At 36.0% G+C, this 144,179-nt stretch overlaps 5 protein-coding genes and 1 long non-coding RNA gene across 12 annotated transcripts in view; 2 read left to right on the top strand and 4 right to left on the bottom strand.

The window, feature by feature from the left end:
* LOC129759647 (NF-kappa-B inhibitor cactus-like) overlaps positions 1 to 2,208 on the top strand; it is an 11,575-nt gene extending 9,367 nt beyond the window's left edge. Inside the window, exons 4-5 of one of the 2 annotated variants that reach the window (XM_055757154.1) lie at positions 17 to 265; positions 1,492 to 2,208. In XM_055757154.1, coding sequence (XP_055613129.1) covers positions 17 to 265; positions 1,492 to 1,563 — 321 coding nt within the window. In that variant the 3' untranslated portion in view covers positions 1,564 to 2,208. Of the gene's footprint in view, positions 1 to 16; positions 266 to 796; positions 1,385 to 1,491 lie in introns of those variants that run through there. The other variant, XM_055757155.1, reaches the window with a different exon arrangement.
* Positions 2,209 to 18,264: 16,056 nt separating this feature from the next.
* On the bottom strand, positions 18,265 to 19,729 carry LOC129759648 (kinesin heavy chain-like). Its single transcript, XM_055757156.1, has 3 exons — positions 19,591 to 19,729; positions 18,778 to 19,501; positions 18,265 to 18,700 (listed from the first exon to the last, which is right to left on the bottom strand). The coding sequence occupies exons 2-3, from the start codon at positions 19,435 to 19,437 to the stop codon at positions 18,491 to 18,493; spliced, it is 870 nt and encodes a 289-aa protein (XP_055613131.1). The 5' UTR covers positions 19,438 to 19,501; positions 19,591 to 19,729; the 3' UTR covers positions 18,265 to 18,490.
* Positions 19,730 to 25,926: 6,197 nt separating this feature from the next.
* On the bottom strand, positions 25,927 to 55,464 carry LOC129759644 (glycogen phosphorylase). Its single transcript, XM_055757152.1, has 5 exons — positions 55,007 to 55,464; positions 29,074 to 29,305; positions 28,718 to 29,014; positions 27,050 to 28,656; positions 25,927 to 26,983 (listed from the first exon to the last, which is right to left on the bottom strand). The coding sequence occupies exons 1-5, from the start codon at positions 55,247 to 55,249 to the stop codon at positions 26,834 to 26,836; spliced, it is 2,529 nt and encodes an 842-aa protein (XP_055613127.1). The 5' UTR covers positions 55,250 to 55,464; the 3' UTR covers positions 25,927 to 26,833.
* Positions 40,747 to 41,791, bottom strand: LOC129759645 (uncharacterized). Its single transcript, XR_008740205.1, has 2 exons — positions 41,309 to 41,791; positions 40,747 to 41,244 (listed from the first exon to the last, which is right to left on the bottom strand). It is a non-coding gene; the product is annotated as an uncharacterized LOC129759645 (long non-coding RNA).
* Positions 55,465 to 64,060: 8,596 nt separating the features above from the next.
* LOC129759651 (reticulon-1-A) lies at positions 64,061 to 136,005 on the bottom strand. 4 transcript variants are annotated; one of them, XM_055757158.1, is made up of 6 exons: positions 134,574 to 136,005; positions 112,678 to 112,713; positions 73,825 to 74,032; positions 73,554 to 73,762; positions 73,375 to 73,480; positions 64,061 to 64,383 (listed from the first exon to the last, which is right to left on the bottom strand). In XM_055757158.1, the coding sequence occupies exons 1-6, from the start codon at positions 135,490 to 135,492 to the stop codon at positions 64,326 to 64,328; spliced, it is 1,536 nt and encodes a 511-aa protein (XP_055613133.1). In that variant the 5' UTR covers positions 135,493 to 136,005; the 3' UTR covers positions 64,061 to 64,325. The 4 variants fall into 4 exon arrangements, with proteins under 4 accessions (XP_055613133.1, XP_055613134.1, XP_055613137.1 ...); XM_055757159.1 differs by lacking the exon at positions 134,574 to 136,005 and adding an exon at positions 121,853 to 122,431; XM_055757162.1 differs by lacking the exons at positions 112,678 to 112,713; positions 134,574 to 136,005 and adding an exon at positions 105,225 to 105,841.
* A 6,327-nt stretch (positions 136,006 to 142,332) lies between these two features.
* LOC129759646 (serine palmitoyltransferase 2-like) overlaps positions 142,333 to 144,179 on the top strand; it is a 12,840-nt gene continuing 10,993 nt past the window's right edge. For 2 of the 3 annotated variants that reach the window (XR_008740206.1, XM_055757153.1), the window contains exons 1-3: positions 142,333 to 142,953; positions 143,324 to 143,551; positions 143,718 to 143,872. Coding sequence is in view for 1 of the 3 variants with exons in the window: in XM_055757153.1 (XP_055613128.1) it covers positions 142,789 to 142,953; positions 143,324 to 143,551; positions 143,718 to 143,872 (548 nt within the window). In the remaining 2 variants the exon portion in view is untranslated. The remainder of the gene's footprint in view (positions 142,954 to 143,323; positions 143,552 to 143,717; positions 143,873 to 144,179) is intronic. The other variant, XR_008740207.1, reaches the window with a different exon arrangement.

Raw genomic sequence — 144,179 nt, 5'->3', positions numbered from 1 at the left:
CTTTTCAAAACAACAGGAAGGCACAGCGGGCTACACCCCCCTGCACATCGCCATCGACCGTCTCGACGAGAAGCTGGTACAGTTTCTGCTCGAAGAGTGCCCCAAGCTGCGGCTGGAGCAGACGACCTATGCCGGGCTTACGGCCTACCAGCTGGCCGCCCACAACCAGACCTTACTGAGCAGGCTAAGAAGCCGCGGAGCCGAGCCACTAACTCCACCGGAGAGCGACTATGAGGATAGCGACGACAGCGAGGAAGACGAAAAGGTAATTTGCCGTTCCAAAGCAACGAATGCGCCGAAAGTTCTTCTGGCGTGTGTAAAATGAATCGTTTAATGGCTTCTAATTGGTGTGGTTTCCATTAATATCTCTATTGGTAAAACTTCTCATCTTTGGTATCTATACAAGTTCATTAGAATCAGTTTGAAGTTTGACTGAACGACTCCTATGCAAGAAAGGTTGCGAATTGAATCGTAAAATAGGTGAGAACACTCAACGAGGTGTCTCAAGTTTCGAATGTTATACTTACATACTGCAAGATGTGTGTTACTCATAATGTCATATCAGTTAGACGAGATAACCCAATCACTTCTTAGAACGGCAAATTGATTCAACGCTTAATAGCTCTTCCATTATTTTTTTTCTTCTTTGAAATCAACTTTATCAGTATTGAAAAAAAAAGTTACCCATTGCCAAATTCTTTAGAACTACTAAGATTAACCTCACGCGGCAAGGTTAACTGTTGAGCAAAATTGAACTAACGCTTGGTTTTTTTTTCTTCTTCTCTCTTTTCTTCAGTAAAAACTTCTTCCAAAAAAAATATGTGTCGTGTTCTTCGTGTCCCCCTTCAATTAAACAAACAATACAAGTCAGAACAAACAACAACAGGTTCACATACGTTAGCAATAGCAAGTCCTACTGTGTATGTGTTTGTCTACCCGTCTACGTGTGTGTTATTCCGGCCCCTCGACGTTCGGGATCCCCGGTATCCGGGCATCAGTGGAACCACGAACAGCACGCTCGTCGAGGGGTGCGAGACGGCGCTGTTTACCAGCTCGTGGTGAAGGTTCCCATCGTTCTGGCGAAAAATGAGAAATGATAAAAAATAACCCACAACCCTTTGTTGACTAGTTTTTTAAGAGTGAAAAGACTTACGAGAGCTTATCCTAGCAAAGAAAATTTGTGCACTAAGTTCACCTAGCTCGTAAGATTGAATTTTTGAACTGAATTCAATCATGTTCAAATACAAATAGTCTCAATAAATAGGAAATTATTTATGTTTATAAGTACTAAACCATTCTAATCTCTAAGGTTCTATGTTAGGACATAACTCTCACCTGTAAATATTGTGTAATAAAAAAAAATCAACTAATTGTACGCTTAAAATCTGTGTCTGTGTTTTCTCTTAAACGATTCATTTTATGTTTGGAAATATTTTGTGCCGAAACTAACCTGTCCCTTTGTTTCCTTTCTTTTCTTTTTCTCGTTCAAAGATTCCATCGTTTTACGGATCCAATGTCTTTGGTAGCCAATTTCCTGGCCTCTCAACCATCAACGTTGCTTAGGCAAAACGAAAAACTAATTATTCCTCTTTTGAGAAAGTTTTTACTCAAAAAGTAACTTAACAATTATTTTATTCCCTTTAAACAAAATATCTACCGACTTGATGGTTTAACTTTATTTAAACAAAAAAAAACGATCCAAACAAACGTGGCAGTGTGCTCTGTATCTCACTGTTAAATGTTTAGAATAGGCGATTTTCCCACCATTAAACCGAAAAACATTTAAATTCCTTGCCAAAACATAAATGTAGAACAACCCTTTTTAAGCTTCTCTTGTGACAGTAACAAACAGTCTGGAAATAAACCATATCTACATCAAATTTTAAAATTTTCCCCGTTCAGTAACCCTCGTGTAGAAATTTTGTGTACATAAAATTCTATGTACCTGTTAGTGTACCATCACATTTTAACTCATCCCGGCCTGTTCATTGATCAATAATGTATCGTTTCTATTGCTTCAAATTTTAAATTCTTTTAACATAGAAACACCAATAGGAAAAACCTTTGTACACAAGCGTAGAACAAACTAGCGAAAAAAATCAATGTTTCGAAATTCGTTCATGGCTCATCAACTGCGTTGGTAAAATAAATTCAAGATAAATGGAAGATACATTTATTGTTTATACAAATATACATACTTGAACAATATTCATAATGAGTTATTTTTGGCTCCGCTTCGTTTCATTTTCTGAAAGAAATGTCCATTAAATTGTTCTTTACTCTCTATGGAAAATGTCAATCACTAGAAAAAATCGTACAGAAAAGAAGTATCAAACTATCTCAATCATCTTGGCTTGTATAAATGTTTCTAAATAAGTAGGTACTCAAGCATAAAAACTTTGGACTCAGAATTTAATCGGAAAAAATTGAATTTAATACAATCCAGATAAGCATTTTAAACGTTTTATCCTACTCCTAGACAAACTGAATCAACAATACACAAAATATAGAGAAAAAAATGTGTTCGTAGTTAGATTTGTGATTAATTTGTTAGATTTCTGTGCTTAAAAATGTCATTTCTGTATTCCATTTTTATGTAGTAGTTAGAAACATGTTTGATATTTCAATGTTTCTGAAGAATTTTTTGTTGTTAGTGATGGATTTTCTAAAGTTCTTTCATCAATTGACTTATTGTTTCCTTTTCTCATTTTTTTCGATATTAACAGCATGTTGTGGATGCCAGTATTGAAAATCTCCCAGAGTAACCTGAACTAAAATTTCGTTTTTCAACGCACTATCCGAACAATAAGTTCAAACAAATTCAATGGTAAGGTCGGGCAATCTCTTGCCAAACAACATACATCGTGCGATCAGTCGAAAAAATCATTTCAAAATAGAAACGGATGCGGTCGAATGTGGTTTAAGGTGAGTAAATTTTATTAGTAAGTATGTATCTTTTTAAATATTCGTAAAGTTACTCAACGTTAATCGAAAACGGTTGTCCAAATGGTAACATTCGTTCAACATTCAAATTCGTTACATTTTGTTTACAATTCAGAAAGCAAAAGGGTACTTTAATTACCTTAGATATAACTGTATTCAAGCCTTACCAGATAAAATTCCAATAACGATGCGAAAATTATCAGAAGACATCTTTCACAAAAGATGGTATAACACTTCCCTCTCCTTCCAATTATTAATCACCTCGGAGGGATTCGAAGAATCATACTCATTTTTGCCCGTATCCAAATATCCTCCTATGTCAAATTTAGATCGATTTACTCGATTATTTCAGTCATGCACAAATTGTATGGGAGCCTCCTCTCCTTTTATGTTTCTCTAATGAAAGGTGGAAAGAGCTTCAATCCATCTTGGAACTCTCGCATGCCAAATTTAATTCCGAGAGATCTTAATGATCGAGTATTGCAGAAATTTGTATGGGCCCCCTCTTCTCTTCCACCCAATGCAAATCTGGAGCAATTTAAAATAATCATTGAACCTTTTCCAATTTCACTTCATTCCGATCGTCCGTTTATACGTGATGGTATTACAAAGAAAACTCCATTTTTATGTATAAGATGGTCCCATTGCTTGATACGTTCCCGATGTATGAAAAAAAAAATAGTAAGGGAGCCCTCCTATCCTTCCCATCCGTTACTACTGGAATTAAGTTGGGGCTCTAATAGTCATACCCATTTTCGTACCAAAAAATCTTCTCATATCAAATTTAATCCCATTGAATGATAAGTTTCAAGCTTTACTACATAATTTATATGGAAACCCCTTCTATTCCTACCTTCTCCACAATACGTAAGGATTGGCGTAAGGATTTATGTATAACAATCGTAGAAACATAAATATCTCTTACTCAAATACTTGATTTGATTCCATTTGCTGGTTTCGTAAACATATTTATTTATTTATTTATTTATTAATACTAGCAAAGTTAGAAAATTTATTATACATTTTTGCAATCGGGTCTGAATGAGCTTACAAAATAATCAAGAACAAATTTACTTTTAAAACTAGAAACTACAAACTATTAATTTTCTCTATTGAACCGTAACATACGAAGTCGTAATACCACAGAGAACAGACTTACAAGCTAACCTACGAAACTTGTGTAAAATATCCAACGACCGTTTTTAACTGATTTTAATTTTTTGGCTAGGCCACTATATGTCTCCAAACACATCAAAGAGAACTTTCAAAACCAAACTGAGAAAAAAAAAACAAAATTTTGGTCAGTTTTGAACATGTCGTATGAACATGGACATGGTTCAAGAAAATCGCTGTTGAAGTTTCGTGACACTTTCGTCACGTTACATAATGGAAAAATATCTTAAAAGTTAATTGCTTTTTTCTTCAAGCAAGAAGTGCTAAATTTTGAACAATGGGAATGCAAAAGCGACACGCGAAAGTAACCCGCTTTGAGATGTCTAGAATCAGTTCTGATGGGTAAGACTGATCGTCAAGAACGTTCCTAATTTATTGGATATAGTCGATTCGTCCTCTGACGATAACCGTCCAAGAAGTGTAAAAACTTATTCTAAAACTGTTAGCTATTTTGACTGCTTCAATAGTGCAAAAACAAAGAAAGTGAAATTCTGTCCAGCCAAAGGTAACTTCTACTGCATTCACCTAGAAATAAATTGAACCCCTCTATTTTAAAGTTTCATTATTAATGAATTAATATACGATTAAGCCTTTTCGAAAACTGGGCACTTGAAAATTTGATTAGTAACTTTTGAACGGCGCAATAGATGGCACTGTTTAAAGGCAATTTTTAACATATGTTTTGGATGTCAGCATTTGAAATTTTACACACTTTTTTAAGCTTTTCGTTCGAGCTTGTACGCCTATTCTTTGTGTTAATACTAGTATATGAGAGACCCTATCCCCCCCCCCCCCCCCCTTCAAGGAAGAAGAAGGGGTCCCAAACTGGTATAGGAACCTTCTGAATCAAAGCAATCGAAAGATTCCCTTTAAAGGGTGATACGGTCAAAATTTGGTTAAGGGAAAACGCGTGTTACTCGGTGAAATCGTTTATTGAAAAAATCAAATTAAATTTCTTTTTCAAGTTTAATTAGTATAAAATTCAGGAAAAATATTCAGTTAGACTTCCGCTTTTCCAAATCCGAATTGCCGGGCCTTACGCTTAACCCCTGCCATCAGATTTTGTACAGCCACCTTGTCCACCTTCTTCGCCGCAAAAAGCCAGTTTGCCTTGAACTGCTGCTCGTCCTTAGCAGTTTTTTTTGGTCTTTTTAAGGTTCCGCTTGACAATACCAGTATTTCTTAATTGGGCGGAGCTCTGGCGTGTTGAGAGGGTTCTTGTTCTTGGGAATCACCTCCACCTTGTTGTCGGCGTACCACTCCATGGCCTTTTTACCGTAATGGCAAGATGCCAAATCCGGCCAAAACAGTACGTAACAACCGTGTTTCTTCAGGAAAGGCAGCAGACGTTTATTCAAACACTCTTCCACGTAAATTTCTTGGTTGACAGTCCCGGAAGCTATGAAAATGCTGCTTTTCAAGCCACAGGTACAGATGGCTTACCAAACAAGAAATTTCTTCGCGAACTTTGACAGTTTCATGCTCTTGAAAATATCTACTACCTTTCCCTTTCCTTTTGCCGTATAAAACTCCTGTCCCGGAAGCTGCTTGTAGTCGGCTTTGACGTAGGTTTCGTCGTCCATTACCACGCAGTCAAACTTCGTCAGCATCGTCGTTTACAGCCTCCGGGATCGCGCTTTGGCCGTCGTATTTTGTTTATCATCGCGATTTGGAGTCACTACCTTCTTGTAAGTCGATAGTCCGGCTTGTTTTTTGGATCGATGCAAGGTTGTAGACGATACACCCAGCTTATTTGCGGCATCTCGGAGAGAGAGGTTAGGGTTTCGCTTGAAACTACCGGCAACTCTCTTTGTCGTCTCAGCGGCTTCCGGTTTTCGATTTCCCCCCGATCCAGACTTCCTGGCTGTCGACAAACGTTCCCCAAACGCTTTAATTACATTTGTAACGGTTCATTTGGCAACTTTTAGCGATTTTGCGATGCGCGAGCAAAAATTTCGATACGCTGCTCTTCTTCCTTGGACGGCATTTTAAGAATTGAAGAGTGAATTCCAAAATCAAAATAGGAGCAAGATTCTACACACACACACACACACACACACACACACACACACACACACACACACACACACACACACACACACACACACACACACACACACACACACACACACACACACACACACACACACACACACACACACACACACACACACACACACACACACACACACACACACACACTCACTCACACACACACACACACACACACACACACACACACACACACACACACACACACACACACACACGCACACCTTCCTTCAAAATGAGGAGTGTTCAGGTTTTTAAAATGCAAAATTGAAAGAAATACGTCCAGTTGATATTGACCAAATTTTGACCGTATAAGGCATTTCCCGACTTGTCAACCGAACAGCTGATTTCTCATGTTTACAATTTTCGGCATCTGGTGGTAGGGTAAAAATAACAACAACACTACGCATGTTCAATGGCCGAATAGTAACGAAACCAAATTGGAGGTGCAATAGTAATGGTTATGCAAAATTCTTAATTTTTTAAACTAGCTAAAATTTAAAAATTGTAGACATGACATACTTTGAAGGTAATGTTGATGTTATGTAATGTTAATTTGAAAAAAATATATCTTTTGAAGAAATAATTTAACAGTGGTAATCTCCCAAGTTCAAAATGGCGACCAGTAGTTGTTTACATTTTTCAAAACAAAAACAGAATGCTACCCTACCACCATCTGTCTCAGGAAATGCTCTATTACCCTTTAATTCAACCACGGTAAAATTTTACCGTGGTTGAATTGAGGGGAAACTTTCGATTGCTTTGATTCAATAGAAGTATTCAACCAAGTAGGCTCACAACATAAATTAGAGTACAGTAAATTTATTTTTTTATTTTTCCCATCATGTACGCATCATTGCAAACAAAATTTATATTAATACAACAATTACAAGTAAATGTAGGGAAGAGTATCATGGGGTATCATGGGCCACTTTTTTTCTTTGTTTCATAACTTCTTTATTTTGAAAGATAAAAAGAAAAAAAATAAATGGAAAGGTATTCTACATTTTTAAGGTACAATTAGGCATTTTTTATTATTTTTTTAAAAACATTAATTGTCCGAGCTCAGGCTGTTTTAGAATAAAGTATTTTTTTGGATTTTGAAAAACTGTGGGGAAACGTGAGCCACCAAATCCAAATTGACTAGATAACGTGCAAAGTTTATGAGTTGACCCAAAACTGAAATTTCATAATTCATTCAGTTATTTTAAAGCAATTTCAGATGAGGAAATAATAAAAAGAGTTGTGTATTTTCGAATAATTCCAAAACATTTCGGCAAAACTTCATATGTTCATCTCTATCGTATTAGAAAAAATAGACAAAACCTTTTTATAACTCTTAATTTGGCATAAGCAAACTTTACAGATAGTGATAATGTATTTTAAGTTCTGAATGTGTATAAAAACATCAAAATATAGGTGGCCCAAGATACCCCACAAAATGTGGCAAGCAATGATTTGCAATTTAGTTGCGTTTGTGTGACTTATTGATATTTCATCAAAAATTCCTTTTATACGTGAAAGAACATGACAAAATTAAGATCATAGGCGTATGAGCATATTTTTGTTATGTACTTTTGGTCTCCCACGGATGCAATTTTTCGGGGGCTTGTTTAATTATGTAAATACATTTTTCTAGGCTAGTTAAATAAAAGAAGCATATGTTGCGTACATAAGTCAACAATATATAGAAAAATATGCTTATTTCTGGCAAAAAAATCTGCGTAACGTTTGATAGGTTTTTGAAATTCGGAAAAAACCTAGAAAAGAGGAAAAGTAATTTGTATAAAACGTTATAGTATTTTTTGGTGTAAATTTATCTTAAAACATTACATGTCATCGAATGTGATTCAAATTCAACATTTCCTGGATAATTAATAAATAGATAATGTAGTCAGATACATTTTAAATGCAGAAATGTGATTTCACTAAACATGATCATCGCCATTATCGTAAATCATGATCAAATGGGGCGCCCATTTTTTACTTTCCAGTGTTTTACCGAGAATTGCATCATTATTCAAATTGTAACCAGATAAAACTTGATTTTCTCATGATGACAGGATAGTGGGTGGAACGTGCTTTCCGCCACAAACAAGTGGACGTAAACATTCAGGGGAAAAACAACATGTTGTCATAGATTTTTTTTGCTAAGTTTCTTATTATTTGAAGAATTCAGTTCAGCGAAATTTTGGTACAATCACTTGAAGATTCTCAAGACTATTTAAATCCATCTAAGTTTTTCGAAATTGATAATATTATTTGATCAATGAAAAACGATTACAATTTTTTTTGTTGATTTTTAAAATGATCTTCAACAAATTTTCACGATCACTTTTGAACCTATCTAATGCCTTCATGATTGTTCCGCTACAATGCATTATTATTCAGAACTGCCAATAAATTCCCATCCAGAAGCGATAATTCAAAGTGTGGAAAATCCAACATAAAAAGTCCAGCCAGACAGTTTAGCGCGCTCGATGTGACGTGGTCTACGTCACGCAGAAGCACATTCGCTGAATTACGCCAAAGAATGGAAGAAATTCGATTTTTTTATTTTTAATGAAAATATTGGTTGAAAGATGAAGATGATTGTTATATAGTGTTAAGTCATAATTTTTTCAAATTTGCCTATCCAGTATCATCGTTGTTATATTTTTTTCATCCTCAAACTGACTTAAAAATAACGATGTTGGATGAATATTTTCTGACGTTGTTTTTAATTATCTTGATTAAATTTTATACAACCTGATTTTCTACATTTCGTTACATCTGACTATCACTTGTTACTGCTGATGCTGATTGAACAACTGGCTGGATGATGCACTAACGGTACTGTTTGTACATCTACATATGTAACTATAAAGATGCAAATGTCTGAAAAGGGGAAAATACGCCAGGAGCGTCGTAAATAATCATGCCCCCATAACAAATAGGTGAAATTATAAATGCTAATCACATGACCTTGGAACAGATTAGGTCATTATGAGAGAAATCACTTAAGTTTTATGTATCTTAATAATATGACAGCTGTGCAAAGTTTTCTTTTCTTTAATTGTAAAACTAATCTGACGCACTTACTTAAAATGAGAAAAGGGAAAGTAATACTTTAGCACACTTTCTGCTGCATAACTTCGAGCTGTAAAATTAGCTTATCAAATTCGCATGTAGGTAAACGTGATGAAGATGCAGTAATTTTAGGAAGACTGCCGTGATTTTACTTAAAAATAGCTGAAATCTGAGTTAAATTCTATTCGAAATTTCTTATTTTAAATTCTGATGTGAGGTTGGATCTTAAATCCTGATCCCGAGTTCTGATTTTGATTTTTGAAGTCTGATTTAAGATCCTTTTTTCAATTCTCTCGTAACTCAGAGTTTTGATTAAATCAATTCCAAACATTACAAGTGTTTCGTTATGTATAATTTTTATTTAAGCATTTTTCTTCCGTAAGATAATTTCGAAAAGATCATTTGCGGCTCTGCGATCGAGATCGAGATTGTGATCGAGAACGTGCTCGTAGTGTCACTGATTGGCGACTGGCATTTAAATGTTGCCCGGGCGATCTCCTGTACACCTGAACTATCCTGGACCCATTTCTTTGGTTAGTTCTTCTCCGTCTCCGATCGATTCGGACAATTGGTACCACCACTGCTCGTCGTTGTGCATTACGGTCCGGTTCCCTCAAGCTGTTACGTAAACGCGAGGACAGCGGTGACTTCTTCCGACGACGGCGATGATTTGGCCGCCGAGGTTTTAGATTACGATTGGAGGCTCGTGCCGATCTCGAAGCCATTTGAAAATTTCTTTATTTGAAGTTAAATTGTGATGTTTAATTTGGAGATTTACCGATTTTAGAAGCGAAGGCAACTAAGATTTTATTATTTTCCTCAAATTTGAGGATAATTTTTAAATTTAGAGCTAGTTCACTGGTGTTGGGAAAAAGTGGAAGAAATTTTATCACTTTTAGCACATTTTGAAAATTTCGCCAAAACATTTTTAGCGTAACATTTAAATAGGGCGAAACTAGCAGTTAGCTCGAAACGAGAAAAACGCGTTTGAAAATTCGGAACACCTATTCAAATCCTATTTATAAAATCGACCACTTTTTGTTCAACAAAATAAAAAAATGTGTATTATATTCACTTATTGTTCGATGGTTATTGTGTGGGCCAGGTTTGGTCACCCGATAAGAGTGTGATGAGTGCTTAACATATGTGAGTGCTCACTGCATGGGCTCTCCTCGCAAGCTCTGGTATTAGCGCCCGCCATTGCATCGGGCTCTTTGGACTCCCAGCTATCAATCAGGACGGACGTGCAGTAGTACATTGGTCGACCGGAATCATCCCTTTTTCCCAAGCACAAACCGGAAATGCACAGTTATCAAGAACTTTAGCTTTTTTCGCGTAATTTCAGAGATTTTCGAGTTTCGCCCTATTATTGTTTTCGATTTCAGTTACGCCTGCAAGTTTCGCCCAATTGATCGGCCGTTTTTGTTTTGGTTTTGAAGTTATGCCCATTCATCCTACACGCAAAAACTAATTAGGCCGTTTTGTCACACACGGTCAACTCAGTTACGCCTTTTGGCTCTACACGAATAGAAAAATTCACTCCATTTTGAATAGGCGTAACTTCACGTTCCAACGAAAATGCATCAACAGGAAGTTTCGCCCAATTGAATTTTATCAATTTTTTGAAAGTTTCAAGTAATTTTAAGATGAAACCGCGTTTGATAGGTAAAGTGCAACCGCGTGCATCCGGAATGACCGTTAACTCGATTTGTTTACATTTGGCAGTTTCGCCCTTTTGAAATGTTACGCTAGATTTTCAAGATCTGTGGCTTCTCCGTGATTGACCGAATCCATCAATTTTGTTCATAGGTACTTGGTATTAGCAGCTCATTTACACTGCACAAAACTGATGCTCTCTCTTTCAACATCAATAACGGCGCCGGTCACGTCCTAGTAGTCGATAGATAAATTGGAAAAAAAGAGAAAAGGGTGAAAGATCTATTTTGTGCTTTATTAAGGACCGAGGTTACCTCTGCATCCTGGCAAAATAATTTTGGTTGAAGGCGGGGTCATAGGGATTAATTGGGAGACACTTTTGACTAGTGTTAAGGTGAATCATGAATATCATTTTCTGAACTCTTATTCGTTATTAAAAGCTTTCCGTTGATATGAAGGCAAGTTTTTATGATTACACAGTAAATTTTTGCCTCGATTTCCAGCAAAAAAATTGCTGGAAACGTCCAGCAATCCAAATTTTTGCTGGAAACCAGCAAACATTCTCTGTGTTCGGGCTCGGCCGATGGGTGGGTTCGGATTTCGGGGAATTTCTTTCCGTCTCCAGTCGACAGCATCCACCAGGAATGTAAGGTGAGTCGTCTTCAATTTGCACCAAGAGCTGATCACCCGTTCGGGGGGAGATTTTGTTTTCACTATTCGGGTCTGTTTGCGAGATAGCACCTCACAGTATTCGCGATCTATATTTGCCACCGATTACTATTTTTACTTTTGGAACTGTTTAGATAGTCGCTTGATTGGACTTAACTATATTGGTTTAATAGGAACGAAGTGAAATTCCGTGCGTTTAGTTCAATGTACTTTCTTAATTCTCAAATGGATTACTACACTATTATTTCTGACTCTCTCGAAGAAAGTATTCATGTTCCGAGAGAGTTATGCTTATCCTAAGGTACGTATACATATAGTGGTGTTTCGAACAAATGAATTACAGTGTCAAGTGAACATAAAACTAGACACATTACAAACAAAACATAGATGAAATTTCCTGACCGGTACAGTACCGATCACTCTGTGTTGCTGATTTTTTCCAGAACTTGTTCTGAATTGCTGAAAAACCAGCAATCGATCTGTCAAACTTGAATTCGTTTGGGTTTTTGCAAGCTATTTTTCATTGCGCCCCAAAAGTGTTTGTCTGCATGTCGCTTGTAAGCGGTGACGGCGCACACAGGGGTAAATGAACCTAATAAGCGATCAAAATTATTTGCGGACAAACGGTAAACGATAGACATTTGATGTCTTCGCAACATTTTTATATTTTTTGATGATCTATCAAATTCTTGAAAGAAAAAAGTGATTTTTTCATCTGGAAGGGAGATAAAAAAATTATTTCTTGAAATAATTAGTTTAGTGTCTTGATGTCTTCTCAAAAGTTGTAGATCTTATTATTTTAAGCAACTTTGTTGAAGACATCATAAAGATCGCATGAAATTCAAAAAAGTTACGAGCATTTAAAAAATAACGAAAATTTTAACAAGTAATTTTGAGTGTTAATTTAATATCTTTTTAAGTACACGATTTTCAAACCTGGTATATTTGAGAAAGTTGTTCAAATTGTTAAAACACACAGTTTTGTAGAACATTTCAAATATATATTTCAACTAAGAAAGGAGATATACTGCAAAATATCCAAAATAATGCATTTTTTCAGTAAGTTATAACCTTAAGAGTTCGGACGAGTTCGGATAATTTTTTAAGTGGGTTTTGTTGGTCAAGTTATTGGCTTTCCATTGATATATACATTAAACATTAGTTTTGAATAGATTTTGTTCAAACAAGCAATCAAAAATGAGCTTTTTCCTCTTAAAACAGGAAAAATTGAGGTTTTTTTTCTTCGAATTTTAAGTGTTTCTAAAGGAAAAAGCTCATTATTGATTGCTTGTTTGCAGAAAATCTATTCAAAACTAATGTTTTATTTATATATCAATGGAAAGCCAATAACTTGATCAACAAAATCCACTCAAAAAATTATCCGAACTCGTCCGAACTCTTAAGGTTATAACTTACAGAAAAAATGCATTATTTTGGATATTTTGCAGTATATCTCCTTTCTTAGTTGAAATATGTATTTAAAATGTTCTACAAAATTGTGTGTTTTAACAATTTGAACAACTTTCTCAAATATACCAAGTTTGTAAATCGTATACTTAAAAAGATATTAAATAAAAACTCAAAATTACTTGTTAAAATTCTCGTTATTTTTTAAATGCTCGTAACTTTTTTGAATTTCATGCGATCTTTATGATGTCTTCAACAAAGTTGCTTAAAATAATAAGATCTACAACTTTTGTGAAGACATCAAGACGCTAAGCTAATTATTTCAAGAAATAATTTTTTTATCTCCCTTCCAGGTGAAAAAATCACTTTTTTCTTTCAAGAATTTGATAGATCATCAAAAAATATAAAAATGTTGCGAAGACATCAAATGTCTATCGTTTACCGTTTGTGCGCAAATAATTTTGATCGCTTATTAGGTTCATTTACCCCTGTGTGCGGCGTTGCAAGTTCCTCCATATTCCAGCGATGAAGCAATCAAGCCAAAGGTAAATTTCAAGAGCAGAAGAATTAATTTTTTTGTAAAAGAAACTGATAGTTATTATTTTTATATCAGTTGGATGGAGCACGATGATCAAGACTTGGCCTGATATTTATTTATTTTGATGCAAAGTGTAAAAAAATTTCTCTTTGTAAAAATAAACAAACCAATTTCTATTTATAAACAGATATGACTTACGAGCCATGGGGGTTGAATATTAAAATTTAAATTGTAAATTTTATTAGAAATACAAAAATCCCAGGTTGTTTTGAAAACAAGTGCTGATTTCCAGCAATTCAGATAGCTGGTTTCCAGCAATTACATAAGATTGTTGGTTTCCAGCAATTGAGTTTGCTAATCGTTTTCAGCAATTCAAATTGCTGGAAATTTTTCTGGAAAGTCAGCGGGACAAAAACCGGAAAAATTTTGCTGGCTTCCAGCAAAAAAAAAATTGCTGTGGAGTTTAATGGAGACAAAATGGACATTGCAAATAGACTTAAATAACTTAAATAAAATTTGGATTCGAAGACAAAATTGTTCAAGTTTTCCATTTCATTGGTTGACAATAAAAAAAAGCAAATAAACTTCTATAAATAGTTTTGGTTTCTTCGCCATTCAACACGGAAATCCAAGAGCTACATGTTTTTCGGAGATCTTTCAACTAAATGCTTTTGATCACTTTAGTAAACTTACGTGCTTACTACCTACCTACCTAAGGGTCCGGCGCCGATTGACCGACGCATAGGGCTGAGATAAAAGATCTCCACTGATGGCGATCCGGAACCAGCGTCTTCACTTACTGCCAGCCAACTTACTTACTTAATGATCCCGCGCCGATCCTCCGGTGCATAGGGCCGCGGTAAAAGACCCCCACTGTTGACGATTCGGAGCCAGCGTCTTCACCTGGTCCCAGTCAAGATTCTCATCGACAGTTCGGATTTCAGCGGCTAGGCTTCGCCGCCACGAGTTTCTGGGTCTGCCTCTTCTTCGATGTCCTTCTGGATTCCAGTCTAGCGCCTCTCTGCAAATCTCGTTTTCATCTTTTCGCAGCGTGTGCCTAATCCATCTCCACTTACGTTACCGAATCTCGATTTCTAGCGGCCTTTGATGACACCGGCGATGTAGTTCCTCATTTGAGATCCAGTTGCCAGGCCACCAAGCGCGGATGATATTCCGCAGGCAGCGGTTTACAAATACTTGCAGTTTTCGCGTCGTTACCGCATATGTGCACCAAGTTTCACACCCGTACAGCAATACGGATTTGACGTTTGAGTTGAAGATTCGGATTTTCGTTTGTAGAGAGATCTGGCGTAACCGCCAGATGTTTCGGAGACTCGCAAATGCGAAATGGGCCTTTCTGATCCGGGTTTCGATGTCTTTCCTGGTACCAGCATCAGGCGTTATCTGGCTACCAAGATACTGGAAGCACTCCACTTTCTCAACTTGTTGCCCGGCTACCATGAAACTGGAGGGATTTGCTGTGTTGATCTCCATCGACTTGGTTTTTCCGACATTGACTTTGAGACCTGCTGCCTTGGAACTTTCGGTGAGGTCGTCGAGTTTGCTCTGTGCAGAGAATAACGGTGCTAATAAAGGGTTACGACACTCTGCATATCCGGTTGTGTTTGGGCGAGCAAAACAATATCGCCTGCCAGGTCAAGGTCGTTCAGTTGCTCCATTATTGAAGGATTCCACGGCAATCCTCGGTTCGGTGCACAGTCAATCGATCCAGTCAGAATCTCATCCATTACGATTAGAAAAAGTAGCGGTGATAAGATACCGGGATTGGTTCGGACAAGACACCTTCGTGCAAGACCTTGCACGAAAGTGCCTCGTATTGTGCTTCGATAAGATGGACTAGTTTCTCTGGTACTCCTCTTCGCCTTAGAGCCGCCCAGATGTTTTCATGGTTAAGTCGGTCGAATGCCTTTTCGAAATCAACGAACACCAGCTGAAGAGTCCTGGAATTCGTTGATTTGTTCCAGTATGATTCGTAGCTTTGTAATGTGGTCCACACATGATCGTCCGAATCGGAATCCAGCTTGTTGCCGTCGGAGTGTAGCATCTATTTTCTCCTGGATCCTGTTCAGGATCACTTTGCAGAGTACTTTGAGGGTTGTACAGATCAACGTTATGCCTCGCCAGTTACCGCATTCTGTCAGGTCTCCTTTCTTCGGGACCTTTACGAGGATACCCTGCATCCAGTCGGCCGGGAATGTTGCAGTATCCCAGATGTCAGCGAAAAGACGGTGCAACATTTGTGCTGATAGGGCAGGGTCGGCTTTCAGCATTTCAGCAGGGATGCAATCGATCCCAGGTGCTTTGTTGGATTTCATGTTTTTGATTGCCGCTTCTATTTCAGCCAGCGAGGGCGCTTCCGAGTTGACGCCATTCATGCGGCTTACTGTTGGCGCTTCGAGCTGCGGGTTCGTAGTAGTTCGAAGTGCTCAGTCCAACGTTTGAGCTGATCTGTTCGATCGATCAATAACTGACCTGCTTGGTCTTTTAACGGCATTCTTGCATTAGTCCTTGCACCACTGAGGCGGCGAGAAATGTCATAAAGTAACGGATATCTCAATTGGCGGCGGCTTTTTCTCATTCTTCGGCTAGGGAGTTTGTCCAGACTCACTTGTCTCGTCTACAAGCTTGTTTAACTGCCTTCTCCAGCTCAATTCCGACTTTCGCCTTTCTTCGATCATCGACCATCCTCCAAGTTTCATTCGACATCCATTGGCTTCTTCTTCCACAAACTTTACCGAGAGTACCATGGCTCGTCGTGATAAAGGCATTCTTGATTCCACACCACTGTTCTTCGGCTGTTCCGTCTGTCGGCAGCTCCGAGGCTCGGGATTCTAGCTGTTCAACGTATGCCCTTTTCACCTCTGGATTCTCCAACCGGCGGACGTCGTATCGACACCCGATTTTCTCCTCGTGCCGTTGGACACGCGCAACTCTCAGTCGTATCTCGCCAAGGACGAGGATGCAATGTCTGCGCTTCGTTTTTTGCGGATATCGAGAAGGCTCCTTCTCCATTTGCGGCTGATGCAGATGTGGTGAATTCGATTTTCTATTCGGCCATCTCGGGATACCCAAAAGACCTTATGTACCTTATGTACTGGTCGATGGAAGAAGAGCGATCCTTCGATCATCATGTTGTTGTTGCCACAAAATTCTACAAATAGCTCTCCGTTTTCGCTCATCTGTCCTAGGCCATGGCGCCCCATGATGCGCTCAAGGTCTTGATTGTCGGAGCCAATCTTTGCGTTGAAGTCACCGAAATGGATTTGAAGGTCACCCTTCGGAATTCTCTCTACCACGCTGTTCAGTTGTCTGTAAAACTGCTCTTTCTCCTGCAAGTCGGCAACGTCAGTTGGCACATAACACTGGACCATTGTAAGGTTTCTAACCCGTGTTCTGAATCTGGCTACGATTAGTCATTCGTTTATCGGTTCCCATCTTATGAGGGCCGCATGGGCCTGCGGGGTTAATAGGAAACCAACTCCTCGTTTCCGAGTAGCGTCCCAAGCAACCAAAAGTCGCGTTTTTACTTAATTCCGAACTCCGAAGTTCACATTTGGCTGAAAAAAATGTTTTACGGGAACTTCAGGTGACTCTTGTCGTGTTAAAGTTACTCAGGAACTTCTATTGCCCTTTGAAAGGATAAACTATCGATAACGGAACTTTTATGCGCATTTAATGGAACTACTTTCAAGAAGGTCGATAACGTTCACGTAACATTCTAAAACGTATCATTAAGATACTTGAAGGTGTTTTGAAGAACCTTTTTGGGAATTCTAAGCGACATGTCAAAAATGTATTTCAAGAAGGTCGATAACGTTCGCGTAACATCCTAAAACGCACCATTAAGATACTTGAAGGTGTTTTAAAGAACCTATATGGGAATTCTAAGCAACATGTCAAAAATGTCTGTCAATTTCATGTCATAGTATTTGTTTTGTTTATATCTGTACTGATATTTACAAATGGAATTCAAGATTTTTTCGAATTTTTCTTATAAATGTTAAGATATTCGAATAAATTTTTGATGATGCGAATTATTGTTATTATTCATATTGTGTACTGAAAGTCCTTCAAACGACATAAGGAACAAACTATTGACCAACCTTCTCAATCATCTCAAATGATATTGAGTTTAAATACTAATTATTACAATGGCAATGAACTATTGCTGGATTGGTCGAGAGGTTCAATTCCCTAGGCGTGTAAGCAGCTTTTGTAATCAAAACAATATAATTAAAACCAATGAGATAGACCATGATAGACCGGCAACCTAGCAATATGACATCTGGTTGTCAGAGCAATCTGTCAATCGGATTTTTTTTTCGGCGCGTAGAAGTTTCTTGACATTCTCTTAGAAGCTGAATAGCGTTCTCTACAGCCACCTAAACGAACTTGAAAGTAGCTTTAAGAACTTAAATTTTGGGCTGATTAGCATTCCCTTCAGACACAAACGAGAGCTGATTAAGCTTTTATGGAACCTTTTTAAGGGAATTCTGGTTGCTTGGGTTGACAGCCTCTTCGGTTTGGGATTTGGTATCCCTCACGGTTCGGTAACTGATATCCTTGTTTGTTTTGTTGTTTTCTTTAGGATCTTAAGCCTCTTGGGTTTATTCATCCCATGGTAACTGATACCCCCATAATAGGTTTGGAAACGTCCGTTTGATCCATGATTTCTGGATTGATGTGAGAATTGTAGGAAGTGATAGTACTAAAGAGGACATAGTTAGTGCTTAATATTTGTGGAGTGTGTATTCCCAGATTGAGATATTGAACCGAGCCCTTGTAGCAAATTAGACAAGTGGTATAAATGTTTTATGAGAGCAAATGCATGAGCGAGAGGGTTGTGGTATAATTTCCGTTTCGGTAAAAAAGGGAGAGCGGAAAATCATTTTGTAGAAGGAAGTTATAAGTGAAAGACGTGTGAAATTAAAAGTGGTGGAAAATAAAAAGAAATGGTGCAATCTAAAAAATATGCAAGCAGCTGAAGGGATGAATCCTGCCGAACACAATGCCGCTTAACGTGTTCAATTCGTGAATGTTCTCCGACAAGGATACATCTCTAGTTTGCAAATCCTTAAACATGTGCTCCTTCTCGAGAGGATGTTTTTCCATCTCCTCAGCAGCCGAAATGTTTGCTTCCAAGCAGTTGACTTCATCGACGTTGATTTTTCTCTGCGAATATCGTTATTCAAAGTATAAATTTAATTTTGATGATAGCATTAATATCAAATAAATAATAACTACAATACCATATCTTCAAACTCCAAATTCTCAGCTACCACGACCGACATTTCTCGCTCTTCTACGGTAACAACACCCAGATCCATCTGGTGTGGTTTGTCCGAAGGAACCACCACCAATTCACGCTTTTCAAGTTGAAGACGTTCAATCTCTTTGGCCATATTCTGCAGGACCGATTCTTTCTCAGAAAGCTCCTTTCTGAGATCTTGTAATTCAGCCTCATGAGCTGTACCCAAGACATTTTCTAGGTCGGGAAAATCATTTAGTTGCTTCTGTAGGGCATCATTTTCAAGTTTTATTTTCCGAACGTTTTCCTCGGACAGATTTAACTTTTGCTGAAGAGTTTTGTTATCTGATTCTAATTGCTCTAGATTAGCGCGGAGTTCATCGATAACACGATTTTGATTGGCGTATTTGTGTTCAATATCATCCTGCCACTTTTGAAAACTTGTAAAATTATTACGCATTGCAGCGTTTGCCATCTGAAGATTTTCCTTCATTTGAGCGTGCTCGGTCATCAAATGCTGCAGTACTTTTACCTCGTCGATCGGCATCGATGATTTCATCAAGCTCGGGAATGTCTGGAACAGGCTGAAATGGGTCTCGCCCATGGACGAATCGGTCATGGGTTGCCTCGGTTGTTCATCAGAGGGGAAGTAGTTCTCCATCGAAGGCGTTGGAGTTGAACCCAAAACGACGAAAGATTCGTCGTCGGACTTTTTTTTTTCTTTACTGCGTTGTAAAAATAGCAATACCATAATAAGATGTTCATTTCGTAAAACATAGGTCAAAATAGTCTAAAATTAGAAACCCTCGCTTACCTCGGAATTATGGCTCCCAACAACTCGTCCTTTTATTTCGTCACAATTCACAACTTTGAAAAAAGATCCGAAATTACCTATCTGGTTCGTCGTTCGTTTCTCTATCGGCTTCCAATCTGATGTGATTCAGTCTGAAATCAGCCAGTACTACACTCGGCAAAATTAATATTAAAATTTTCATAAGATGCGTCTTACGAACAGTTATAAACCGCGTTTTATAGTGTAAAATTTACAGAGTTATGAAATTCTTCCAATTATCAAAATAAGTTCTTATTAAAAAAAAAAAGTGGCATTGTGAAAAAAATGAACATATCCATCAATAACTATTTTTCTTCGTCATATGAGGCATCAAACAGTGGTTCAGCCATTGGTTTTCTAAAAAGTTAAAAATGATTTTGTTAGTCTAAATTAGAGATGTACCGAATATTCGGTTGGCCGAATATTCGGCGCCGAATACCGCCAAAAACCGTTAAGCCGAATATTCGGCTAGCCGAATAGTTGAGCTAGGTATTCGGCCGAATAGGCCGAATATTTATCTTTTTTTAATCTATACAAAAACAGACTTCTTAAATTTTTCAACTGATGTTGGATAATTTATAAATTTTCCAAAAGTAATGTTGAAAAACCTTAAAAATCATTAAAAACATATGATTTTAGTCTAACATTTTAGATGTATCCGTATAAATATTTACACTAAAGATAGCTTTATACTTTGATTATCATTTATTCCAAATTTTACTCAATATGGATATAGCCTGGATATATCCAGGTTTTCCATTCCAACAACCCAAATAAAGAATTAGGGAAAAGTTCAATCTGACCGGAGGTCCACATTTTCTTTTTTATAATTTTCCGGATTTTATCCGGGTTTATTCAGAAATCAAAAAAATCAAATACATCTTTGAAATTTTTATAATTTTCTGTTACAAAACGATTTTTTAGAGTAAATTTATTCGTTAGAACGATAGAGTAAATATATACGTTAGAACACTGCTGTTGTAGTTCGATGAAAACTTTAAATTTCTAGTAATTTTGATTCTTTTTCCTTTTGTATGTTTGAGAATAATGCCTAGATTCTGTTCAGATTTTCCCTTTTTTACAAGTTTTTTGAAAAATCGTTCAGGCCCGCCGTTTGGATACATGTCGTACACACTTAATCTTTTCTCCTGTGATCGGAACGATTTCGTCCTGTATTTTCAACAGCTGAAATTACAGGACGACTTCAGGACAGAAAAACCGCTCAGGAAAACAACTGTCAAGCTCGCCTGTAGGATCGAAACGGTTTTCTCCTGTAATTTGCAGGAGATTTGAAATGTTCCTACGGGCTCAAAACGTGTTCCTCCTGTGGTTTGTAGTGAAATTAGCTTTCGTTTTCCCCTGGTTCTAAATTTTTTAAATTTCCCATAAAAACAAAAAAACACAATGATTGTTTGTATTTAAATTTATTTCTCACATTTTACAATTTTTTTTCATTTGTCTTATTTTGTAAGGTGGTATTTTCACTATAATACAGACAAGACTGTCAATCTGACAAACAAATAGGAAAGATTTCTATTACTTTTGTAAAACGCCGCCTGACATCGAAACTTACCGATGCGCCCGGAGAACCTCATCCTTATCCGGTCCATGCCAGCAAACGCGTTGAAAAATCTTGCACCCGAATATGCCGACCCAACCATGCAGTCAACGAAAATTTTCACTTTGAGTTCACTACTTCTGATTAACAGCAACGAACAGATACCGCAAGGAAAAATGGCAAACTGAACCCTTTGGCGGGTTTTTATTTTGTGCACTGGTGAGAAAGAAACAGAAATCCGGTTGTGTTTTTTTTTTAAAACAGGATAGAAAGAGATGGGAGATTTGACAAGAAATGTGTCTACAGCGATTCAGGAGAACACTGTCCTGAGTTCACGGGGTTGGATAGAGTTCCCGTGCTCTCGTAGCAAGTTTGTCTCGGATTTCAGAAGAGATGAGACGTCCCGCGATTCGGGTGAGTTCTCATTCGAACTTCGTTTAAATTGAGCAGTGTTCCTGTGATACGGAGAATCATGGTCCCTAGCGGGATAAATGCAATCTTAGTGTGTAGAAAGTTTTGTATACTTAAGGTTAAAAATCATCGTTCTTTTTGACAACTATGTTGATGATATCTAGCAAAAAAAAGACATTCATCTTATTCGATATAAAAAAACAATTTTAAATAGCTTAACATATGTTTTGACATGTTTTGTCTCTGATTTCACTGGAATCCAATCTTTTTTGTGATAAACGTCTTAGAAGCGGCGAGTCATTTGATGTCCTTTCAGCTTATGGTGACATTTTGAGGATCAAAGAGACCTCTACTAAAAAAGGCCTGATACATCTTGTTGGAAATAATCGACTTAAAACATGAGAGACATTAAGATGGCAGAATTAGAAGATTTCTATTAGAAATGGCAGTAGAAATCGAAGTATTTCTATTGAAAACTCAACAGAATTTTCGACCGAATATTCGGCCGAATATTCGTTTGGCCGAATAGTTGAAAATGTCAATATTCGGTATTCGGCCGTTCGCCGAATACCACTATTCGGTACATCTCTAGTCTAAATAGTAAAATTATTGTATGTGATCGTTGCAATTATTTCTAGCGTAACATTTAAAAAGGGCGAAACTAGCAGTTAGCTCGAAACGAGAAAAACGCGTTTGAAAATTCGGAACACCTATTCAAATCCTATTTATAAAATCGACCACTTTTTGTTCAACAAAATAAAAAAATGTGCATTATATTCACTTATTGTTCGATGGTTATCAAGAACTTTAACTTTTTTCACGTAATTTCAGAGATTTTCGAGTTTCGCCCTATTATTGTTTTTGATTTCAGTTACGCCTGCAAGTTTCGCCCAATTGATCGGCCGTTTTTGTTTTGGTTTTGAAGTTACGCCCATTCATCCTACACGCAAAAACTAATTAGGCCGTTTTGTCACACACGGTCAACTCAGTTACGCCTTTTGGCTCTACACGAATAGGAAAACTCACTCCATTTTGAATAGGCGTTACTTCACGTTCCAACGAAAATGCATCAACAGGAAGTTTCGCCCAATTGAATTTTATCAATTTTTTGAAAGTTTTAAGTACTTTTAAGATGAAACCGCATTTGATAGGTAAAGTGCAACCGCGTGCATTCGGAATGACTGTTAACTCGATTTGTTTACATTTGGCAGTTTCGCCCTTTTGAAATGTTACGCTAGATTTGTAAACTCAAACACATTTTTTTTTTCGTTCACTTTGATGGAACCCGGTGTTTATGTGTTGTTGATGGTGAACACGGTGTAACGAATTAGCAATAAATAAATTTAACGATTTAAACATGAATTATCTTTAAACTACACGCTCATTTTTTTAATCATTTCTGGTTCAAAAATAATCATGTTTTGGTTTTTTCCTCAGAACTGCCAATATGGTTATTTTTTAACAATTTTAACCATGTTACCATGATAAAATATCCTCGTTGGTAGCCCGGCACCGGCACCAGTTTAATTGTAAAACATGTAGGATCTGCTCGAAACCTTCTTTGTCGACGATTTTAAGCAGTAAGTTTTTGTCCGGCTCGGTTTCCATTAAGCTGACCCTCTCCTGCTTCCAGCAGCATTTGCAAATAAACTGCTCTGAAACCCGAAATATTTTTCTTATTCTAGTAGAAAATATCCCAATTCTATCATTTTTAAGAACAAATTTGCCCGCTTCCCTTCCATTTTGCGATTTGGTTGAAAAATAACCATTTTCCAACCTTTCCTCCATAACATCTCAATATGAATTCGTACGCTATGAAAAAAAAAAAACAATCAACACGATTTTTCAAAGTAGTAAATAAAGGCTGCTGACTGATGGCAGCTTCTATTCATTTTAGAATTTAATAACACACGCTCGAGAAAAAGTACTATAAGCCATCCACTTAGACTTAACGTGAAATTCATGAGTCAGTTATGTGAAAGTTGAGTAGTTACTATCAGGTCTTCCGTTATACACTGCACGCTCTTTTTTTTAAACTCAAAATTAAGTAGTTTTGGTTCAAAACAGCACTTCGGTGGCTTCCCTCAACTTTGAGTTTGACTGGGCAATAGCAAAACTAAGTTCTGATAGGCATACTCAATACTAAGTTCGGCAGCCGAACTCGGATTTATCCTTTTTTTCGAGGGTAGCTGATTTTCAGGGAATTAAAGGATGATTAAAATTTGTTGTACCCGGATGTTGCTGTTCCGGTACATTGCATTGCAATTACAGAGCGGTGGAAAGTTTTGACATTCCCGGTCAAAGAAAACTTCCAGATGTTACTTCCCACGGGAAGTAAACAACATCCGGAAGTTTCCGGACATTCCAAGCCGCTCACCATATGATGACAACGACGGACAGAATTTTACGCTGACACGGTGAACATGCATTTCATTCTGAAGTTCCTTCATAGTTTTCCGGTAATTGTTCCGGAACGACATAATTTTGCGACGTGTTCGTTGGTTGCTGTTCCGGTTCGGACTGAACTCGCTAAGTGTTTTCAGTTCAACAAAGAGAGTTCAATTTTTAGTTCATAAGGTCGAACTCAGCTTTGATCCCTCGCCGAAGGAAAAAAATGGATCAATTTTGAGTTCGCAGTTCGAACTCCGTTTTGATCCATCGCAAGGAGGAAAACAGGGTACTTAACTTTAAGTTCATAGAATCGAACTATGTTTTGAACCTCGGTCATACTTAATTTTGAGTTTAAAAAAAAGAGCGTGTGTGTTTACTATAAGACACACGTAGAATCGATATTATGCAGCATAATCTTAGTTTACGTGAAAAATCCCGTATAAATAATTTCTGTATTATTTTGGGTGTATGTATATGTTCGTAATAAAACTGATTGTTTACATTTTGTTTCATACGCGAGAAATATAGTTTTAAATATGAAGGATTGTTTGGCATCGTTCACTCAAAATCGACCATTTTATCACTTATACCCCTTTGGCTCTTAGGACCTCATATATGGTTGACACCTACCTAGGTGTTCGGCGGGATTCATCCCTTCAGCTGCTTCCATTTTTTTTAGATTGCACCGTTTCTTTTTATTTTCCACCACTTTTAATTTCACACGTCTTTCACTTATAACTTCCTTCTTCAAACTGATTTTCCGCTTTCCCTTTTTTTTACCGAAACGAAAATTATACCACAACCCTCTCGCTCATGCATTTGCTCTCATGAAACATTTATACCACTTGTCTAATTTGCTACAAGGGCTCGGTTCAATATTACTAAATCAGGGAATACACACTCCACAAATATTAAGCTGTTTGTTTTGTTGTTTTATTTGGGATTTAAAACCTCTTGGGTCCATGGGCCGCCATGGACCGAGTGAATAGAAGAAATATTGACTTGAGACTTAAATAATTTTTTTTTGGATACGATTACGCATTCATCGTGCCACTTTCCACAAGGTACTCAAGGATGTTAATCGTGATAAACCATCCACTCAACATCTTCATCAACAGTTTGCTCAGTTCATTCGATTACCGTTTCAGATGAAAGGTGGAGTGGTATGTTGTGATTAACGTACAAGTGCTGCTCCAACACGCCATGTAGAGCTCTGAAAAGCCTCTAGAAAAAGCTAACCTAATAAAATTATTATCGTTCCATACACACTCCTGATAGTAGAAAAAAAATGACGTTTTTGGTATAAATTTCCTCAAAGCGAGATGAGAAAGGAAACGTAGGCTCACAAATAAAATCTCCAGGAAGAACTCGTCGGATTACCACTAAAAAGCTCCTGCCAGCAAGCTCGTTTGCCTTTTTTTGGTCATCGCTCCACATTTTGTGAGTCTACTTAGTTTTGGTTGAATAATTCTACTGAATCAAAGCAATCCCCCAATAATCCCCATTTTTAAATAATACTTAATGGGAATCTTTTGATTGCTTTGATTCAGCCACTTTTTCACTTCAGCAATGGTACCTAATCAAGTTCCTTACTACCCATTTTTCATCACATTCGCAAGAATCAGGCAAAATCAGGCATATTTTCAAAATCAGGGAAATTCAATGGCTTATCAGGTTGTGAGGCTGGGCCCTTAAAAAATCAGGCAAATCTTGATAAATCAGGCACATTGGCATCTCTGCTCGCAGGTGAAATTTGACCATGTGTAGGAGCTCCACCAGTCGCATGACAGAGAAATGTTATAATTGTCGTGCTTTATTCATCATGCGAGAAATGAGGTTCCGTCAATTGAGTACGGTGCCGGTCGATTGATGAAACAAAACTAGTCAGGTCAAGCGTTACGGGCGAAATTTTCCAACCCTGGTATCAACATTTCTTTCGCTTGAGAAAAAAAAACAAATAACAATCCGATATCTATATATTTATTTTATAGAAAATAAAAAGAAATAATATTATTAACAATTAGATGCTCAAATTTTGCAACAAAACTTCCATTACTTTCTTCTGGAAATAACTCGCTCACCTCTTTCTGGTTTGCCTAATATTCTAGTTTTTGTTTTTGTTTTGTTTTATTTCTCTGCTTACTACATGCGTATTCGAACCTACAGGGTCTCGGACCACAAACTGAACGCGGCCCGTTATTTTGTATAGTCTCTGATGATTTTTTTTTGTTTAAATTCATTTTTAATCAATTTTCTTAAACCAGCATCCAAATTCGGGGTTGTGAATTGTATACCGGTCAAAGAAATAACATATAATATCTATGAAATGGCACCCTAATTTCAAACAAATCTCTCTCGAATTTTGCTCCGGTGAATGTGATTATTGAATTATTGTTGTTTTTTTTCTCTGTATGTGATTTTTATGCAATGTGAAGTTGATTTCCATGCAAAATCCTATTTGAGTTTCATGCATTATTACACCTAGACATAGTTTTAAAACATTCTTGCATTAAAATATTTTTGTTTTGCTTTAACTAGTTGCGTTTGATTTTGGTTGTTTAGATTTGAAACATGCTACTTTCTACGGTGTTTCGAGAAAGTTGCTACTAACAATGTTTAAAGCCTGAATATAGGGACGTTGTCGAGACAGGCTCGAATATTTCGCCAACTTTTTTTTATAATCTCATCAATAGCGAACATTGGTATTGCGAGTTGTGACCTAAGCTGCATTTTGTTTTTGTTTGGTTTCTTTTCATTTGATGTTTGTGTTCTATAATATCAGCCGTAATTATGCGCCGGACACGATGGCAGTGGCTTTGCTGCTCGCTCTCTGACCTTCAGCTGTCCCCTTTCGCCTTCAAGTGCTTACTTGATCTCGGCCGGGTTGGGTAGTTTCTCCCACGTCGGTTCAACGCCCCAGATCTCACGACCGTACTCAGCAATTGTACGATCACTGGAGAATTTGCCGCTCGAGGCGATGTTGTTGATCGACATTTCCAGCCACTTGGATTGATTCTGAAAGGATTTGAGATTTAATTATAACTTGTGTCTTTTGTGAGAGCTGATTAAATTTGAACTTACCTGATACACAGCAGACACCTTATCCTGCGATTTGATGTAATCGTCGTAATCAGCAAACAGGTAGTAGCGATCGTACTTCATGAGAACATTGGCAATGTCCTGGAACTCATGTGGGTTGCCTGGGCTGAAGAATCCTCCCTGGATTTGATCGACGCACTGCTTGATGTCCGGGTTGGAGTTGTAGTAATCCTGAGCATTGTATCCACGTTTCTTCAGGTCCTCGACCTCATCGACAGTCATACCAAAGATGAAGATGTTGTCGTTGCCCATTTCCTCGGCCATTTCGACGTTGGCGCCATCCAAGGTACCAATAGTTAAGGCACCGTTCAACATGAATTTCATGTTACCAGTGCCGGAAGCTTCCGTACCGGCAGTGGAGATTTGCTCGGATAGATCTGCAGCTGGCATAATCTTCTCAGCCAATGTCACACGGTAGTTCTCCAGGAAGATAACCTTCAGTTTGTCTCCAACGATCGGATCGTTGTTAACGACGTTACCGACAGCGCAGATCAGTTTGATGATTTGCTTAGCGATGTAGTAGCCAGGAGCAGCCTTTCCACCGATCATGATCGTACGCGGTGTAAAGTTAGCGGTCGGATCGCGCTTGATACGGTTGTACAGGGTGATGATGTGCAAGCAGTTCAACAGTTGTCGCTTGTACTCGTGAATACGCTTGACTTGGATGTCAAACATGGAAGCCGGATTGACCTTGACGCCATATTCCTTCTCCAGGAGCTGAGCCAGCTTCAGTTTGTTCTCTTGCTTGATCTTGGCAACACTGCGCTGGAATGCAGGATCCTTGGCAAAGGCCTTCAGCTTGGTCAGCTGATCCAAATGAACTGGCCATTCGTCACCGATCTTGTCTGCGATCAAGTCAGCTAGACCAGGGTTGCACAGAAGCAGCCAACGTCGCGGAGTGATACCGTTCGTTTTGTTCTGGAATTTCTCCGGAGTCATGGCGTAGAAAGATGCAAAGATATCCTTCTTAATAATTTCCGAGTGGATAGCAGCGACTCCGTTGACAGCATGGGATCCGACAATCGACAGATTCGCCATGTTGATACGCTTCTCACCATCTTCCTCAACCAGCGAAAGGGCACGCATACGATCCCAATCCCCAGGGAAAGCCTTTTCCACTTCTTGTAAATGCAAAAAGTTAATATGATAGATGATCTCCAGATGACGGGGCAGGATCGACTGCAACAGAGATACGGGCCAGCGCTCAAGGGCCTCTGGAAGAACGGTGTGATTCGTGTAGGCACAGGTACGCGTTACAACATTCCAGGCATTATCCCAGGACAGTTTTTCATCGTCAACCAAGATGCGCATCAGCTCAGGAATGGCCAGAGATGGATGGGTATCGTTCAGCTGGATGGCAACCTTGTTCGGGAAATCATCAAACGAAGTTCGCACAGCATCACGAGATCCAAACTTGGATGCCTTGTAACGACGGACGATATCCTGCAAGGTGGCAGCGCACATGAAGTATTCCTGCTTCAAACGCAATTCCTTGCCCTCAAAGAAGTTATCGTTCGGGTACAGAACGCGGGAGATATTCTCAGCCAGATTACGATCCAACACAGCCTGGATGTAGTCACCATCGTTAACTGAAACCGAGAAATAAAGATAAAAACTTCCTGGACTCGGTAGATTGTTTGATTTACTCACAGAACTTCAGATTGAAGTCGATCGGTGACTTGGCCGACCACAGGCGCAGCGTATTAACGTGGTTGTTACCGTATCCGGGAATTGGGTTGTCGTACGGCATGGCGAAAACGGTCTGGGTGTCGACCCACTTCTTACCCTCGGGCGTGTCAATCACACGACCATAGAAATGAATCGGAATCATGAACTCCGGACGGGCCTTTTCCCATGGGTTTCCGAACCGCAGCCAGTCATCGGGTTCCTCAATCTGTTCACCGTTCTTGATCTTCTGGGCAAAGATACCGTACTCGTAACGGATACCTGAAATCAGACGAGACTGATTTGCAAAAATTGAAGACATAACCTCACAAATCTCATACCATAACCGTAGGCCGGCATGCCCAGGGTGGCCATCGAGTCCAGGAAGCAGGCGGCCAGACGACCCAAACCTCCGTTACCCAGACCGGCATCCTCTTCCATCTCCTCCAGCTCCTCGATGTCCAAGCCCAGCTGGTACATGGCCTCGTCACAGGAAGTCTGGATGCCCAGATTGATCATGGTGTTCTGCAGCGAGCGACCCATGTAGTACTCTAGCGAGAGATAGTACACGCGCTGTTGAGGGAGATAAAAAAAAAGTATTGATTGTAGGTTTAGATTGAATGATTAATATCTTAATTGTAAGAAACAAATTCATTAAATAATTGACACATTCGTAAGTTTGTTAAAAAGGTCAATCGGACGAATGACATTTTTTTAGACCCAATTCCACACTTCATAAAATGCATTCACAACTGGCGTGATGTGGGTAGTAAAAGTCATAAATTGAGACATTTTATAGCTGGGAGGAATTTTCTTTGTTACGAAAACGACATCAAAGAATCTCTTGCGACCAAATTCGGTTTAAATAGTTCAAAAATAACTCTGCTTGTTCCAAAAATATAACAACAGCATCAAGATTGTTTTTAAAATGTTTAAAATAAAACGCAAAAAAGAATCAACATTCAAACGCGTCTGGACACTTTTCTTTTATATACACATAACGTTTCTGTGATTTATTTCAGGGATAGGCTCGAAACCTTTTGTCCCTTCTATGCGAAATGTACACAGGAAATACAATGTAATTATAGAGCGGTGATGTCAATTCATATTATTGGGACTCCGATTTACTGACTTCGAAATCTGATACGAGAACTCGAGCAATGTCAACCAGCCTCCATAGAGGGTTTTGCGTACGAAAGTTTGATAGCGATTCGAATCTTTTACCTTCATAAGTTACAAGTACACTGGTATAGAAGAACAGTACGTAGATGATAATAGGGTGGGTCAATTGTATTCGGCATCGTTTTTTTTCCAACATTTTACTCTTGCAGCATCGATTCCAAATTCAGTTTGAGAAGTCACAGAAAAATAGAACAACACTTTGGATTAACCTTCATACGTGCTTGTATTTCAATATGACACTATGTATTGGAAGATTTGCGGATTGTAACTTTATACGGGGGCATCCAAATAAAAATTTTTTTTCCTAAATTACAACTTTTTAGAACCAATTATTTTCATAATTTTGGAATTCCTCATAGGACAAGAAACTAAATTAAGGGTTGTTAGTTAAAGTCTGCGATCGCAATGCTTCGATTGTTGTGTAGGAATTCATTTAAAAAGGGGATTAGACAAATCAACGTGTATTTTTTTGGAAAAAGTTTTGAAAAAATCCAACGCATGAATCTTTTTTGTATTTAATCCTGAAGTTGTTATGTAGTTCTGTACAATTGAATTTCATTGGTCACTTTATAAATTTTGAGTCATTGTTGGTCATCAATGTGTTCAGTTCTATCATCCAATTATGAGAAAACTATATCCGTTTAGTACTGCAAATTCATACGAATGATTTCTAAGGATTTCCACATTGATCTTCTTCACGATAATTAATGGAATAGTTGTGTCAAAGTATAGAAAAAATTGAGATGTAACTAAAAAAAACACCTTTTTCAATACATTATTAAATGGGTGATTTCGGTTCCGAGATTATGTGTTTCTTATAACTTAAAAAACTGTTAGTAGAACTTTCAACATCTTTAACAGCTTATTATAAGGTAGTGTAAAAATAAACCGCGAAAAAACAACTCATTGAAACATGCAGAGGAAGCCTTCAACAAGGTTTCAGCGGAAGTCTATTTCAAATTACAAAAAGAAACTTGAATATACCATTATACGGAAAGATCAGTGGGAGGAGTGGGATAATTTTTAAAACAGGTCCTTTACATAAGTTAACAAGCTCAAGATATTGGATTTTCATAAGATAACACATGAAAAAGATGAAAAATACATTGTTATCATTTGAAGATAAAATATAAAGACTAAATCTATTCAACAAGCTTCCCAAAAGAAATGGTTTAAAATAAGGTTGCCAGAATTTTTTTCCGGACGTATCCAGTTCAGACAGAAAAAAATTGAACAATTTTATGAAAAAATCCGGGCATTTGTTTTCAAAATATTTAACCCAAAATCCGGGCAATATCCGAGAATATTTGGTCGGTAAACATTAAGAAGAAAACACTTTAAATATTTTTTTCCATCAAATCACATCAGCCGGTGCACAGTGGTCCGAAACGGCTAAAAGTGGAACTTTTTTCGTGGCGCCTCTGTCTTAATTCTTATCTATTAAGTGTCTTCAGAACATTTGCTTCTTCAAACATGCTTCATAACTTGAAAGCATCAAAAGTTAGTCAAAGTCCACTTTAAAAAAATTTGAAAATACTAACTTTTTTATTTCAATAGATAGAGCTTTACTTTATACTACTAAGTTGTAGAATACGTGCAAATATGAATCTTTGTTGAATACATCAAAACTCTATCTCTTTTTAGAGCAATGTAATAAAGGTTTTATTTTGAAAGTTATTTAAAAGTTAGTTTTTTAAACTTAACTATAGTTAGATGAAGATTTACATGAATAAGATGTTCTGAACATTTATTGGAGCATTTAAATCACACGTTTTGCACAAGAATTCAACATTCTACGACGTTTCTTAGCCAACTTATTGCAACCTTAAGTTTTATTTTTACTCAACTTCACGAGCGTTTATTGCAAAAACGTGCAAGTGGATTTTTAAAACTAACAAACCACATTGAAACTTGAACTAAGTACAACAAATTGATGTTGGCCTCATTTGTCTCCACGCGCTCATATTTGAACACAACAAGCATATATTTGATGTGTTTTACGTGTTTCCATACAAAAAATTGAAAAACTGGTTCCCAGGCTACGCAGATGCCACGCAGAATGAAGACAGAAGGCAGTTGAAAATAATTTTTGTATGGAAAAACGTAAAACACATCAGATATATGCATGTTGTGTTTAAATATGAGCGCGTGGAGACAAATGAGGCCAACACCAATTTGTTGCACTTAGTTCAAGCTTCAATGTGGTTTATTAATTTCAAAAATCCACTTGCACGTTTTTGCAATAAACGCTCGTGAAGTTGAGTAAAAATGAAACCTAAAGTTGCAATAAGTTGACTAAGAAACGTCGTAGAATGTTGAATTCCTGTTCAAAACGTGTGATTTGAATGCCCTAACAAATGTTCAGAACATCTTATTCATGTTAATCCTCATCTAACTATAGTTAAGTTTAAAAAGCTAACTTTTAAATAACTTTCAAAATAAAACCTTTATTTCTGTGCTCTGAAAAGAGATAGAGTTTTGATGTATTCAACAAAGTTTCATAATTGCACGTATTTTACAATTTTGTAGTACAAAGTAAAGCTCTATCTATTGAAATAAAAAGTTAGTATTTTCAATTTTTTATAGTGGACTTTGACTAACTGTTGATGCTTTCAAGTTATGAGGCATGTTTGAAGAAGCAAATGTTCTGAAGACACTTAAGTGATAAGATGAAAGACAGAGGCGCCACGAAAAAAGTTCCACTTTTAGCCCTTTCGGACCACAGTGCGGTGTTCAATCGTGTTTTTGGCTTCCAAAACACAAGTCAGGACAAAACTTTCCATTAAAATTTTTTTTTAAACGTAAAAGATGAAAAATTGTGAAACTCAATTGAAGTTTTTTGTTAAATTTGACAAATAAAGTGAAAAGTTTTTTAATAATATGAAAATTAAGTGAAAATCCCAATCAAAACGGCAAACAAATAAAACTTACTAAGTTACATGACCAAACATTTTAAAACTTGTTATAGTGATAAATAAAAAACTTTCAAAATTCCGAAAAATCAAACGACTCATTTTGCTTTATATTTTACGTACCTAAACCCGAAAAAAGCCGGGTAAAATCAGCTGACTATTAGAATAAAAAAAGACAAGATTAGCTGAATTATTCGCATAATCGAGCATTAATCGCTGTAATAAATAAAGCAAAATTTTTGAAAAAAAAATTATTTAGTTTAAGGGTGGTCCAAAATAGAAACCTGGTGGTCCAAAATACCGTCAAGAGTAATTATCGAAGAAACGCGTTTTAGGCTTAAATCTTGTCACATTGCAAAAAAACGACTATATGTTTCGATAGAAAAAACATTGATCTTCGTAATGAACGGATAAAGCAGTCAAAAATTGTAACATGTACTTTTTTATTTATAAATTAGCATAGCCACTTCCCAAAGCGGTCCAAAATAGGTCCATTACCCTATATGAAATTATAGTGGCTGGCTGTTTATTTAGTCTTTATCACTTCTGACCCACGTGCAAGTGTGTGAAAATTTTCCGGAGTGCTGCGATTGTAGGAAAATCTGTAAACGCTTCTTAGAGCAAGTTCACTCGTGTTGGGAAAAAATGGTAGAAATTTTGACACTTTTAGCAAGGAATATTTTAAGAAGGTAGTGCCAATGCAGCCCTGCTCTAGTATTGGTACAGACTGTGTCGTCATAATCACGAAAAATCTGTTAATTTACCAGGAAATTTGCCTTTTTCGATGATAATTCGAAGAACTTACTGGAAATTTTCCCCTTTTAAAACATGTTATTCTAGAAGAAGTCTTGGTCTTCAAGATCAGTACAAAAAAGTTGCATTTTCGAGTAATTTTTATATAAAATACACCATCGAAATTCGAAAAAATGGTGGATTTTCCCTAACAAATTTGCAAAAATTTAAAATTAGTTCAAAGTCTTCCATGAAAATGTTCAATTCAGTGCAGTTGAGGATCCTTATAACAATAAAGTATTCAAAACACAAACTTTTATACAATACCACAATCATTTATTGGCATTTTAGTAAATCGAGTTTACAATCATTGATTGATCTCAATTATTCTGCATAAGAATTAAATATGGTAAACCGGTTAGATAAAAATCATGACAATCAGTTGAACACTCAATAACTACCAGCTAGACATTTTTAAAGTTGAATTTGTCTTCATTTTTGCACGTTTTAGCTTCAAGACGACATTTCATTCAATAATAAAATAAGAAAAAAAATCATAATGCAATTTTCAAAGGACCAAACATTTTCATAACAGTGAAATAGAGGCCTCACAACACAATCAAATTAAAATTGGAATTCATTTTCGTTCTGAAACGTGTTTTTCTTTGAAATTTCTGCCATCCGCATATAAATTTACGATACATTCGTTTTTGTGACGTCACAAAAAAAATCCAATATGGCTCTCGGCACTACCTTTTTAAAATATTCCTTGAACTTTTAGCACATTTTGAAAACTTTACCATGCAAAAGTATTCTCAAAATCTCGGCCTTCAAGTTTTTTTACAACACGTGTTCTATTTTCGCATGCTGTGATGCAAAATTTGCAATATTTCTATTACATACGGCTGAAATAGAAACAGTGCTCTAAAAAAATACAATGCCCAAAGATCTTGAAAACATTTTTGCATGATAATATTTTCAAAATGTGCTACAAGTGTCAAAATTTCTACCACTTTCTTCCAACACGAGTGAACTTGCTTTTAGTGCATTTATTAGTAAGGTTGAAATGATGAAGTGGATTTCCAAACATTTTTTTGCCTTTCTTTCAGAAAGGTATAGTTATCGGTCGATTTTGGAGATCATTAATTATGGGTCTTAGATATACCTTTATAGGTACCTATCGAATCAGCTCGTCGAGTTCAGACGATGTCTGTGTATTTGTGTGTATTGGTGTGATTTTTTATAAACTTTTTTGCACGTTTTTGCGAAACTGGGCAGTACAATAAAAATGATTTTTAGCTTAAAAAATTTGATTTTTTTTCTTCTTCGTCCTATAAAAGAAAGAAAAAAAAACAAAATAGTTTGAAAAATAAATTTTCATAGTAATTATCATCAAATCATCACTCCAAAAAACGTGTCAATTTGGCTTGCTAGCCACAACCAGCAATCACTAAAATCAAGATTATCGTGTCTATGACGTCAAATTATACGTGACGTCATAGATACTCGCATGCTATCTCAAAGTATGGATCTGTCTATGTGTGGAAGGGAGAACAGACAGGCTTCACTCCCACTCAGGTTTGATGTCATCGTGACAGAAACCGTGTGGGAGGAAGACCGCAGTTTAAATTTTCCCGGCCAAAGGTTTAATTTTTTCATTGTAATGGTTCAGTTCGAAACCGAACCATATCAAAAATTTCGGAACCGAAGTTCCAAAACATAAAGTTAAAAATGGTTTTCACCAAGGGGTACGACCCCGAAATCAGTGAAGTCGTTGATGAGTACGTCATGCCCACACTGCATGGTACGAAAGTGATTGTTACTTCGAGATTCTCCCAACATTATATTCAGGTTGCTCTGTGAAGGACAAAACGACGAAGGGGCGCGTGTGGGAGAACGAAGCACACCATATCAATTTCTTCACACGCTCATTTTCATTTACCATTTTAATGGTTACTTAATTAATTATTTAATATTTTTGCTTTTGAATGAATTATCGGAAAAACTGCAATCATAATGGTAGTTCTCATGAAAAAAATATAATAAGGTTAAAAAAGTTGACATTGAGATATTTTTTTATATTGTAATTTTTAATTTTATATTCGTCTTCTTGATTGATTTTGATCGGTATGGTTTTTTTATGATCGATATAATTATGCGTTGAGACCAGTCCGACATATCATTTACCAAATTGAAAATTTCAAATATTATTATAAAAGGCGCTTGGGATCAGAGGGGTACAAGTGTCTAAATGATAGATTCGAGAAAACGCGCTTCAAAGTTGTACAGGTGCTCAATTTTTCATATATTTTTCGAATTCGAGCAATTTTTATTCAATCAAAAAAGTGTTCAAAAAAAATTATAAAAAATTTAAGTTTTGCACCAGATGTACATTGAAACATAAAAAAACCGTTGGTTATACTTAACTCAAAATTGATGATTTTGGCACTTGCACCCCTATGATCCTGGAGGGCTCATATATACAAATTTGAAAATATATTTTACCGATCATTGGACTCTATGTTAGAATCAAAGATATTATTTTCTTGCTGTCTTGACTCGATAGGTTATCCAGAGCAAAAGTTGAAGTATTTGAAACACATGGTTGGGACCTTTTTTTTATATTGTAATCTTTAATTTTATATTCATGTTCTTATTTTTACTAAACTGACTAACCATTTACTAAACTAAAAATTTCAAAAATGATCATATATAAAAATTTGAAAATATGTTTTACCGATCATTGGACTCTATGTTAGAATCATTGCTACTTATTTTTCGCTGTTTTCACTTCATAAGTTACCCAGAGCAAATGTTGAATTATTTGAAACACATGGTTGGGAACCTTTTTGCCTTTCTTTCAGAAAGGTATAGTTATCGGTCGATTTTGGAGATCATTAATTATGGGTCTTAGATATACCTTTATAGGTACCTATCGAATCAGCTCGTCGAGTTCAGACGATGTCTGTGTATTTGTGTGTATTGGTGTGATTTTTTATAAACTTTTTTGCACGTTTTTGCGAAACTGGGCAGTACAATAAAAATGATTTTTAGCTTAAAAAATTTGATTTTTTTTCTTCTTCGTCCTATAAAAGAAAGAAAAAAAAACAAAATAGTTTGAAAAATAAATTTTCATAGTAATTATCATCAAATCATCACTCCAAAAAACGTGTCAATTTGGCTTGCTAGCCACAACCAGCAATCACTAAAATCAAGATTATCGTGTCTATGACGTCAAATTATACGTGACGTCATAGATACTCGCATGCTATCTCAAAGTATGGATCTGTCTATGTGTGGAAGGGAGAACAGACAGGCTTCACTCCCACTCAGGTTTGATGTCATCGTGACAGAAACCGTGTGGGAGGAAGACCGCAGTTTAAATTTTCCCGGCCAAAGGTTTAATTTTTTCATTGTAATGGTTCAGTTCGAAACCGAACCATATCAAAAATTTCGGAACCGAAGTTCCAAAACATAAAGTTAAAAATGGTTTTCACCAAGGGGTACGACCCCGAAATCAGTGAAGTCGTTGATGAGTACGTCATGCCCACACTGCATGGTACGAAAGTGATTGTTACTTCGAGATTCTCCCAACATTATATTCAGGTTGCTCTGTGAAGGACAAAACGACGAAGGGGCGCGTGTGGGAGAACGAAGCACACCATATCAATTTCTTCACACGCTCATTTTCATTTACCATTTTAATGGTTACTTAATTAATTATTTAATATTTTTGCTTTTGAATGAATTATCGGAAAAACTGCAATCATAATGGTAGTTCTCATGAAAAAAATATAATAAGGTTAAAAAAGTTGACATTGAGATATTTTTTTATATTGTAATTTTTAATTTTATATTCGTCTTCTTGATTGATTTTGATCGGTATGGTTTTTTTATGATCGATATAATTATGCGTTGAGACCAGTCCGACATATCATTTACCAAATTGAAAATTTCAAATATTATTATAAAAGGCGCTTGGGATCAGAGGGGTACAAGTGTCTAAATGATAGATTCGAGAAAACGCGCTTCAAAGTTGTACAGGTGCTCAATTTTTCATATATTTTTCGAATTCGAGCAATTTTTATTCAATCAAAAAAGTGTTCAAAAAAAATTATAAAAAATTTAAGTTTTGCACCAGATGTACATTGAAACATAAAAAAACCGTTGGTTATACTTAACTCAAAATTGATGATTTTGGCACTTGCACCCCTATGATCCTGGAGGGCTCATATATACAAATTTGAAAATATATTTTACCGATCATTGGACTCTATGTTAGAATCAAAGATATTATTTTCTTGCTGTCTTGACTCGATAGGTTATCCAGAGCAAAAGTTGAAGTATTTGAAACACATGGTTGGGACCTTTTTTTTATATTGTAATCTTTAATTTTATATTCATGTTCTTATTTTTACTAAACTGACTAACCATTTACTAAACTAAAAATTTCAAAAATGATCATATATAAAAATTTGAAAATATGTTTTACCGATCATTGGACTCTATGTTAGAATCATTGCTACTTATTTTTCGCTGTTTTCACTTCATAAGTTACCCAGAGCAAATGTTGAATTATTTGAAACACATGGTTGGGAACCTTTTTGCCTTTCTTTCAGAAAGGTATAGTTATCGGTCGATTTTGGAGATCATTAATTATGGGTCTTAGATATACCTTTATAGGTACCTATCGAATCAGCTCGTCGAGTTCAGACGATGTCTGTGTATTTGTGTGTATTGGTGTGATTTTTTATAAACTTTTTTGCACGTTTTTGCGAAACTGGGCAGTACAATAAAAATGATTTTTAGCTTAAAAAATTTGATTTTTTTTCTTCTTCGTCCTATAAAAGAAAGAAAAAAAAACAAAATAGTTTGAAAAATAAATTTTCATAGTAATTATCATCAAATCATCACTCCAAAAAACGTGTCAATTTGGCTTGCTAGCCACAACCAGCAATCACTAAAATCAAGATTATCGTGTCTATGACGTCAAATTATACGTGACGTCATAGATACTCGCATGCTATCTCAAAGTATGGATCTGTCTATGTGTGGAAGGGAGAACAGACAGGCTTCACTCCCACTCAGGTTTGATGTCATCGTGACAGAAACCGTGTGGGAGGAAGACCGCAGTTTAAATTTTCCCGGCCAAAGGTTTAATTTTTTCATTGTAATGGTTCAGTTCGAAACCGAACCATATCAAAAATTTCGGAACCGAAGTTCCAAAACATAAAGTTAAAAATGGTTTTCACCAAGGGGTACGACCCCGAAATCAGTGAAGTCGTTGATGAGTACGTCATGCCCACACTGCATGGTACGAAAGTGATTGTTACTTCGAGATTCTCCCAACATTATATTCAGGTTGCTCTGTGAAGGACAAAACGACGAAGGGGCGCGTGTGGGAGAACGAAGCACACCATATCAATTTCTTCACACGCTCATTTTCATTTACCATTTTAATGGTTACTTAATTAATTATTTAATATTTTTGCTTTTGAATGAATTATCGGAAAAACTGCAATCATAATGGTAGTTCTCATGAAAAAAATATAATAAGGTTAAAAAAGTTGACATTGAGATATTTTTTTATATTGTAATTTTTAATTTTATATTCGTCTTCTTGATTGATTTTGATCGGTATGGTTTTTTTATGATCGATATAATTATGCGTTGAGACCAGTCCGACATATCATTTACCAAATTGAAAATTTCAAATATTATTATAAAAGGCGCTTGGGATCAGAGGGGTACAAGTGTCTAAATGATAGATTCGAGAAAACGCGCTTCAAAGTTGTACAGGTGCTCAATTTTTCATATATTTTTCGAATTCGAGCAATTTTTATTCAATCAAAAAAGTGTTCAAAAAAAATTATAAAAAATTTAAGTTTTGCACCAGATGTACATTGAAACATAAAAAAACCGTTGGTTATACTTAACTCAAAATTGATGATTTTGGCACTTGCACCCCTATGATCCTGGAGGGCTCATATATACAAATTTGAAAATATATTTTACCGATCATTGGACTCTATGTTAGAATCAAAGATATTATTTTCTTGCTGTCTTGACTCGATAGGTTATCCAGAGCAAAAGTTGAAGTATTTGAAACACATGGTTGGGACCTTTTTTTTATATTGTAATCTTTAATTTTATATTCATGTTCTTATTTTTACTAAACTGACTAACCATTTACTAAACTAAAAATTTCAAAAATGATCATATATAAAAATTTGAAAATATGTTTTACCGATCATTGGACTCTATGTTAGAATCATTGCTACTTATTTTTCGCTGTTTTCACTTCATAAGTTACCCAGAGCAAATGTTGAATTATTTGAAACACATGGTTGGGAACCTTTTTTTATATTGTAATCTTTAATTTTATATTCATGTTCTTAATTGATTTTGATCGGTATGCTTTTTTTATTATCTATATACCTAGGCATGCAGACCAGGCCGACAAACCATTTTTTAAACTGAAAATTTCAAAATTGATTATATATTCAAATTTGAAAACATACTTTACCGATCGTTGGACTCTATGCTAGAATCATTGATACTCTCAAGTAACATTTTGAAATCTCAATGGTTTTATAAAATAAATAAGATGTTTTTTAAAGGGGTTGAGAAAGATCTAAAAGCTGTAAAGCGTATTTCGGGAAAACCATTATATAATCTATCTTCAGGATAGTTACACGACCTCTATACAACTGTTTTTATAAATCACCTGTCAAGTCCAAGGTTAGTTTTATCATTCAACTTTATATAGGTTTCGAAATTCGCTATACAGCAAGTAAAAAACCACCGATGAATGCAGCACTTGAACAAGACCAAATTGCATTATACAAAACTAACGAGAATTGACATTTCAATTTCGATCGGATGTATACAAAAATAAGTGTTCGAAATATGTACTGGCGAAGTAAACTTTTGTGGTGGTAAAAATTTAAAACGAGGAATAATAATCATCAATTCGTTGATTAGCTATCGAAGGCAAGACTCGAGCAGGATATTTTCAGTAGCAGAACACTCTTACGGAGCTTGCTGATCAAGTTTTTGTGGGCCTGCTGGGTTGCACAACACGGGTGGATTTCGAAACACGAACATTTTTCTTCAGAGTTTAACCAGGCCGTCAGTAATTGTTCTGCTCAAGTGTTAAGTGATCACATTCTGTAAGAAACAAGCATGCAAGAATCGACTGTAAACTTTTATTTGCTATCGGAATTGGACCCCCCAAAGAAGCTTCGAATGTGTTCGTAAGATACCTATCAAACAGATCTTTAAGTAGCAAAGATAAAAAATAAATGTTTTTAAATTCTGTATTCTTAATTATCAAATAAAATTTTATCACAATGTTGAATTCACTTTCACTATTGAATTATTAATTTAAAATGGAGTTAAGCTGCCCTTTCAATTCGGAACATGTAAAAAATCGTAGCTGTTTCTGTTCCCGGAAGTAGTACTTTTTTCATCCAACTCGAATGTAGGTATCCATTAATTAGCAGTATCGTAATCCATCTTCCGCTGTCCATTTCAAAGATTTTATGCATAAACACTTCCATGATTCTGAGATGATCCGGTGGCGGTATTTGTTCCTAATGAATAGAGAAGAATTCAGCAGCACACAGCTATACTCGCCGGTTTTATTCCGATCACTTTCAGCGAACAAGCCGTATTCCGAAACATCTAAAACATACATATTGCTTTTTAATTTCTGTGTGATAAATACAATAATTTTGGAGTTATTTACCTGTTAATTCCGAAAAGTTGATAACCATTTCTGAAGATTTTATGGTTCCGATTTTTCAGGAGGAAGACAACTTCGTGCTCGAACTTTCTGAAGCAGTTTGCCGGAATGCTAATTACTCTTGGAATGTTTGAACAACGGATCCGGCGGTGGACAGAAAATATCAAACTTTTTTTTCTAAAAGTTACGAGGAAATTAGCTTTCGGTAGCTGTTCTCACTGCAGAGTATTTAAGAACAACAGGAATCAAATTTGAATCACGAATTATTTTTGTTTTTTTGTTTACACTGTGATTTGCAACAACCGTTATTTTCGAGTTTTGGTAGATCTGGAGAAAGCCTTTTGGCTATAAGAAGAGCAAAATTGAGTTAGAGAAAACAAATTGTTCTGGTAATGGCATTTCCCCAGAGTATATGGCCTTATAATTGTTTTTCCAAAGCCAAAATAGATTTTGACAACCTCTCGAAAGTCAGGACAAGTCCTGAAAAGTCAGGACACCTGGCACCTCTGACGTGCATTACAATTGTTCAGTTGTTGATGTTGTTTCTCTTGTACTCAGAGGTGCCAGGTAACCTGATTTATCAGGATTTGTCCTGATTTTCTAGAGACCGAAATTAAGATTCAAAATTTTTTATAGGATAAAAGTATTTTGAAATAATTAACATAATAAATAATTCACATAAATAATAACATAATTGTAAACTTATTGAAAATTGTTGAATGATTGAATACTGGAATATCTTGTATGATCCCATTTCTATGACATTATGATCATATATCTATAAAATATAAGAGCTCTAAAAATGAAGAGTATAATTTTTAAAAAAGATGCCTAACCATGTGTTTCAAATAATTCAACCTTTCAAGTAAAGGAAGCGAATAATTTGAAAAAATAATTGAGTAAAATTACAACTGCTAGACTAAAATACGATGCTTCAACGTAGGTTACAATAATCGATCGAATTAACTATAGAAATTAAACATTTTGACAACTTTGAAATATCAATATTTTCAATGTTGTCATTTTGTCACTTATGTCACAGGTTATACAGAGCAAACGTAGAAATATTTGAAACACATTGTTGGGGACCTTTTTTTGATATTGTATTTTTTGAAATTGTATTTGTTATGTTATATTCGCCTTTTAAATCGATTTTGATCGATACACCTATGCGTGTAGACCAGGCCGACTAACCATTTACTAAACTGAAAATTGTAAAAATGAACATAGATACAAATTTGAAAATATATTTAACCGATCATTGTACTCTATGTTAGAATCATAGATACTCTATTCTTGCTGTCTTGACTCGATAGGTTATCCAGAGCAAATGTTGAATTATTTGAAACACATGGTTGGGAACCTTTTTTGCCTTTCTTTCAGAAAGGTATAGTTATCGGTCGATTTTGGAGATCATTAATTATGGGTCTTAGATATACCTTTATAGGTACCTATCGAATCAGCTCGTCGAGTTCAGACGATGTCTGTGTATTTGTGTGTATTGGTGTGATTTTTTATAAACTTTTTTGCACGTTTTTGCGAAACTGGGCAGTACAATAAAAATGATTTTTAGCTTAAAAAATTTGATTTTTTTTCTTCTTCGTCCTATAAAAGAAAGAAAAAAAAACAAAATAGTTTGAAAAATAAATTTTCATAGTAATTATCATCAAATCATCACTCCAAAAAACGTGTCAATTTGGCTTGCTAGCCACAACCAGCAATCACTAAAATCAAGATTATCGTGTCTATGACGTCAAATTATACGTGACGTCATAGATACTCGCATGCTATCTCAAAGTATGGATCTGTCTATGTGTGGAAGGGAGAACAGACAGGCTTCACTCCCACTCAGGTTTGATGTCATCGTGACAGAAACCGTGTGGGAGGAAGACCGCAGTTTAAATTTTCCCGGCCAAAGGTTTAATTTTTTCATTGTAATGGTTCAGTTCGAAACCGAACCATATCAAAAATTTCGGAACCGAAGTTCCAAAACATAAAGTTAAAAATGGTTTTCACCAAGGGGTACGACCCCGAAATCAGTGAAGTCGTTGATGAGTACGTCATGCCCACACTGCATGGTACGAAAGTGATTGTTACTTCGAGATTCTCCCAACATTATATTCAGGTTGCTCTGTGAAGGACAAAACGACGAAGGGGCGCGTGTGGGAGAACGAAGCACACCATATCAATTTCTTCACACGCTCATTTTCATTTACCATTTTAATGGTTACTTAATTAATTATTTAATATTTTTGCTTTTGAATGAATTATCGGAAAAACTGCAATCATAATGGTAGTTCTCATGAAAAAAATATAATAAGGTTAAAAAAGTTGACATTGAGATATTTTTTTATATTGTAATTTTTAATTTTATATTCGTCTTCTTGATTGATTTTGATCGGTATGGTTTTTTTATGATCGATATAATTATGCGTTGAGACCAGTCCGACATATCATTTACCAAATTGAAAATTTCAAATATTATTATAAAAGGCGCTTGGGATCAGAGGGGTACAAGTGTCTAAATGATAGATTCGAGAAAACGCGCTTCAAAGTTGTACAGGTGCTCAATTTTTCATATATTTTTCGAATTCGAGCAATTTTTATTCAATCAAAAAAGTGTTCAAAAAAAATTATAAAAAATTTAAGTTTTGCACCAGATGTACATTGAAACATAAAAAAACCGTTGGTTATACTTAACTCAAAATTGATGATTTTGGCACTTGCACCCCTATGATCCTGGAGGGCTCATATATACAAATTTGAAAATATATTTTACCGATCATTGGACTCTATGTTAGAATCAAAGATATTATTTTCTTGCTGTCTTGACTCGATAGGTTATCCAGAGCAAAAGTTGAAGTATTTGAAACACATGGTTGGGACCTTTTTGCCTTTCTTTCAGAAAGGTATAGTTATCGGTCGATTTGGGAGATCATTAATTATGGGTCTTAGATATACCTTTATAGGTACCTATCGAATCAGCTCGTCGAGTTCAGACGATGTCTGTGTATTTGTGTGTATTGGTGTGATTTTTTGTAAACTTTTTTGCATGTTTTTGCGAAACTGGGCAGTACAATAAAAATTATTTTTATCTTAAAAAATTTGTTTTTTTTTCTTCTTCGGTCTATAAAAGAAAGAAAAAATAACAAAATAGTTTGAAAATTAAATTTTCATAGTAATTATCATCAAATCATCACTCCAAAAAACGTGTCAATTGGCCTTGCTAGCCACAACCAGCAATCACTAAAATCAAGATTATCGTATATATGACGTCAAATTATACGTGACGTCATAGATACGCGCTTGCTAGCTAAAACTATGGTCCTGTCGATGTGTGGAAGGGAGAACAAATAGGCTTCACTCCCACTCAGGTTTGATGTCATCGTGACAGAAACCGTGTGGGAGGAAGACGACAGTTCAAATTTTCCCGGCCATTGATTGTATTTTTTACATTTTAATGGTTCAGATTAAAACCGAACCATTTCAAAAAATTTCGGAACCGAAGCTCCGAAATATTAAACATAAAAATGGTTTTCACCAAGGGGTACGACCCCGAAAGTAATGAAGTCGTTGATGAATAGGTCATGCCCACACTGCATGGTACGAAAGCGATAGTAACTTCGGCCAACATTATATTCAGAAACAGATTGCTCTGAGAAGGGGAAAACAACACGGGTACGCGGACGATGTATGCACATCCTCTCATCTTCTCACGTGCCGTTCGTGCTCAGGAAGCTTCTTCCTAGGCACGAACGACAGGAAAGAATTTCGCCCGTGGAAGCAAATCTAATTAGACAAATGCTACTCAATCCTCTCGAGCTTTAAGCTCTCGGGCAAATTCCCTTTTCGTTCCCTTTTCTCTTCAGATCTAACGTTGCGCAATGAAAGCTTTTCGTTCGCATAGAAAAACCTGTGCAATTGTTGCGTTTTGTTGTTGGGGTTGGTGTCTGACGAAAACGGCTTGGGAGTCAATCCAAACAGTGGCGCCACCAAGTCCTCCATAGTAGTGTTTGAAGCATTTCGGATTTTTTTTTTTTTGAAAAGGCACATAAATACGAATTAACCATTTTGGCCAGGCTGGCCAAGAACAAATTTAACTAAATTGACAAAATTAACAAAACTGACAAAATTGACAAGATTGACAAAATCGCCAAAACTGAAAAAGTTGACAAAATTGACAAGATTAACAAAATTGACAAAACCGACAAATGACAAAATTGCCCAAATTGACAAAACTGACAAACTTCACCAAATTGACAAAACTGACAAAATTGACAATATCGACAATTTCGACAAAATCGACAATATTGACACAATTGACAAAATTGACAACATTCAAAAGATTGACTTAATTGACAAACTTACAAAATTGACAAGATTGAAAAAAGTGATAAAATTAACAAAATTGACAAAATTGACCAATATGTGAAAACTGACAACATTCACCAATTTGACAAAAAAGACAAGATTTACAAAATTGACCGAATTGGCAAAACTGACAAAATTCACCAAATTGACAAAACTGACAAAATGACCAAATTGCCAAAATTGACAAGATTGACAAAATTCACAAAATAGACTAAACTAATAAGATTGACAAGACTGACTAAATTGACAAGATTGACTATTTCGACAAAATCGACAATATTGACACAATTGACAAAATTTACAAAACTGACAGAATTGACAAAATTGACATGATTGACAAAATTGCCAATATTGACAAAATTGATAAGTTTGTCACAATTGAGAAGATTGACAAAATTGACCAAATTGACAAAATTTAGAAAATTGTAAACATTGACAAGATTGACAAAATTGACAAATCTGAACAAATTTGAAGAAATTATTAAAATTGACAAAAATGACAAAATTGATTAAATCGACAAAATCGTCAAAATTTACAGAAATCGCAAAATCACAATATTGATTGAATCGACGAAATTGAAAAATTTGACCAAATTGACAAAACTGACAAAATTGACAAAATTGACAAGATTGACAAAATAGACCAAATTGACAAATTTTACAAAATTATTATAATTGACAAAATTGACAAAATTTATCAAATTGACAAATTTGACAAAATTTACAGAATTGACAAGATTGAACAAATTGACAAAACTGAATCAAATAAACAAAAATTACAAAACTTATAAAATCGACAAAATCGACAAAATTATCAAAACTAGCAAAATCCATAAAATTGACAATATTGATTAAATCGACAAAATTGGCAAATTTGACATTTTTGACAAATTTGACAAATTTGGCAAATTTGACAAATTTTATCTCCTATAGTTTTTTTTCATCCCCTATAGTTTATTCCGTTTGAGAGCTTCATTTAACGAAAATCATTTACAAAAGTGATTTTTGTAAACATTCTACCGTTATGGATTAAAACACGCAAAACAAATATGTTTTGAATCTGAAAGAAAGGCTCAAATCCACTGTTAAGTGTATTAAATCGGGTTTTGATTCCAGGGCTCGTAAGTACAAATGAATGTTCAATAATTTTTTTTAAGATTACCGTGAAATCTTTGGAAAGTTCCAAAGATTGCATGAATGTTAACGTTCTTTTTTAAGTCTTCTTTCTAAGAGCGAGAAATGGTGCTATATCCATGGTCAATGACCAGGGATGAGGGGTGTTCTAGGATTTTGAATTTCTTTGCAAAATAACTCCATTCCCACTCATAAAAGGAAGATTAATCGGGGATCGGAGTGCAGAAGCACAATACCTAACGTAAAAAATTTTAAATCATGGAAACATGGTACTGTTGTCCATGTTTCTTCCTCCCTTGTGTTTCAGTTGCCATTGCGTCAATACTGCACAGTGGGCCCGGCCAAGTTAAGATGAGTAGTAAATGTAAGGGAGATTGGGGAATCTTGGGCCACTTTTTTCTTTCATCCATAACTTTTTTTAATAAAAGTTTAAAAAAAGTAATCCTCCTATAATGATTTGATCATTTTTTAAATTGTAGCTCGACTAGAGAAATATATCGTTTCCAAAAAAATGTTAAAATATTTTTAAAAAAAATTTCAAGACAAAATTTCTTAAACTTTCCAAAAAATTTGAATAACATCACATAAACGACCCAGCCTAGCCGCATCGAGTTCCCTCCTCAAGGATTGCGCGTGAGATTAGGTGGTATGAATAAGAATAAAGCAATTGCTTCGATAGCTTTTACTCAGCTCGAACTTTAGAATGGCAAAATTAGGAATCATTTGCTCAACTAGATATGAAAAAGCAGAGTAAAACATTTACTTTCAACCAGCTCCGGATTAAAAATATGCATGCCATTCGAAGTATTCGACTCACAAAACTGCTCGAAAACAGCAAAAGCAATTACTAGAGCTTTATTCATATCAGCCATTGTTTCCTGTTTTTTTTCACTTGTTGCTTCAAGTGGATCTGGATTGCGAATTGCTTGCGACTGCCAATAACCACCAACGGAACATGTGAACATGTGAATGGCGCGTGTCACGTGATGATCGCCAATAACATTCTCATTCGGGTGCAAGTGAGTGGGATATTGTTTTGCATTGAGCCCCCACAGTGTCACCCGCATAATTAATGCCCCGCTGCTTATTTGAGGGCGCATTTTAAATTCGCCAACCCCATGGATTCGTTCCAAAAAGTGAGTGAAATATTCGCGCAAATATATGCGCCTATTAATTGTGTCCGTGAATGCAACGAACTTATCCGATAAACGAAAAAAAAACTTTTTTGTTGATGGGACACACGTCTGGCTAAAAATAACGGCCGGTCAACAAAATAGGGCCATACACCACCGCGATTTCGTTCGGCTGATGTGTTTTTTCTTCTCTCGTTTCTCGCCGTGTCACTTCCATCATCGAAAGGGAGAAAAGTCTTTCAAAAGACCTCTGGCGCGCGGTGAGTCGAAGTCAGAAAGCCAGTGGCGTGCAAGTATGTGCGGCGCTTAACTGACCGACTTATTGGCTGCCACTTGATGGGTTGGAGGAGGACGGTAGACAAAATCTAAGCCGTTGTTGGTACCAAAATGGATCGAAATAAAACGGATAAACTACCGGCTGATCGTTTTCACTAAAAAAAATGAAGGAAAGAAAACAGAATGGGATCACAATTGCCGAAACGAGGAGGTGGTCTGATGCGCGTGTTCCGATGAATGAAACCTCTCATAAAAAAATCAACCAAAAACGGGAAGAAGCAAACGGTGGAAAGGTCACCTCCATTAGTGCAGCACTGGCCACTGGCTGCCCATCGGCAAGGTCAAACAGTTAACTAAATTGTTCAATTAATATGGGCGCTCGATAAGAGTGGACAGACTTCACACGCAACTGCCGGATCATCGATCCGGACGCTGAAGTCGCCAGAAGATTGTGTCACCCGATGATCGAGCGTCCTTGTTGTTCAAACAGTGACCAAGTTTTTGAAAATAATAATCAAAGCTGTGCATCAGCTAATCTAATTGAGCGTAGAGAGTTTTGTTTTTTTCCCCCATTTCAACTGCTGTAAAACTAAACAAACCCTTTATTGACTGTTTACAAAGCTGTAATCTTGTGGGGTTGTTGTTTTGTTCGGCCGGCATCACGCTTGAGAGTGCTGAGGAAAGAGTTTTTCCAACAGGCAGCGTCATTTTGTAACCAACCGGCCGGCCTGGCGCACGACTGATAACGTGGAATTCAAAACAAACCGTCAACGGATTATTGAGATCATAATTATACACTTAAAGGTTACAAGGTACCCTTTTGATGCAACACCGTATGTAATCGGACAGGAAATGTTTGAAGATGCTTGGTTCTATTTTTAAAGTGTTTATTTAATAACTTTCGTTCAGGACAATCTTGCAGATAAACATTCCAAATTTTGAATAAAAGAAGTAAAAGAATTTATTTCTGGACAAAAAAAATTGTGACATAAACCAATAGCTAGGGCCATAGGTTAGATGGAAAATAATTAACATTATTTCACAATGATGTTGGCATAAGCAAAACAAAACAATTGCGCAATCGTATGAAAGTTGTTTAAATTTAGCTCAGGCACCTAGTTCATCCGCCATGATGTTCTAAAATCCAATTTTCGATTTACTCAATTGTCTTTTGTATAATGGATTTATTTTTACTATTATTTTGTTCCTAGCCTTGTCCAAATGGTTATTATAAATTGTATGTATTTCTGTGCAACTACTGTACTTTCAAAGTGGCATAAACTCGTAGTGAAATTCACTTCTTGACACGTCGTCTATTCAAAGCTCAGTTTAGTCAACTATTTATTGATTTATTTAGATCTATTATTGATTCTATTTTGTCATAAGTTGTTCATCCAAGCAACCATTCAATCTTCTGAAAAAAGGCAAAACTATGAGATTCGAATCACAACCCACTGAATCACCGTAGTGACAATCGATTACGCTGTCTTCAAGCCATATATAGATCTCAGGGTTTCTAGATGACCTCTGATAAAAAATCTCAATGTTTTGATAAATTTTCAAAGCTGATGCTTCTAAAAGAATTCTTATTCAATGTTACGAATAAGCATATATGTATATACAATTTCGTTTTTAGAAAATCTACTTAGAAACTTTAGTTTTTCCCCAACCAAACGAATAAAATTTTTCTATTGGGTTAAATCAGCTCTACAAATGAATTCTGCTCAATGTTTAAGTAGTTGAATCACAGATGAACAAAGGTACAAGCTCGAATAAAAAATTTCAAAAACTTGATCCATACAGATGCTTATCATACCAATTACCGTGCACTATAAAATCATCTTTTTATATTAACAATAGCTTGCTAGAACACACCTAAGAAAATTTCCAAGAAAAATTGACTTTTTTCACTAAAACCACACTAAAACTCCTAGCGCACGCCGGAAACTTACACAAATGAGCTCAAATTTGGCCAGAGTATACTAAGTATACTTGAAAATGAATAAGAATCAAACCCTGTAAGTGGCATTGCAATCAGCGAAAAAAGCCGAAAAGTGAACTAGTCTATGTACAACTTCAAATTTTCGACAATTAAAAGAAATCAGAGTAACTTCAAATTGTTGGATGTCCAATTGAATTGGAATTACTTTTAGCTGAGAAAAACGCCATCATCATAATTTTTATTCTGAGTTACAGCTACAGCTCTGTCTAATCCAATAGAAACATTATTGACGAACAGTCCATCGTACACAGCAAAAACATATTTAGAAGCATATGGAATCTAAAACAAGGGCGATCTATATTTTCAAGTATGATTCCAAAAAGATGCAATTTTCAACTCTTTTTGATGTTGTTTTAGCCTTTTTTCAAAAAGTGAATAGAAATAAACTGTTTTGCTATAATTTTACATTCTTTGGTTCACACATCAAGCGGTCAATGAAATTTATATCATTAACAGGGTAAAATTATATATTACAAGTTAATAGACAAGAATAATAAACAAGTCGGAAATTTATTCGGAAACGAGTTATTCAAAGACGTAGCAATACAGCAGCCCTTCCAGAAGGTTTCAAATGATGATTTTTGAAACGTGAAATTAAAAAAATATATATCAGTTTTCTCTCCATTACAGCAAGGTCAGACTTCTCACAGTGACGGATATCCGGACAGTGATTATCTAGAAAAACAACAATTCTAGCATGACGCTGCACACAGGGGTAAATGCACCTAATATGCGATCAAAATTATTTGCGGGCAAACGGTAAACGGCTGACATTTGATGTCTTCTCAACATTTTTATATTTTTAGATCTATCAAATTCTTGAAAGAAAAAAGTGATTTTTCCACATGGAAGGGAGATACAAAAAATTTCTTTAAATAATAAGTTTAGAGACTTCATGTCTTCACAAAAGTTTTAGATCTCATTATTTTAGGCAACTTTGTTGAAGACACCATCAAAATCGCATGAAAATCATAAAAGTTACGAGCATTTTAAAAATAACGAGTATTTTAAAAATAACGAGCATTTTAACAAGTAATTTTGAGTTTTTATTCAATATCTTTTTAAGTATACGATTTACAAACTTGGTATATATGAAAAAGTTGTTCAAATTGTTGAAACACACAATTTTGTGGAACATTTCAAATACATATTTCAAATAAGAAAGGAGATATACTACAAAATAGCCAAAATAATGCAATTTTTCAGTGAGTTATAACATTAAGAATTCGGCCGAGTTCGTATAATTTTTTGAATGGGTTTTGTTGTTCAAGTCATTGGGTTTCCATTGATATATAAATTGAACACTAATTTTTTATAATTTTTTTCCAAACTAGCAATCAAAAATGATTTTTTTCCTCTAAAAACAGGAAAAATTGAGGGTCGTCGTGAATTTTATGGACGGCAAGTTTTACCAGTTGTCCAGATGTTTCGAGCTACTCTGGCATTCGCTCCTCTTCAGTGTACAAAATTACTGGCTTTCGTATATACTAATTTGTTCTGGCTCCTCCTTTAGTTTTGGAAATAAATGTGAAATATATAATAATCATGCGGCGTTATCATTCATAGACAACAGCAAAATCCATAATATTTAGTATAGATTCCAATATTTACAATATTTAAACTTGAAATTTACACCCCTGTGTATTTTTACACGACGGCTTATTTCATCCGACTTCAGGCATTGTTTTCGATCCAAATTTCGACGCCTCAGAATTACATTCTTGAAAATAATACATCATGATACAGTTTTACATCAAATTCGATGTTCCGTTTTTGTTCATCATTTTCGATCTAAATTTACCCGATTTTTTCTTTCTGTGTAGCAGTACCAATTCTGTGTATCGTGCACTTTCATGTGTGACTTCTGTGTTTCTTATTGTACAGCATTAAATGCTTCAAGCAAGCTCTAAAAAATAGCAAACAAGTTTAAGATTATTATTTATGATTTGCTAATTTTTTTGAAACTTAATCAGTATTTTTTTATGTAGAGAAATGAATCCAACTTAGATGAAATTTCAGGGACTAGATAAGAGAAAATCGATGTTGAAAAACATGCGAAAAAAATTCGCCTTGTCTCCCGGTAGGACTTGAACCCACATCTTGCGCCTCTCCGGGGCCCATGTATTAACATTCTACTACAGGAGACCAACCTGGCGTATGAATATTATACTGGTTGAGTGTCGATGTCTATCGGAATGAAGGGAATAGTTCTCCCATGTGATCATAATCATTTTTCTTGGTCTATTTCTATTCCCATCATTAATGATGGGAATAGAAATGCGAAAAAAAATCGCCTTGTCTCCCGGTAGGTCTTGAACCCACATATTGCCCCTCCGGGGCCCATGTATTAACATTCTACTACAGGAGACTACCTGGCGTATGAAAGTTATACTGGGCGAGTGTCGAAGTCTATCGGAATGGAGGGAATTCTTCTCCCATGTGATCATCATCATTTTCGTGATCTACCTACATATTTCTATTCCCATCATTTCATCTTACGATAGTTGGACTCAATTTTGGACATTTTTAAATGATGTCCTACCGGGAGACAAGGCGATTTTTTTTTCGCATGTTTTCCAACATCAAGTTTCATCTTATCTAGTCCCTGAAATTTCTACTTATACAGTTGGATTCAATTCTCTACAAAAAAATTAGCTCACTGAATGTTTGGGTCAAGGCCCATCTATGGGTCGCAGTTTAAAAACTATTAAAATATTGTAATAATTACCTCATACGACCCGTTCAAAACTAACTAGAAGTTTTTATTTGTTTTTGCTACACGGATTTTTTTTGAAATTTTTCTGTGGTATCTTTGGAGACATTTGGTGGCTCAACGAAAAAGCATCAAATTGATTTGAAATGGTCGTTGGGACTTTACACACTTATCAAGGCTTAGATCTGTTCATCTGTGGTCGAATGAAATCCAGAGTTTACATTCAGCAACTGTTGAGCCTTGATACTTTTACGAATTTATTTTGTTCAATTATGCTTTTTTCGCATTTTAGAACGTTATTGTCATGATTTTGTATATGCATGGAATCTTTAACACATACTTGTCACTTCATAGAAACATCTTGAGTAAGCAACGGTTTTACGCGATGTGTGATGTATTTTCTAAATGAATTCGCGAAACTTAATATCAGCATTGAAGTTTTCACACAGTTTTATTACAGTTTTAAAGTTCTTTCTCAGAACTTCTGAGTTAGATTTTGGGAAAATAATTAAACTTTCAAGTTCTTAACGTTTTTTTTTCAAGGAATTTAACAGCAAGCTGTCATTCTTCCCAAGACACCCCAAGTTCTTAACAAATATTTCTAAAGATTCAAAACCAAGTGTCATCGAAGTAAAGCTAAAGAAAAAGTTTTCATTAATTTTATTTCCTTTTCCAGCTTGAAAACTTAAACGTAAAGAAGCAATACTCAATTTTTAAGTAGTTAAACGAACTTCAATGTAGCTTCGATATTGTGCGATTTTCCATAGCAGTTTAAAAAGCGGCAGTTGCCTTCTATCAGAATGTAAGAAGATAAATATTTGAAAGTACGAGACGCAAATAATCAACTCAATGTTAGCCTCAAACGCCTTTTATTCAGAGTTTTTTTAATTTATTTGTGACACTCTACCAACGTTTTGGCATTCGTGTCAAAATTTTATTTAGAGCTGAACAACATGGAAAAAATAACAACCGTTTATTCTTGTGCAAAAATGACCATTTGATTGACATTTTGAAATTGATTAGTATTCCGAGGATGATTCCCAATGATTTGGTTCCTATCTCAGCTGGCTTTGACAATTTAGTATTACATCACTTATCAAAGCGGTAGCCGATAATAATACATGTTTGTATGTATGTACCTCAGCTCCGCAGTAATCTGAAACCGGTGGGTGCTCATGACAACAAATTAATTTAATACGATCAACCACCCATCTTCTGTCTGTTTTAGCTAACCGAATGAAAACAATTAGCCGGTCAATGATGGTGGATAAAAATAGTCGCCATCGCCATAGTCAAATAGCCTTAACTTATCCTCTTTTTTCTGTTTTCATGTTTGTTTAGGATGGGTTAAATCACCCGGTAACCGAAAATCTCGTTCAATGTTTTGAAATTTATTTTTTGGTCCCTACTGATAGACAAATTGATATATGTATTTAATTATTTGATCCAGCTTAACATCGAACGCAGGTCAGCGATTTTCAAGTTCGACCACTTTACGTAGTTCCCGCATCTAGTAGAACATTGCCATCTACATAGTAGACGGGTGCTACAATTCTATCTCGCAGAAACAGGCGGCAGTTGACAGCAGCAATCAAAAAAGGCAACTCACCCACAGTAGGCGTGCTCGACATGTGTTCGGACAAAATTCTCTCGTGCTCAGCACAACAGCTTATTTATCGAAATTTTAGCGAGCAATCAGAAACCAAGAGCATTCTCGGTTCGGCGAAAATCAGAAAGGGAGAACTATCATCTTCTCCCGTTGGAAAAATTAGGTAATGTAAGACTTTCACTTTTTTCCAAGGATTATCCGGCAAACTCAAGGCGAATGACCCGGCTGACCGAAATGTTTGCCTGCTTATCAAACTGGGGCAACTCTTTAACTTCTCATCGTCCCAAAATGGAAGACGATAATTCTGTTCTAGAATTTCAACAAACTGTGTCAAGTTCTTATCAAGCCCCTATTGAATAATTAACGGCAGTCTTAGCGCCTATATGCCGAGACAATTAAAGGTCAAATCGGCCATAAAGGGTAAGCAGGAAGCCTCGAGGAATTCTCTAGCTAGATAGCTTACCTTGGGGTCCTTCTCGTAGTAGTGCTGCTGCGTTCGGATCCATCGCGATACCAGGTGATCCTTGACGGTGTGGGCCAGCGCGAAATAGTAATCCCGCACGGTGGCCACGTTACGATCTTTTACCAGGGTGTAGTGAAGATGACGGTTAAAACCCTTCTTGATCTCATTCACATCCTCCAGCACTGAGATCCCACGAACGGAGATCTGCTTCCGCTTTTGCTCATCCGACTGGGGCCGCGACATCTTGACGACAAACTGTCTCGATTAAGGACACTAGTAAGCCTACACTTCCCGAAATCACAAAAACTGTTAACTCAGTTGATGGAACTTTAATTTTTTCTAAACCAAAGGACCACCTATTCTGGATTACAAAAGAGAGGCAGGAGCAATCACCCAAGTGCGACCCGTTCGAAACCAAAGTTGCACTACAAGTGAAAACAGCGATTCTCCAACTCCGATGCGGTCACCTTGTGGAAGGTCAAACATGCGCCGTTTGTGTTGTTTGTGGCCACAGCACAGTCACAGACAGTCAGCCTCTCGCACTTCTCGAAGTGCCAGTTCAGTTTACATGATTTGGGGAACCGATACTGCTGCTGGTTGTGTCTGTCTGTGCGCTGTCAGGAGTTGCCATTTTTTCGCCCGGTCTTATCTCGTTTTACTTTCACAGGGCGATGTCTTCAAAATGTTTAGCCTGTTGAATAATATGAATGCGCCGTTACTTTCCAAGCAAATTTGACAGTTAAATTATTCGAAGTTTTAATATTTTTTATTCCAAATTTTAGTACATGTGGAAAGAATACTGTAATCAATGTCGGAATTCCATAATCAATACATTTCAATTACACGGTGCAACACTTAAACTGTAGACAATGTCACAATTCGCTAATTTTGAGGTATCCTTCGGATGTTTTACACAAAAATCTGAAAATTTCCGATGTTTCGAAAATAAAACATATGATCGTAAACTAAGCTTGCCAGATTGCCCGGTTTTATCCGGGTTTGCCCGGATATTTGATGCAAAATTTCGAGAAAGTCCGGTCCTGCCCGGTTGCCCGGATATCGTGAAAAAAGTCCGGATATTGCCCGGATTTTTTCACAATTTTCACAAAAAAAAACCAAAAAAAATCAAAGTTTTTGAGTAAGTTTCAGCAAAATCGATTAACGGTATGGAAATTTTCAACGGTTGTTTCAAATAATTTCGCTGATTTACTTTTATAAACCTTTAAATATTTAAGTGTTCCAAAAAGTTTTCGGAAGTCTGCAATTACATTAATAAAATATTAATTTAATATTTTTTGCATTTTTTCTTTGCTTTTATATATAATAACACCTAAATTTTGCCCGGTTTTTGCCCGGTTTTTGGATTTGAAAAATTGAAATCCATGCCCGGATTTTGCCAGGTTTTTTTGAAAAAATGCCCGGAATTGCTAGGCCCGGATGGGAGTGGAAAAAATTCTGGCAACCTTATCGTAAACCCTTCAAAACCAGACACAAGGATGGTAAAGTGTCGTAAATAAAAAAAAAAGTAAACCCTTCAAATTTTTTCTTCCATTTCTTCAATAAATTTGCTGTAAAGATAATCACTAAGTGGGATAAACTTATTGGAAAAATTTCATCCGGGTTTCTGAATTACAAAAAAAGCTTCAAAATTTATAAATTTTAGTTAATTTCTTCGACATTTTATTATGTCTGAATCAATAAATCTCGCGTGAGCTTTCATTACGTCGTATGAAACAAAATGTAAACTAACAGTTTTATTACAAAATCACATAAAAACTGACATGAACTAGTGGCCACTTCTGTCCATTCAGAATATTTGTAGTCTGATCAACATATTCTATATGTGAAATGCAAATTTTAAAGTTGTTTTGATAAACTTTTTAACTGTTTTCTGTGAATTCTTAAGATGTTTCAATGTTTCATTCGAGGTAATGAAAGCTCTCGCGAGAAATGAAGTTCCTATGATATTGTTTGTTCATTGCATTTGTGTATTTTATCTATATGTACAATGTTTGCTCAAGACATGATTTTTTAACGATTTAGAAATAAAAAAAATTACCTACCTACCTGAGGGTCCAGCGCCGATTGACCGACGCATAGGGCTGAGATAAAAGATCTCCACTGCTGGCGATCCGGAGCCAGCGTCTTCACTTGCTGCCAGCCAAGGTGCGGATTTCAGCGACTAGACTTCGCCGCCACGAGCTTTTGGGCCTGCCTCTTCTTCGATGCCCATCTAGATTCCAGTCAAGCGCCTCTCTGCAAATCTCGTTTTCATCTCTTCGCAGCGTGTGCCCAATCCATCTCCACTTACGTTCCCGAATCTCGATTTCTAGCGCCTTTTGATGACACCGGCGATGCAGTTCCTCATTCGAGATCCAGTTGCCAGGCCACCAAGCGCGGATGATATTCCGCAGGCAGCGGTTTACAAATACTTGCAGTGTTCGCATCGTTACCGCATATGTGCACCAAGTTTCGCACCCGTACAGCAATACTGATTTGAAGTTTGAGTTGAAGATTCGGATTTTCGTTCGTAGAGAGATCTGGCGTGACCGCCAGATGTTTCGTAGACTCGCAAACGCAAATCGGGCCTTTCTGATCCGGGTTTCGATGTTTTTCTTGGTACCACCATCAGGCGTTATCTGGCTACCAAGATACTGGAAGCACTCCACTTTCTCAACTTGTTGCCCAGCTACCATGAAACTGGAGGGATTTCCTGTGTTGATCTCCATCGACTTGGTCTTTCCGACATTGACTTTGAGACCTGCTGCCTTGGAACTTTCGGTGAGGTCGTCGAGTTTGCTCTGCATATCTGGTTGTGTTTGGGCGAGCAAAACAATATCGTCAGCCAGGTCAAGGTCGTTCAGTTGCTCCATTTTTGAAGGATTCCACGGCAATCCTCGGTTCGGTGCACAGTCGATCGATCCAATCAGAATCTCATCCATTACGATTAGAAAAAGTAGCGGTGATAGAATACATCCTTGTCTCACTCCAGCAGTTACCGGGATTGGTTCGGACAAGACACCGTCGTGCAAGACCTTGCACGAAAATGCCTCGTACTGTGCTTCGATGAGATGGACTAGTTTCTCTGGGACCCCTCGTCGTCTAAGAGCAGCCCAGATGTTTTCGTGGTTCAGTCGGTCAAATACTTTTTCGAAATCAACGAACACCAGAAGAAGAGAGTCCTGGAATTCGTTGATTTGTTCCAGTATAATTCGTAGCGTTGTGATGTGGTTCATGATCGTCCGGATCGGAATCCAGCTTGTAGCGTTTTGTTTATTTACATTAACAAAATAAAAATAACACCTTCCTATTTTTTCATGTTATGGAGATGGAGCCGCCAATGGAAATGTCCGATCACTTTATGACATTTCTCGCCGTCTCAGTGGTGCAAGGACTAATGCAAGAATGCCGCTGAAAGACCGAGCAGGTCAGTTGTTGACCGATCGAACAGATCAGCTCAAACGATGGACTGAGCACTTTGAACAACTCTTCCGAGTCACGAATAGCCATTGCCAACAGAACCCGCAGCTCGAAGCGCCAACAGTAAGTCACATTAATGGCGGCAACTCGGAAGCGCCCTCCCTGGCTGAAATAGACGCGGCAATCAAAGACATAAAGTCCAACAAAGCGCCTGGAATCGATTGCATTCCTTCTGGGATGCTCAAAGCCGACCCTGCCTTGTCAGCACAAATGTTGCTCCGTCTTTTCGCTGACATTTGGGATACTGCAACTTACCGGCCGACGAGATGCAGGGTATTCTTGTAATGGTCCCGAAGAAAGGAGACCTGACCGAGTGCGGTAACTGGAATGGCATAACATTGATATGTACACCCCTCAAAGTACTCCGCAAAGTGATCCTGAGCAGGATCCAGGAGAAAATTGACGCCGGTAACTGCTGGAGTGAGACAAGGATGTATCCTATCACCGCTACTTTTTGTAATCGTAATGGATGAGATTCTGACAGGATCGACTGTGCACCGAACCGAGGATTGCCGTAGAATCCTTCAAAAATGGAGCAACTGAACGACCTTGACCTGGCTGACGATATTGTTTTGATCGCCCAAACACAATGGATATGCAGAGCAAACTCGACGACTTCACCGAAAGCTCCAAGGCAGCAGGTCTCAAAGTCAATGTCGGAAAGATCAAATCGATGGAGATCAACACAGGAAATTCCTCCAGTTTCATGGTAGCTGGGCAACAGGTTGAGAAAGTGAAGTGCTTCCAGTATCTTGGTAGCCAGATAACGCCTGATTGTGGTACCAAGAAAAACGTCGAAACCCGGATCAGAAAAGCCCGTTTTTCATTTGCGAGTCTCCAAAACATCTGGCGCTCACGTCGGATATCTCTTCGAATGAAAATTCGAATCTTTGGTCCTTATTCTGCGCCGCGCGTGACGTGAGGATTGTCACCTCACCTCGGAGTCACCGTGAGTTTTGTCACCTTATTCCCGGAGTCGATGTGAGGTGAGTGACTGAATGAACACATCTGTCAAAATGGTAGAATTTGTTCTAAATTGATTTGTTTTCGTTCGCGCTTCGAATTTTCCAAACAGATTTTTAAAGCTGTTAGTGAGAATTCCGGTTCGTAAAAGGCATTTTTGTGCGTCCTAAGTGGAAAAAGCTGAAACCAAAAACTCCAACTAGAAGGAAAAAAAAAACAATCGACAGCTGGTGTTGGAACCAACCGGTGTCCAACAGACGGATTCAAGTGAGTAAGGTAATTTTTCGTTTATACTGCTTGGCCAGAACAGCTTCCGATTTGTGTCATTTTACAAGAATATAAGCGATTCACGTGTTTTTTTTGTTTTCAGTTAGTGCTGCTGAACTAGGTGCTTTCCCCGAGGTTATCACCGTGACATGCCAGTAATCATAAGCCCACAGTCCAGTCGCCAATAGATCATAGGGATTATGGAATGCCGAGCACTGGTTTCGAAGTCAACAAGGCTGCAGCAGCATCAATTATTTTTCATTTCTTTTCTTACTCGTCACCACCTAAAACGTACCGACAATTGTCACCTAAAATCGTAAAGGTATGAGCCAAATAAAGATGTTACAAAAAAAAACTTATCGGTAACAAACATTTTGGAATTTCATTCAGCCAAATTTAGCAGAATCCCTTAAGAACCACTCAACTCCAACCCATTTATATAAAGAAATTTTCGTCGTTTACAAACCGATAGATAATTGAAAGCTTTAAAACATGCTGGGTCTATTTTTTGATTGATTTCTAACAACTAACAACACCGCTTCACTGTAATTTTCGTAATTTTTTATTTCATTTCTATCTCGTCGTCACCTGAAAACGTACCGACAATTGTCACCTAAAATCGTCACCCGAGTGCAACGATTCTCACCCACGGTGAATACGAGAATAGGGTAAGAACTCATAAAGTTCATCCGAAGTGACGTTCGTCACCTAAACCGACTACTGGAATAGAGTGACTTGGGTGACTCGACTATCATCACGTCACGCGCGGCGCAGAATAAGGGCCATAGTCGGCAGATCATCTGCGGCGGTGGAGGAGGTCTATCGCAAACTGAAACGCGAAGCAGGAAGGATTGGGTTAATGATTAATACGTCCAAGACCAAGTTTATGCCGACCTGCGGATCCGAGACCGAACGAGCCCGCTTGTCCAGTAATAACAAGGTCAAGATCGATGGCGACGAGCTGGAGATAGTCGAAGACATTGTCAATCTCGACTCACTGGTGAGTGGTGAACGCAGACAATGACACGAGCGGTGAAATTCGGCTGCGAATGATTAGCGGAAGTCGTGCCTACTATGGCCTCCACAAGCAACTGCGGTCGAGAAGACTAAGTCCTCGCACAAAGTGTAACCTTGCACGAAACGTGGATATTGCTCGAGGAGGACATGCAAACACTTTTAGCTTAAACGACTGGGGGATGAGTGACTGGCGTATGAGGAACAGTCAATTGGGTTTGACGGACCAAGAGGCTTCACAGTCACAGTTTTTGACTAATGACGATGACTTTTGCCAAGCCTGGTTGTGACACTGAAGGAATGCGTGTATTGATGAGAAGTGTTGAGATTTGTCTCATTCATCGAAACAATCGATGAGATGCATAACAACACATCCATGGTGATGTTTATTAGAAATAATCAAGTATTATATGTAACCATGGAAATGGTTTAGTATATAAGGTAGCGAAGTTATCCCAAAATACTTTGGGATAAATCATCCCAAAGTATGAAAATCCCGTGAAAAATTAAAATGAAAAAAAAGTATTCTAAGTTCTACCAGCAAACAGAACAAGAGTATCCTTTCCACTGCCCAAATTGCTTCCAACAACAGTAACGACAGCAAAACTAGGCATCGTTAAGGTTTTGGAAAAAAAATTTAACTGATAGCAAGCGATGACCAAAACTAGCATTATTAAGGTTTCATTTTTTCTTAAATGATAAAATGACATAAAGGACACGAGCATACATTTACTGCAGAACTGAAGCAAATTTTTTATCACGCCCTAAATTTCTCTGTTTTTAAATACCAAAGTGATATTTTGCTATATGTATGTATGGGAAACTGTTTTCCGTTAAGTCAACGAAGTCCTAGAAAGTTAATTTTCTCCAAAAAAAAAAATTGTTTCGATATAAAATCCGATTTCGACGTTTTATGCATTTTTAAGTCATTTGGCATCGAAATTATAATTTCGATTTTTCCGATTTACTTTAGTGATTTTTGAGAGTAAAAAAACCAAAACTTTGAGCACATTGAGGCACCCCTAAATCAAGGTCGATGGAGCTGAAATTTTGGACAGGTCAGTTTTTTGGACCGATCTACAAAATGTGTATGGTCATTTTTCAAAATTCGACATGACTTGCCAAAAAAATTTCCATCCAAAATCAGCTCGGGATTAGCTTTAAACCGTTTTGTGTAGTTTATGCTTTTCCATTTTTTTCCGTGTACGGCAGATTGATATTGAATATTCATGCGATTAAGATGTTTTTAGTTTAAAAACACTTTGATTATTATTATCTTCCCAATTTACATAGTTGCTCGCCCAGTTACTTAAAAACTTGAATAACTTTTACTTTAATAAGGATTGCTAAATTTCGTATCTCTATCGTATCTAGTCGAGTTTTTCTTTTTGCAATACTTACCTCACATCTTAAGAGATTATAAGAAACAACCGGTCATCGTTAAAAAAAGAACCAACCGAGGACCGCATTTTATTTACTATCTAAAGGACATAACGTTTATGGTTTCGGCAAAACTGAATTTGAAAGATACACAATGATTAGCTTTCTTATTCTATTCAATAATGAAGAATGAACGAGATTATTCATTTTAGTATTATTTATTTCCATTTTTTGTATGCATTGATGACAGATTTCTTTTGTTGTTGCTGGTGTATGTCATTTGACAAAACTCTCTCTCACATTCCCGTAGTTATTAAGGTGAATGAAGGTTGAATGATTTTTTTCTTGTATTATTTTCTTTTGCTTGAATTTCGGAAAATTTCTCTCATTAAAGCATTCGCGTGGTAATGGTTTGTCTTATTCTTCTTCTTCTATGATTTCGATTCATTCCGAGTGCTCGGTTTGAAGATTTTTTTTCCTTTGTTTGATCTTTTTTTTTCTTTCAGATATTACCATACTTTTTTTTATCTCAGTTCAGCTCCAATTGATTACTTCTAGAAAAAGGGTGCAAATCGAAAAATGGTTATTTCTTGCCTTACACAATAAGCTAAATGACAATAAAATTGAACGCCCCAAGCTTTTTGGTGGCCATTTTGTGGTGTAACGAAAAACGACCCTTTCGATACCTCGGGTTGGGTGTTCGATTAATCTCTCTAGGCTTAAATAATGCACAACTTTTCAACAGAATTTGTATAGGTAGCTTTCAATGGATCATATAATAGGCAGGGATCAAATCAAAAATAGTAAACGGGACGACTTCCGACACTTGCTTGGCATTTTGGTGCATCCACGCTGCTTTTTGCTCCGTTTTCAAACAAGCCTTACCATTATACGAATTATAATAATATAATATATGAATATAGCGACTTTATAAGCATTTGTTTTTTTTTTGTTGGTTTGTCAATTACTTTACACAGATTCATTTTGTTGCTGTTTTTCGTAAGCGAAATTCTTTTAATTTCATCAAACGTATTTCGACATTTTGCGTTCAATATTCTTGTTTGTTATCGATAATGTTCAGATATATATAAAAAAAAAAACAAAGCTCAAAATACAGAGTTTTTTTTTCATTTAAATTTAAATTTCTTCTAGCGGGTTTGGATTTTCCTTCCAGCAGGAGTCGATTTGTATCGTTTAAGAAAAAAAAACAACACACTCAAAACCACAATTATTGATCATCACAACAAATCTCTACTAAATAACAAGCGGAGACGACTAACGACGACTGGATTTTGGAACGAAAATTCAAGAATTCGATAAAAACGAAGAATTGGTTGACTGGTCAACAAAATTTATTGCATGGTACTCACTTGTGTGGTCGATTCAGAAGTAATACTTTTTCTATCGAATAAAACATTCAAAACTTTACCATTGCCTTTGAGTCGTTCCTTACACAAACGGGTTCTTTTTTCCTATTCATTTGGTTCCGCCAGACAATAAGAGGAGTCTTTCGAGAAGGGTTTGAGAAATTTCATTAAATAGAGTTTTGGTTTACTTTGTTTTTATTTTCGGTAGTTAAATATTAATCTCAGCTGTTTCTTGTGTTATTATTATTTGTTCCAGTTGTTATGGTTGTTGTTTTTTCAAATCTTTACAACGATTATATTCCGTCTTATAAGAGACCGACTCGGATTTTTTCTGATTTCCTTAACACATTTTGGTTTTGCTTCATTCCACTACGAGGACAAAATAAAGGCAACTGAATGGAGATTAATGTTCGGTTTTTTTCCTTCTCTTCACGACTTAACCTCGTAACTCTGCTCTCATATTTTTCGTTCCATTTACTTATCTAGAGACTTGTCTACTATTGGGTTTGTTGATTTTTGTTTCTATATAAAGAGACTATTGATCAGTAGAAGTGGTAATTAGTAGTGTGTATGTGTGTGAGTGTTTATATTGGTTTTCTTTTTGTTTTGGTTTTTTTTTTCAATCAGTATCTAAAAAAACGTGTTTACATCGCAAATCGGAGATTTGTTCACCGGTAATTATAAAAAAAAATGAAAGAAAAAACATTCGATTTAATTCGTCATTGTAGCTTAGTTGCATTTTTTTGCACATGTCTCTCAGTTTTAATTATCCAGTTTGAATAAATTAATAAAATAAAACAAAAGGATATTTTATACAATACAAACTACGCCCATCTTCAAACATCATCTTATTTATCCTTATCCGAGTCGGCTTTCTTGCCTCCGATGGGAACGGCCGCTTTGACCCTGAAAATGGAAAATGATTCATTAGAAAAGTTGGTTTGTTGAAATATTCCATTATGACTTATGTTAAAAAAAATAGTATTGGCATAACTTAAACGGGAGTTTATGAGAATAGTAAGCACTGATTTGTTAATAGCAGGGTTTGAAAAAGGGATACAATATTACGATTACAGCGTGCTTCGATGTGTTTTGTGAAAAATGTCTTCGTTTTAACAAACTTTTTCCAGAATCAACATCATTTATCTGTATAATAAAATTCAATTTATAAGAAGAGAAATCAGCGTGAATTTGTTTTATGAAATTAATTTGCGGCTTTATCGGTGAGCGTTAAAGAGTTGAAATGAAAGACGGATAGAAGATCAGAAGAAATTCTAAGGTGGTGAAAAGCGCGAAGAGCATTTGGAATAGAAGCTTGACCACATACTAAATTCTTTGTCCCGCACCAATTAACTGTATTGAAGAAATAGTGTTACTACTTCCCCTACGTCCTACTGTCGCTATTCGGTTTGGTGCTATACACTTAATAGTACCTCCTATAGTCTTGTATACGGAGCTAATGCACATGACGTCTACTACTGTTGGTTGTCCAGCAACGAATGTTTCTTCCTGACTCATGCTACATTAGATTGCATGGCATACTTGTCTACACATTCTCATGCATGCATAATAATAGAGGGCAATATGGTATGAAATGCCATATGAACATAAGTTACGATACTACACCTCCTGTATCGTAATTTGTTTGGGGAAGGTTGGGTAAAACTGGCACTTTCAACAAAAAAACAATAACTAGCATTTATCTAATGACGACAATACGTTTGCTAAAGTATATCAACACTTTGGAGTCCCTTTGTTGATTTACAGCAACCAGAGCCTCATCACAGTAAACAAAACAAAAACATTACGGATGCTCCATTTGATAATTTTTTTTTCTATTTGTAAAAAAAAAGTTTGATGCCTCCCATTAACCACCTGTAGAAAAATCATCGGATTTTGGAAGAAGGGCTTGAGAGACCAGAGCGTTTTGAAGAAAAATAAATTGCTAGTTCGGGTAGAAGATCACCTCAAGGTATTTCAAAGGTGTGATGATCCAGATACCTACAAATACCCTTGGCAAGCACAATTGTTAGTCAGCTAACGAAAAACGAACACAAACACATACAGAATACAGGATCTCAATGAAACTTAATGTTTCCTCAAAGAGATTCCTTTCTTAACTCTGACCGTACATTTTTCGAGGATATAATGGCTAGCATCTTGCAAATGCTAAAACCACCAACCCACAGAAAGTGTACTATGTATACCGTAACCGGGATTTGATCTCATGACTGTTGGCTTAGAAGACTGGAAGGTCTACACCACAGCTAGCACTAGCATCTCAAAATATTGAGGACCTCGATATAGAACCGACGATATTCGGCATTAATTGTCTCAGAAACCACTGTACAAAACTGTACTCTTTTTTTTTATGAAAGCTATTTAATCAGAAAAATGGACTTGTTTGTATCAGTTTATGAAGTATGTTTGAGTATGCAGAAGTCCCCCGAAAAGTTATCAATGAGCACAAAACCAATATACTCAAAGGCTTCGTAGCGTACAAATCTAACATACTATTCACTTAAAGGAAATATACGCGCCTAAAATCTCTTGTTGAAATCAAGTATTTTATCGTGTCTGGTCTCGTATGTGAGCATAACATCCAATATTTCTTCTCCTTCGAAAAATCCAAATAGCAATATTTAGCCCTTGATTTTTCCATTTGATAAAAATCTTAACAGAAAATTTATAATTATCGTATACGTCATACTTAAGCTTTCCAGAAAATTTTTCCGGCGTATTCAGGCCAGGCCAATCTGAGCATTTTTCCCAAAAACCTAACACAATCCGGGCATTGGATTTTAAAATAGTCAATCAAAAAACCGGTCAATATTCGGGAAAATCTGACCAAAATCCAGGCTTTCCTTATGAAAAATTCAAGAGAAAAAGTGAACACAAGAAAAAATATTTTTAATTAAGTCGCCTCAGTGGTGTTCAATTCAAATTTTACATTTCCAAAAAAATGTTTGCACGTGTATCTCGATGAAACAAGCTCAAAAAACATACATTATGTAAAAAAATAGTTTTGATTTGGCTTATTTTTTACATTAGGGGAGATGAGGGCATAATGGGCACCTTAAGGAAAATGCTTATTTAACCATACAAAACAGCTGTAATATGTGAATTACATCATTGTTTCGTGTTCCGACACTCAAATAGTCTATTGTCTAATTGGATGAAACTTGAAAAAGTAGATAAAAACGTTAAAAGATGCATTTTAAAAAATTTTGCCGAAAGCTGAAAACCAGTCACTGTAGAGGCATAATGAGAAACCCCCCGAGGCAGTATGAGCACCATTAATGAAGGCATAATGAGCATTTTCTCCGGGGAATCTAGCAGCGAATTCGACTCGATGAAGTCAATTGAGTAATAGAGCTACAGCTCAACTTGTATCGTCTGACGATTTGGCCTATTGGTTAGATGTCGGAGAGATAATCAGTAGGCTCGAGTTCATCGTTAGTTGACTTCATCGTGTTGAATTCGCTGCTAGATTCTCCGGCAGAAAATGCTCAATATGCCTTCATTGAAAGTGCTCTGTTCGCCTCTAGTGAACAAATTAAAGTAAAAACGCGTTTTACAATTGATTAAAGTGAAAAATCAAAAATTTTATGATGCTGAAAATTTAGAAACAATGTGTAGATCATGTTGCAGTGCGTACATTTCAGATCAAGATGATTTAAAGGTCATAAAAGCTTATTTGGTGGTGCTCAAAAATTATAATATTTTCGTCACAGAACCTAGCTGGTTATTATTTAATATTTCTGTAAATATGAAAAGGATATTTCTTTTTTGGTGAAAAATTAATACTATAGGTAGTACGAAACAAGTCCTCATGAAAATTTGTTTAAGAAAATACGTACTTATGTAGAAAAATGGACTTCTCATTATGCCTCGGGTGCTCGTTATGCCCTCATCTCCCCTACATTTTGGATAAATCCAGACATTTTTCTTCGATATATTGGCAACCAAGCCAGACCGGGCAATTTTTTTTCTTTGAAAAATCGGGCCAGCCCAGATAAAACCAGGCAATCTGAAATGTTTAGTCATACCTACTACTTCCAACAAATTGGCAGTATTTGAATGACTTTAAATTATATCTCTTGTTTTTTTACTCTTTTGGAAAAGTTTTTTCATTGTACTCTTTTTGTCATTGCGGGATATGCTAACCCTATGCTAGACTAAACTAAGAAAAAGGCGGAACATTTCGCGAAAAAAGCGAAACATTTTACGAAATTTTCACAAAATCTCATTTTCTACAGCAAATGTTACATGGAATTGAGATTTTTTTTTCTAAATACATAATATGTTGATCATCTGCTATGTGGAATATTGGCTTATTGAATTGAACTCGTCCATTCATCAATAAATTGAAAACAGAATAATGAGTTATTCAAAATTTCATCCTTTAAACATTGTTTATTGATAGATTTCTTTTTCAGTATTCAGTCTTTTGCAGTATTCCTTGGAAAAAAAGTCAGAAGCCATAATCATTTGTGAGCAACTAAGATTTTTGGACGTGCTTGAAAAACGCTTGACTGTACCAGAATCTCATTGGGATGCTAAGAAATTGCCGAGTTATCTTGTATTATATGAACTCCGGAAAATGCAGCTTATTTCGAATTACGTTCTGGGTTGAACCAATGAATTAAGATTGACTCAGAGTTTTTTTGTTTTTCCAGTGTAAGTCAATTTTGGGCCAGATCGGATCAAGGGAAAGGGTCGCTCAACGAGCCTGAAGTTTGTATGGGATTTTGAAACATTTTGTTCGGGAGAATCCAGTTTTTTATAGATAACTTTGGGTTTCTTCGGCCGATTTCTTTTAAAAACGGGTTTCCTTGAAGTCCAAGTTACAGGGTTGCTAGCGATTTTTCGTTTTGAAATTCCAAAGTTTTTCCCGGGTTTTCCCCGGTTTTTTCACGGTTAAAAATGATGATTTTCTCGGTATTTATTATACTCGTTTTTGAATATAAAATAAAGGCGAATAAAAAAAATTCAATATAAAGGCCGAAAATGTATAACAATTTTTTTTAAACTGGTTAACCGGTATGAAGTCATGAGAAATACTTCAACGTCTTTCAACACGTTGTCTTTTCGCATCAAGTTGACAGGTTTTCATAAATTTTTAGACAAATCCAACGAAATAGGAACATTTATTGTTCTGTTGTACAATTTGTCTAGAAAGGGTTCAACTAACTCGATCTTCAAATTTTCACTGTTTTGAGGTTCTTTTGAGCCACTATGAATATTCCAGTTTATCTAAAATTTGTACAGAGTTGTAGAAAATAATTGTACAGTTTATATAGAAATATGTAGAAAATACATCGAATTATAATATTAAATCATCTTGTCAACTTGAATAGGAATTGGTCTTACAAAACTTAAAAACATCAGATTGCAGGGAAATGTTTAGTTATTTTCTTACTGCAGTTATTTTTTTTTATAGAAATCCAAAGACAGGTTTTAGACAAAAATACTTTTCTTCATACAAAACAATAAATAAATTCAGTAGTGCATGCTGTAGTCAGTTGAACTTTAGATTGAAGAAAATATTGAAAATTGTGAATAAGACAGGGCTCGGATTTCAACAGGATTTTTATAATAAAACATATATTCCAGCTCAGGAAACTTTAAGCAAAAATTTAACGTTGGAAAAGTAAAAAAATCAAAACATTTGCCATATAGGCTTCGCTCCTCAGGCCAATTAAACGAAAAACAGAACAGATATTGTTTTCGTTAGAAAAATGTAACTCTGCTTAAAAAAATCTAACGCTACTAACATATTTGATTTCTGCATGAAATAATTTAATGAAACGTGTTTATCGATTACTGAACCTTTTGACGCCGAAAACTAAAACTGGTAGTCGTAAATTAAAGAACATTGAAAGTTTTAGGTAACATAAGGACCGCGAAAAAAATCTACGTCAAGAAACACCGATTGTCGACACTCTATATATCTATCAGAAACCACTGGACCAATTTATACAAACATTTTATCATTAAGTTACAAACGTTTTGTGTTTAGTATTGTCGATTATAGATTAATTATTAAATTTAGAACATTTGTTGTTAGTGGAGCAAACTTGCTGAGATAAAAAAAATATCTCGTATTTGGTCCGAAATGCGTTAGGAAAACTATTTAAACTTTGTTTGTTACAAATGAACGAAAATAAGTGTTACCTCATGTAAATGTATATCGGGATTGTCGAAAACTCTCTTAAATTCAGAAATCAATTTAAAAATAATTTTGAAACACCGTGAAAAACTTCCTTTCATGACAATTTTCCCGGTGATGTGCCGAAATTCCCGGTTTTTTTCCGGTTTCCCGGTGATTAGATGAAATTCCAAAGTTTTTCCCGGTATTCCCGGTTTTCCCGGTTCGCTAGCAACCCTGAAGTTATGACAAATATTTTATCCGGAGACTGTAAATCAATTAGAGTTAAAATTAAAAAGTTATTAGGCTTCAAAAATGGGCTAACTTTTTTAAGGGTGGTATTAATCACGGTTTATGCTGCGACGTAATGTTCGAACGCCCCGACTCGTTAACAATAATGAATACCATCCTTAACAATGTTAGCCAATTTTTGAAGCCTGATAACTTTTTATATTTAACTCGATTCAAATTGAAGTCTTTGGATAAAATATTTGTCATAGTTCAGGCTTCCAGAAAACCCGTTTTCAAAAGAAATCGGCCGAAGAAAACCAAAGTTATTGATGGAAAACTGGTTTTTTATGTTTCTCCCGAACAAAATGTCTCAAAATTCCATACAAACTTCAGGCTCGTTGAGCGACCCCTTTCCTTAATCCGATCTGGCCCAAATTTGGCATGAGATCTTACACTACGCCTAGGATCAATTTTAGCCTGCAGCGCATAACATTTTACAGGTTTACACTTTCCCATACAAATTTGGGGCAGTCTATTGTACAGCAATTTTTCCAGCAATGTCCGTGTTTACGACCTGCGATGAAATTAAAAAAAAAAAAAAAAATATAAAAAAAACAAGGTTGCAGATCGGCAGACTGCTCGGATCTGTTTGCAGCTCCACACACATTGGCTATCTGTGCTCGAGGGTGGTTTGTTGTTCTAGCTCATACAGAACGGCAAACCGCTCAAATGTGTAGGCTTCTGGTGGGTTCTCAGCAAATTACTCGATGACCATCTGTCGTGGCTTAACATTGGCTCGCTTTAGTTCCAGCAACAAATTCAGGCAGTAAACGTTGTTAAGGAGTTTCCCTCTGGCGAAAACCTCTCAAACTTTGAACTTCATCGCCGGTGCCATCAAAAGGCGCTGGACATCGAGATTCGGGAACGTAAGTGGAGATGGATTGGGCACACGCTGCGAAAAGATGAAAACGAGATTTGCAGAGAGGCGCTAGACTGGAATCCAGAAGGACATCGAAGAAGAGGCAGACCCAGAAACTCGTGGCGGCGAAGCCTAGCCACTGAAATCCGAACTGTCGACGAGAATCTTGACTGGGACCAGGTGAAGACGCTGGCTCCGGATCGTCAACAGTGGAGGTCTTTTACCACGGCCCTATGCACCGGAGGATCGGCGCGGGATCATTAAGTAAGTAAGTAAGAAAACCTCTCCTGAAAACGCAAACTACACTTGGTTTCCGAGAAAAGTAACCCTTTTTCCGTTCTCGGTGCACTTTCTGACCAAAAGTAGGTTGTCATCCCAATCTGGGATCACAAGCACATCGATCAGTTGATTTGGGACAAATGCATTCTAACTACACTGCTCAAATGCATTGTCCCAGTTCGAACTGCTTTCATAATTTTTCAGCTGTTTCCTTATTGACTGGCACCACAATAGATGACAAATACAATTTTTCGTTGATTCTGGTGGATTCAGCCCAAAACCTTAATATCCCGATGACTTCGAAAATCTGCAGTATCGGAAGGAATCGGCAGCAAGAATTGGTTGACTTCGCCAGCGAATGATTGTCTCCCAAACCACCTTCTCCAAACTGATTCAAACCGTCGAGCAGTGTTCCGAAAATCACTCATTTTCAATGAATGTTCCTGATTGCACTTCGCAACTGAACGTACAGCGATCGGATTTTGTTATTGATCGCTACTGGTCCTATCCGATCATCGTTCGTTCTATTCATCGCTAAAATATTGATCACCTCGCAAGATGCTTGCTGTCAAAACAGTGCAGCACTATCATTCAATCGGAATCTCACCAATGAGCGATGCATACGGCGAATCATGTTGGTCTAGGATCAGGAGTGAATGGTTCAGGCAGTGAGTGAGTGATACAAGCAACCGATCCTTAGCAAATGTTGTTTGATTTTAAACATAGCCAATTAATAAATTTATTTGATTTTACAGCGTTTTTTTTACACCATAAGAATAAAATCAAATTGTAGTTGTGTTTGTGAGGGAAAGATGTTCACTTCCACCGTGTTTTTTTTTCAATTTCAAATAAACAAGGCGGATACTGAGTGAGTGACATTCAGAACGGATCAGTTTGTATCTCACTCATCTCCGATATGCGATAGTTGTAAAACCAATGATTCGGAATGATGCGACTCGGTTGGCATTGCTGAGTGGAGCGCTGATCGAGATTGCATACCAGTCAGGCGAAGCAGTTGCGAGAGGCGCTATCAGATTGTTTCCAACTAGAAACGCATCCTGAGTGTTTATTTTGATTGATTTTCGGAACAGTGCCGTCGAGTACAAGCTCACGCATGCTAACCGCAGTGCAGCTCCAAAGCATGAGGATAATACTCCTGTCTTGCAGCTTCATGGACATTTGTCCGGCTGCTCAAAGCTTTGAAGCTTAGAAAATCCTGAAAGCAACGTTCACCGCGTTGAATTTGCTCTTTGATGTGTTGCTTAAGTTACTGGTAACTATTCATTGCCCAAAACGAATTTGTAGCTCCACCAAAGCCACAGAAAAATTAAACTGAATCGCAGCTTCACATGTCAAGTAACCCTCACGACAACCTCCGATCCGAGCTGGATTTGTAGCTTTGGGTGCAGTGACCCAGATAGTCTTCTTTCCGGCCGCCAAAATTGAACTCGTGCTGCCAACCGCAGCGTGGCTCATGACTGCATCGAGATTAACCCTTTCAGCTATCATTCTGTATTCTGCTTTTCCTTTCGTCTGATTCTCACGTTATTCCATCACAGTAAACTTTCATATCTAATGTTTCTTTAGATTTTTACCACTCTTAATTATTATTTAATTCCCATGAGTTTTATACGTTCTTTTTAAACGAACACACACATATCTCAGTGAAACTTCATGTTTCTTTGAAGAGATCTAAATTCTACTAAACACTAAAGCGTACATCACTCAAGGATATAAAGGCTAGCATCATACAAATGCTAACACCACCAGCCCAACAGAACGAGTACTATGGCGTGACCGAGACTCGATCTCATGACCTCTGGCTCGGAAGAAAAAAAAAAAAAGCAAGATTTGAACGCTATCCTGTAGGCCACGGTCGGCGGCAACATTCCGTTTTTAATTTTGTTTATCGCATCGTTAAAACTATTGTACGTAATCCTCTGTTTTACAGACAACCGTTGAAGTAAAACAAGCGCTACGAATCACTCGCAATATTTAGTTCTGTATTCCAAGAATTGAGGTTTGAAATGATCACCGATTTAACGTTATTTACTTTTGATCAGAAAGTGATGAATTTGCTTATACGACAAACTCTACATTGTATGTTATTTTTTTTGATGGTGTAGTTTGATTTTCGTTATGAAATTTATAATTTTGGAAATTTGTATACCAACTTAATATTTTATGTTTCATTATTCATACGTATTAAAATCCAAATTTTAGTTTCTGTTGATTTCAAATTTTAAACATAAATGAACTGAGGAAGCTTTGCTTGCAAGGCTTATCTGGATAATTTCAATAGAGGTTGGGTACTTACTTTTCGGTAACTTCGACAATTTTGCTCTTGACCAAATCCAAGTAGGCATCGATCGACTGCTTGTTGTTTTCGTAAACCTTGGGCAAGGTGAATAGTGCGATGAATGCTGTTGAAACGGGAGGGAAAACAATGGATTAGAAATACTGTACCAACTCCTGCTTCTCAATTCACAGTTTTACCAATAATAACGCAAGTCATTCCATTGAAGATGGCACCAACATAGGTCAAGCAGTACAACACGACGCCAAACTTGATCGAATCGACCAGATCCTCGACCAGGAATAGCCGGCGCAGTTCCGACAGCAGGGCGTTCACGTGTGCCACGGCCACAGTCGTCAGCTGCTGGACCTTCTCCTGGGACAGGTTCAGATCAAAGTCCAAGTATTCCCTAGGGAAAAGAAGGAAAAATCAATAACGGACCTTTTGAGTAAACTAGGGGGGAAGTCTTACTTGAACGGGTGACCCTCGGAGGTCTTCTGTACGGCTTGCATCACGTTCTTGTAGATCCGGAACGAGACGGTACCGAACAGGACGATCAGTGACACGTACGAGAAGACGCTGATCAGCGAGAACAGTGACATGGCGATCAGGACCGAGAAGCCGCTGCCGAACACGATGCCCGATTTCTTCACATCGCGCCAGTAGATCAGGGATTCCACTGCAAAGAGAAAAGGTAATGGGGAAAAACGTTAATTGGGGGATTGATTCAGATAGTAAGAATTGAGAAATCAATAGAAATTTTTGCCGATCAGAAATTTTATTTTGCCACATCATTGATGGCCTTTAGTTTCAAGAATTACGATACCCTCCTGGATAGGCCATAGTCCGTTTCAATTTTTAAGTAGCAATATCCGGTTTTGGTAGCAACAAATCGGGCTAAAAACAGCGCGCTAGATATTGATTAAGAATGGACTCTCGATTATGCGCCACGCCAGAAAAGAAAATCGAAAATGAAATCCCAAAACACGAAAACTTGTTTCGTTCCATTCTTGCGTAATCCCTGTGTCTGCCTGCAGCTGGTTGGCATATCATTCTTGTTATAGGACATATTTTGCGTGCTTTTTTGTGCAGCGTAAAGCATTTTTTTTATTCTGCTGTTTATAATCATCCTCGACCAGAATAGGTTGGCACTCGGTTCTCGTTTTCGTGAAGGTAGACTACTACTGTATCGTTTCTTGTTCCCGAGCAACCGGGGCGAAGAACCGGTATTTTTGTCGCGAAATCAATTGTTCGGCGATTTTGATTCTTTTAAATGCCACGAGAGCAGATTTTCACTGCAATAATTCAATCCGAGGTACGCGTCAGTCTCCTCTGCTTACCATAGCATTGTTGAACCAATTTGAGGGGTGCCTTTAATTGATGTGGATCGTTAAATTTTGTTATTACACATTTTCGGTGAATTTTTGGGTCATTACGTTTCCATTTTCAAGATTAAGTTGCAAGATTTTCTGATTGATCTTAAACGTATACCTATTCAAAAAGCGATTGCTTCGCGTATCATTGCTTATCTGTGTTAGAAAAAGGGGTTTAGGGGTTGGCTTCCTATACTTATAAGCGGCAAAGCATAAAAAAGGAAAAATTTCATTTTTGCTATCACAACTCGTGTTCAAAACTCAAAGATCTATCTGTTTTCCGTTTCAGGCCTGAGCTCAGAAAAAAGTGGGAAAGCCAGATTTCGCACCTTATATAACCTAGGAACTTATGGATCGATTTCTACAAAATTTACACCATTGAATTACATACTTAAAATCTCAGGATTATTTTTAAACACAAACAATATTTTTAGAATTATTTTGAGCTGAATATCAGAATTTAGAAGCAACTTTTTTTTTGTTTCGTTGAGGTTTTAGTAGACAGTATTTTATCAGGCTTAATACAATTTAATTTGATTATTATACATAAGTTGTATTTACAACTTAAGACGCTCTGCATTTTTTACCTTGGTCACAATTTGCTCAATTGGTGGTCCAATCACTTTATTACTTATGTATACCGTTTATCGGCTGAACCAAGAAAAAGTAAACTTTGAGCATGAGCTTACTATCAACTACGGTCCACCTACGGCCCCTCCTGGCAAATGGCATAATGGTTGCACTCCGTGATCGGTCCGAAATAATCAACATTGCACAATGAACCAAATGAAAGATGGCCAGGAAAAAGCAATACAATCTCACTGTACAGTTTTGAGAATCTCACTTTTTAATATGAACCAATAACGACGCCGGCCAAGTCCGTGTAGTCGATAAGAGGAAGTGAAGAGTAGCACATGGGATGTTTTGTTTTGCGGAGACCGGCTGTACGCCAGCGCTCCACAAATCTCACGCTGAATATTTGGGGGTGAGGGTAATGTGGCATTGTATTGTTTTTCAATTGTATGAAATTTTTATCATTTTTGTCATTTTTGAGTACCCTAATAATTTTTTATAATTTTTGTGGTTGTTGTATTTTATCACTATTTAAGAACGTAAAAACGTATTTATGGTGTTTGAAAGAAAACTATAAGACCATGTCGTTCCATAAAAACGTTCGATTTTCACATTTGGCACATGCACCAAAATCTGAGTTGTTGCCAAAAGCGTACGGCGCCTGTATTTACTATCAACCTTGAATTAAGTTTATTTCTGTGTTCTGTGATATCAGCGAAGATTTATCATTGGATTTCATTTATAATCAAATGTTGTGATAAGCTATAAGCAGTATTGCAATGTTTTTAATTAAAATCAGTATGATGCCTTCAGGAATTTTCAAACTTTTGCTAGCTAGAATCACCTTTCTCTAGCTTTGAAAATGCCAGTTAACGATAAAAACAATAATAGATACACACCTGAGATAAACACTCAGGTTAAAAGTTATGCTTATTTACTCTCTCGTCTAGTTTACCATTACAAAGTATTACTTCAGTAGTATAGTATACAGTGATGTCAACCTTCCAGATTTTGTCTGGATCTTCCAGACTTTTTGGACTTTTGCCTGACATTTTTTCAGGATTCCAGACTTCCAGACTTTAGACATTTTTTCCAGACAATTACAGACTTTTGGTTTAGGACATAAATTGTTCTAAGAAACTATGAAAATTCAAAATGAATTATGAATGCAGTGGTTGAAAGTAATGAATAATGGCAAATGTTTCGAAGATCTCTGTGAAATTGAGAGTCTAACAGAACTCGTAAGTGATAGTGTCAGAAACAAACAATTAGTGGCTATCTGCAACATTGGGATCCGGCGACCAAAAAAAAAAAAGGTTGCCACCTTCCCAAAAGCAAGCTTTGTAGACTTTCTCAGACATTTCAAGACATTTTTTCAAAATCTTCGAGACTTTTTCGAAAAACGGTTGGTAACCCTGGTAGTATATAAATTGTTCTTGTTTTTTTTTTCATTCTGTTCTCCCAGGCGCAACTTAAGCTTGGTAGTAGCTCTGTCCAAATCAATCACCCGCCGTGTTAAGATCGCACTTATAAAACCCACAAATCAAACCGAGAAACAAAAAGTTGTATTATTAAGTTGAGTCAACTGAATCGTCGCGAGTTTTCCAAATTGTGTCCGAAAGTGTCCCGGTCCAAAAACAAAGCTTAACCTTCATAAAATCGATCACATTGAATATTTCATCAAAATAGATGAAAATGTTTGTACATAGGTTAATCGGGACGAATAAGATTCAAATTCAGCAAGCATTGCATCGCGGCCGGGAAAGTTCGATTTTCATGTCATAATTCATTCATTTGCTGGAAATCGGTAGCCGGAAGCACTTTAACACTATCTAAATTAATAGAAAACCACTACATGTTCGAAGGCGTGTTTCCAAATTTATCCATATTAGGTGCAAATAAAATTTTATAAAATAGTTCTTGGTTTTTTCCGGTAATTCAACAGTAAGCTACCATTCTTCCCTTCTGTTGGAAGTTCTTGAGAAAGTTTCTTGGAACAGACGGAACACTCCATTTTTTTTTTGTTTTATTACGTTTCTTTGAAACCAATCAAAATAGCTTTACAAAATCATTCAAATTTTAGAACAATAACAAAAATGTTCTCAGTGGACTAGGTCATAGATAAATGAAGAGCGTTGCGCTAAGAAATTTTAGGACGTTAAATCGATTTCGGGACACTGTGAAATTTAAAAAAATGCCAAATTCCAAATGGAGACTCCCTACTACCATCACGAATCACCTATACGTATACCTATACGTAAATAACATATTATAGAACGAACTCACCAAATCACTAGACGATTCCTCAGGTTTCCGAATGTTTATGTTGGATTTTGGCGACCGGCTTTTGATTGTTTCCAGTTTTGTGAAATACTGCATCCACTTATAGGAACAGTTATCGTTAAAACTTTTACAAGCTATTAGAACATCGGACAGTTCAGAAGTAGAAAAAATTCACAATTTCATGGAAACATGGTACAGAAGCCATGGAAAACTCGAGGAAATTTAGTCAAAAATGACAATGAAGGCACATCCATGTAACTTATCGAAAATCCTTTCTGTACGCTCAGTGCTGCTCCCTCCTGAGATGAGGCATCATAACAGGCGGATGAAATATTTGGTACACCCTCCATGGGGGTCAATGGTTTGAGTATTCAACAACGTCAACGTCAAATAACATACAAAATTATCGAAGCAACCGATGTTCGTATTCGCACTGTTGGAATCAATTTTAACAAGCTTGTTTTTATAAACAAAAACGAGTTTGGCTCTTTAAAACCTGAAAGTATGAGCCGTTTCAAATAAAGATTTACAAAAAAAAGTTTGTTTTAATGAGCGAATAGAATCCAAATTGAGCATTCATAGAATGATTTTCTTCTCGATCAGAGTAAAATAAGAAAAGCTGAGTTTCGGTTTAATTCAAATTCAATTTAAGTGTTTTCCGGATTTTTTTTTCTTATGATTTTGTATTACAATATTAGGTAAACAATTCGTCCGAAAAATCAATCAAAATATATTTTTAACCATTCAAAATATTGTAGATGGCTCTGCAGTGCTGATTTCCAACATTGAAACATTTTACGATGATTTGTTTTTCCAAGACAGACTTTGGTTACCATGGCTAGATGCATGAATTGCCGGAACTCTTTCGATGGCGTTGCCTAGATTGAAGGTCCATATAGAAGAATGATTGTTCGTGGCAAAGCCTTCTTCATTATCTTGAAGTGACGTTATCTTTGCTGAAGGTCGCAATGAAAGTTGTGCAACTTTTTTTTTATTTACGAACGCTCTAATAACAAGGCGTATGGCTGAATTCTCATATATATATGTTCAAAAGTACACTTTTTTGACGATATCACAAACTTTCACCAAAAAAAAAAAAATAGGTGTCCACTGTCTTTCGTGAACTCTTTTTATAAGATTGAGGCTAGCTCTTTGTCGGAATTTTGACACGAATGAACGCTAACTGAAAATGCTTCATTTTAGGTTGTTAGGACGAACATTTCTTTAAGCCAAATGAAGATCTCAATGGTTTGAAGTTCAATCTGAGAAAGGTAATTGGAAATTAAAATGTTATCCAACAACAATAATTAAAGTTAGTTTACGCTTTAGCAGGCTACTCGATAGGGACTTATTAAAACAAGTGTATCTCAAATTAAAAAAAGACATAGAAGAGTATGTATAATTGTTTTTATTTTTCCATAACAACTTGTTAATTCTCAAATATGTTTGAACAATCAATTTGTTGACAAATTGAAATTCCATAACCAGGTAATTGTTAAGTGGAAAGTGCCACCTCAGCCAGACCAAACACGTTGCAGCACTTCATCTTCTCTAAGCCCATAGGTACACTATCAGTAGGTAATAGCGCCGTAGAATGCACCAAAAAAAAAACTAAACAAGAAAGATAAGCCTACAACACAGCGAACTGCAACGTAACGCCTAGGCCAACTCACAATTCAGCTCCCTGCTGTAAAAATAAAGTGCCAACTCTGCACGGCCGGCGTCAGCCAAAATATTTCATCAATGATCATTCATCATCATCACCACCGTCATCGATCGAATCGAATCGAATGCAATTTCACTTTCATCCACGTGCTCTCGATAGACGAAAGAAAAACGAGGTTCGCAACTAATAATTGCGGATCTCGGCCATCAACGTCACAGCTTCAGTCCAGTCGAGTCCCAGACATGCTGCTGCAGGGGAATTAGAAGAGAAAACCATACGATTGTGACGATCGACCGACATATGAAATCGAGAAGACGAGAGACGGAAAAAACAAAAACTTTTAACAAGAAAGAGTCCACGGTTGCGGTAATCTTAAAATGACATAAAAATTAAATCGACAGAAACCAATTAAACGGTATCTAACTGGGTGGGGGTGGGAAGAAGAAACCAAAACTACCCAGGCTATCGCATCATTAGTGTCGTCTGCTGATTTTTTCCCTGCTATCTTATGGGTCTAGTTTTTATTTGTCCATTACACAATATCAAGCTTCAGCTTTTTTTTTTAATTTGTTGAAAAGAAAACCGGGGAATTTCGTTTTCACACATCAGCTCAGAGGGGTGATTTTGATCCACTTGATCGAGTTTGAAAACGAACGTCGTAAAGTACTATTTGACCTTTAGAAGTGACTGGATGACCGTTTCGTTTTTTTTGCAGATATTGTGAGACACAATTTATTGATGGGTTGTATTGGAAATGCACCCTTTAAATACCAAAACTGGAATTATATTTTTTATTGAAAATGACTCAAGAAGAATTGAAAAAAATGTATTCTGTTCTATTCTAAACACAAACTTTAGTTAGACCAGAGAACTTGTGAAAAGAAATTGACATTTGAATTCAAAATTTAAGAGTCGAGTTTTGAGTTTTCAATCGAGAAGTCTATTTATTAATTTTTAACTTTTATTGATTTTCAAGTTTTTGTCTCAATGACTCATTTCATTGAAAATCCAGAAAAAGCTGCGCATTTTATAGCTTTTCATCTCTTGTGTTTGTCAATTTTTCAATTAGTTTTCGAAAATTTGATTTTTTTAACAAACGGAAATGTATTGAAATAAAATTCTAAAAACCTGCAAAAAACACCAAATATAGTTTGCAATATCGTTTGGCATAGTTGACTCAAATTCAATCCTTTTTTTTAATCCCTTTGGCTCTGGGGCACTCTTATCTTTTTAGTAAACGATTGAGATACAGTCGAGCCTGAATAAGCGAGAAACCTCGTTTAAGTGAGAGAAATCGCCAGATCCCATGCGTTTTAGGATCAAAACCTCTAGAAGTGAGAGTGTAAAACCGAGAGTTTTGCTTGGCTAGACTAAAGAAAATTCAAGAAAATAACGTTTCCAAACTCAATTTTGGGTAAATCTATGACATCGTGTAGTTTGAATCGATTTTTTTTTTCAGATAACCAGTAAATATTGAATGTGTTTGTTTTTTTTTTTTTTTGTTAATTGCAATGAATAATATCAGCATTTATGTCAAATTTCGAATTTGATCGAATTTACACTAGTAGGTTTCGAATTGAAATCATATCTTCAAAAATTATACCATTGTGACTAGAGATGTACCGAATATTCGGTCGGCCGAATATTCGGCGCCGAATACCGCCGAAAAACCGTTAAGCCGAATATTCGGCACACCGAATAGTTGAGCTAAGTATTCGGCCGAATACGCCGAATAGGCCGAATATCTACTACAGACTTGTAAAATTTTTCAACTTACTTAGGATAAATTATGAAATATTTAAAAAAAATGTTGTAAAAGCTACAAAATCATTAAAAACTTATGGTTTCAGCAAAACATCTAAGGTGTATCCGCGTATCTTTCACTGTTGATCGTACAGGAGAATGCTGACAAGTATCGCTTTAAACTTTGATTATAGTAAATTCCAGATTTTCTGGATATATTCAAGCTTGCGCATAAATCCAGTAAAGATTTTAGATAAGTCAATTCTGGCTGGGGTGTCCAGATATTGTTTAAAACTTCCCGAATTTTGTCAGATTATTTGTTAAAAATCAAATAAAAAACTCAAATTCCTCTTTAAAATCTTCTAGGTTTTGTGTTCAACATCGGCCGTTCGCCGAATACCACTATTCGGTACATCTCTAATTGTGACAAAAAAAAATAAAAATTAAGATTAGGTATAGCTAGCATCTACTTTGTATGCCGTGAAGAAGATTCGATCTCATGACTGTTGGATTAGAACACTCAAACGCTATCCTGGAGGCCACGGACGGCGCTTAGTGTTAACAGGGTGGCCACTCAATTTAAAATTTTGCATTTGCTGCATTTTGCTCGACTTTTTCCGCATGGTCTCACAAAATGTCCGATTCTCAAAAACAAAAAAAAAATCAGTTTCAAAAGCTCTATTCAAAGGTATTCTACTGTTAATAAGTGATTTAATTGAAACAAAATTATTGACAAAATTCAAACATCATAGCATTTTTGAGATACAAATTTTTCTGTGACCGGCCTTTATTCTGCGCACTTTTATATTTAGCTATCAATAAAACCAATTTTCAAGTCAATAAGAACTTTTAGGAAAAGCCTAACCAGAATGGGCAAATGTGCAAAGTTTGAAATTAAACAGAAATAGTAACGATTTGGGTAATTTCTATACCTAGAATGAATATGATAAAAAGGTGTATTGTAGTAAAACTCGTTTTCATTAAATGGCACATTTCAGATAAATGATGAAAAGCAGCCGCAAATAAGTAAATTCAAGACACAAAGAATGAAATTTTTGAATCTTATGTGAATGTATTTCATAAACTTTGTAAAAACCGTATGCTTGTCAAAAAAATAGATTCAATTAAAAAACTGGTTTGATTTCGCCGTATGAATGAAGATAAGAAATTAATTGATAATTCCTCATTGATTTTATCCAAATAACTGCAATGGTATCAAAGTTTACATTTCTTACTCCTAATTATTTCATCTAAATATATTTGCTGATTTTTTATTTTAAACAGGAGTACAAATTGTCGGAATTCGACCATATCGAACTAAACCTCCAAAGCTGTTCGGGTCAATATGACCCGAAGCGCACATTTCATACCTCTTTATCATCATTCCAATATACTGAAGAACTGGGAATTTTGACAGACCAAGTATGAAAATAATGATCAAATTAACGACAATAAATAAAATTTGAGTTTTGAAAATCGTTTCATTGGAAAATGAAATACAGCTAAGCAAAGCCAAAACTGGATGTCGTTTTTTTAAAGTAAGATTTTTTTCTACCGGAAGATCTTAGATAGCGATCAAAACTTTCATTGGACTCCAACATGTCTATACATTGTCGGATAGATGGATTCTTGACGATTTCAAACATCAATGAAACACTTAAATAAAGAAACGCTGTCAGAAGTTATGAGTATTTTAAGAATTAAATTTATTTTTCGGACTTTTTACTTTGTGAACCAGTTTCTGATAACCTGGTAATACTTATCGACTTTATTTTGAAATGTTGAGTAATTAGACTAAATAACTTACACAATGAATATAATATCATTAAAATCGGTTAACATTTACAGCCAGAAGAACGAAATCAAACTACAACTCAAATTTCCCCGAAACGGATATTTTGCGAACGGCTTTGGAAGGTTAAAAAAAAAAAATTATGAATTGTAAGGACCAGAATCAGTACTATAAAATGCAACAAACTAATTGTCGTCAATCATATTAGCTTTTTTGTTTTGTAAATGAGATTCAAATAGTGTCAAACCCGAAGCAAATATTCGTTAGAAAGTTCACAAAAGGTACAAAATGTTAAATTCTAGCATAAATAAGATTAATTGAAAGTTTTTCAATAATTAAAAATTCGTCGATTCAAGAAATCTCTATAAGATAAAAAAAAAAGCTTCATATGCAGTTATCGACCTGCAATCGGAGTTCCAATTTTTATTACATACAGTACCGTTCATAATTGTATAGAAATTGAAAGCACGCGCACTGTCACTTCGACTTTGAACTTCCATAACTTTTTACTCTGATGATATTTTTTAATCAAATTTTCTGCGTTAGATAGATCAACTATCACACACCACACCACAAAATTTGAGCTTTCTGGAGTTTGTGTGGCTTGAGATACAGTAATTCTACGAAAATCGGACTTTTTGGACTTTTACCATTCAAACTGCAATGTCTCAGAAACTACGCTACATTTTTATTGATATTTTGCAGAGTGATTGTTGAAATATAAACAGGGTGTCGACTCATATCTGGTAATAAAATTCCCTGATTTTCCCTGATTTTCCAGTCGTTTTTCCAGAAAATTCCAGGTTTGAAAAACAACCTGAGGAAGCAACTTAAAGTTATAAAAAATATATTTCCCCCGAAAATAAACGCACAGAAAGTTTTGAGTCGAGAATACTAATTTATTACGATAATTTCAAAGGAAGTATTATTTGTGATATTAAACATTTTAAGATAAGTCAGCCAGTTCTTATTCTTATGATTTTAGCATAACAATTTTCTCTTGCAAGCTAACAGCCTTCTTCTGTGCGTCTTCCAAAATTTTCCTCCGTTTCACCTCAAGCGATTTTGCTTCCGCTTCTCGATGACGTTTCATCAGCTTTGTTTGGTCTGATTCAAGAGCTTCCTTTTTGCGGGGATCTTTGTCTTCCAAATACAGAGCATGTGAATTTCGAACTCTCTGAATAAGTTTTTTGGAAATTTGGACTGATTTTATCCCTCCAGCATAAAAAACAGCATCATACACACAAAACTTTCCGGGTTCCACTTAGCAAAAATTCGCTGTTACTTTCCGTTAGCAAAATTTTTTTTTACTGTTGAGTTAGCTAAAAGCAAAATTTACTTAATTTTAGTAATAACGAGGTTAATCTTGCTTGATTTTAGTAAAAGTAAGTATTTCTAGCCGCTTTGTTTAAAGACAGCAGCCGCCGCAAGTTGGGAGAAAAACAACAAACCACGGTTCCGATAATTTGATGCTTGCGGTTCGTTTGGTGACTAGTTCAACGACAAAATGGTTGTCCAATAGACACCGGATGCGTACAGGTAAGGGCAGATCTTGAAGTGAACAGATTTTCCGATTTTTAAATTCCAAATTGTTTGTTTTTCCTACCATGTCGCAACTGCCGGCAAACAACGGTTTTTTTTGCATCAGTCCGGAAATAAAGAGGGACCACAACTGGCATGTCAACGCGCTGCATCCGGCACAACCTAGGTGCATTCGTTTATGAGGGTCGGCTCTTGGCATTTCGCTCGCCGGAAGGTTTTTTCCCAGGATCGAAATTAATTACTTTCAATAAACGAAAAGTGGTAAAAAAGTTCTGAAAAATGTGAAAAATAAATTAAAAGTGAAGTTATTCGTGTATTCTAATTAATGATCAAACATTCCCTTAGAATTTGCAGAGAAAAAACAATAATTTTTGAAATTTCAGATCCGGGTCTCTTTTCTACCGGTTTTTGCTAAAAAAATGAGCAAAAACTGCGGCGGCTAAATTTTTCTCTCGTTTGCTAAAATTTTAGTTCGAAAAATTTGCTAAATTGATTGCTAAGTTTCTAGCTGGTCAAATTTGAGCAAAATTTTGCCAATTTCCGGCCTCGAAAATTTTGTGTGTAGATTTGTCGTTTAGCCACCACTGATTCTTTACGCATATTTTCGAAGAGACATTTCGAATTTACTGAAAAACCACGTTCAACATTCGCGTTGCCATGTGAAAGACAGCAGATAATTTTGACGATGTTGAAGAATTCTGGACACTTGGCATTTGCTGGCACTCCAGCAATCCTTTATCAAATTTATCGCCTCTGGCAATCACGCCGGAATACTGTCGTACTGCTAAATCTGCCGAGGATCCACTAACGCGTTCAGTATCTGTCAATATACCTTCACAGTAAATTTTTGCCTCGATTTCCAGCAAAAAAAATTGCTGGAAACGTTCAGCAATCCAAAATTTTGCTGGAAACCAGCAATCGGTTTTCCAATTGCTGGATTTATCAGCATTCGGTTGTAGTCTTGTCATTTTTGCTGAAAACTCAGCTATCGGTTTTCAAATTGCTGGTCTTTCCAGCAATTGATTTAGTTTGCTGGAAAATCAGCATTGAGTTGTCAAATTGGAGTCTGTTTGTTTTCGTACGCTGAAGCAAGGTGAGACTTTATTTTACGAATTTTGGTCGGATTAAGATAATTATTTTTATTTTTCTCTATATTCTAGCAACCAGGCATCAAGTCAAGGGTGAGTTTTTATTGGACAAGTTGATAAATAGATAAAAGATACTTATCAAAACTTTTTTTTACAGGTGGCGGATGATCAACACTTTGGCACAAAGCTGCCACCCCAGAACCGATGTTAGAAAATTGTAAAAAATTGTGTTTCTCGAAATAAATAAATCCCTTATTGAAAAATGGGAGAAAATAATTGTTTTTATTGCCAATATTCTCAATTTAATTTTTATTGAGATATAAATTTGATACTAAATACGACCGGTTGTGTTGAAAGAAAAAGCTGATTTCCAGCAATCTGGTTTCCTGATTTTCCAGCAATTTGAATTGCTGGAAACCAGCATGAACTTTTACTGTTTTTTTACAGCAATTTAAATTGCTGGAAATTTTGCTGGAAAGTCAGCGGGACAAAAACCAGCAAAATTTTGCTGGTTTCCAGCAAAAAAAAATTGCTGTGTTGTCAAAGTTTTCTCAAATCGTTTTTTGGCCAATTTGATATCGCTGCTGATAACTGCCGGATCAAGGCAAGAGGCGGCCTTGGTCAGAGGATAAGTTAATGGCGATCGCTTCATTAACTTAAGTACAATTGCCTCCTATGCATTCGATACGAAATTGCAGAACTTGATTTTCTTTGAGATTGAGGCATTTTTTCATAGCATTCTTAGTGTCATATCCGAGAACAATGTCTTTCGATGGTAATCAAAAAATCAAAGGGCTAACGATAATTACATGAGCAACGTACACTGAAGTAAATTTTTAAGCAGATAATAAACTATGACGTTTCAATTTCTTCAAATAAAATCAGGATCATTATTTTTTCCCTGATTGGTGGAAAAATTCCCTGATATTCCCTGATTTTCCCTGATGCAAATTGAATTCCCTGATTTTCCCTGATTTTCCAGGTTTTTCCAGGTAGTCGACACCCTGATAAAGCTAGCATGTCTGAAGTTTTTGGAAAGTTCTATCGATGGGATCAAAAGTTACGCGAGTCACAATATTTCGATTACTATAGAATTTTGGACGATTCATGAGAACAATATCGTGTCCATTCACATATCAGTCAAACAATGTTTGGCAAAAGCAATGAAGAAAGGAAACAATGGAATAAATGATCTATTTATGTTTTGAAATCAGAATCTCGCGATATTATTTTGATTTTTTGTTTGAAATAGATTTACTGGTTGTTAAACATAAAATAGGATTTTTCTATGGAAACATTCGTCCAAAATTCTATAGAAATTGCATTTCTAGGTTCATGCCTGAAATATTGTATCTCGCGTACTTTTGATCCTATCGATCGAACTTTTCACAAACTTCAGACATGCTAGCTTAATATTTCAAAAATTACTCTGCAAAAAATCAATAAAAATGTAGCGTAGTTTCTGAGATATTGCAGTTTGAATGGTAAAAGTCCAAAAAGTCCGATTTTCGTAGAATTACTGTATCTCAAGCCACACAAACTCCAGAAAGCTCAAATCTTATGGTATAAAAGTGTGATAATTGATCTATTTAACGCAGAAAATTTGATCAAAGAATATCATCAGAGTAAAAAGTTATGGAAATTCAAAGTCGAAGTGCGACTTTTTCCCTCATTTTCCCGATGGATTTTTTCCGACTTTCCCGAACGAGTGGCTCCCCTCAAGTTAAGTATTTTGTTTTCTTCATTGAAAATTTCGGGCAAAACCCAGGAACTATTTATAAAAAAAATTGAAAATTGAACATTATTAATAGAAACACCTCGGCAAAATTTGAATCGCATTTTAGGCTTTCGAAAAAAAAAAATCAAAAATGTTTTTTTATTGGAAAATTTGATAGTTTTTAGGCGCAAAAACAAAAATTATCACGAAGAAACCGGACCTCCGGACATTTGCCAAATTTTGTATTAGATATTCGGGCAACTCTGAGTGAAGCTGCGCAATCTGGAAAACTTATTCCGTATACTGTTGTGTTCAAAATAGAATGAAATCGCGTCAAGAAGCGCACTCGCTTCCAAATTTGACCAGCTGCCATGTCTGCCTGGATTATTATTTTTTCATGAATTTTTCACAAAATCTTGTTTAACTATCCAACTAACACTCCAACAAATTTGAAGACTGTACTATGACTGAAAAAAAAAGATACAGCTATTCTTTTAAACATTTTTTTTGCATACCATCGAATAACTTTCTGGAGTAAAAGTTAGGTTTGAGGATTGATAACTTGAAATGTACAGCAAGAGTCAACGAATATTTAAAATCTAAAGATATATTTTTCAAAACCTTCAGTAAATATATAGCGATTTTTTAATGAAGAATTTGGATATCCCATACAACATTTGAATTGCTATTTGTGACAATAAATACAATCAAAAAAAGCTATGGGAGGTACCTTTTAATAAATTTGAAATTTTCATACAAAGCTTGCAGCGGTCCAATGTACATATATTTAGCACATGCATGACACTAGTCGAGGCAGTCCGGCTGGCTTCAATCCACAATCTATTGTACATCAGGTCAAGGTTAGTTACGATGTCTTGTCCAACCCCTTCCAATCTCAGGAACAGAGTTAGACCATTTCTATATAAATAATCTTACCTCTTTAATGATGCTGTAATCCTAATAAAATATTGGTAGTACCTAGCACAAATTACATTAAAGTTGGATTTTTTTAACAAATTTACAGAATAATCAAGTAAGATATGAATTGTTCCATTTGTAGGTACTAGGATTATATTCGCCTCAAATGATAACTCTGGAAGTGTCTTTAAGAGGGCCAATATTTTTTCAACTGCCAATTGGAAAAAAGAATATTGAGAGTAATTAGACTCTGAGCATTTACACTATTACTGCAACTATACGAAACGTTTTCATGAATCCGATGATTTTAGGAAAAATTCCGATTTTATCGATTTTTTCATTATAAATATCGAAATACCGATTTCCAAAAACCAGTAAAACCGACAGCCCTTTAGAGCCATTAGACTGCGATTCTGTAATAGTGACCTGTCCTAAAACTCGAAAAGAGTACATACTATGAAGATATATAAAAAAAATCTTCTTAAGTTATAGGAAATGTACAAAAGGCTTTGAACACAAACACAAATTCATAGGTTCGAAAAAGGTATTTGGGTTTAAGAAATGAAAAGTGAAAGTACGCTCAAGCTTCAGAGTAGTATTTTTCAATATCACTATGACATTTCAAAGTCTAGATTTAAGAAAAAAATAAAAAATAGAATAAAAAAATTACAAATAACTTATTTTAAATGTTATTGTAATACAAGCTCCGTAACAAGAAAAAAAATTGTAAAAACAATTGTAAAAGTTTCAATGAAACGGTACCAGCTCCCGTGTTACACGTTCGCTTGCACATTTCCATATTATAAAGATAAGTACAACGTGTGCTACTAGCCTTACAAGCAAGCACAACACCGTTTTATCTCTACTCAAATATTTCCCGATTGGAAAGGTGCCAAGCACAATCGCTGCTCCTTCACGCTTCAGGACTTCGTTAAAGCAAATGCATGTAATAATACCGAAATTCGATACCTTTTCCATCATCATCATCAACAGAAGCAGTCTGGGTAGGTACCATCACCAAACCAAGATCAACAAGCTTATATCGTTACAAATCGCTTGGATCCGTCGAATGTGGAGCAGCAAAGATCCCGATTACGAGATTTCGTAAGATCGCACCCTCCTCCTTATTCAGATACCCACATCCATCAACGATACACAACTTTGATATAAATTCATGGAAGAAAACTGAACCAAGACGAGCAGGAGAAAAAAAGTGGAAAAATTCGTATGCCCAATGAGTTTCCATTTCACTGCGGCCAGTAGCACATCATAGGCGAGGTAAATTTTTCTGCGTGATATTAAAATTTTACTTGTTGCATCGTTTTTTTTTTTCATTCATCGCACTCCAGATTTTGAATGCGGTAACCGGAAAAATTGCTCGGCTATGCCACGGTGTGCGATCGAGCCAACCTAGAGAGGCTCCACATCATGACACGTTGCCAATTAGAGCAGACAAAGTTCCCTCTCACCTTCCCCACTTGTCACAGTTTCAAGTACTCGATCGATGCAGACACCGAAAGAACCTTGACACTTTCAGTCAGCAACAAATAGCAATGGCCATTCTTAATATGAAACAAAAAAAAAACCACAAATACCTGGTCCTCGCGGGGGCAATTCCTCCCGATGGTGGGTCGTTCCATTTCCGTTGGTGTAGCGGGAGTTCTGTCGTTTCACCATTTTTAATTCGTACTAGAGGGTTTTCAGTCTTGTTCGATTGTACAACTACTTATTGAATGACCGATCAACGATCAACGAAAGTTTTCGATTGGGATTTCGGGAGGTAAAACTAATAATAACAAGAACCGTAAACGAGTCTCAAGAGATCAAAAAAGACACACTGCAGGAGACTTTCGGACCTAGAGCAGCCTAAAAGTAAAAACCCGTTGATCCAGCAACGCCGACGCGACTGAACTGAACTTGTGGACGGCTCCAGACGGCTCAAGAGAACTCCAACTCACGTCGTCGTATCGCATCTAGAGCGCTGCTGGCTGAGCCGGGGAGTTGCTTTTTGTTGCCCACTGTTGTGAATGGCCCTCATGGCCGTGTGTTGCCAACGTCGGCTAGAGATAGCCCCAATGAATGGACGACTATCAGCCAGTCAGTCAGCGGAAGATACGCTCCTAGAAGCAAGAGAGCGCCGTGCATGCAGACACATCGAGAGAAAGGTGAATGGGCTCGATCCAGTCACTGCTGCATAACACAATTCGAACGGACTAGGTGGCAGACATACTGAAAGCATAAGACGTGTAAAGTGAGCTTAAAGCGTTCACGAGGCGCGAATCGCTGATGACCAACCAATCATCATCATCATCAGCAACTAGTGAGAAGGTGGAATTCAGCGGCTTCAAGTGGTCATTCAAGTAGCCGCAGCTCGGTTCAATTCGTTCATCTTGGGGGAGTTAGGGTTGGGCGGTAGTGTAACACAGATCAATAAACTTTTCAAATTTTAAAATAACTTTGAACTCAATATATTAACCCTAAACCGCTCATGAGTGTCAATATCAGAGTGGCCAGCGAGTTTCCATTTCCAAATTCCCGGTTTTCCCGAATGAGATTTTATGATTTTCCTCGTTTCAAAATGCGCAAATAAATATGTCTATCAGGTTTTTTGACCAAAACTGAAGATATGTTTATGGAAGTTGAATGTAAAAGTGTGAGAGGATTTAATTCTTTTTAGTTCAATCTTGAAACTCAAAGTTTATTCGAATTATAATGATCGTAATACGGTAGGAAAATAAATCTAGTTGTCGAAAATTGTTACTTTCTTTTAGTCTTTCATACCATCTTCGTTTTTATAAGAGAAACTGCTATATTTTTATTATTCACATGGATAAATCATAGTTTTTATATGATGCCATATAATACTTTTAAAATTTCAAGTTGAAATTCTAAATTTTTCTATTGAAATCTACTGACTGATATTCTGATATTTTTTCAGCTAAAGCTCTTAAAACAGATTCAGATTAACATTATTTATGATAAGTAATCCGATATTTTATTTCGGTTCTCATATTGAATATTGAATCATGTTTTTATTTGGATACCTTTAACATTTTTATTAGAACGCGTTTTTTTTTCCTTTATTAATACTAAAATACTTAAACTAAGGCTCTTGATATTATATCATTTTGAGCCGACCGCTTTTTTGATTCATAATTAATAGTATTTATACATGATATAAAACTAAAATTATTTTCTTCTGTATTTGTTTTCGATTGGTTCAGCAATGTCTTAAATTTATAGATCACTTTTTCTTGCATTTCCTCCAATCCAATCAGTGTCGTTTTATCCTTTGGGGTATGAATTCTCCTCTGGATATTCAGAGTAGTAAGCCAACATTTTTTATGAATTCGAATATGAGTTTCATTGATACCATGTCCTTCTGACCCAGAATATCACGCAATGGTGTCCCAAACGATTGAGAGCTTCTCAAAACATCTCGTTCAACAGAATACTTTGTACAGTACCATATCACATGATCAATATCTTCATATCCATTCTCACAGTCACAAATATTTGTATTTGATAGATTTACTCTAAACAAATGACTTGCAAGGTTGTAATGATTAGAAATTAATCTGGAGAAAGTTTTAATAAAATTTCGCCCTAGGAGTTTGTTATAAAACCACGGTTTTTTATTTACTTCAGGCAAAACGGAAAAACAAAACCTACCAAATTCACTATTAAACCACTGGCTCTGCCACATAGACATGGAAATTGTATGTGCAATAGGATATAATTCTTGGGGTTGGTAAAACGCGTCGAGTTCTAGATTATATGTCCTATCTCAAAAATGCTTGTTTTTATTCGATTTTTGATGTAATGTTAAAAAGAATCACACAAAACTTGTTCGCTTTTTACATCTTCTGTCTTTTGTACGTTCACCAATTAACCGAATAAAATGGTGGCATCTTTTTTTCTGGCATTTTTCTTGCATGGGACAATTCCCGATTTTCAAAAGTTAAAATTGAGCTAAATATGGAAAGAAAATATTTTCGAAACCAAATAAAATAAGTTTTTCGAGGTCATGTCGTTTGTCAGAAATTTGATTTTGATTTTTGAATTTATGTTTTTGAAAATTTTTTGTGTTTTAGTACACACAAACAATATATTTGTTTTCTTTAGATTTTTTTCAACGTTTCGTCAATCAAATGAAAATTTAAAGTATGGTTATGATTATTTTTGATTTTTAAGGTACTGTAAACTAAATTGAAAACAGCTGAAAATAAGTAAAGTCACGTAAAAAAAATTCTCATTGTTCAATCTATTCAAAAACTACCTACCATTGATCATTAGATTTTTGTAAAAATAGCTTTGCAGTTACTTTGTCGACCGAGGTACGACTTCATGGCAGAATAGCTGAATTCATATCCCTCGTTTAACGTTCTACTAAAATTAAATTTTTTGCATCAAGTAATCCGATATCCCTCAGTGTAAATGTGTTTGATAGATTTCTACTAATTTTTACAAGTTTCGTTTCAGTATGTTGTGTTTTTCTGAAAAAAATAAAATGAGCTCCTGATGTAGACTCGAACTTCGTCAATTCTGGACTAGTGTATAATAATTCCAGTTATAAGATAGATGATAAGCTTTAATCTTAGGTGTTGAAATGTGGATTCAATAGAAAACTGTCTGATTTCAACATATGAATTCACATCACAATTTAAATTTTTAAATTCCTTTCACTTATTCCTTAATCCAGATTTTTAAATTCTTTTTTTTTCAGATATTCGCAAAGAAAGTGCAGTATGGTAAAAATCTTAAATTAATTAACGCTATAAAACGCACAGTTGTGAGACGTTTATTTAATTCAAATACATATTTATATTCGCTCAAGTGCACAATATGCTTGAGCTTAGAAAAAAGCTAAGTTTGTGGTCGAGACATCTCGATTTTTTCAAATATTCTCGAGTTTTCCCGGCATTTTACTCATTAATATAAAATCCCGACAGTTTCCTGTTCCTCCCAAATGGTTAACAGTCCTGGAATAAACGACTATAGATTGTAAAGTTTCTGAGAGAAAGTTCAGTCATGATGAAATGTATGTATTTTAGGATTGAATAATATCCATAAAATTTTTCCCGGTTTTGATTGAAATTCCCGGTTTTCCCGGTTTTCCTGGTCTCATTTTAAATTCCCGGTTTTCCCGGTTCGCTGGTCACCCTGCAATATGAAACTATTTGAAGTTCGGCGGCTTTTAACTTTATCCGGGTGCATCCAAAAGCAATAAAATTTTTCGGGAACCCTAAATGAATTCTGGGAATCTTTAATTTTGCAAAATTACTTATTTTTATGGACGCACCCTGAAAGTCCAGGAAAAAAAACCCCTAATCAGACCTTGAATGTCAATTTGACACACCTCGCTTAAAGCCGCTATAAAGGGTGATACGGTCAAAAATTTGGTCATCAACTTGACGTATTTCTTTCAATTTTGCATTTAAAAAATCTGAACACCCCTCATTTTGAAGGTGTGTGTGTGTAGAATGTTGCTCCTATTTTGATTTTGGAATTCACTCTTCAGTTGTCAAAATGCCGTCCAAGGAAGAAGAACAGCGTATCAAAATTTTTCTCGCGCATCGCGAAAATCCGAGCTACTCGCACGCAAAGCTGACAAAATCGCTAAAAGTTGCCAAATCAACCGTTACCAATGTAATTAAAGTTTTTGGGAAACGCTTGTCGACAGCCAGGAAGTCTGGATCTGGGGGAAATCGAAAACCGGAAGTCGCTGAGACGACAAAGAGAGTTGCCGGTAGTTTCAAGCGAAACCCTAACCTCTCTCTCCGAGATGCCGCTTATAAGCTGGGTGTATCGTCTACAACCGTACATCGAGCCAAAAAACGAGCCGGACTATCGACTTACAAGAAGGTAGTAACTCCAAATAGCAGGGCTGGTAGCGGTTTGACAATGAAAAAGTAGGGACTTTAGTGACCAAAATTTGAAAAAAAGTGACCAAATAGTGACTTTGAGGACCGAAAAAAGTGACCAAATAGTGACTATGTAGAACGAAAAAAGTAACTTTGAACTACAAATAATGTGACCAAATCAGGCCCGTGCGAAGGACCCGTCCAGGGTTTCGAAATTTTGATAAAAATAATATCAATACAACAAATAAAAATTTGAAAATGAAAAGGTTTTCTTACACCGTTTGTCACTCATGTTCAACACACAAACTAAACAAAAGACTGATAAAAAAAATTTTGGAAACATATTACAATGAATGTTTCAAATTTTCGATAAGTCAAGAAAGTAAGAAATAAATTAGTTTCTAAAGAATTTCTTAGCAAATTTAAAATTAAAAAATCTGAATTCTAAAATAAATGTCCAATCTTGTACAAAACTTACCATGAATAGATGTTAGGAAAATGATAATAATTGTTAATTTTTATTCATCTAAATTTGGAATTCTTTTCCTCATTTTCAACTGGAAGTTTAATGAGAAATTCCGCTGTAATTTTTTAATTTGAACAAAAAATATTTAATCACGATACAAAATGTGAATTACCGATTACTGAATAAGAAATAAATTTTGAACAGAATTTATTCAATGTTTGATGGTTTAATTTAATTTGATAAAAAGAAGAATATATTTATGATTATTTTAAAAGTGCCAGTTATATAAGCCAGACATAAAACCTTTAATAAAGTAAAATTCTCCAGTTATCAAAATTTCTTTTTTGAAGCTTAAATAATAACTTCATGTTCCACTACACTGACACAGAAATGTTAGAAAATGAGTAATTACGTGAATGATAAAAACTGATGAAAAATTAAAAATAACGAGTACAAAACTTTTGTTATTAATATTGAAAGCACAAATCAAGTACAAATTTAGTTAACATTGCGTATTAAAATTTATTTTTAAAGTTGCTACTTAGAACAATTTTTCAAACTTTTTAGATTAATTTAAAAATCATGATCGATCCAAATTTTGAGTTCCAATACAAAAGGTTGACTAAAAAATAAAATCTACAATCAAAGTTAGTTTCAATTCATGAACGTCAAACAATGTCGTAGATCGAAATGTCTCAAGCCAAGGGTGATTCATGCCGAAATTCCGCCGGAGGCGAAACAATTTCTAACTGACTGATCAAGTAATTAACCGTTACTACCGTCAATATTAACACGCGCAATTCAAATTACTCTTTCATTGGTTTATTTTCGGTGAAAAAAGTGACTTTTGGTGATAAAAGTGACCATTTTTCGGAAAATAGTGACTTTAGTGACCAAATGATGAAAAAAGTGACTTTTTAGTGACTGACCCAAAAAAAGTGACCAAGTCACTAAAAAGTGACTCGCTACCAGCCCTGAAATCGCGATGATAAACAAAATACGACGGCCAAAGCGCGATCCCGGAGGCTGTACATAACGATGCTGACGAAGTTTGACTGCGTGGTAATGGACGACGAAACCTACGTCAAAGCCGACTACAAGCAGCTTCCGGGACAGGAGTTTTATACGGCAAAAGGAAGGGGAAAGGTAGCAGATATTTTCAAGCACATGAAACTATGAAAGATCGCGAAGAAATATCTGATTTGGCAAGCCATCTGTACCTTTGGCTTGAAAAGCAGCATTTTCATACCTTCCGGGACTGTCAACCAAGAAATTAACGTGAAAGAGTGTTTGAATAAACGTCTGCTGTCTTTCCTGAAGAAACACTGTTGTTCCGTACTGTTTTGGCGGATTTGGCATCTTGCAATTACGGTAAAAAGGCCATGGAGTGGTACGCCGCCAACAACGTGCAGGTGGTTCCCAAGGACAAGAACCCTGCCAACACGCCAGAGCTCCGCCCAATTGAGAAATACTGGGCTATTGTCAAGTGGAATCTAAAGAAGAACAAAAAAACTGCTAAGGACGAGCAGCAGTTCAAGGCAAACTGGCTTTCTGCATCGAAGAAGGTGGACAAGGTGGCTGTACAAAATCTGATGGCAGTGGTTAAGCGTATGACCCGGCAATTCGGATTTGGAAAAGCGGAAGCCTAACTGAATATTTTTCCTGAATTTTATACTAATTAACTTGAAAAAGAAATTTAATTTGGTTTTTTAAATGAACGATTTCATCGATTTACACGCGTTTTCCCTTGACCAAATTTTGACCGTATCACCCTTTACAGAGCTATTATCAAAATGATATTTCGCTGATCTTCTTCTTTGCTTAGTCCTAAATTATTAAAAGAATGCATAATAGTTGTAACTTTCGATTGAATTTGAGTAAAAAACGTTCACTGAAAATCCAATCGGTTCACTCAATTTGTTGCCAACAGCAGCAGAAAAAAAACCGTTGAAACCGACACAGTGAAAAAAAACGTCAAAAATTTCAAAATTTTTCATTTTTCATTTTTGATCCAATATTTTGGAGCATTACTTGCCTACACTAGGGCTTTGTACATCCAAAGGTTGCTATGAGAAGCGTCGTAAATCGAATATTTTCTTAGTTTTTATAATAAAAAGTAGTTTTTTATTACAGAATATGAGTAGCGAATAGAAATACGAAGAACATGTTACAATGTATTCGGGTTTCTAGCTTATGTACTCCGCATACTCGGTCATTTTCCTTAGGATGCATATTTCCCCGAAATACCCTACAAGCTGACAGTTTAGTCACCAGTATTTTATTTTCTAAAACTTTTGGATATATTATTTCTAATTGGATTTATACTTTTTACATGGAAACGAATCCTTTGATGGATTTCTTAAAAACGGAACTGCGTTATTTTTTCGATAAAAGATTGCAAAAAAAATTAATTTTTTTAAATCTAATTATTTCATTTGCTTGAATTTCAATTATGAGCTTATACTGAAACAATCTACAACCCTTCGAAAAATACTCTTTTCGGAGGTATGCTCTTGTTCTGGCGCAACGATTTCACGGCTGTAATTGAGCACAATTTTTCCGTCAATCCAAAACCAAACGGCGAGCACATGGCTCCGAATGTTCAAACACCTGTTTCAAATCTTGACACGTTACGCCGAACGCAGAGAGGCAATGCGTGACAACAACGAAGAAAAAAATCTGTTTTCCCAGCTGACACATTTGTTACCAACCAACCAACCATCTTTCGCTAGATGTGTGCCTTGTTGGGCAAAGAAAAAAAATTGTACCTAATTCGTTTTGAAGTTTTTAATTGTGTTTCTTCTTTTGTATGTATTCCTTTCTAAAAGATACCTTTTTGAAATTTTTAATAATTTTAAATAAATAAACCAACGGTAGAAAAACCAACCAAGAGAGGCATTACCTAATGACTTGGTGGAATAATAATAAAGAAAATAATAAAATTTCACATTGCGTCACATTTGTTTCCAAATGATTTGATGAGCAGTAAACAAATGGGGCACAAAATATAGCTCTGTAGGTATAAAGGAAAAAAATACAAATTGCAATGACGATTATTAGACCGACTTTAATTAAAGCATTTAACGCATTTGTTTCTTTCACATTGAAGGTTTGCGTCAAGGTAGCCGAAATCTTTGGAAAATCTATAAAATAACTAGCTGTCCCGGTGTGCTTTGCTACACTTTTCAAAAATAAATTAAATTTGTAAAATATTATTTAAATTTTGATTTTTGTAGGCATTATGTTAAATCAGACCTCAACAAAAGAACAAAATAGAAGCAACAAATTTAACCCTCCAAAGCTGTTCGGGTCAATATGACCCGAAGCGCACATTTCAAACATCTTTATCATCATTCCAATATACTAAAGAACTGCGAATTTTGACAGACCAAGTATGTTCTATGAAAATAATGATCAGATTAATGACAAAAAACTAAAATTTGAGTTTTGTAAATCGGTTCATTGGGAAATGGAATAAAACTAAGCAAAGCCAAAACTGGATGTCGTTTTTTTAAAGTGAGATTTGTTTCTACCGGAAGATCTGAGATAGCGGTCAAAACTTTCATTGGACACCAACATATCTATACATTGCCGGATAGATGGATTCTTGACGATATCAAACATCAATGAAACACTTACATACAGAAAAGCTGTGAGAAGTTATGAGTATTTTAAAAATAAAAATGATTTTTCGGACTTTTTACTTTCTGAACCAGTTTCTGATAACCTGGTAATACATATCGACTTTGTTTTCAAATGATGAGTGATAAGAATAAATTACCTTCACAACGAATATAATACAGTGAAAACCCGATTTTATCACCCCCATGATGAATTTTAGAGTGATAAATCGGGGAGAATGATAAAATTGGGAGATTTTGAAAAAATGATTTTGATCCGTCATTATCTTATAAATTACTGCAAAAACATATATTAACCCAATAAAACAGTGTAGAGGTTTTGTAGTAGATATTCCCTTTTTTGACATAGTACTAGTTATAGGTCCTTTTTACATCAAAACATCATACAATATCGGTTTTAGGCATCTTTAAACACCTTGTTTCGACCGGTGGAAATTAAATAATCTTTTATGGTTCAAATCCTAATGATCTTATTATTTCTTTTGGTTATAATTTCCTGAAGATAAGATTCAAAGCTTCCGTTTAAATCAAAATAAAAAAAATGTGCCTGTCACATATTTCGCCTCTAAAAATGCCTGGATGACTCGAGTGATTTTCCAAAATTGGTTCCTCCAGGACTTCGTACCAGCAGTACGCAAATTTTCAGCCGAAATGTCTATTCCTCATAAAGCTGTGTTGTTACTGGATAATTGCTCAGCACATCACATGAATGATGAGCTAAAAATCGATGATGGTTTGATAACTGTTTTTTATGCCTCCAAATTTGACTGCAGTGATTCAACCCATGGACCAGAATGTAATTCAGAACTATAAACTAAAATATCGTCAAAAACTTTTGCTACATGTCATGGCTCGCGAAATCGATATCGGTCAAAGCTTGAAGAGCTTAACGTTGAGGGATTTATGTTTCTGGATGCACGATGCTTGGAGTGAAATAACGCGTACAGTAATCCAGTAGTCATGGAAGAAAATTGGAATTATTTTAAATCACAAACTCGTTCACGAAGATGTTGTTCCCTTGATCCATTTGATTGATGTTAACAACCGCGATAAAACTATTTTGCCACAGGACTCTGAGGAGAGTTATGTAAATAAAGCATTTACGGATGAAGAAATTCTGAACATGACGCTGGATGATCAGTCAGCATTAAACAAGCCCCTCGAATCATTGGAGCCATTATAAATTTCGGATGTAGCACCAGACTCAGAATCAGCGGCATCTACCCCAAATGATTCATGTGAAATTTCAAGAAACATAATTGATGTTGAAGCTCTACGTATGTTGGACGACATAGTTGATTGTGCTGATGCTTCAGATCTCTTTATAAATGATGTCATCTTCTTGCAACGTATCAGAGAGATTGCTTTGAAGAATGCTCAAACAAATAAAACACAGCTCTAAGATTACTTGAATATGTTCTTTTATACCATTATATTTAGTTATAATTGTATTCAACAACTTTGATTTAGTTTAAAATTGTAAAAACAAAAAACCTGTTTAAAACTTGACTTTTTTGTATGAAAATCTTGATACGTCCCTGATCAATCATCTTCACTTTCAATATCGATGTAATCATCCATCAGTTTTGTCCTTTCAGAATGATTTCAACCCTAAGATGTTCAACGGAAATGAAAAAAGGCGATATTTAGTATTTTTGCGTTGAATAAAAAATGATGACAAAATCGGGTGGAAAAATGAGACAAAATCGGGGGTAGACAAAATCGGGGGCAGACAAAATCGGTGTGTGACAAAATCGGGTTTTCACTGTATGACCAAAATCCGTTAACATTTACAGCCAGGAGAACGGAATCAATCCACAACTCAAATTTCCCCGAAACGGATATTTAGCGAACGGCTTTGGAAGGTTAAAATGAGAGCTGCAACTGGAGTTCCGAATTGTAATAAAAAGATGATTTCATATTATTTACTGAAACTTGATCCCTAAATTTGTTTTTCAAGATCTGAAATTTGAACTCTGTTTTTAAAGCATCATGACTACTTCAATTATGCCACAATTTATGTGTTCCCAATCAGCACTTGTCATGGTATAAAAAATGTCAATCTTAATTTTCAATAAAGGTACACTTTCATATGCTTTAGAAAAAAATATGAATATTAGACCGCTGCAAAAAAATGACATTTTGCTCCCGTAATTTGAGAAGATTTGGTTTATTCCTGAGTTAGCTCAACGCGTTTCAATTTTGTATGGAAATTTTTATGGAAGAAGAAATTTTTGCACATCAAATCATCCAGATTCGTAAACTTCATTTTTTGCTAACATGACAAGCAGCTAAGCATTTTATGACAAAAGTTATAACCATTTCAAAATAAAAAATCTGAATCTATTTAAAAATATTTAATAATGGCAGACTTCGCTTGCTAGAGCTTTTAATAATTTGATGAAATGTATTTGTCCCGATTATTGGAGCAAGTGAAAACATAACTTATTTTAAGATGCGTCAGTGTATAAAAATAATTTAATACTTGATCCTGTTTGTTCGTTTTATCAAGTATCATTGATATATTTGCCGTTTTCCTGCAGTATACATTTATGTTTGGTACTCCACTCCATTACTGAATGTTGTTTAAAGCTAAACACTTAATTTACAAAGCCATTTGAGATTTTTGAATATCCGCTTCAGTTTCAACACTTGGGACTTTCTGAGCTTTCTAACATAATGAATCATTTTGAAGATGAAATTCTTAAAAGGAAGATGTTTCCACTTGCCCCACCGTGTGAGTAGAGAGGAGGGAATATTACTTGAGGGGATATAAAAAATTTCTCAAGAAAAATCATTTCCAGATGAATAATAGTTCTAAAAACTCACAAGATGCATTGCATCGTCACGTGAAATCGCTTTTCCGGACTTTTCTAAACTGTTATCATTCTAGAAGTCAACCAATTAACTTGAACATAAAAAAAAGTAACAAACAGTCGCAAATTGAATTATTCTCAAAATTCATATAATTTGATTTGATCATTAAAAAATATAAGTTGTTTGTGTTGTGATCGATTACTTCTGTGACGTGATTTCACGCCGGAATTGACCATCTTGACTTCAGTATATACCACTTTGATTTCTTGTTCTCTCTGTGGAAATTGAAAATCGAAGTCTTCAAATAAGTTGTAGAGAAAAAAATAACCCACAATTTGATGTGCGCAGCTTCTCGATTGAATAACAACGAACTAAGTTATGCCTTTTTAAAGTTGTAACGTGAATTTACTCAGTTTTAACAGAACAGGGTAGTGGACTGAACTCACGTCACGAAATTTCAAGTTATTTTCTGAACCATTCTCTAGAGTCTTTAAATTTGACGTACACTTTTAAAAGTGATATTTTGTTTTTCCGAATTGCACAATCGTAAATTTTCAGTATATTTTCTTTATTTTCTTATTTTGACTGGCACTTGAATAGCAACATATTGAATTAAAATGACTACTGTTTCTTACAGTCTTCAATAAAGATTCACCAAAAAAAAAATTTCATTTTAATTTTAATATTTTTTTTTAATTTGAAAATAACTATCTAACTAAAAGATCAACTACATTTTATACGATTTGTAAAATTCGACCATCTGAAGGGTCAAAACAGCATTCAGAGCATGTTCCCCTTATAAAATTTAACAAAATATCAAATTTTGTGACATGAATTCACTTATTCGTGATGTTGTAACTCAACTGGATTCCAACCGATTTCTATGAAATTGAGGATTTCATAATCGTTTCACTATTTTCAAAGAAGATCCTTTTTTGTTATAAAAAGTCAAAGTTTCCTCGTAAAATTAAAGTGTCCTTATTATTTTGACGTGAAATCCCTTATTATTTGCGTCTATTTTTGTTCGCTTTTTAAAACTACCCCATTGGATATAAACAAATTCTTTTTTCTACACAATAAAGCAATGCATAAAAAAAATTTCCAAAACAAATCAATCCATATCTTTTAATCAATTGTTTTGTAAAAGTTATTTACACTTTCTAATAAAAAACAAAGATTTTCAAAATTATATAATAAATGTTCAAACATTTTCTCTTTTTGCGTTGGTTTTGTGCGATTTGATTTATCAAAACTATTAACAAGTTTGAGTTTTTGTCTATACGCGAACGGAACAAAAGGAACAAGCGCGTGGAATGTGTCAGAAGCGGATAAAAAGTCTTTTTATACAACCAAAATATGTAAAACAAAAACACATTTTTCATGTTCAGTACATACTTGAATTGATATGTAAGCAAACAGTAGGGGAAAATTGATAAATTTTTCTTATGTTCATCATCTTTTTGGAAAAAAAAATTATAGATCGCTGTCTTTTGCATTTTCTGACAGCGTGTAATTCCAAGTTTATATGCTGCAAAAGTTAGATCGATACATGAACCCGTAGATGAACTAGAAGCGTTTTCGTGGGATTAACAAAATTGTGATATTTCGAAAATTAAGCTCATTTCACAGTTTATAAGTGTCAGTCAAAAAGAATTCTAAAAGATTGTCTTCTACCCTGTATCCACTGCACCCTTTAAGGCGCAATTTTTCAATTTTTAGATGAAAGCACTTTTTTGTAGGAAATTATTGGATAAATTTGAGATGTACCGAATATTTGGTTGGCCGAATATTCGGCGCCGAATATCGCCAAAAAACCGTTAAGCCGAATATTCGGCTCACCGAATAGTTGAGCTAAGTATTCGGCCGAATAGGCCGAATACCTACTACTGACTTGTAATTTTTTCAAATAATTTTGAATAATTTATAGAATATCCAAAAGTAATGTTGTAAAAGCTACACAATCATTAAAAATTTATGGTTTCAGCAAAACATCTAAGGTGTATGCGCGTATCTTTCATTGATGATCGTACAGGAGGATGCTGAACGGTATCGGTTTATACTTTGATTATAGTTTATTCCAGATTTTCTGGATATATTCAGGCTTGCCCATAAATCCAGTAAAGAATCCAGATAAGTTAAATCTGGCCGGGATGTCCAGTCAATACCTCCCGAGTTTTGTTCGGGTTAATTCAGATTATTTGCTAAACCAAATAAAAAACTCAAATTCCTCTACAAAAATTTTTATATTTTGTGTTCCATTTTTCAAAAATTTCAATATATACATAAAATGCCTGACCGTCTGGATACGTGTGGTTGAAAGTATTGTATGCTTAATGTTAAAGATCATCTATCTTTTCAATAACTTTTTTAAAGATATCTTGCCAAAATTCGACCTTCATCTAATTCAATATCAGAGACGCAATTTCAAATAGCTTGGCACCTGTTTCGACATGTTTTATCCCAGATTTCACAGGAACGAAATCTCTTTAGTGATAAACGCCATAGAAGCGACTAGTCATCTAATGTCTTTTCAGTTATTGGTGACATTTTAATTTCAGAAAGACCCCTACTCAAAAATATCTTGCAAATACATCATCCAATACTATCATCTGGATGAAAATAATCGACTAAAACATAAGGGACGAGAATATGGAAGAAATAGAAAGCATTGAAATTATCGTTTAATTTATTTTCATTAAAAACTCAATAAAATGTGCGACCGAATATTCGTTTGGCCGAATAGTTGAAAAGGTTAATATTCGGTATTCGGCCGTTCGCCGAATACCACTATTCGGTACATCTCTAGGGTAAATATTAGTCATTGATAAATATTAGTCATTGGATAAATATTAGTCATTGAATGAATATTATTAATTTCGTGCTTAGCAATGAACAACATTCATTCAGTCCGTATAAAAACAATAACGAATTTTTCTGTGTAAACTTGATAAACAGAAGTCTCAAACAAAAAGATCACTTTATTTCCGTTCTATTAAAACCGTGAATTTTCTAGCAGAAGTAGCAATACATTTGGATGATTTCAAGTATTTCATGAAAAACATTCATACTATTTTTTTCAGTGCGTTTACGGCTGTATTCAGCCGATCCAATGGGTTAAAAGTGTACTCAGTACCTTTGATAATATGGCCGCAAATTGAATGTCAAGACGGTCTAAGTTGGTCTCGCGAATTAACACCACCAAGCGAAATTGTCTTGATTCGCTTTTATGTGTCTGTCTTGAATTGCTGTGTATGTACATATATCTGAATCCATGGCTCGGGTAGGAATAAAATCTTCACCAAAATTTACGTTGCACCTAAATAAATAAAAGATTTTGTCGAGATAACCAGATGAACCATATTATTTCTGGGTATGACTGGATTTGTGACGAAAAGGTGGTTATTTGCATTGTCAGATTCTTTTCAAGAAAGACCCAGGACTTAAAAAACATATGAGCTCCAACTTTTCCAATTGCAATACTTTTCTAATATAATTAAGATTGGTTCTACCGTCAAGTGTCACTTCATTAGATCGACAATTAACGACGCCCGTGACGGTCAAGCGCATCTGCTGCCTAACTATCTACATGGCAGCAATCGATAGCATCAAACACACCAAAAGGTAGCTAGAACGCGGATCGCAGCTCGCAGTTTGCAGCGACGAGACGCCTCCTCTAACGACGATGGACGTTCGACGCTTCTTTTGTCACATTTCTGGCGGATGATTTTTACGTAACTTCCAAGCTAGCCCCACCAACCTATAGAATGTGAAAATGAGAATCTATCTAGGTATAACTTTGATTGTGTCACCCTTCGCGTCCGGTTGTCTTCTAGCTAGCTAGCTAGCCGTGTGGATTTTTTTTTTGCTACTACTCATTCGGACGAAGCAACGGATTGAACGGGATAGGATAGGTGCTTCTCGTTTATTAGTGTCGTGTATAAGCATCGCACTTCAAATATCACACATCAAATCGCAACACACGGCGAGTTGGCAATTTCAGCAGCCATAAGCTAAGCCATCCCCATATTCTGGCTTTCCCGATTCAAGTTGTTGTTGGTTGAGTGCGCTGGTGCATTTCCGACCGTGAAAAGAGATTTAAGATTTGCACAGGTTTTTTTTCGCATTTCGTTCAGAGCGTTTTCGGAATACCAAGCGCCCTTCCCTCGAACAAGAAAAGTGTCCACCGCACAATTCCACTAGCCGCACGCCATTCGTCTCCATTGAACCGTACCAAAGAAGCGATCGAGCAGTTCTTTGTTAAATGCGACAACGACGACGTAATTCAAAAGTAATCGATCACTATCCGGTTTCCCGCGAACAAAATCACAGATTCGGATCATTTGCGATTGACTTGGAGAAATAAAGAAATCTTCAGTGGTCACACTTACATCCCGCTTTGCTGGTGAGATCAATCTCCCGCAGCAGCTTCAGATCCTCCAGGGATACCATTTTCCGTCGGTTTTCTTCTTGCTTGGGAAAATCGGTGCACCGAATTCAATCTGACTGAGCAGATGCTGGAATCGCAAAACCCTTTCCGAGTAACACCAACCCAACAAAATTGCCACCCACTTACAATCACTCGCGAGCGAGATTTTTCCAGCGGATTTTCCCCGGGGCACGAATCGCCACTTGTCTTCTCGATAACGCGAATGGCTTTTCTCGAGCTGAGCGTAAGAATCGCACTTCACAAGTTAGGTTTTCCGCCCGATCCGAGTTGTTGGATGGAACCTTTCACGGTGTATTCGCTCTCCGTTTCTTCTCTTAGAGCAGTTGCGCCAAGATCGGTGGCGTTCGGCGCATTCAAGATCTCGCCAAGAAGAACCTTAATATAGAATTCAATCTCGCCGCTCGGTAAAGGGGGTTCGCAAGGCTGGCTGCTGACCGAGGAAAATCGGTTTTATTAATAACTTTTTTCCTTACTCCGGCTATTTTCGACTAAGACTAAAAATTACGTTTCGACCGACCGCCAAGACTGCTCTCGGAAGTTCTCAGCACGGAGAAAATTCAACTCGACCGGCTAACACCACCCAGTCAGTCAGTTAGCGCTCGTGAGCAGTGATTTGAATTTTTTTTCCGTCTAACTAAGCTCTCTTAGTCAAAGCAACAAAAAAAAAAAAAACAGTCGAATCGAATGCAACAAATCCCCCCGACATGTGTGATGGATCTGCGTCACGTTTTGTTTGTAGAGATGCCGTGTGATTCACACATGGCCCCAAAGTGTAGGTACCGATACAGTGCAAGAGTTGCCGGTTCCCTCACACGATCACAGAGCTACTAAGCTTGGTTTTAGCGCTAAACAGAGACGACGACAACATACATACTTTAGCTCAACGATCCCGCGAACAGACTTCAATTCAAACAACGACTATGATGATATCGCCAACGGCTGGATGGTGCAGTTTTATCCACCAAATTTATTCGTTATCTCTGCACCACACGGGTAAGGTATCAGGTATCAGGTATCAGGTAATTACAGATACAGATGATAACTGTTAAATCACTGCAGTCCATTGTGAATTTGAAAAAAAGTCTAACGTTAGCGATCGAAAGAAATAAGCAAATGTTATCGAACGCAAAAGTAGGACTTAAAAGTTCTGAATTCTGAAGCAAGTTTTGAATCTGAAGATCATAATTAATATATGACCATGAATATGAAATCTGAATCTGTTATCTTGTGGAAACATTAATGCATGAAGAAATTGGAAAAAAAACTTATCAAGACGACAAAAAATACAGCTTACAGTCACTAACCAAGAAACTTAATCTTTCCCCGATAATCTCAAATACAAACAATATTATTGTGTTTTGTTAAATTTAAGGGAAAACGTTTGATCACACGCTCGAAAATGATCGTTGTGAACAAGGACATCGTTTTCTAAAAACATGCCATCCTTAATGGATTTCTGTAACACCATAGAAAAAAGTGGAAATTTCTGCACGACGATAAAATGCACACGTTGGTTGTCTTCGAAATGGTTTCAACAAGATCATCGATAACGCGTTCATCTTAAACATCAATTCTATTGATTTTTTTAGGTATGATTCCAAGTATGATAATGTAGAAGTGTTGTGACTTGTGAGCCTACTTGGATGAATAATTATACTGAATCAAAGCAATCGAAAGATTCCATTTGATTCAACCACGGTATAAGAAATGTTCAGATACCGGTATTTATTGAGCGGTTACGATTGATGAATGTGTACGATACACATTCAGCAGTTTCCCTCCTTTAATTATACCAATTAGGGAAGCTCCTAATAGGTAGCAAAAACCTCCGAATACTCGGCGCAGTGCCTTTGTCTATTTTTTTGGGCCTACCTACCCCATTTTGGGTGTTGGCTGGAAGTGCTTCATAATTTTCTACCTCATTCTGGGTTTGTCTGGTACATTATAGTATGTATTTCATTTTACATAAGAATTTGAACAACTAAGTGTGACCTGATCCGGTGTCTCTCTTTATGAAAATAACTGATTGTTGATTGAAAATTCCAACGCTATCCGAATTGCTATTCAAAGATCGAATCAGCGAATCAATCGAGTGATAAAATTCACACATGGGTAATGCTACTGCAGATCTAGGATTCTATGAAGGATTTTCTTCTTTGAGTCAGATCTAGCTATAGCCATGTGTTCCTCGAATCTATCTATCAGTTCCCTTTTAGTTTGTCCACCCTTATCACAGTCGGAGCTACTAGTGTTGTACACATCAGATCTATGAAGGAGGTCTACTGGATCTTTAGTCGATCCTTAGATGGACTTCAGATGATTATTTGAGCTAGTCAACACTAGTTCAATATCAAACTTTATCTACTTTTGCCACAAGTCAAGAGCGTTGACACTGTTGAACTCCATGGAACTTCGTTGAAACTCCTTCTGAATGGGAGTTAAAGTAGTGAAAGATTTCCTTTGAAGCAATCTTCCTTTTTTCCTTAGTTTGGCTTGAATGGATCTACATACTTTGGTAATCATTTTTATTAGTCGTTTGGAAAATATATTGAAGCTCCTTTTTCTTTCTTCAGCTGAGAGAGGACTGGACGAGTGGCTGGAGGTGCAAGGTATGACCCTCATGGTATTAGTCGACTTTCTATAAATTTCGATTTGGAATGGGCTGTCTCTTCTTACCAGAAAATCTAGGAAAGATAATTTCCTGACTTCTTTGAATTCTTTGAATTTGATATTCTTTTGCAAACTGTTTATGGATGTTAGAAGTTCTTCAATCTTAACTGCATCAAATTGAAATGAAATTTTGTACACAGGAGTTTTATGAGACGAGCGATTGATTGCAGGTATCGAGTTTTGGAATAGGGGTCGTCTAATGGTTTTCAAAACCAGATAAATAGTTCATTTCAGATGTCTAATTTGGGATCGGGGATCAGAAAAAGAAGTCGTCAATATTAATTGTTCCATGGTTTTGTAATATTTACGTTTTTATGCCTCTGATCAACACAAAAATTGAAACACGAAAATTTTACAGGAGAAACTCTAAGTGTTTTTGCAATAATAGCTTTATTTGGCATGGGATCGAGAAGAAAAATCATACAAGGAAGTTTAACAAAAAGGAATCTATTCTTGGATTGAAATGTGTAATCAGAGGACAAAAAAGGGGTCATCCACACTAACTATTTAATGTTTTTGTAGTAATTTTGTTATGATGCATTGCAACGAGAATAAAATTCACGGACAATCGATTTCAGATTTCAAAATTGGTATCAAACGACAGAAAAAGGATTCTTCATATTAGGTAAAAACCTGTTTTTGCAATAACTTCAGGGCCGGATTAAGCCATTGGAGCCCGAGGCAATTTTTCTCGGGGGCCCCTATGATTCTTTTTTTTTTAAATACTATCCCAGAACATTTTAAACGTGTAAAAGAACTGGAAATGAGTTCAGTATACTGTCTTCAAATAGACACGTTGAAGATGGTTTCTGGTATCTTCAAATAAAAATTGTTAATTAATCACGTGCAAACATTGCGAAAGAGTTGAGTAATTTCTCAAAAATGAAAGCTCTGAGTTGAGCTGCAAAATGCAAAATTTTATTCAAATTATTTTTAAACATCCTTATCACCAACTAGAATTTTCTGATTTAGATAAATGACCGGATAGATTTTTTTTTTGTAGAAGTCCACCACACTCTCCCAAAAGGCTCAATGGAGTCCCTTGATAATGGACGCTACTGTTCTCAGCATGTCTGGCAGCAAAATGATAATAAAAGTAAAAGCGAAATGGTTAAATTTTTCATTTCATAATCGATCGTCTGGTTTGTGCTTTATCGAGAATATTTACCCAATGACAATTGGAAAGTATCATGAAGATTTGAAACATAGAAAAAAAAACCCAATTTAACTTCTATAAAGATAAGAGTTAAATATAAACTTAAAATCAGGATATAATTCAGTGTCTCAAATTTAAATCAAAAGTTCAAATCAAGTTTTGAGAAACAAAATATGAATTAAATTTAAAAAAAGATTCAAAGTTAGCCAAAGCTGAAATTGCACCTTATGTGTATTTAAATTTAATATCTTTTTCTTTTTAAATTCTTTACTTGTGACGGCTTTGAGGAGCCAAACTCGGGTTTTGTTTGATTACAACTGTGTGCTTAAATCTAGTTCACTTTTTTTTGGAAAAAAAGGAAGACAGATAGAGAAATATGAAAATAAAAAGAATTATAGACGAAGATCGAGCCCGAAACCGGTCGACAAAAAAGTAATTTTAAACCATTTTCCGTTAAGAATGTTAAGTATCGTGTCCTGTAATACGTTGTGTGTTTTGTGTCTAAAAGATCAATAGTTTTAAGAAAAAAATATATTTCAAACATATAATCCAATTCCATCACAGTTAACACATCCCTCATTGGAAAATCTTTATATCTTTGAAACACAAAAAAAAACGTTTTCATGTTTATGAATATGATTCTCATCAGATAAAAAATTGTTATCAAATTGTTAGAAAAATTAATTAAATTAAATTAAAACACAGAATCAGTTATCATTGGAAAATGTCAGATAATGAATCCAAATGGGTTTAGTACCTTAAACAAAGATTCTGAGTTCTCAAATTCCAGAAAAAAAAACATGAAACTGAATTCAGTAACTGAAGAAACAACACAAGACTTGAAAATCTGAATGAAATGAATCTGGAAAAGGGTAAGATCTAGAGACATAGAAATATTCATGTTGAGAGAATCACTCAATGATATTAGCAACTCAACTATGAGATCGTTTTTATGATAATTTAAGAAAGAACGATCGTTTGGAAAATGATATGCTAAAGTCAGGATGCTAAAGTCAGGAGACAGCAATTGAGATGGAAATTCAATAAAGAAACTCAGTTCTGTCGATGGTACAATTTAAGCATCTGCAGTTTTAGCTATAGATTTTATTTTCAAAAATAGGGAAGGAAAATTGTTATTTTTTTAGCACAGTGAGTCAGTTTTGGCGAAATTTGCTGTTTTTTAGAGCAGTAACCCTTACTTGAAAAGTTAAGGTAATAATAAACCTTTTTACTGTGCAAGCCGTTTGTATGTAATGAAAGTGAGAAGATTTTTTTTCTTTATTTTACCTGTTCTGTACAGAATATCCTACCTGACATGTTTTGATAAAAAATGAAAAATTTGAGAAATTTTTCCTCATATTGTTCTTAATTTTTTTCGATTTTCTAATTCGGTTTACATTATTGTAGCCCAGATTTTGGGTTGAAAATTTTGAAATTCAATACCAAGAATTTGATATTTCTCAGCCCTTAAAACGCAGGATAACTGCTAACTCTAAGGGGCCCCCTTAATTTATGTAAGAGAAAAACTATTCTAGATATTATTTCATGGGGGCTCTTTTAGTTCATTTTTATATGATTTGTGCTTACGTAAGAACTTTAACTATACACATAACACACGACGTATTACAGGACACGACACATAACGTTCTTACTTAACGGAAAAAGGATATAGAGTTACCTTTTTGTCGACCGGTTTCGGGCTCGATGTTGCCCATCTACAGGACGATGTCCGACTGATTACACAAAGGATAATTACAGCTCCAGTTTCATACTTGATGTAGAATTCGTCGAACGCAGTTGGCATTATGCGGATTTTTGTTTGATCAGGTTGAAGAGAGGTGAAATGATCGGCGGCTCGTCTTCGTTCATCATGTTTTCCGTACAAACTTCCTAAATTTGTCTCAAAGAACACAAAAATGCCGTTGAGAATGGGAGGATTAATGAATCGAGTGTTGCCGCCCACACAGCAGAGTTTGACCATTCCGTCGATTGGAAAAAGGTCAAATTTAGGGAGTTTGTACGGAAAACATCACACCTGAATGCTTGGGAGTCGATGTTCATCAGCACCGCCGAAAAACCGTTGATGAACGAAGACCGCCGATCATTTCACCTCTCTTCAACCTGATCAAACAAAAATCCGCATAATGCCAATTGCGTTCGACGAATACTACATCAAGTATGAAACTGGAGCTGTAATTATCCTTTGTGTAATCAGTCGGACATCGTCCTGTAGATGGGCAACATCGAGCCCGAAACCGGTCGACAAAAAGGTAACTCTATATCCTTTTTCCGTTAAGTAAGAACGTTATGTGTCGTGTCCTGTAATACGTCGTGTGCTCTTTTAGTTGTTATATTTAAAGTTTTCATTCCGATTTTCTATTAATGATTTCTTTTCATAGATGTTTTAGAAATTGAAGAAGCAAAATTACTGTAATGTTAAAACTATTTTTTCCCTCGGGGGCCAGGGGGCTCAGGGCAATTGCCTCTATTGTCCCCTACCCTTAATTCGGCCTTAATTGACTTCGTCATTATACGTCCGAACAAGATGAAAAATCGTACACACACTGGTGTTCTTTTCGACGGTCAATCAATTTCTTATTTTGAATTTCTGTTTGATAGACAAGTCGTCGTTTAAGTTCAACATTCTATGCAATACTGTCAGGAAACTGCATCTCAATCACCGTTCAAACATGAACTCCTCATAACAAATCAAAAATTGAAAGCGAAACGGAGTCGAGGAATCGTACGGGATCAACTTGTAATTTAATAAGCTGAACACATTAGCGGTGTTTTTTGTCGGTAGATTTTTTTTTAAATAAATTTAATCTTTTTTTAAGCATACTGTTTGTGCAATCCAGAAGGATATCGAAAAAGAGGCAGATGAGTCTGAATTTTAAATCTCTGACTCGAACATTTCTTAATTTTTATTCTGAAGCGAGTATAAGCGTTGTAGATAATTATTTCGATTTTAAATTTCGAAATCAATCAAATGTGCTCTAATATGTGTTTTGAGGTAAGCCTACCTGGTTGAATAATTCTGATAAATCAAATTGCCTTGGTTCAATTTAATGTGCAATTTTTAATCAGATAAAAGCAAATGCCAAAATATATCATAGGTTCAAGCGAGGTTTGCTTTTATTGATTTCCACAATCCAACCGTGATTGTGGATTTCCGGCAGCACAAAAGCTGCATAACTGATAACGGAATAGGTAGCAACAACAACAACAAAAACAGTAGCCGCAATATCGCTATCCTGATGCCCTTTTGCTACGGCAAGTGGAGCACGTTATTCCACTTTGTATCTTCGGAGACAGACGGACGTCGTCTTCATCGTCGTCGACCGAATCGTCGCAACCCCCTGTCTACCCTTTTTTGCTCCCTGCATGCACCAAAAACACCCGATTGGCCCTAAACTATTATTTAATCCTGTGCTCGTATCTTTTCCTCGATAATTTTTTTTCTCTGCAACATACAGATACAAACACATATGGCGCCGCGATATTCCTACGTTCCTATGTATGTGTTCATGGTTGTGTGAATCGATAGAAAGTTTTGTTTGCTACTTACCTCTCGGGTGCAATTTTTCCGGCTTGAACCAAGCATCTGTGAAAGAAAAGCGAGAAGAAAAAGAAGAACAATAATAAATATATGAATATAAATATTCGCGCTTAGTTAAGGTTCAAATGCCATCCGGTCAGTTGTTGGTAGATGAGGTAGAGAGACAGATAGTGCTGTAATTCGAAATTAATGATCTGACTAAATTCAGAAGCAGCGAGTGTGGATTTTCTCGAGGGCTTTGAGATTTAGTAAAGGGATTCGACTTTATTTCATTCGTTATTCAATTTTCTTCGGAATAAAAAGCATTCGCAACGAATGCACTTTTGATTGGAGGTATACTGTTTTACATCCTATAATTGTAGATTAGGGTGGCAATCAACTGGGTCAAGTCGAATTTCGAAAACAGACCACACACATTTAGTAGATTGGCTTAAAAACTGCCCTGTGCAAAATTTCAGCTCAATCGATTGATTAATGATGATAATCTGCAAAAATTTCATGTTGATCAAAGTTTACGGTATGTTTATGAAATATCTCGCTTGAACAAAGTTATGTCTCCTTAAAGTGGTGACGTGAATTCACTCTAAGAGTTTTCGGATAATTGCAAATGAAGATAATTCCCAATCACTGACTACACTGACCGGACACTTGATTTCGGTTTTGGCTAAGCTTTCCAGCATCGACAACAGTGTGCGCTTCGATCGCTTTTTTTTAAAGTTATCCTTGTTGGAAAGTGACAAGGAAAAAAAGCTCAGTTGGGACGATACTCACACCAAACAGGCTAATTAGTATTGAATTTTTGTACATGACATTTTTATGTAAAATTTGTAGTGGCGTAATACCGACGGTGGGTGACGAATAAGCAATAAAAATTGATCAGAATTTTCTTCTAAAAGTCATGAAAAACGTCCAACCTGAAAGCAAAATCAGCTTTGAACACTGTTACCCTTCGCGGGACAAAAATTATCATTTTCAGGTTATCCTAATAAACGGGGAAATTGTGCCTAGCCTTTTTTAAACGATCTCATTTGTTACTTTCCTCGGGACAGAAATAGTTATTTTTAGGTTCTCTGTGATGTTCACCTGAAAGTGACAAAAAAATTAATTGAATGAAGTTATCAAACAGAGAAAGCTGGAAATTTCTATCTTTAAAAATATTATTTAATTTTAAATGAGCAGGAGAATCACCACCAACAGTAGAGGCGAGGTGGGCCAAATACACATACTAAGAAGAATACTTTTTTTTTTTAATAAAGGGTGTCTACGATGAAATTGGCACACTATGAAATTGCTCTATCTTTTTAACCGTTGTTGGGTAGAATTTAATGAAAAATTGAGTGGATCCAGTTCATAGTGCATTGTATACATCCTGCAACTTTTATAGTCCCGTGGTCAAAACTCGTGGAATTTTTTTTTGTGATGGTCCCACAGGCCCATTTGGGACCTTCCTTCACCCCTTACGCATCTTTAGAAGTGGGAGCGACAGTTTATCCTTAGGATCATGCTTGGCATCGCTCCTCAGATTTGCCCGTTCAGAGTAAGAGCGTGTATTTTTTTCGCTGTGCTCTCCCAAACGGAGAATCTTTAAAAAAATGCTCCGTTACCTCCAGAGCGACCAAGCGTCCACCCGAGTGTGGGCAAGAGAAGCAAGCAAACTGATGAAGTGCGTCCCGGTGCAGATAAATTCGTTCGCACTCGGGCGATAGAGAAGCTTTACAGAAAACTCGGTTTGTCTTCATCGGTTGCGTCTGGATCGATGTTTGGAAGTGCGTCAGAATTTACAATGCAGAACATAAATCTAACGGAACTAAATTAATAACGCCAAAGGTAGTTAAGATAGAATGCTGGTGTTTTCGACAACATTGTTCTGTATAATAAAGCGCATATTTTTATATGAAATATAAAGTTTAGAAGTCCACCAATAGCGAGATATAAATCATAACTTTCTTGTTTAGCATATTAGAGCTTAAGTTTCTTCTACAAAGTTATTAATCTCAACAAAATACACAACTTTGCTTAACATATCAAAGTTCTACAATCTTAACCCAAGAAGATACGGTTGAATAAAAAAAAAATACTTGAAAAATGCACTACAAAAAGTTATTGTTATTATCGCGCTATTTTTAAATCTCTCGCCTTTAAATTTTATATCAAAATATGCAAATTAACAACTTTGTCCAAAACACCTATCTTTTCATTCCTAAGCGAGTTCCTCTAGATTGATGTTCTGCACCAGGACAAATGATTAGCTACGATAGCTTTCTTCGGTCGAAAAATATCAAAAGCGTAGCGGTTAAGGAAGATAAATCCTAAATTTTACTATTTGTGAAAGTTTTGAAGTTTTATTGCTTAAATTTGTCCCAGATTCTTGCGTAATGTTCACGGTTTGTTTAAAAGGCAAAGATTTTTGGATAATTTGAGTAAATGTTACTTTTCGAATTGCTGCTTTTGTAAATTAATGCTTCCCACGTACGATATCAAGAGCACATAAACCTAAGTAAACAGCAATTTGCGGATGCCCGGATATTGTGAAAAAACTACTTGGATTTTGCCCAGTTTCATCCACATTATTTGGAAAATGAAACAAGAAAATCGAATTCAGTTTAAAATTATTTGTCAAAAATTGGATTTGTGAAAGTTTTTTTCATCAAACATCAAACCAAAACTTTACTTCGTATGCTTTAAACATAAATTTGACACTGCTGATGTGTTGCGACAAAAAAAATGTAAGTCGTTTTTCTTTACTAGATGAATGTCTGGAATTTCCTCAGATTTGGCCGGATATTGCTCGGTTTATGGAATGGAGAATTTCAGATTATTTGCCCGGTTTTCACCATGTTTTTCAAATAATTTGCCAGGAAGTGCCCGGCCCGGCTACGTACAAAAATAGTTCATACATAAACCTACATTGGACCTCTTCAACTGATGCACTGTTCCGCACTGCATAACGGCTTTTTTGAAGAAAACATTCCTGCATTGAAATCTTTCTGGCTTGATACACTGAGCGGCACAGCAGCGTCGCTAGAGCACAATTTTCTTGCCAGCTCCTTCTCTTTTCTTTAGAGCGAGCGACGTCCACCCGACCGTCAGAGCAACCGCAATCGGGCGCACTCGGCAAAAAGATAAGTGAACGTTGATCGGCTGAGCAGTGCACTCGGAAACCGAAATGATAAAAGTGTAATTCGTTCTCTGCTCTGTTCTGTTTGCGAGGTGTTGGACAAGCATGCTTAGGATAATATATATTGTTTACTTTATTTTATCAATTTCTGTACGACTTTTTCGTCTAACTCCCGCGTATGTCCATCATCGTACAATTTCTATCTGATGCTTCGTCAGATCTTCATCACTATTGTATTATCCTTTTTAGGATTAGTCCTTTTTCAAATTATCTGTTTCACGTAATTGATTGCCAGGTTCTTAAAAGTGTTTAAGTTTGGACTGTTTTTGATGCTTCGCGGTAGGTTGTTATACATTTTCAGTCCGTTATAGAACACAGAACGTTTGGTCATCTCTTTTTTCGAGTTTGGTAATCTAAAATCATGTGCTCTTCTTGTATTGTATCCGTGTACATCAATTCCGGACTGCAGACCGTCTGATAGATAAGCTGGAAGCAATCCTTTAATCATTTTGTAGATAAAAATCAAAATGTTATAAGCAATCCTTTGGTTGACTGACAACCATTGCAGCATATCAAGCATTAAAGAACTAAGGATATATCTGTTGCATAGTATAACTACTTTATTATTTTGTTTTGTATTCTTTGCAGCCGCTTTGTTTGTGTTTCTGATGCATGAAGCAATGTCGTAGCACAATAATCAAAATGTTGCATAATAACAGATTTCACGTAAGTTATTTTTGACCAAAAAGTCATGTATCTATTTATTCGACAAAGTACATCATATTTAATGGCAATATTCTTTATGATGTAGTCGATGTGAGCTAGAAAATTTAGTTTTTCGTCGAATTGTACTCCTAAGTATTTAACCTGACGTACTTTTTCGACGACACAACCATCAATTAACAATTCTGGACAATCTCCAATCTGTCGATTTCCAATAATCATCCAGTTGGTTTTATTTAAATTAAGGCATAGTTTTCTATGCTTCAAAAACTCTGCAATGTTTTTCAAATCTGAATTTGCCTCTGACATCACGAGCTCTAAGTCTCTACCACTCCAGTAGGAGACGGAATCATCTGCGAACAGTTTAAGGCTACCATGACGTAAGCAATCTTTCATGTCATTGATGTAGAGTATAAATAACAAGGGACCCAATACACTTCCTTGGGGAACCCCTAGACTGTTTTCTCTGTATTGAGAGAAAGATGAACCATATTTTGTTCGTTGCATTCTGCTATTCAAATAATTCTTAAACCAGTTTAAAACCGTACCATTTATACCATATTTCCTCAGCACTTTTACTAGTTCTAATCGATCAATTGTCTCGAATGCTCTTTTAAAGTATAGAAACACAAGGTGTGTTCAACAAAACTCAATCGAAATCAATTGAAATGGATTGACAGTTGATCAGCTGTTTTTCCAATTGACTTTGATCGATTTCTATCAGGCTGCTGAATGAACAGCCAGACACTAATACTAATGCGCTTAGTTTGTTTTCATTTTTTATTCGGCTGTGCACTTTGTGGTTTCGGGATTATTTTCTTATAAAAAAGCATAATCGTAATCCTCTTTAGATAATTCTGTTTTGTAATTCTACATTTTTTCAATATCGGCGGACGAAAACAATCCTGGTGTGTTCGAGGGACAAAAAACGGCCATCCTGGAGTTGGAAGCATATTTGTAACATGGCCCTACAGCTTTAGAATTTGAAATAATAGGATCCGGGAGGTGAAATGTTATGAAAACAACACTGCCTGGAATAGGTCAGCAGGAACCGGCTTCGATAATGTGCTGGGTCTACACCTTATGCGACAAAACTGATTTCCACAGCTGCAGGATCTGCATAACCCGTCGGCTCGAGTTCGAATTCTTCAAGAAAAAGTTCATCATATTCCCGTGTCGCTGACAAACCAGAAACCCTCCTATGTTAACAATAATGTCCAGAAACACACGGTAAGAACCGGCTCTGATTATATACCTGATTACACCATTTTTGTTTTGAGTGAGTCATGGCGTTTTATTTTATATTTTTTGCCAGCCATTGGTGACATTTTTGATGCTGCAGGCCAATGTCCAACTGGCCGAAGATGGTACATCACCCCGACGGTCCTGGCCCAGGTCATAGCGGCACCGAACTAATACCCTCGACACTGGCATCTCCCAGAAGTAACGGGATCTGCCCACATAGGCGGGAATGCTCCGGGAGAGGCTTCCTTTCCGGACCAGAAGACAACACGCATGAGGACGTTTTCCTAGGAGGCTGCATCGGAAGCAGAATGGGAGGAATAAACGACGCAGCATGGGAGGAGCATTGGGCCAATTTGTGGTATCACAGTTGATGGTTCCGGTTCGGATAAATACCCATAGAAAGTAACCATAAACGCACTTGCCAACATAGTATAATAAACAATTTAGAATTCGAATTAAATGGTTTATTTAATTTTAAGTGTACTATTTACATGATTGTATTAAAATTCCGTTGATAAATCCGGTTGAGGAGTGCCTAATAAAAATGCGCGTTCACTTTTCTTGGCGTGTGTGTTTCTTTATCGGTAAAATTTCACATAAAACTAATTTTCTAATGTGGTTTTTAACTACACTGAAAGATGCTCCTAAATAATGCATCACTGACACAGCACCTCTAGCACAGCACAGCGACACCACATCGACCGACATCACTTTCACTGGTACTGCTCCACCGACTCAGAACACCTGGCACAGCAACACCGACTCAGCATGACCGGCACAGCACCAACGACCCAGCATTGATGACACAGCACCACCGACCAGCACCACTAGCACAGCACCACCGACTCAGAATACCTGGCACAGCAACACAGACTCAGCATATGAATGGCACAGCACCACCGACCCAGCATGGCAGACACAGCACCACCGACCAGCACAACTGACTCAGCACGACAAGCACCGCACCACCGATTCAGCACACGACAGAAAACACCGCACCGAATGACACCACTCTCATTTCTTTCTTATAATTTTCAAACCAAATCAGCTGTTTTTTGACAGAAAACAACTGCATGTGTGTTAGTGTAATAGAAATCGATAGAAACGAATCCTGCCTCCGAGCTTGATCGTTTTCGATTGGTTTCGATCGATTTCGATTGGCTTCATTGAACGTCAATTGGATTAGTTTCGACCAAAACATTGGCTGAGTGAACAACCATTTACCAATCGAAATCGATTGAAACCAATTTCAATTGGCTATTGAACGGGCCTACAGCCACTGTGTATTTACCGTCTTCAATATTGAAAAAATGGAGTCGAAAGAACAGCTCGTGCGTCATAAAATCTTGCGCATACATCACGAGAACAAGGATCTTTCGCATGGCTCCATCGCTAAAACATTGGGAATCGCAAATTCCATGGCGTCGCGAGTGATTAAGCAGTTCGATGAACAATTGACCACCAATATGAAGCCCCGAAGTGATGGAAAAAGTATTCCGTACAACACCAAAAATCACAACCGCGTAGTTGGGGCCTTCAACCGAAACCCGAACGCCTCCGCTCGGGATGTGGCTAAGAAGCTGCACCTAAGCCGAGGTTTTGTCCAGAAGGCCAAAACTAAGGCTGGACTTCGAACGTTCAAGGTACAAAAGGCCCCTAATCGCGACGAGAAGCAGAACAAGTTCGCCAAAAAGCGTGCCAGGAAGTTGTACCTCAACATGCTGACGAAAGTTGAATACTGCATCATGGACGATGAAACATATGTTAAGGCCAACTTCAAACAGATCCTGGCAACCTGTTTTTCACTGCCAAAGATAAGTTCAGCGTTCAGGAGCATGTCCGCACTCAGAAGATGTCTAAATTTGCGAATAAATTCCTGGTTTGGCAAGCCATCCGCACGTGCGGGAAGCGGAGACAACCTGGTTCAGGTAAGCGTTCTTTAAGCACGTTCTAGCGATGTTCAAATTTTTGTTGAAGAAAATATTCCTTAAATTGCTTCCAAATGATAAAAGGCTAAGATGTTTCTCCGGAATCCTAGCAGAAACCCTTAAATGTAAAACTTAAGGAAACAGTCAAATTACGGATAAAATAGAATATCTTATCATTTCTAACATAGCTAAAAGTTGCAATGTTTTGAATTTCGAATTTTTACATGAATTTGAAACCACAACGATTTTCGATTAGAGAGTCTGTACACATTATTTTTAAAGTTCAATATATAACAACTAAGTGTTGCAAAACATTGTTTGAATTTTTCAATTTTTTTGACTTTGTATTTTATTAAAATTTGTTCATGCCTGCCATATGATCAAAACGTAATTACCTTAAACTGGACCTATTTAAAAAAAAACCGCTATAATTTTGTTTTTGGTCAAGTCTCTATGGGAAAAATAACATGGATCATGAGATCGAGTCTCGGTCACGACATTTGTGAGATGCTTGCCATTATATCCTTGAAAGATGTGCGCTAGTGTTAAGAAGAATTTAGAATTTAGATATCTTCAAAGAAACATGAAGTTTCACTGAGAAAATGAGTAACTTTAAAAACATTTTTGAAAACTCGAGGAAGGCCGGGTAAATCAGCTAGTAGGTAATAAAGTTCAAACAAACCTAATCGTTTGTATAACAATTTTTATAACTTTACAAAATGGCTTGTTAAAAGTTAAACAAAATAATTAAGTTAAATGATATAGTTTGAAATAGATTTTAAGGTTTCAGATCATAGCGTGTATCAAACGTCAATAAAAGCATTCACTTTTAATTAATTGTTTTGTTTCAAAAAACAACATCAGTGATAGTGGCAACCCTCAATTTTGAGTTCGGCTGGGCAACCTCAAAACCAAGTTCGACAGCCGAACTCCAATTTTAACTTATTTCATGCCTTTATTCGTATCTAATCACAATGCAGTTTGGCAGTCGAACTCAGTTTAACATGCAATCAATCAGAGTTCAATTTTTAGTTCATTAGGTCGATCTCAGTTTTGCTCCCTCTTGTCGAAGGAAAAATGGGATTAGTTTTGAGTTCGCATTTAAAACTCCGCTTTGAACCATCGCAAGGGGGCAAAATGGAACATAACTTCAGGTTAGAAGAATCGAACTTTGTTTTGAACCACGATCAAACTTGATTTTGAGTACCAAAAAAGGAGCGTGCATGGGCCATTTCATACCTAGTGACCATGGAAATTCATCGACCCTCTCCGATCTGGCAAAAAATGTAAATTAAAAAAAAAATTTTTTTGGTAACCAAAACACCCACCCTCCCCCCCCCCCCCCCCTTACCCCTCCGAATGAGAGCCCTTTTTTCTTAAAGTTTTGCCCTTTTTTTCTCAAAAACAGTAATTTTCGTTTTAAATATTTCAAGAACCGTAAAAGCTACAGCTACAGCTACAGAAAAAATGTATGTACACTGTTGCAAAACACGATATTTTTGTATTTTAAAGCTTTATTGCGATTTGCTCAAAATGCCTTCACTTTTAGAGGAAGATCAAAAAGCGCTTTTATGAAAAAATGGTGATGAACATGCAGTTGTGGTCTATCAACGGAATGGAACGTTGTTGATTTTTTTAATGTTTAGTATTCTGTAGTTGAATTCAATCCATATTTCGTTGTCCGACCGGTGACTATAATGGAACGAAAGGAAAAATCAATCAAGCTCCAATTTTAGTATCATTGTATCTACGTGAGCTCCTGTAATAGGAACACGCAGGTTGTTGGCATACTTTAAAATTGTCAACGCAGAAGTACTTAGTCTAACAGTACCGACTAGGTAACTGCAACCCTCTGAATTATTAATGGAACAGCAAATAGTGAAAAAAATGAATCCCCACCCATTTTTTTTTCTCGCAGCGACCACACCAACGTTGCTGGAAATGATTTCATAATATCCTTCTTGGCGGTAGGATATTTTATTCCGGATTTCATACAATGAGTACATTATCCTTCTGGGGCGATTGTGTGCCAGACAGAAGGCTGTGATTCGCACAGTTTCCTTAGATTAACTAGGTCAAAGCGTATAGAGGCATCCTAAAGGCACATTCGTCATATTGGAGAAAAATTGCGTAGTCTTAACACAAACAAAGGAGGCCAGGTTCAACTTACAGGGATTCATTATGCTGCAAATCATAAGCGGGCTGCTGGTCTTTCCTTCCATTCCGTTCATTAAGTTTGTTGCCTCACGGGAATGAGAAAAAGTTCACTTCCGAGTCCCGAGGACGTGTTGCTGGCGAAGAAAAAAGGATAATCACTTAGTCCTCGCGATATCCGTCTGTCACGATTTTTCTGCACTATCGCAGCACTATCCGGAACACGCCACCCTTGAACATCCAATTCAGAACACCGTTCTATCGAGGTTTCGCGTTTTTTCCCCCGAAATTAATCAAAAAACTACTGCGTGCGCGATTGTTCTGGACGATTGTATCCGCCGTACGAAACAGTTATGAAGGGCTGGAGAGTTGTTCTGTGCGAATATCGATTTTTCGTATCCACCAGAAAATGTCTCACCACTGCTGCTGCTCCTGGGAGCTCTTTCTCTGTGACCCTTTGTTTTGCCTATCCCCAACCTAACTCAACTCCAACGCGAGACTACACTGAGAAGAACACAACAAAATACAGCGCACCGCTTGCCTTTTTTGTGTTTGGTCCTAGCGAGGCTTGCAAATCCAACTGACACTCTGTACAAACTATCGGTCTACTGCTTGATTTGTCCAACGAACTCCTCCTAGCCTGTCGTTAGGATAAATTTCTGTTCGACTACCCCTAGATTCTCTCTCCTCTTCGGCTAATGTCAGAGTCAGAGATGTGGTTCCCTCTGTTTCCAGGATCCTCTGCAGCGCAGTAAACAGTAAAAGGATAATTCTCTCGTTCCCAACACACATACAGCCTCTTATCCGTATTCCTTCGATTATGTCTGTAGGTGTGCTTGAGATTTTGCGTTGTTTCCTGGATTCTCCCTGCTCAGACATGCGTAGTGTGCCGATGAGCTGGCAAAATGAATGCGCTATATCATAGCAGAGCGATGTAGGGTCGTTGAAGAATCGCCTTGTTTTTGTTTTAAAATTTTCCAATACTATTCTCCTGCTCATTGAACGATACGATCCTAATTTGGAAAACTACTTCCAAATGTGGTTATAAATAAAAACAGTTTTATTCGCTAACAACCTAGTCTAACTGAGGAATACTCATAAACCCAATACTCATGACAAAGAGGCGTGTTAATACGGTACACGTGACATATATAGGGGTCCCCCATAAATAGCACGAATGATGATGATGATAATGACGACGATCGGAATCGAGGTGACCCGTCATCGAAAAGGGCGTCTGAATGCCGATTCCTCAATACATCGATTGCCTGTAGGGCGCCTCCGTAGGGTTGAAGTTGAAATCCCTGCTCGCACAGGTTTCGACCAGAACTATTCCGGAGAGTATGAGACAGGCACGCTGGCAGGCAGGCAGGCAGTCGGTGTGTATGATTCACCACCTCTTCTTCATATCTCTGCTAGGCTAGATGTTTGTTCATTCATCACCCACCGTTCTCCTTATTGCGATGTTGCATTTTCCGCAACGCATTGACTTGCGTCTCTGAAGTCGGTGAATACATATTTTCCTTTTCAGATTATGGATACTATCTGTTACGTTTTGGTTTTATGGAATCCTTTCTAAATGGAATGGGTACGTGAGTCATGCTGTATGCAGGCTGTTGTCCTGGGATGTAGTTGTGGTTGTTTCGGTACTTGCTACTTGTTGAATTCAATGTGTAATGAAGATTATCTCATACTAAGGATATAAATCCCTCTTTTAAAGGGAAGTTTCATCTTCACGATGAAGCAATCTTGAGAATCACTGGTTAATCAAACCTTCTTAATGATGATGACGGTTCATCTGCACTTTACCGATACATGGCCAATTATCTTATTAGAAAGGCAAAGTTTTTTTTCAATATCCATTGTAAAATTCACAATAATTTTCCGAGCTTGTGATATACACTGATAGACATAAGTATTCGATAAATTTAGTTTTCTGTTAAAAGTTTCGTTGATTAAGGATATTCTCTCCTTCTTATGGGAGAAGTGTTTCGAATAGGATATTTCATGGATAGAAAACTTTTCCCAGAATCTATTTACATAAAAAATATGCAAATATCTCAAACTATTTAGAGTTACTTTAAATTGAAATAAGGGCGATTAGCATGTGTCAAATACTTTGGTCCATGGTGATGTATGCGGGTTTGAGCCGAAGAGTAAACATCGAACACAGTTGTATCGGATAAATTTTTCCACAACTCACCACCAATCGCAACGTTGATATAAAGCCCCGAATACCTTAAGGATGGTATTATGCATGCAGAAAAAAATTCAAAATATGAGCGCTAAAAATCATAGCAGCTTTGCTTACTAGCGACACGTCGCGTACGTCGCGACGTTGAAATTATAAACGACTGATTGCGAGTTTCCTAGGAGACTTAAAGTATGCTGTTGATGGTCTGGAAAAATGTACAGTAAATAACGTAAACAAAGTTCGAACACTACATTGAATTGCCTACTGGACTGAAAAAAGAATAACAAACTTGCGAATGACATGAATTTCGCTAGTAAAAAAGTGTCGCTAGTCCTACAGTTGCTATTCCCGATCAGGAGGGCATATCAAATTAAGAACGAGATATTTATATCTTTTTCAGTTAAAATATTGTTCGCATAATTTTCGACTCTTAGTTTCTTGAATCTTGGTTATATCTTATTTTGATTGGCATTCTTGAATAGGATTGAACTCACTTTCAACGATAAAGAATTTGTTTTAAATAGTTATAATATATTATAACCGTATCTTATTTTGATATGCACATAACTTTCCATGAAACACGGACATCGAAGTCAACGGCCCAAACTGTACTTTAATAAGTTTCGCTCGGGAGATTCATAAAATTGAAGCGAAGTTTTGGAAACCAAAAATGTAGCATAATTTTAGGAAATAGTGTGGGTTACTGACATTCCACTAGAAATTTTTCTCGGAGCGTTCATATCTTGATAAGTTGTAATTTTGATAGGATTTGTTCTGCCTAATATCAAACTATGCTATCTGAACCAGATATAACCTTGATAGGAGCATATCAAAAACGGATATAATTTAGCTATGATCATATAGATTTTTCGATATAATTTGAGATATTTTAACATCTCACGAGTACTGAATTATAACTCATTTAGATAGAAAAAAATTAGTATCAAAATATCTCAGCTGGATATAATTTTGTTTTTCACTCCTGATCGGGTTCGGTTTGGTGCTAAAACGACTCACATCGAAACAAACAAAAAACTATAATTTTCCACGAATGTCTACCCTGGTATTTTATTAACTTTTTATTCTACTACTGTAATTCCAATTCAACTTTGGAACAGGTAGTTACACTTCCAAAGCAACCCCCCAGAATTCCCTTAAGAAGGTTTCATAGAAGATGACAGATTTCTAGGTTGCCGGTCTTTCATGGTCTATCTCATTGATTTTAATTTTGATTTGGATTTTTTGGTTTTGATTACAAAAGCTACTTACATCTAGAGAATTGAACCGCTGCTCTCTAGGTTACAATGAAACTTATCAGCCTCTCGACCAATGCAATCCAGCAATAGTTCATTGCCACTGTAATAATTAGTAATTAAACTTAATGTCATTTGAGATGAATGAATGAGTCGGTTAATAGATTGTATCATATTTCGTTCAGAGGACTTTCAGAACACTTAATGAAAAATAACAAAAATTTTCATCATCAAATTTTTTTTCGAATATCTTAAAATTGATAACATTCCGAGTGTATAGTTGCCAAGCGAAGCATGGTTTTTTGCAAGCGGATTTCTCTTAGTTGTCGATAGCTAGTGGTATCGATCGATATCTTCGGGACTCGTGGAGTTGTCTGGTTTGCCAGTGAAATCATTTTTATGGAAGATTTGACCGTTTAAAATTCCAATTTAAAATTTAATTTTGCTCAGGCCATTGTTAGAAGAGCCTTTGTTCGAACCATTATTCTCTGTTCGGAACGAGAACTTCTCGAAAACTGAGTGACGCCTCTCAGGAGTTTCCAGCAAAAAGTGCTTTGTTTTATCTTTGTGAAGAGTGCTTAACAAACTGATAAGAACATTGACACAAAAGAAAAGTAGAGGTGCTTGTGCTGCCCGATGGCAGGCACAAGCGCCCAGCCCGCGCTTAAAGCGCCAGATCCTATGCTTGATCAAAGAATAGTTGGCGAAAATCCAAGCAGTAGACTCCCAGGCTGGATCGACCCTTTGGGCAAAGCAGGAGAACTTATCCTGTTGAGCCTTAGGTCGACTGGTGAAGACGAACATGGTAACCCTATCCCACTTCCGAAGAATCCATTCCTAATAGCTAGAACCATAGAAAATAATGTAGGTAAGATCGATCGTGCTTTAACTGAAGCAAAAGGGACGCAATACATCTTAAAAGTTAGAAATCCAGCTCAAGCAGAAAAACTTAAAAAGCTAAAAAGGTTGATAGACGGTACCCCAATAATAATACAACCCCATAGCAAGCTTAACCACAGGCAATGTAAAGTGACTTGCCACGAAGCTGATGGTTTCAGTGACGAGGAGCTATTAAAGGAACTAAAATCTCAGAAAGTCATAGGCGTAAGGAGAATTCAGATACAAGAAGGGACCACCAAAATAAACACTCCGCATATCGTACTTACAATCGATGGAACAGTACTCCCAGAGTTTATCTTTTTCGGCCTTATCCGAACCAAGGTGCAAGTGTATTACGACTCTCCAATGCAATGTCGCCTGTGCTACCAATATGGACATACAAAGAATCATTGCCCCAATAAACCTATCTGCAGTAACTGTGCTGGTAACCATAGAGGTACCTGCACGAATGAATCAAAATGTATTCATTGCGAAGGTAACCACACATCTAACTCCAACATTTGCCCAAAACGCATTGAAGAACAGGAAATTATTCAGTTAAGAACAAATGAGTCTCTATCCATGGGCGAAGCTCGCAGAATCATCGCAGATCAACGACATCGAAACACGTACGCTGGTGTTGCTCGTACCCTACAGAATAATGAATTGTTGAAACTGAAAGAATCTGAAGAAAACGCCAGAAAAGAAAACGTAGATCTAAAATCGAAACTTAAACAGTGGAAACAACACTCTCAACAAATTCAAGTAGCGCTTCAAAAACAAATAAAGGATCTACAATCGCAAATCCAGGCATTGCAAATGCAACTGGTAACTCCAAAAATGCTATCACAAACCAAAACGATGAATGAGCTCAGTAACCCGAAACCTGAATCAAGAGAACGTACCGTTGAAACTCAGAATGAACCTCCTAAGTTGCAAAGAAAACGTCAAACTAATAATAAAGACAGAACCGGAAGCCAGCAACATTCTTCCAATGGATCACCACCGCAGAAAAAAAATGATAGAAACATAAACCAAACCCTAAAAACCTCCAAATCTAGCAATCAACTGAAAGAAATCTCGTCAATGATCATATCTGAATCAGACTCTGATGACGATTGCGATGATGAATCTTCCTACGATTGAATAATAAAAAGAAACCTAGATATTTTCATTCAACACACCTGTCTCCTTCCAACAATATAACCCTTTCCAAAGTCCTTCCCAAAAATTTTAGATAGCGAGAATTCCATATACCTTAGGAACCTTAGGAACGTCCACAAGAACCATTCTCGACAGTAACCACCAGAAACTCCCCATCTTCTAACCATAGATGATGTAGGTGACGTTTCCCAAATCGCACCTTCAATGCCTTTTCCACTCAAAACGGTTCGCCAAATCAAAAGTACCATGGCTCCAAGCCATCGAAATATTTGGTCAACATAATCCAGAGCATATCACTTCATTGGAATAGAGCCGGAATTATCGGAAATAAATTGAGGATAACTTAAACAATGAGACCAGGACTTCGTCTCACACATGGATCGATCGTTAACGACGCCGAGAAACATCTGCATTGATCTAATAAACTTAGAAGTGAATCCAAATTAAAATAACATTTGAAACAAAAGAAGAAGAAAAAACTACTTTGCAAAATGAAATGTATCTTACTTGGAACCAGACCCGAATGACCATCAATGGTTAAAAGGTCTTAAATAAATATTATTATTATTATTATTATTAAAATTGATAAGAAAAATTCTTGAATTCCATTTGTAAATATCAGTACTGATATAAACAAAACGCATACCATGACCAAAAATTGACAGACATTTTTGATACATCGCTTAGAATTCCCAAATAGGTTCTAAAGTCTGCTTCATTTAATATTGGAACAAATTCTTTTGCTCATTGTGGCGCTCCTAGTGGACGGATTTGGAAACTTTTTTCACCCACGAGTCGGGAAATTCATTACCTTTCACCATGTATTTATGTCATAACACCAAACGATAGCATTTTGTAAACAACCGCCATGGAAGCCGAACGGAGAGATCAAATTGTGCACAGTTTTCTTACGAGTACGAGTACGAGAATTTCTTCGAAACAGCAATGAATAATTTTTTTAATTTTTTTTTATGAAAGAGTAAAGAAAATGCTACATTTGTATGAAAAACAATTTATGAATTCGTAAATAAATGACTGAACTACACGCAATTGTTTGTGTTCCAATATTAAATGAAGCAGACTTTACATCCGTCGAACTTGGTCAGCACTTGGTCGTACAGCTTTCGAGCACGGATTCTGGCCACATTGTTCTGCTTCAGCGTCTGATTTGGCTGTTTGCTGGCTCGGAATGACCTTATTCCTTCCCGGAGACGAATTTGTCGCACCGTACTGTCAGCGGCCTGGAACTTATTGGCCAAATCGCGGTCTGAAAGATTGGGATTCCTCTTGACGGCCTTGATGACTTTCCCACGCAGTTTCCGGTCGACAGTTCCACTCCGACGCTCCGACGAATGCGGCTTCCGAGCCGTCGTCAATGTTTCCTTGTACTGCTTGATAACACGCCATACGGTATTTCTGGGCATTTTAAGCTGTTTAGCTAGCTTCGATGCCGACAACAATGGATTTTCAAGAAAACTGTGCACAATTTGATCTCTCCGTTCGGCTTCCATGGCGGTTGTTTACAAAATGCTATCGTTTGGTGTTATGACATAAATACATGGTGAAAGGTAATGAATTTCCCGACTCGTGGGTGAAAAAAGTTTCCAAATCCGTCCACTAGGAGCGCCACAATGAGCAAAAGAATTTGTTCCAATATTAAATGAAGCAGACTTTATGAAACACCATGAAGTATCTTAAAGGTTCGTTAGAAAGTGCTTTGCGAACGCAACGCACCTTCTTAAAAGAAGTTGCTTTAAAAGCGCTTAGGAGTTCCGCTATCGATATTTTAACCTTCCAAAAGGCGATGGAAGTTCCTGAGCAACTTTAACGTGACATGAGTCACCTAAAGCTCCTGTAAAACATTTGGTCAGCCAAATGTGAATTTCGGAATTCCATCTTTAAGTGAGAACGCGACTTTTGGTTGCTTGGGTCAGAAATGAATATAATATAAAAATAATTAGTTTTCAGGTATTCGGTTCTTCTCTGACGATAATGAATAATTTAAAATCATTAAACATTAATTACTCACGATCATTTCTCGTCTTTTGTGCGTTTGAGTCCCAGCTAATAAACCAGGATGTGAGAACTTTTTAAGTAACGAGACGGTTTTCAACTTGACTACATGTTGATTCCACCTTTTGTAAATATGTGATTTGATATTGTAAAAAAGGTAGGAATTAATAGCAGCTGTTAGGTGAGTTCTGCTTCAAGCGTACAACCGTTTTCCCAACCACCAGATGTCCCTTCCGTAAGAGTCCCAACGTAAAAAATTTAGTAACCGAGGTATAACCGGCGAGAAATATCCTAGTAATTACACCCCTAGAAATAACTCTGTGAGTGGGCACAGTAAAGAGTGAAAATACATGAAAAATGTTATATTTAATTTTTTTTTCATTTTTGAGTGTACCATCGAGAAACAACTGCCCCCAGTTCCGAACTATTGAGAAATGCTGGGCAATCATGAAAAGGCGACACAAGGCAAATTAAAAGGTTGTTGATCAGTTGAAGACCTGGTGGAATAAGATAGCTAAATAAAACGCTGGACGAAGAAGGTGTGCGCCGCCTAATGAGCAGTGATATTCGAGAATTCATTCGAAACTGTGACGAATAATTTTATGCGTATTTTTTTCTTAAAAGTATGAAGAAAACCCTACATACAAAAAAAGATCTTGAATTCAATAATAAATAACTGGAATACGGGTAATTGGTTTTGTTCCAATTCTATCTGAAGCAAGCTTCAGGCTGCTATTTACTGTATTCCTGAAATGTTAAACCATTATTAGGATAATGCGTTTTAAAAAATCAATGTCGTCAGTTCCTTCCTTACATATAAATTTTTATGAAAAGCTGGGATATTTTAAAAATTTGCATTTTACAGCCAACTTTCTTAGGTTTTCCATAGATAAATTACATACTTATCAAACGAATCAAGAAAAAACGGCTTTAAGTTTAGTTGTGAATTGTGAGTTGTCTTCCATTAGGGACAATTATATTTTGTTTTTTTTTTTAATATATTGGCGAACACGCTGAAGAACTTCATTTTATCCCATCCAACTTATATCATGTTCGATACATTGTGAAACTATTCATCAAATCAACGTTACTTGCGGATGGAATTTTACATGAAATTTAATAAATGGTACAACTTTATGAGTTTTTTTCATACTAGGATTAAAACTTTAACTAAACTCTTGAATTTTGTTAGTCTACACTGAGGAAATAACGGTATAAGAACAATTTTTGTGAAAAATAATCTGAAAAAAAAGGATAAAAACTAAAATAGGATAATCTTACGGATAGAGCGAGTATATAAACGTACGTAGTAAATTAACACATCAGTTTTGAGTAGATTTTTTACAAACTAGTAATCAATAATAAGCCTATATGGAACGCCAATAACTCAACCAACAAAACACACGCAAAAAATCATACGAACTTTTAGTTAAAATATGTATTTGGCATGTTCAACAAAGTAATTTTAAACAATTTGAACAACTTTTTCCAAGTTTCTAAATAGTATACTAAAAAAAATATATTAAATAAACACCTAAAGTTCAAGTAAGTTATTTTTGAAATGCTCGTAACTTTTAAGGTTTTCATGCGATCTTGATGGTGTCTTCGACAAAGTTCCTTAAAGTAAAATAAATCTACAACTTTTGTGAAGACATCAAATCACTAAACTAATTATTTTAAGTAATTTTTTTTTTATTTCCTTTTTAGATGGAAGAATCACTTGTTTTTTTTTTCAAGAATATAAAAGATTATCAAAAACTATGAAAATATTGTGAAGACATCAAATGTCTATCGTTTGGCGTTTGTCCGCAATAAATTTAGATCGCTTTTTAGGTCCATTTACCCCCGTGTGCAGCTGTTCAATTCAATAAATTGTATACCTTCAACAACTAATTTTGGATGAATTTACACCATTAAATATGTCTGCGAAGTTTACAAGGGATAAGCTTTCTCGATCTTTATCGATAGGTACTGAAGACGAACAAAAGTTATAATATTCATTAGGCACCTCTAATTTGTCAATTGAAACCGTTGAAAAATACCAAAGTACTAAATACGTTTTCCCTCAAATAATAATTTTTTCACTTTTCGTACAGAAAGGCTGCATCAAACAGGATGACGCTATTGCGTTTTAGATTCACCACTTTCAGAATGTCGACCGTTCGTCTCTTGTCAAAGATAGAAATGCGTTTAGATTTTTCAGAATTGTTCAAGCTGTTTTATAGGAATAATGAAATGATGAAACGATGAAATGCATCGTAAATCATTTATAAAACAAATCATCGGCACCTGAATTAAATATATATTTTTGCAACCTAAATAAACAGTAGTGTTTGTGTTACAGAATCCATTTATTTCTATGAAGTTAGGATTGTCAGATTACAGCGATTACAGGTAATAATGTAATCGCTGTAATCTGACAATCCTAACTTCACACATCCACGTTCAATAGTGGCAGACTGAATTTGCAAAATTATGCCCAATATGACTCATGGAAGCTCATCCAGTCGTTATCTTTTCTATCGCGTGAACGTTCGTTCGGTTGGGTCGATGTTCTTCCAAAGTGGCTCAATACAAATAAATGCGCATATTCCTTGGGTTATTGAGTAAATTGTTTAAAATAAATTTGGATGATACATCATTGGACATTTATTTATTTTTCTAATTTTAAACGCAATGCAAACAATTTTTTCCAATAAGTTGAAATATTCAAGAAGGTTTTCTTAACCGTGCAAATTAATTGGATGCGTCTATAAGGCCGGAACAAATTTCAAATCCTTCTTTTGTCACTCGGAGTTGGAACATCGCGAGGGGGGGACAATAAAAAATAATGCGAAAAACAAATAAATTGGAATAAATTGCACGAAATCTTGTATGCAACAAAATTGCATACTATATTATTGCACAAAACCTATAAATCAAGTAATTGTTTATCGAATTATTCAATTAAATCTAAAATACAAAAGCTGAAAAAACTTCCATCTTAATAAATTTGTATTTTGGTCTCGTATTCTTTCGGATATTTGAATTTTTTGTCGAAATTTAAATAAAATACTTTAAATTTTATTTATTCCTCCCTTCGGGTTTTTGGAAATTTCGAGGGGGGGGGGGCGACAAAAGAAGAAAATGATATTTGTTCTAGCCTAATAAGTAATGATGTAAATTTAAAGATTTCAAGAATTCATTGAGGGTCCCAGAAAAAAAAAATTTTATTTGGGTGCACCGGAACTTTCCGCCAAACATCCAATAGCGTCATATTGACATTCAAGAGCGGATTAGGATTAATTGAGGATAGAGAAAATAGGAAAATGGCGCGTTGTGGGGTTATGAATTTCTATACATTTTTTTGTATTTGACAGGCACTACCAACTCTAAATTTTACAAGCGATTTACCAAATCGTAGGTTCCACAAAAGAAACAACAATGATGTTGATTTTTAGAAACAAAATATTCAAATTTCTCATACAAACAGAAAATTTCAAATTTACTCATGTAAACGTTACTTGAAAAGTCTGCCAAAACATGGGTGAGTTTTGAAACAAAACAATGCGTATATTTAACCCAGGGTTTGAAAAAATAAAAAAAGACCCAAGATCGATCCAGTCTAACGTCTCAAACAATGTTCGTTTTTGATATTTCATCTTTTGTTTTGTAAAAATTGTGCTTTTTTAATGCTATTATATTAAATTGTACCTAAAAACTGCTTTGCGTTGCAGCTTGAATGTCAGTTTTTTATATTTTCGAGCCATATTTTTGAACAACGTATCAATTTCTAAAAGAATAAAAACGTAAGATCTTACTCAAGGAGGGAAGGGGGGAAGGTTATGGAAAAATTTTAATTGTATTACAAGGAGAGGATAAATTCCCAAAATCGTGTCTCGTAATTAGTGAACGGTCCCTTAAACTTAGCATGGGGAGATTTTTGTGGTTGGGAAAGGTTCATAAGATGCCTTGAGACCCTTAGCTATTTGGAAGAGGGGAGGGGGTTTATCACAACTCGAGAATTGATAGAACCAAATTGAAAATGAAAGGATATTTGGGTACAAGCAATGTTTCAATGATACTTAAGGACTATCTTTTCTATAAAAAAGACGAGAAAGTGGAGGGAGGCTCCCTTACATTTTTTTCACATAACTAACCAAAATTTAGCATGTGAAATTTTTTTAGTATCAGAGATGGTTTTCATGATGATTTGAGACACATCCAACTCAATTCTTGCTAGGGGTCATGTAATGAACAAATTTGCAATTTGATACAACTAAACAAACTTATACAATAAACACAATTCAAATCAGCATTTTTAAACATGGATAGACAGAATAAAAGTAGGAAACCAAAAATTTAATTTTGTTTAAATGTTGCCGTTGTATGAAATAAGATAGGCTTGTTGTATGAAAAGTGTACAAAAAAGGAATTTAACAGAAGTAACTCATATACAAATTTTTTTTTAAATCGTATTTAGATTCATGCGAAGGGGTATTTGAGTCCGAACAATTTCTCCAGTTTCGTGCCCCTGCTTTCAAAAGATGTAACAAAAAGCAGGGGGAGGGTGGAGGACTCTGATACAATTTTTATAACAATTTTTCATATCAATTAAAAAAACTAATCAGCAAATGGAACTAGATTTTGGATGTGAGAATACGACACAAGAAATGTTTCTACGATATCATAAAAATGAAACCTTTATTTTGGTATAAACGTCACTCTGGAAGTCAGCTCGCCACAACGAAGAGAAGAAGAAGAAGAAGAAGAAACGTCACTCTAAACTTAGCTTTCCAGATTTTTTTCTGAGATTTCCTAGTTCTTCGTAATCCGTGCTAATTTTCAAATATTAGTATGAGAAACCAAAAAAAAGTGTTTCGAATAAAACTCTTATAAGAATAATGACTTGAAGGTTTTAATGTTTCAGATAAAAAAAATATTTAGAAACTATATAAAATAAACTTAAATATTAAAAATAAATATTGGAAAGCGGAGAGAATGTGAGAAAAACATAGAAATAAGCAACTATGAAGCGTATTCCCACGGAACTAGAACTTTTTGATCGAATAGCCTTTTCGGTAACATGGATTAAATTTATTCCCTTTCAATTGGAACGTTTTCACAGAACATCGTTCACCTGCCAGCCAATTAGCTGCTGAAAAATGACGTCACTTTCACTCTCACCTTTCTCTATAGGAATGGATTGCAAAATCAGCTCGCGAAAATGTAAAGGAAAAGGTTCTAAAACTCACCTAAGCCAAATTGTTTGAAAATTTTCTCAGCCTGTATACAGTGTTCGTCCGAAGATGGTGATGATGATGATGACGGTTTGGCGAACGGAACAGCCGCTGGTTTGGTGACAGGTGCAGGTGCTGCTGGTGCGGGAACAGCTGGCGGTGCCACTTTAGGCTTCTCGACCGGTTTGACCTCCGGAATCGGGGCCACCGGTTCCGGTTTGGCTACTGGAGGAGCAGGTTTCGGCTCCGGAACAGCTGATTTCAATGATTCCGGTTGATCGAACATGGATGGTTCGTCGAACTGCATACCTTGGGGTACAGCTGGGGCCTTTATATTGGTGGAAAAGTCAGAAAAGATATCATCGTTGGTGTTGTCAACTGGGGGTTGTTCCGTCGTTGGTTTCGGATTCGATCGAACCTCGGCATACGGGTTCATGTAGTCACTTTCCATTTCGTTCTTTCGCTTGAAAAAATCATCCGAACCGCCGATTTCCTCCGTGGAAGCAGAGATGGGGTCGGAGAACATTTGCAAATCAGCAGTTTCGTTATTGGTCGTGGTGAACTTTTGTTCAAAAATGTCCGACCCAGCACTGATATCGATAAGATTGCTGCCGGAAGATGCTGAGGCTTGTTGCTGGGGAGCTTTGTTCTCCTGGGTTAGTAGAAGGAAGTCGTCAAAATTATCCTTTTCAGATATTTTGACGTCGGATGGCGGACCAGCCGATGCGGTCGAGGACATTGTAAAAGTGTCACCCAGCAGATCTGCTTCTGTGGAAAATTTTTGAGAAATATCAGACTTTTCCTCACTGGCCGGAAAACGGGAGTGGTCCGAAATAAAATCCGCATTAAATAGCTGCTCTTTTGGCAGCTCGCCCAGGTCCTTCGGAATCAGCGATGGAGCATTGTTATCAGAGCTATCCATAAAAGCATCCATGTTCGCACTTGCTAGTTTTCTTTACACTTTGCTAGGGATTACTTCACACACAGCAGATTGTAAAGGGTGCAGAATGGTTCTGCAGGCAAAGATTCTCTATGTAGATATCACTCCAACGGACGAATCGACTTCTCGTTTAACTGTTTGAGGTACAACAAACTGGAGATGTTCAACAGAATGGAACGCAGGACATATAAAATATAAGTTCTCGCATTTCGGACGGCGACGCACAGAGATGTGTTCCGAACCGACACTCACTCTCCTACGATAAAGTGGTTCTTCGCTCTCAGTTCTGGATCGGGCAAGAAGCAGTCAGCGGAATTCCCATCTGATTCTCCAGCCCTTTTTTTGTTTCGAATATTTTCCTGACGGCCAAATGCCAGTGTCGTCGTTGCTGCGCGTGTCTGTCCACAAACAAGCTTGTGCAATCCTACGCACACTACGATGGGAATCAATTTTTCGTTTAGGCAAAGGACTTTGCATGCACCATTTATTCCAGATCCACGTGAACATGTGCCCGTTTCTGTCAATGTGTGTGTTCGTATGTGCACGTACACAATCAACTGTCAAAATTTGAGCAGGCTATCCGGGAACCCATCATCAGAATGCAGCCAAGGACTTGAATGTCATCCTGTCGTCGGCATTGCACCCGTTTTAATCCTATAGTTCAAGTGAGCAGGGTTGAAGCATGTCGTGATTCAATGAGAACTAAATTGATGTCTACCGGATTATGTATAGCGCAATTGCATGATTCACAATCACCGAATGTAACGGAAACATTACTGATCTCTGTCACGTTATCGTCGACGACCAGATGCCACCCTTCTCGAAAGCAAAACAAGCGTGATTGGAACGCGCATTTCCACCACCCGTATTCGTGTTAGCACCCACATGATGGCACAGCGATTAGCTAGAACGTGTTAATTAAGACATCATCGTTTAGGAAACTTTTCAATCGGGCTCAATGAGTTCAAATGAAAAAGAGTTAAATCAAGACAAAAGTTGTATTTGATTGAGAAAGCCAAGCTTCCCATGCCACCAAGCAATACTGCAAAAATAGTTGGCGCGGACGAAGACAAAATAAATTAAATGTGCAAAAACTATACAGTACAACCGCTTGGATCGTAAAATGATTCATAATGTTCATTGGTTGAGGTGAGGGAAATTGAAAAAAATAACACACACATAAACAAAAATCTACATTTCAAATTTGAAACATCTGATTTTCGGTAATTTAGAGCACAAACCCGTCTTTCTGAATAATCTATTTTAAATTTCAAATTATAAAACGTTCTGTATTCTAGGAACCGATTCTAGATAAGTATAGCAAATAGCAAAGCATAACCGAGGATGCTATGTTGAAAAATGTTTGGCTTTTTTTTTTAAATATTTTGTATGATTTGTTTTTTTGAACATTCTAATTTTGATTTTTTCGAATCTTCTGGGTTTCGAAGCATGTTTATTGTTTTTTTTAAATCTTTTATTTGCTTATTTCGCCTTAGTTTAATTTTTCTTATCTTTCCGGTCTCTCTCAGAGATGCGTAGACTCGCCTCGGAAAGAATCATTCGGCTGATTTCTTCCGAGTTTAACTTGCTATTTGCAGATTGATTTTATCTTCGTTCCAATCATCACATCAATGTGCACAAAACGAAGAAAACAGTTTTGCATTGATGTTTTCCATGCCTCGCAGGAATAAAATCACAACAACGAAACAACAGAACGAAGCTGACCGTACACGAATGCACACGAGCGATCGTTGCCCGACGGACCGAATTAACATTCCTCGCACCCTTCTCTCGCTCGTTTCCCGTTCCCTTGTATCTATCACTTTTAGCCACGCCCCCATGCATTGTCCGATTGATGTGTACGGCTGCCGAAAGAAAAAGATTTTTTCAGAACTGTACGTTCGTTTCGCTGATGTTTCCCCCGATTGCTGTTTACTCCTGCCGAGTTTACCCGAAGCTTCCTTCCTGATTCCTGATGCTTTCCGAATTGAACTATCGATAGCATCATTGCTCTTTGAGTTTAACGAAATAAAATCGTTCTGCAAAGAAGGGAAAAGTGCGAGTATGAAGACTCGCGATTTTAACATCTCTGGTCTCTCTTGTATTATTTTTCTAGTCTGTCTATTTTTATTAAATCTGTTTAATCTTTCAGCTTTGTTTTTTTTTTCAAAACATAAACCGTCTAAGCCGATTAAAGCTTTACAGACTGAATAAACGTGGACAACTTAAGAAGATTAACATTAAACACCCTGTACCGAGATGGTAATCGAACCCATGCCATCAGCGGACCAGCGATTACCGTCTTACCACACTAGCCACTAGACTATCGATACGTACGAATCTTTTCAAACTTATAAGTCCTTTCTGAATTTTTTCTCCTTTTGTATTTTCAGTCTTCCTAGTCTGGCTAGTATTTTTAGTATTTTTAATGTGTAAATCTTTTTAGAATTTTCGTTCTTTAATCTCTTTAGAATTTTTTTTAAAGTGTTTTCTGTTTTTTTGCCTATTTAGTCTTTCTACTTTTTCAGTCTTTATAGTCTGTTTAATGTGTTTAGTCTTTTTAGAGATTTCAGTCTTTTCTACCTTTTCAGTGCATTCTGCCTTTTTTTGCGTTTTTGTCTGTATTGCATTTTATGACTTTGGCTTTTACGTCTATTAGTCTAAAGCCTTCATGTCCTTTCAGTCTTTAAGTCTTTGAAGTTTAAGCATTTCAGTCTTTTAAGACTTTAAGTCTTTAAAGTTTTTTTTTACTTTTTAGTCTTTTCGCCTTTTTTGTCTGTTTTGTCTTTTTTGTTAATTTGTCTTTTGTTGTCTTTATTGTCTATTTTGTCTTTTTTGCCTTTTTTGTGTTTTTTGTCTTTGTCTCGTCTTGTCTTTTTTTTGTATTTTTGTCTTTATAGTTTTTTTTTGTTTTTTTTTTGTCTTTTTAGTGTTCTTGTTCTTTTAAGTCTTTTTGTCCTATTTGTTTTGTTTAGTCATTTTTATCTTTTTTGTCTTTTTTCATCTTTTTTTACTATTTTGCCATTTTTTATCCTTTTCCGACGTCGGATGAGGTGTTTTTTTCTTTTTTTTTAGTCTTCTTGATATTTTAAGTCTTTTTTTCTTATTTGTTTTATTTAGTCATTTTTATGTTTTTTGTCTTTTTTTAAATCTTTTTTGTCTATTTTCTTCTTTTTTTTGTGTTTTTTATATCTTTATTGTGTTTTTTGTCTTTTTTTCTTTTCTTTTTTTTTGTCATTTTTGTCTTTTTATTGTTCTTGATCTTTGAAGGTTTTTTGTTTATTTTGTTATATTTAGTCATTTTTATCTTTTAGGCTTTTTTCATTTTTGTAATTCTTTTTTGTCTATTTTGCCTTTTATCTTTTTCCAATATTTTAACGACGGATGGCGCCTTTTTTTCTTTTTAGTCTTCTTGATCTTCGAAGTCTTATTATCTTATTTGTCTTTTATGTCTATTTTGCCTTTTTTTGTTTTATTTTCTTTTTGTCTTTTTATTCTCCAGAAATATTTTCTTTTTTTTCTGTTTTTTTTTTCTTTATCTTTTTTTTTGGCTCTATGTCTTCTTTTTCCTTTTTATCTTTGTTGTCTATTTAGTCTTTCTTTTTTCTTCGTCTTTCTTTTCTTTTTCTTTTTGGCTTTTTTGTCTTCTTTTTCCTTTTTGTTTTTGTTGTCTATTTTGTGTTTGTTTGTGTTTTTTTTGTCTTTTTAGTCTTTTTAGTCCTTTATGTCTTTTTGGTCTTCTTGGTCATTTTAGTCTTTCTAGTCTTTTTAGTCTTTTTGTCTTTATTGTCTTTTTTGTTTTTTTTGTCTTTTTTGTATATTTTATGGTTTTTGTTTTTAATGTCTTTTTTTGTCTTTTTTCACTTTTTTTTGTCTTTTATGTATTTTATGCCTTTTTGGTCTTTTATTATCTTTTTTGTTTTTTTTTTGTCTATTTTTACTTTTTTTGACTTTTATGTCTTTTATGTCTTTTTTTTATCTTTTTTGTCTTTTAAGTCTTTTATGTCTTTTTTTATCTTTTTTGTCTTTTAAGTCTTTTATGTCATTTTTGTCTTTTTAGTCTTTAAGTCTTTTTAGTCTTTTTAGTCTTTTTAGTCTTTTTAGTCTTTTAGTCTTTTTAGTCTTTTTAGTCTTTTTAGTCTTTTTAGTCTTTTTAGTCTTTTTAGTCTTTTTAGTCTTTTTAGTCTTTTTAGTCTTTTTAGTCCTTTTAGTCTTTTTAGTCTTTTTAGTCTTTTTAGTCTTTTTAGTCTTTTTAGTCTTTTTAGTCTTTTTAGTCTTTTTAGTCTTTTTAGTCTTTTTAGTCTTTTTAGTCTTTTTAGTCTTTTTAGTCTTTTTAGTCTTTTTAGTCATTTTAGTCATTTTAGTCTTTTTAGTCTTTTTAGTCTTTTTAGTCTTTTTAGTCTTTTTAGTCTTTTTAGTCTTTTTAGTCTTTTCAGTCTTTTTAGTCTTTTTAGTCTTTTTAGTCTATTTAGTTTTTTTAGTCTTTTTAGTCTTTTTAGTCTTTTTAGTCTTTTTAGTCTTTTTAGTCTTTTTAGTCTTTTTAGTCTTTTTAGTCTTTTTAGTCTTTTTAGTCTTTTTAGTCTTTTTAGTCTTTTTAGTCTTTTTAGTCTTTTTAGTCTTTTTAGTCTTTTTAGTCTTTTTAGTCTTTTTAGTCTTTTTAGTCTTTTTAGTTTAGTCTTTTTAGTTTAGTCTTTTTAGTCTTTTAAGTCTTTTAAGTCTTTTAAGTCTTTTAAGTCTTTTAAGTCTTTTAAGTCTTTTAAGTCTTTTAAGTCTTTTAAGTCTTTTAAGTCTTTTAAGTCTTTTAAGTCTTTTAAGTCTTTTAAGTCTTTTAAGTCTTTTTAGTCTTTTTAGTCTTTTTAGTCTTTTTAGTCTTTTTAGTCTTTTTAGTCTTTTTAGTCTTTTTAGTCTTTTTAGTCTTTTTAGTCTTTTTAGTCTTTTTAGTCTTTTTAGTCTTTTTAGTCTTTTTAGTCTTTTTAGTCTTTTTAGTCTTTTTAGTCTTTTTAGTCTTTTTAGTCTTTTTAGTCTTTTTAGTCTTTTTAGTCTTTTTAGTCTTTTTAGTCTTTTTAGTCTTTTTAGTCTTTTTAATCTTTTTAGTCTTTTTAGTCTTTTTAGTCTTTTTAGTCTTTTTAGTCTTTTTAGTCTTTTTAGTCTTTTTAGTCTTTTTAGTCTTTTTAGTCTTTTTAGTCTTTTTAGTCTTTTTAGTCTTTTTAGTCTTTTTAGTCTTTTTAGTCTTTTTAGTCTTTTTAGTCTTTTTAGTCTTTTTAGTCTTTTTAGTCTTTTTAGTCTTTTTAGTCTTTTTAGTCTTTTTAGTCTTTTTAGTCTTTTTAGTCTTTTTAGTCTTTTTAGTCTTTTTAGACTTTTTAGTCTTTTTAGTCTTTTTAGTCTTTTTAGTCTTTTTAGTCTTTTTAGTCTTTTTAGTCTTTTTAGTCTTTTTAGTCTTTTTAGTCTTTTTAATCTTTTTAGTCTTTTTAGTCTTTTTAGTCTTTTTAGTCTTTAAAGATTAAAAAGACTAAACAAACTAAAAAGATTAAAAGACTTAAAAGATCAAAAAGACTAAAAAAAGACTAAAAAGACTAAAAAAACTAAAAAGACTAAAAAGACTAAAAGACTAAAAAGACTAAAAAGACTACTAAAAAGACTAAAAAGACTAAAAAGACTAAAGTCTTTTTGGTCTTTTTGATCTTTTAAGTCTTTTTAGTTTGTTTAGTCTTTTTAATCTTTTTAGTTTTCAAGTCTTTTCAGTCTTTTTAGTCTTTTTAGACTAAAAACTTTGTCTTTTGTCTTAGGTTTTTAATTTTTTTTTAGCCTTTATATTTTTTTTTATTTTTTTTTTTTTTTTCATAAGAGTTTCACCCATTAAGGTCATTCTACCTCGATTGGTTGGTCTTTTTAGTCGTGTTTATCTTTTTCATTATTTTTTTCATTTTTGTATTTTTCATGTTTAATTTTATCTTTTTCAGACTATTTTTTTGTTTTTGTATTAATTTTCTTTTTTGACTTTTTTTATGTTCTTTTTATCTTTTCAGTCATCATCTTTGTCTTTTTTTTTTGTTTTTCAGTCGTTTCCATTTTTTCTGACTATTTAGTTTTTTCATTCTATTTAGTCTTTTGAGTATTTTTAGTCTTTTAAATCTTTTTAGTTAAAAAACGTTTTGATGTTTTTGATTTTTTTAAGTCTTTTTTGATCTATTTGTCAGTTTTTGGTCATTTTAAATTTTTTGTCTTCTTTGTCTTTTACTTTCTTTTGTTTTTTTTTGCCTTTTTTAGTCGTTTAAATCTTTTTTTATCGTTTTAGTTTTTATGTATGTTTGTTTTTGTTGAAGTTTATTTATTTCCAGCTCCGCCAGTATATCATATTCAATTTTCAATACAATAATGCAAGTACATTGTATTTGATTTTGTTCTGTGTTGTGTCATACTATCAACTTGACTGGATAAATGTTTTTTGTTTTGTGTTCCACAAGCAGTTAAAATGATTTTATAAAGTAAATTTGTAAGGTGTTTTACATATAATAGGATCACACAAAAATTTGTTTCCCGTGATCAGAATTGATTATCTAGAATCAGACCTTGAATTTGCCTTTTAACACTTATTAAGTGTTCTTAAATATGCTTACATAGCTCAATGTTCAACTACAAATTGCCTCAATCCAACGGCCGTTTCATATTTTTTGTTTCTTTTGCACCGTGTTCGAACCCAAGAGAGATCGTCGTTTAGCTGTTGGACCAGGCAGTCAGGCAATCAGTTAGTACGAATACATTCACAGCGATGCGGGTCTTCACTACTTCACATCATCTGTCAGTCGGCACAACTGTCAAAGTCGGTACCTGACCTGGGCGGTCTCTTGCTTTGCTCTCTGCAGCACAGGCCCATTCCATACACCTTGATCTTCTTTGGCTCAACTACACATATCATATCATACCGTACCACACCATGCTCGGATTTCCTCTATCCCATTAACATATATCGATTTTGTGGCTCAGTGGCGTGCGGCCAGTCAACGCGTACGGTATCAGCAGCAGAAGCACCAGAGCGGGCGGCGGCGTTGTTGGCGGTTAGTTTTGGTGTGTGAAGTCGGAATTCGAAGTACGGTAGCCTGACTGACAGCAGCCAAAAGGAAACCGATTTTTGTGAATTTTTTCCCGCGACACGGGGTGGGAAAAGAAGAGAAAGTTTTCCCCAATCTTGGCAAATTTTGCTTCGATTTACCACTAGGTACGACGACGTCGAGTGTAAGAAAAATTTCGGCCCAATCTGCTGCTGTTCCTCTCTGATTACATTAGTGTCCAATGTCCAAATCGAAAGAAAATGGTTACGCTGGCCAGGCGAATGGGTCAACTACGACGACGACGACGACGACAATGAATGGCCACGCCACCACCGTTCGATCTCGTTTGGCCACGGATCAGCAGCAGCAGCAGAAGAAGTCCACGGTCAATGGGACGAAAATCCCGGTGAGCACCTTACGGTGATTTTTTTTCTCTTCCCTCGGCAAGGTGTTTTATGAGTCATGAGAAGTGCTATAAAATACTGATAACCGCATATCGCCTGATGCGAACCCACGGCAAGGAGAAGTTTTTCGACACGGAGGAATGTGTGCAGAATTAATAATCCAAAATCCACACACGCCCTTTGCGTTACACAGTTGAAGAATGCGGGGGCCCAGAGGATGAGAGGACATTTCCTTGGGGGGTGGCTATATTAAAATTTTGTCGTCACTAAATGGCTTCTTTCGTGTTTCGTTTCATGCCAATTTTCGTGTTATGTCTGGGTGCTGGCTGCTACTAACTACTCATGTTGGCGCGCGCTGTTTGCCAATCCCAGCAGAATGGATTTGTCGTCAACCAACATCACTCGGGCGGCGATATCAGTCTGGATCAAAATGAGAACCGGAAGTATGACTACAGCCGGGAACATCTAAAGTCGTCCTACGAGCAGGTTCCTCTCCATACGGCCTGCTTCACGTACCTCGGGTTCTATCTGCTGATGATACTCGGTTACATAAACCAGCTATTCTTCACTCCAAAAGTCGCCACGGAGAAGCACCGCGATGTGAGTAGTGCCGAAGTGTTCTATTTAATTGGACCACAGCAGTTTATGCAAATTGAGAATGTTTAGTTAGAATAGTGCTGGCGATGGTATCAGGAACCGTCTTAAATTAATTGACCCCACATGCTCTGATTTATTCTTTCTGTTTCTGTGTTGATTATGGCTCCAGGGTTATGTGCCGCTGTACGATGCATTTGAAAAGTTCTACCTTCGGTACGTCTACAGGCGGGTTAAGGATTGCTGGAATCGACCGATTTGTAGCGTTCCCGGGTCGGAGGTCACGCTGAAGGACAGAATCACCAGGGATTATGGCTGGTCATTTGAGTAAGTAACAGTCGATGTTTCTTGACGTTAGATCGATGTCTTTAATATGTTCTATCGATTTTTGGAATATAAGCTCAAGTCAAAGTATTCGTAGAAAAGGTGATTCATATTTGCTTAGTCAATTATCTCGAAGCACAGAGAGACTTGTTGGAATAATTCGTAAGTAGAGTAAAAATTATGAACAGCAAAGCGTTAGAAAATTTAAAAAGTTAAAAAAAAAATTCGGGATTGCTAGCGATTTTTCGTTGTGAAATTTCACAGTTTTTCCCGGTTAATATGATGATTTCCTCGGTTTTTTATTATACAT

This window comes from Uranotaenia lowii, unplaced genomic scaffold (genome assembly GCF_029784155.1).
Source record: "Uranotaenia lowii strain MFRU-FL unplaced genomic scaffold, ASM2978415v1 HiC_scaffold_23, whole genome shotgun sequence".
NCBI lineage: Eukaryota > Metazoa > Arthropoda > Insecta > Diptera > Culicidae > Uranotaenia > Uranotaenia lowii.
This window is presented reverse-complemented; position numbering and strand designations above follow the sequence as displayed.

What these genes read in the sequence shown, in the direction of transcription:
- LOC129759644 (XM_055757152.1), bottom strand. Translation starts at nt 55,249, where the DNA reads ATGTCGCGGCCCCAGTCGGATGAGCAAAAGCGGAAGCAGATCTCCGTT. An exon ending in CATGCCGGCCTACGGTTATG is followed by an intron (nt 29,015 to 29,073) that starts GTATGAGATTTG and finishes GTCTGATTTCAG; the next exon opens with GTATCCGTTACGAGTACGGT. An exon ending in AGGTGTCTGCTGTGTATCAG is followed by an intron (nt 26,984 to 27,049) that starts GTAAGTTCAAAT and finishes AAATCCTTTCAG; the next exon opens with AATCAATCCAAGTGGCTGGA.
- LOC129759648 (XM_055757156.1), bottom strand. Translation starts at nt 19,437, where the DNA reads ATGGAGAACTACTTCCCCTCTGATGAACAACCGAGGCAACCCATGACC. An exon ending in ATTTGGAGTTTGAAGATATG is followed by an intron (nt 18,701 to 18,777) that starts GTATTGTAGTTA and finishes CGATATTCGCAG; the next exon opens with AGAAAAATCAACGTCGATGA.
- LOC129759651 (XM_055757158.1), bottom strand. Translation starts at nt 135,492, where the DNA reads ATGGATGCTTTTATGGATAGCTCTGATAACAATGCTCCATCGCTGATT. An exon ending in GGAAAAATTGCACCCGAGAG is followed by an intron (nt 74,033 to 112,677) that starts GTAAGTAGCAAA and finishes TTCTCTTTGCAG; the next exon opens with TGGAATCCCTGATCTACTGG. An exon ending in AATGACTTGCGTTATTATTG is followed by an intron (nt 73,481 to 73,553) that starts GTAAAACTGTGA and finishes CCGTTTCAACAG; the next exon opens with CATTCATCGCACTATTCACC.